The sequence below is a fragment of the Zonotrichia leucophrys genome, chromosome 7, assembly GCF_028769735.1.
Source record: "Zonotrichia leucophrys gambelii isolate GWCS_2022_RI chromosome 7, RI_Zleu_2.0, whole genome shotgun sequence".
NCBI classification, from domain to species: domain Eukaryota; kingdom Metazoa; phylum Chordata; class Aves; order Passeriformes; family Passerellidae; genus Zonotrichia; species Zonotrichia leucophrys.
The window spans coordinates 19,779,362-19,901,782 of NC_088177.1; the positions used below are offsets into that span (position 1 = coordinate 19,779,362).

The 122,421-nt window shown below is 42.3% G+C and overlaps 2 protein-coding genes and 1 long non-coding RNA gene across 4 annotated transcripts; 2 read left to right on the forward strand and 1 right to left on the reverse strand.

Moving 5' to 3' along the window:
- Positions 1-4,905: 4,905 nt before the first annotated feature.
- KLF7 (KLF transcription factor 7) lies at positions 4,906-70,567 on the forward strand. 2 transcript variants are annotated; one of them, XM_064718415.1, is made up of 5 exons: positions 4,906-4,943; positions 5,218-5,470; positions 35,560-36,172; positions 55,803-55,926; positions 62,204-70,567. In XM_064718415.1, exons 2-5 carry the CDS (start codon positions 5,369-5,371, stop codon positions 62,253-62,255), a joined length of 891 nt encoding a protein of 296 aa, XP_064574485.1. In that variant the 5' UTR covers positions 4,906-4,943; positions 5,218-5,368; the 3' UTR covers positions 62,256-70,567. The 2 variants fall into 2 exon arrangements, with proteins under 2 accessions (XP_064574485.1, XP_064574486.1); XM_064718416.1 differs by lacking the exons at positions 4,906-4,943; positions 55,803-55,926 and having other exon boundaries at positions 5,039-5,470.
- Positions 70,568-78,069: 7,502 nt separating this feature from the next.
- Positions 78,070-84,593, forward strand: LOC135450253 (uncharacterized). The gene is made up of 3 exons (XR_010440983.1): positions 78,070-78,143; positions 78,651-78,728; positions 82,930-84,593. It is a non-coding gene; the product is annotated as an uncharacterized LOC135450253 (long non-coding RNA).
- A 15,361-nt stretch (positions 84,594-99,954) lies between these two features.
- CPO (carboxypeptidase O) lies at positions 99,955-113,696 on the reverse strand. Its single transcript, XM_064718254.1, has 11 exons — positions 113,582-113,696; positions 110,308-110,383; positions 109,778-109,902; positions 107,205-107,319; positions 106,054-106,155; positions 105,142-105,246; positions 104,526-104,636; positions 103,343-103,433; positions 102,574-102,776; positions 101,546-101,630; positions 99,955-100,346 (listed from the first exon to the last, which is right to left on the reverse strand). The coding sequence occupies exons 1-11, from the start codon at positions 113,659-113,661 to the stop codon at positions 100,078-100,080; spliced, it is 1,362 nt and encodes a 453-aa protein (XP_064574324.1). The 5' UTR covers positions 113,662-113,696; the 3' UTR covers positions 99,955-100,077.
- Positions 113,697-122,421: the final 8,725 nt, after the last annotated feature.

Consider the following 122,421-nt stretch of genomic DNA (forward strand, 5'->3'; position numbering starts at 1 on the left):
GAGATGCCACCACCCTGCTTCAGTGTGTCCCGTCCAGGCAGAGACAAGTGCCACTGAGGGCTGCAAGCTACAGCCATGCTGCTCCCCAGCATGGAGACAGGAAGGGCAACAACCTCTGTTCCTTGTGTCTTGGGCTGCACCAGCCAGAAGGAACAATGAAATACTGAACAGCCCTCCACGTCACTGAAACGTTGCTGTGCAGGCATGGTGCCAACAGCACTGACCTTTCTCCAGGAACATGAGGTCTGAAGGAGATGAGAGATTTGGAAGGAGTGAGGTATCCAGCTGGAGGAGGAACCAGGGATTTCTGGGGCCTACAGAGACATGCTTCACTGTAGGAATGGAAGTTGTCTCCCTTTTTGCTGCTTCATGCTTGTTTGCATTTTGTTTCTCATCAAATGTGGACATGGATACAGATGCACAGACACACTGGAGTATGGAGTAGTGGCAATGCTGAACAGCAGGGTCCCCGTGAGCTCTTCCACTGACAGCCACCTGGCCATAAACCACCACCACAAACCCTCCACTTCCCTGGTAGCAGCTTTCTGCATCCACTTCTGGAGAGGCTGAACTGCAAATCCAAGCATGCTCCAGTGTATTTATCAGTACTTTCCCCCCTCTTTGATCTTTGCAAGGCTTTACAACCAGTGGCAACCTCAACCCTACCAACCTGCAGGCACAACCTCTTCCTCTCCAGGAGGGACAGAGTCTGAAGAATCAACACCTCTGAACAACGCTGTCACAGGCTCTAAGCACAGTGAAGCTGTATTAGCTCAGGCTGCGATGGAGGAGAGGAAGAGATGCAGCTGGCAGCCTAAATGCAAATGTGATGGTAGAAGGAACTGGTAGCTTGGACACATGGGCCACTTTGTCCCTGCAGGAGAAAGTGCTTTAGCACTTTTGTTGGCTATGCAGAAGGCCATTGGGTTTACAACCGCATCATGAGCTGGGTACCGAGTAATCCAGTGTAGCTGTTGAAACATCATTGGTACCAAAGGAGGTGTATTCAGGGAAATGTTTACCATATGAATTTATATACTCCCTGATTGCTTTATGGCATCTTGTCTCTGCCTAAGCCAAAGCAAAGAAACACAAAATCAGCATCTGAAAATCACCTGCAAATCAGTGTTCTCTGGTGGGTCCCCAATAAGCATCCCTTGCCATTGCTTCTGGGGCAGTGGAGACACAAATATCACAAGGGAAAGCAATCAGAGCAACCAAAATCGTGCTTCTGTGCACAGCAGTGCCTTGCAGGGACTCAGCAAAGTGCTGGGAGTGATTTTACACTCCTTACTTGTAGAGGATAGAAAACATTGTTGCCAGAGGACCTATGGCAGACTGTGATAAATTCAAGCTTCTCAGAGAATACAGTTAAGATACCTTTCCTCTTTCTCTTGGAGAGCAGAAGAAGCAGGGAAATATTTTCTTTCTTTATTTTCACTAGGACTAACTGCTCTCATTGCCCCTTAATGTAAAAAATATAACCACTTCCCCTTTCCAGGTGCCAAAGAGCACCGGTGCTATAGCACACCAGCCATATCACTTCCCTGCATCTTCCTGACATTTCAGCAAGTCACAGGAATGATGAAGTCTTCTCCTTGTGCAAGTTATTTTCTTTACCTGTTATATGACAAACCTGTGCCCTGGCTGAAATGCCCATCCTCACTCCTTGCAGGTCCAGCCTGCTCCCTTTGCCTGAATTTTTGTGTAAGTCCTCCATGCCCTTGAGCCCAGCTGTGCAGCAGTGGGGAGATATGGCTCCTCCTCCACATCTGATTGCGTTGCTCTCCGTGATGGGTGGCATGGTGGGCCAGGGCAGGGAAAGTGGCCACCTGCCAGGAGAAAGGTCAGTGCAGCCTGGGAAACCAGAGCTTGGCAGAAATTGCCCTCTGCTACCTCTGGGTCAGCACAGGTAGATGCCACCTCCGGTGCTGGACTAACAGCTTTATACCCAGCATACCGCATATTCTTTTTTTGTCTAGGCTTTTCTGCTTCTGCCAAGTGACAACCCCATTCTGCTTTCTCGACTGACCTCCAAAGCAGAGTATCTGAGACAATAAAAATGCAATGTCTGCCTGGAAACCACCCAGGCAAGCGGCCAGATCTGTAGCCCAGCTCTTCACCTCAAGGCTCACAGCCAAAATTCTGCCCTCAGACACAATTCCACCTGAAGCCAGCCAAAGAAGCAGAGCAGCATCTGCTCATCAGATCTGGCCACCAGTTACAGTGCAGCCCGGGCACAGTCTGGGCTCTTTGCTGGTGTAGAGCAGCTGAGCTCCACAACGTAGAACAACCTCCTCCATGAGGGTGGAAAGCTGGCAGTTCCTACAGGGCACGCCTTCAGCAGCAAGTTCAGGATAAGATAGTCAACTAGAAAGATTTTAATTGATTCAAATAAGAGCTTCTCAGTGGCAAGCAGAGGTGACTATCAAGCAGAGAGGACTCCTGGGCTGCCTGTACATCAAACTTTGCAGTAAACCAAAGCATGAGCAACCCATAGCTTGAAAAGGTCAAGCTAGAGGAGAGCTTGGATATCAGACCACTAACATTTCTACACATTAAAATTGGAGTTATGCTAAACAAGGTCAGAAATAAAGCACAAAAATGTTTTTCAGCTATGAGAATTACTGAATTCAAAGACAAAAAAAACTGAAGACATTTAGATATTCAAGTAGCTGAGAGCATCAACCTTCACTGCTTTTGTCCTTTATTTCTCCGCCTAGGTCAGAAAAGCCTCTGCATATGCATTTGGCCTTGTTCTGACAAGCTGTTAAGGATAAATGCTTACAGACAGCTTTTTCTGAAACAGGTATTTCTTGTGTAACCCTCTCAGTACAGGAGTGTGTTGTGACACCCAAGTGCTGCTTCTTTCCACAGCTGACCACCTTTGTCAAGTTCTCTCCTCCAGAGTCTTTAAAAGTCTTCCCTTCCCAAGGTGCCCAGGGAAGGTGTTGCTTTGCCAGATTGAGGCATGCTTGGAATGGGTAATGATGGTCTGCAAGACCTCTCCAGCAGTGCTTGCTGCGCTAACCTTCCCTCTCATCTTCCCACTAACACATACATTTACACATTTATGGGTATATTTATGAGAAAGAGTAGTTTATTATTCATGTCCAGCCTCACACACAGCTTCTCTGCTAAGCTAAAGATGCCAGGAATGGTCCTGTTTGAGACAACCTATGGCTCCCCAGGTGAAGGCTGGGGATGGCATCGTTTTCACAAGCAGCTCACAGGAGACATTCAGCTTCAAGGGAGCTGCCCCTGGACCATCCAGACCCGGAGCAACAGCTCCTGCAAGTAATCCTGCTGTTTCTTCAATGCAACCACAGAATGTTTTTGTAGTGGTGAGACTATTTATTTGAGAAAATTGCCTATGTCCAGTTCTTTTCTGATTACTGCAGTTCTTCACCAACAGCTTCATTTCCCCTTTTCCCTCTACATGTTGACTCAGACTAGAGAGGGGCTTACTTTGCTTCATTCTTCACACCACCTACAAGAACTTGGGATTGGTGCAGCCATTATCTGGACTTTCTGCAGAGGTTTTCTTGACAAGCCTTCTTCAAATACAGTTTTCAAAACTGTTGACACGGACCCTGTTTTGGAAAAGGCAATTTGTCTTCATTGCCAAGAAACAAAACATACCATGAAGTAATCAGCACTGGTGAATTCTGCAGCCTCGTACTTCCACATCAGTCTGACTAGAACACCTGGGAAGAGATGTGTCTGTGCTAGTGGCATTTCCTCAATTAATACCAGCCGAGGCCTGGCCCTGGCACGCTCATCCAGGTGCAAAGGGAAGAGAAAAGCCAGAAGAGAGATCTTAGTCATGGCAAGGCAAGTGTGATGCAACTGCTGCACAAAGAGATAGTTTAGCAATCCTTGGCAGCATCTGCTTGCCCTGGTACCCAGTCCAACTTAGTGTGCTGACAACCCACCATCAAAGGGCACCAGAGGGACCTTCATCCTGCAGCCTGGTGGCCAGATACAACCCTGGCAATGCAACCGATGGGACCATAGGGCCCTCTGAATTTGAGAGCAACAAAGAGAACATATTTCTTCTATTACTGGAAGGCCCTCCCCACCCCCATCATCTTCAAATGAGCACTCAGTTCTGCAATCCTTCCAAAAGCAGAAATGCAACTGTGCCCAGAGCCAGAGTGATTTTGGGGAAGCTCTGCGCCACACTAACCATTTAAGGTCAAACAGCTCATTAGCCAGCCCAGACTAGCACTCCGAGAGGTCTCAGCTCACATCTCAGCCTGATTAAATGCCCTGATAGATGCCTCAGTAAGCACACGTGCATTTCTGGGGACCGTCTGGCTGGATCAGCACTCAGGGGCCGGGCTCCTACGCTCTGCCTACTATGCATGTGCACCTTAGGCCGGCGGCTCCTGCTCGGGGTGAATTCCCACTCCTACTCCTTCCAACACCCTCATAAGCCACACATCTTTCCCAGGCGATGCTCAGCCCCAGGAACTCGAGCACTAGAGGCTGGGGAGAGGCAGAGTGGTGCACACGGTGCGGGAACGGGGGTGCGCGGCAGGCACTGCCTGCGGGGCAGCCCCGGGCCGGGCCGCGGCTCGCCCGGCGCCCACAGACCGAGCACGAACACCCCGCATCCCCCCTCAGCACACCGCGCTCTGCCACCACCACGCGCCTCGCCGCCCTCTTATATAGCGCCCTAAAAATAGCTCACCGCGCGCCGCCTCGCGAGCCTCGGGGAAGGGGCGGGAGCAGCGCTCCCGGCCAATCGCCGCCGGCGCCGGCGCTCCGGCCCCGCCCCCCGCGCCCCTCGCGGCTCAGCCATTGGGCCACAGCGTCTTCAGGCGCGCGGCGGGCCCGCCCCTCCCGCCCCGCCGTTTACCCTACATGGCCACGCGCTGCCTGAGCGGGGCCGCGCGGCTGCGCGCGCGGGGGGGCCGGGCCGGGCTTGCTGAGGGAGGGTGAGAGGGAAGCGGGGAGGGAAGCGGCGTGAGGGGGGGGCGGGATGTGGGATGTGGTGTCCCGAAAATAAAGAGGGGAGGGGGCGGCGGGGAAGGCGGTCGCGAACGCGCATGGCCGTGGCGCGGGGCTGCGCGGAGCGCGGCGGGGACGTGCCCCGGTGCGGCGGCCGCGGGGTGCTCGGTGCGCGCCGGCGCCGCTCGTCCTCCTCGGCCCGGCCCCCGAACCTCGCCGTCCCTCCGCGCTGATCCTCTTTCTCTCTCTCTTTTTTTAAAGTGTGACTGAAACAAAACAAAGCCAAAGGGACGCTGGATCTATCATTGGTTGATTTTCCTCCTCCTTTTTTTTTTATGACCAAAAACAACCCCCCACCCGAGCAAACAAACACACACAAAAGCAGAAAGAAAGGGTCTTGCTCAGCAGCAGCATGGATGTCTTGGCTAGTTATAGTATATTCCAGGAACTCCAGCTTGTCCACGACACCGGCTACTTCTCAGCTTTGCCATCCTTGGAGGAAAACTGGCAGCAGGTGAATCATTTAAATTACTCCTGTAAATCTCTTAAGCGCAGACAGTCGGTGCATTGAGGCTGCATTTCTGACTTTATTTTATTTTTGTTCTTTAATTCAGGGTTGGGTTTTTTTGGTGGTTCTTTTTTTTTTTTTTTTTTTTTTTTTTTTGCCGCGTGGGTAGACCTTTAAATCTCTGTATTTTTTACCGTGACAAACTGAGCAGTCCATTCAAATCTGTCTGCCTTCAGTCCTTTCTGAGCACACTCGACAGTACCTGAGATCCGGTGGCATTCTTTAGGGTTGGTTTTGTTTTTTATGGTGACTACTATTTATTTCATTTTTGAGCTTAGATTTTTTTTATTTTTCTTTGTTTTGTTCTTTTAAACAATCCTACTCACTTCTAGCCAGTGCTGAGAACTGGCAGCTGGTGGAAATGGAATAGATCATTCTTATTTTCAGGTAATTAGTATATGTCAATAAAAATCGTAGCTTAAGTCGGAGGTGGAGGGTGGGCAGGTGCCTGGAAGCACTAGCAGAAGCTTTAAGGCTAAGTTCAGTAACTAGGAATATGACTTATTTTTCTTTTCCGTTTTTTTCCTCTTTTTTTCCTTGGAAGATGAGTAGAAACGCACACTTCTCGCTGTCTTGAAACAATGACGCCTTAGGCTGGTTCCAGTAAACCAGTGTGTTTTGAGGCACTCTAGGGTTAATATGCAGACAGAATAAAGAGAAAGATGGAAATCAATTCTTATTAAAATGATGACTGGCAGCGTGAATACAAGTAAGACCAAGGGGAAGAGTAGGTTACAGAGAAGAGCCGTATAAAATACACCATGCACCCAGTTGTTAACTGTAAATAGTTATCAGCTGCGATATTGAGAGAAAAGGAAAGACAGCGTTTCTATTTACGAACAAATGTTGTGAGGTAGTTCTGTTTCTTTATGTGATTCTCTGGTAGAGGCAATACACCAGGTGAAATTCTGGAAACTGGTGTCTCTTTAAAAGAAAAAAAAAACATCTGCTGGTGGGTAGAAATAGTGGAGTGTGGCTGGGATGACATGTGGTGCTATTGCAGCGCACGGACTGTGGCACTATCAGTGTGAGAATAATGAGCCACAGGATTTCATCTTGCCAGCCTTCACCTGAGTCTTGGCTACTGTAAGGGTAGCCTGTCAGTTTTGGGATGTTCATTTGATTTTTCCTCAGAAGTGTGCATGGGTAGAAATGTGGATGGCAGAGCTGCTGGAGAGTACTCGGGCTGTAGCATTGTCAGCCAGCTGGACGGGGCTGGATCTTCAAAGCTTTACCCATAGTAAAATCATTCTGGCTTCAGCTTCGTATGTGTGTGCACACAAAGCAGAGCTTCATTGTCAGCTACAGGGTGAACACATTCAGGGTTTATTTTGCAAAATGACCAAACCAACTTTGCTTTATCCTCCAAGGGGGAGGGGATGCTTTTTGTTATTAATATTCAGTGCACACATCCATGATGGTCACATCTGCTTTCCTTTTATATTTTTAACATGTTAATTAAACTGAAGAGGTTAATATAATTTAATTTAAAAAATATTTCATAGGATCGTTGTTGGATCGGTTGCATATTACTAACAGTCCAAGCAGTCCAAAGCGACATAGTATGTTGACATAGCCAGCGTGCTTCAGGCAGTGCTGTGAGTGATACTCTGTCTCCTTCTGCCTTCTTTTATGTGTGGAAGAGCAGCAGTTTGTTTTATACAGTAGCATGTACCTACCCAATCCCAGGGTTACCATTGCCAAATTTAAAGTCCTGCTCCTGGTTAAACCCCGTTGATTCTCCACGTATGTTAAAAAGAGAAGCTGAAAATAATTTGCAGCATTTTCCCTTATTTCCTGAAATCCTGCAACCAGTGCCCGATGTTTCATAATGCATCCTGTATTTACGGTTTGTTCCCCTGTTGCTGCCTGGACTCTCCTTGCAAACAACAGGCAGCAAAACTGATGTGTCAGTGGCGGGAGCAGCTGAAGCTGGCTATGCAGACACCGTGCTGTTACACAAGCCTGGCAGACCCACTGACACAGAGACCCCAATTTAATTCTTCTGAATCACTTGCAACGTAATCAAGTATTGGGGATTTACTTATTTTAGGCAAACTGTAGCAACTTGGAGACAAAGAATGTGTGTGTTTCTAAAGGGTCGTTTAAAACTAAAGGCTACAGTTGAGACTCTGGGGAAGAGAGCTGACAGGGTAGTGACTGATTCCTGTGGGATGTGTCAGAGGAGAGAAACAGCAGCTTTAATTTTGAGTAAAAACACTTGAACAAGTCCTGCCTCTGCTCCAGTGGTGCTACAGAGGCTCCAGAGCAGTGCTTCTCCCAGCAGCAGAGCAGCGCCCCAGGAGATTACTTCAGTCTCTTAAAAAGGCACGGGTTGAGGGGGAAAATAGATGTGTGGGCTAAGAGCAAGCTTCTTTATCACATTGTAAGCTCCAGTTTTGTGATTAGCAGCTACTAGTGTGTGATGTGCAGAGGTAGTCAGTGCCAGGTCCTGCTCTGACAAACGATGCTCACTGTGGCACCATGAACGATGCACCTGCCCCACTGAAAATCAGAGCGTGCCTTGGGGTGAAAGCGTTGACACAGTCCTGTCTTCCTTTTCTCCTGGGCCTGGAAAACAGTCTGCTAGCTGCTGGCTGAGGAATACACAGCTGAGCCAGTTGCTCTTATTTCAGATTGTGAAACACCCATTACTCACAGAGGGCACTGACAGCACAGGCAGGTTGGTAAATGCTTGCACACAGTCAGCTGATCTCCCGTTTTCCCTTCCCACTGCTGGAGGAACGTGAGCAAGTTTGGTATCTCTGCTTTTGACAATTAGTGTTGGAGTTTAATGAGTGAAACCCAGCAATATGTACAAAACAAACAGATTTTGTGGAGGAACAAATTGTCTCCTTTTGTGTAGGTTTCTGTTTTAGAAGGCAAAAATGCAAACAAAGAAACCCTTATTTCACCCTGCACATAGTTTGCATGGTGGAAGTAGAAATACCTGAAATGGAAGCTGGAAATAAACCTGTGATGCATTTGATGTTTTTTAAAAACACAGTTTGGGAAGGGAGAGCTTGATTTTTAGGCAACAAAAGCTGAGTTCCTCTCTGAGCTTTGGGTGTACTCTTTCAGGCACAACACTTTTGAGGTGAGGAGGATTTTTCGTGGAGTGGGGGTGTCAGAATCTAACAAGTAATCAATAGTACAATTTCATCAGGAGAGAGAACTTTGTTTAGCTTTTCCACAAAAAGCTTTTCCACAGTGTTGAGCCTCCATGGCACTGAGGAGGGATGAAAGGAAGAGGTGGGCTGTGTGCATTGGGAAATGAGTCGTTTGCTCTAAGTCAGCTGGCTGGCACCTCGTGTCTCTGCCTGGTGCTTCATCCTGACTCTGACTGAACCGTCCTAGTTCTCTCTGTCCCTGTGAGCTGACTCTGCAGTTCAGGACAGGGCGGGGGAGATTTCAGCACCTGCGTGGCTGCTGCGCTGCTGCAGGAGGACCTCTGACCACATATGCCATTGCTCTGGGCTGGCTGTCTCATGTGGCATCCCTGAGATTGGAACCAGGCTGCTGGCAGAGGCAGCATGAGGCTGAAGGGCACCTCATTACTCTGCAGAGGAAGGAAGTGGGTAGGAGGCTGTTTTTGAGGGAGATAACTCTGAGGAGCACAGCCTGTGCAGCTGCACATGGTCCCACTCTGCGTGCCAGGCTGCAGAGAGGGGGAGAGCGGGGCTGAGAGTTTGGAAGGGGTGGACATGGGGCTTCCCTCTGTTCTTCCTGCTGGGCCTTCACCATGTCATTTAGGGGATCATTGAAAGATCAGGGTGCAGAAGGCGTCTTTTGTAATCAGATATGCCTCTTCCTAGGGGTGACATTTTTGACATCCCTATTGTCCTTCTCTGTAGGTCCCTTGGTGGACTCAGAACTCACTGTGCTGTTGTGAAACAGGGGTCTGATCAGGACATTTTGGGGCTGTCTTCATATTCATGGGGAGCGTAGGGCAGTGTCGAGCATGGCAGTTCCCATAATGTCAGAATATGGGAGCACAAAGAGCAGGTGGATGCACAGAGTCATCCTGTGTAGCTGATGCAGCTGTATAAAAGCAGCAGGGCTTAGGTGCCAAGCCCTGGTTTATTCTGGAGGAGATAGCCTTTCCCACGTGTCAGCAGGCAGCACAGGTCTAATTGGCTGGCAGAAGTGGAAATGGCATTATATTGTTTGCTGATAACCATTGCCTGATAACATTTCCTTTTGCCTTGGCTGACCCAGCTGCTCTCAGCTGCAGCAAACAATGATCCTTTCAAGAAAGATGCACATTTCCTGTAAAGCATAGGATTGAGGAAGCCTTTGTTTTTCTGTTGATCCTTTCATATAGCCTTCTTTGCCTGTTTTTAATCAATTCTTCAAGCCTCAGTTTCCCTCTTTCTGAAGTGACTGACAACAGCAATGCTAAGGCCTAATGGTTTTTGTGGTGCTCAGAAGGCTGAGTTTTGACTCATCCTGGAAAAGGGCTTTGAGATCCCTGTGCTGTGTGAGAGCAGAGTATCCCAGAGTGACTAATCTAGTAGAATTCTTATATCTTAATGCTGACTTTTGCTTGGCAGACAGGGTCATTTTCAGGCCTATAGGAAAAATTTCCACCCCTACTGGAAAGGAATAAATCACACTGAAGAACATTCCTGCCTCCCCATCGTCTCCATTGTTCTAGTTTAATGGCATAGTTGGCCACTACATAAACTAAACCATCTCTTTTAATATTGCTATTTCATCTTGGTTCCAGTCACAGTGTAACACATTTCTTAAGTGCTTATAGTACATCATGCCTCTTGGGAATAACTTTCAGAAATGGTTGACTTCCAAGAACAGCCACATGTGTAATGCAGTGTATTTCAGACTCTGAATGCCGCTCCATTTATACCTGCAGTCCCTCTGCCTGCTCCATGTGCTGAAAGCATGCTCCTGTCATCTTACAGAAGAATGGACAAAGAGAGGAAAGACAAACTTGACACTGCTGTCTCTGTTATTACACTATTTCTTAATTATAGAATGTATTGTTAAAAGTGATTATTTTTTGGCATTCTGAAAGCATAGAGTCCTGCAATCCACGTTACAGGTCTTAAAATAGCAGATTATGTGAATGACTTGTATCAAGTGATTTTGAAATGGGGTAAATACATTTAAGCAATGCACAATCATAATGTGGGTACTCAGCTAGAAAGTATTTTCTCTTACTTGTTTGGGATGCTTAAATCTACCCTTCCCCAAGCCTGTACATGTCTGTATGTCCTGCTGAATAGGCAGTGCATAAATTAGAATAGGCTCCATGAAAATCATGATATATACCTAGTCTGCAGCGTGGTACTTCCATGTAGAAATGGCAGAAGGTTTTCAGTTCCAGATAGTAATTTCATACTTAAGCTTTTCAGGGTTGAGGCAAATGGTATCTTCTGGATATTGTTAGGGGATATTTTGAGGGTTTGTCAAATGATTCTCCACTGAGAAACATCTAGTATGTTGTTTCTCCATTCTGAGTTAGGAAACATTATAGGGAAGAAGAAGGAAGCTGCTTCTCTTTGATTGTAGCTGCATGTGAACGACCTTGATTGCAGTTGTCTTAATGAAACAAAGGGATTTTGCTCACTGACTGAGCAATACTGTTGTTTAGTACATTAAGCAATGGGTTAGTAGTACACCTTATCTCCTACCAAGTTTGTCACATTTTGCAGAGGGAAGAAAAATTGTAGACTTTTGATCATCATGCTCAAAACCTCACTAAAAGTTATGCCCAAGCATTGGTAATTGATGGTGGTTTTCTTTTTTGATGCTAAAGCTGAATTTTTGGAGAGCTAATAAAGGTGTTTTTAAGAGTAGTCCTGAGTTCCTCTTTCTGCTTCCCTGGACTCTCAAGTACCTCCTGTCCATTCCCTACATTTACAATGTCCCCACACTTTCCAAACTCCTGGCAGCACTCGGGAGCTGGGAGTGCCATTTTTGTGGTGTCTTTTAGACTGACGTTGCAGGAATCACTCACCTGAATTACTGAATTTCTTCTCCCCACATGATCCTTTTTGTACTGTGGGTGCTTCTGCCCTGGTCAAAATTAGTGTGGATTCACTCAGACTGCAGAGTTCAGTGGATTCTGTAGCAATCAAACAAAACAAACCTGCCAGGAAAAGAGCTTGCTCCAAACATTGCCACTGCCAGTTAAAAAATCGTGCCTAGTTCCCATGACACTGAGATGGTCTTTAAAGTCACAGACCTTTTATTTTTTAACTTTATATTCTTTATACTTTCTTTGCATTTGAGGCACTGAAGACTTGTTTTGTTGTCTTTTGTTTAAAAAAAAAACCCCAAACATCCTGGGATTTCTGACTCTTCTTGATTCCAGCAGCATTGAGAAAATGCAAGTAAGTGGCATTTATATGTGTGTACATCAGAAAAAGCTTTGGTCACCAGGCTGTGTTTACCATTCCTGCTCTGGCAGCAGCTGGTGAGGAAGACTGCTTGGCTGCTCAGGTTGTTAGGCTGCCTGTGAGAGTAAGCTGCCTGTGAGTTCATGTTTCAGCCTTTATGCTCAAAGGTAGTGAGACATCTTGGATTTAATCAGGACACCAAACCTTTGCTTCTCAGTTCTTCAGTTACAAGATGCGTTGGCAGCTCCTGTGTTCTGTTTTGCTGCTCTGGGGATCCCTGCTCTGGGTTTGTGGTGCTTAGGCACAGTGCCTGGGCCAGGGGAGGGTTGTGTGAGGCCATGGGGCCGTGGGCTCCAGCCCCCCTGGAGCTGTGGGCCCAGGTGCTGCCACAGCAGCCACCAGGGCAGCTCCTGTGCAGAGGAGCCGTCGGTGGGGTGGGGAGTTGCCTCTATGAGAAAATCAAAAGAAGATTCTGAAAGGTAAGCTTAAATGCCCCTTCCCAGGGGTCTGGGTTGTCTTTGTGACAACCTGTGTGTGGCACTGATTTGGCCCTTCTCAAATCTTTAATAGGGGTTGGAGTTGAGTGTAGGATGGTTGGGCAGAAGGTATTTAATTATTTTTTTTCTTTTAAAGGTTTGATATATCAACTCTGATTTAGTAAGCTGCTCTGAAGCTGTTAATCCTTTTGAAGTAGGTACCCATCCACTCCCTGTTCTTGCATGTGAAGGATCCTTTCCAATCCAAAGCATTTCCACTCAATGCAACTGTGTATTCATTACCTGTGTTACTTTTTGGAGAGGTGCTAAGAGGTGTGTAGTGTGCTGTACAGTACACACCAAAGAGTCCCAGTCATTTACACAGGGATGTTTACATCATTTATGCTTGCTGAAGGCCCACCAACCATACTTAAATAAGTGTCATACTGGTTTTGATCATGATGCTTACAGGCAGCGTGTCACATGTCCTAATCCTCTTGTTATTTCCCAGCATTGTGGACCTGAGTGCAAAGCTGGAGTTTAAATCATGCATGGGGTCAACAGCTCATACTCTGCAAGGGATAGAGAGGTAGACAGTGACCCAGGCAAGCCTGGGAGACGGGGTGATTTATGGGAAAGGATGTGAAGGAGAAGGACCCTGGCTTGTGAGAGGCTCTTCTGAGACATTCCAATTAGAGTCTTGATTTACAAATCCTGCCCTTTAAACCTGTAGCCTCAGAAGGTCAGTTTTAAAGGGATGCTGACATAGGGTTGATGTTTGACCATAAAGGACCTTTGTAAGATAGCATACTCTGACAGAGACTGCAGTCAATGGAAGTATCTCCACCTAGATAATCCAAAAAGCCCTGGAAACGGGGTTTGTGTTTTTTGGACAGGATTATCTAACCCACCTTCTGCCTTGCAGCTCTGTCACTGTAGCCTTCTTCTGGTACCACTGAAGTGACTGGAAATCACAGTGAAAATAAATGTTTATTTAGATTGTGCAGTGAGGAAAAAGGCATGTGGCAGGACAACTAAATTAGATTTTAAAAATGCTTTCATTACTAATAGGCTACTATGGTGTTAGGCGTTTGGTTTTAATCCTGACTTTCAAGTGGGCAAAGTCCACTTCCATGCATAAGGAAAGTTCTTGGGTTTTGAACATTTGCAATTTCTGCTGACTTGCCTTGCTCCAGCCCAGGAGGGGAATCAGCATTGTGCTGAATTGCTTTGTGCTGGTGGGGGTGAAGTACGACTGCCTTTAATCGCCTGCCTTTGTTTTCCACCAGGGCTGGATGGAAAACAAAGGTTCTAGTTATCAAAGGCCACGGTGAAATTGTTCTTTGGGTGGCAGAGTAGGAGGGGGTGAGAGGTGCTCCTGTCTGCTTGCTTTTTACACCCAAAACACACATCACAGCACTTAGGTGTGAGACCCAGATTTGAGTCACTGTGTGGCTTGATTCAAGTCTGCCCTTACAGATTACATCTTGGATGTGTGACATTTCAGTGGATAACATGTTGACTCCAAAATGAATATATATTCCAATAAAAGATTGGGCAAAAATGTATTTCTTTTCTGAGAATGTTTGGTAGAAAGCTTTCAATGAGTTGTACTTACTAGAGGGCCTGGCACTTTTCAGTGTGAGAGACTTAGTTTGGGTGACATCTTCCACTTTTTTGTCAATTTTAGCTTTTCATTTCAGGTCTTGCACCCCTAAAAGTTGATTAATTTTTCCCAGCTATTAGTAATTTGGTTAGTCAAAGGTATCCAGACTCTCTGCATCCTGTGACTGTTGCATCTTTGGAGAACTGCATCCATAGCATTATGTGATGCTGCGGGCAGTATCTGGATACTTCTGGTCTCTTATCTGGGTGCGTGCTCTCCCTTCCTCAGGGCAAGGCCTATTGATACACAAGATGCACAAAAGCAGTGCAGTCACACTGTTCCTTGTCTCCTGGCATCTGCTGCTCTCTCCCCTCTCCTTTGCTCAGCTGCTGCTGCTGCTGAGGTGCTGTGCTGATTTGGAGTCAGTGCAGTCGCCCTGCCTTGGCACCTCTGCCTTACTGCTGGATTCTGGATTGGAGGTGTCCACATCCCTGGGTGCAGGGTGGGCTGAGTGGCTCAGGGGCTTTGTTCTTTTCCTGTGCAGCGGTTTGAAGTGTGCCAAGCCTGCAGAGCTTGCTGCCTGCTCCAAGCTGGTGAAAAGTACTAAATAATTCTTGTTGGGGTTTTGTTTTTTCTTTTGGCCTTCCCTGTCAGCCTGGAAAATTTGTGCTGCTTTGAAGAAAACATTTTGCTCATCTGCAACCTACTACAGCTGCTGTGTGAGTAATTAAGTATGGAAAGGAGGAAGGCAGAGGGGAGAAGAAAGATGGGATCTAGTGTTTCATATGGAAAGCATCAGGCCAGAAGTGGCTTTGTTTCTGCCACGTGGACGGTGGAGAGGCTGCATTTGCTGCACAGTGGAAAATCAGTGCTAGTGGAAAAAGCCTCCCTCATTAGTGTCTAGATCAGATGGGGATGAACTTCAGTGTCTCTTGTTTTTATTTTTAAATTTGTCTACATTTTAAGGTAATAAGGGAGAAGCAAAGAGCAGTGGACTGATTTGAGAATACAGTCAGTTTGGGTAAAATACCTCTTTTCTGGCTCCACATGATGCTGCTGTCCCAGTTCATTCTGATGGTGTGACAGTCCTACCCCAACTGTTCATAAGCAATGCCAGCACCTCAGAGTGGTTGTGATCATCTGAAGGTTGCTGTCCATCAGATCCTTACCAAGGTACGTGTTTCTTCTATTTGTTTTTGCATTTTGATCTCTCAGAGTAGTGTTCAGTTATGTTCGTAGGCTTTCCTGGACAATCGAGGAAACTGGGAGCTTGGCTTTGGTGCTGAGAAAGATGGTTCTGGTGTAAGCAGAAGTCTCTGAGAGTTGGGGTTCTAAGAAACCTGTGAAAGAGCAGGGGGGTTCAAGTCAAATAGGGAGAGTAAGGCATGTTTCTGTCTGGTCAGACCAGAGGAAGAAAGCATTCAGAGTTTTGGAGGTCTCCAGTATCTTGGAGGACAAGGCAGACTGCTTTAAGTGATGTGACCCAGTGGAAGAGCTTGAATAAGGTGCTTTTCTTTCAGGGCTGAGAATTTCAGGGTAAGTGGATGTCACCTGGAGAAGTTTCCTAGTTTTGACTGCAGGAAAACAGTGTAGACTTCCTTACTGGTACTTCTCTTACCTCTTCTGTGTTTTTAAAGCACAAAGAAAGATTCTTGTAGGCAATGGAAGGAAAATGGAAGGACCTGGTTTCACCTGAGGGGCTTTTTTAGAGGAAATGAGTCAGTTAAGGTCAGTGGGAGCTTTGGTGCTTGTTACATTGGTTACAGATTGAAACCTTCCAGACTCAGGCTAAAATACCTATCTCCAGTGCCTCCTGGATGCAGTTGTGTGCTTAAACCCCCTCAGAATCTGGGGATTTAAAAGGTGTATGAGGGCCTTGGCACCACACTGTACTTCTGAGCTGGCTGCAGAGCTCATGCTTTCTCTTCAGGCAGTCTTGATTTCCTGCTCGCTCAAGACAGTTTTCTGTTTTCTGGGAGTGATTCCTTTATTAATCTTTCTTGGATTCTGGCAAATAATTTCAGGGTGCTCAGTTTAAATACTCTTTACTGAGTGTGCCTAGTTTGTCTTGGGCTTTTTTGAATTCTGGTTTATTCATGTTTAAAACATGAATAAACCCCAGTAGTTTGAGGGAGAACAGAAGAATTCTAGTGTGGAGTTGCTTTTTGGTGTGAGAGACTTGGTAGACAGGTGACTGTCTGGGTGACTTCCCAGCATTGTTTCTGAGGGCTGAGAATGCCAGTAGGTGCAGAGAGCTCTACAAAGGCTGCACTGGGATTTCTTTTTCTCACATGAGAAGTGCATTTCTTATAAGAATACATTTGAGGGAGAGCAAGGGAAGCAAGGTGTGGGCGGCTTCTTACTCCCAAATACTCTAGTGTATGTGGTTCCAAGTGCTCAGTGCCCTAGCTGCACACTGAGTGGATGCTCTAAGTTGAAGGCTTCTCCTCACTGGGACTGTCTCATGTGAATTATTTCATGCAGTGAGTGCTATGCCATAAACCACTCAGTCAGTTTTGTTTGAGCAAGCTGCATCTCTGGTCAGGTGATGTTCCAGTATGGTGTAAGATGGGAATTTCTGTCTCATTTCAATTTCTTTAAGTAGAAAAGGTCAGGGAGACCTTTGGCATTCAATTGTGAATAGTTTTTCTCTTTGTAAACGGAAAGAATAGTATCCACATCACATTGGGGATTTCACATCAGTCAGTGAGTGCAGATTTGCCAAAGTTACAGTGAATTTGCACTGGCCCAGTGTCCACAAAATCACTTGACACCTTTCAGGAGAATAGATTATACAAATTCCCAGATCTTGTCAGGACTTGGACTAAATATCAGGATGTGGGCAGAAAACAGCACACCCATGTTAATGATCTGATTAAAACATTCTTGCTGCTCTATAGCTCTCATAAATGTATTTTCACTGGTGTTGGGGAGGAGATAGTCTCAAGTGCTGTAATGAGAGTGCATTTTTTAAAATATTGCACAATAGGCCACTAAGTTGTGCTGTAGCTATATTGACTTACCCTGTTTTATAGTGAGCATGGCCTTAGGCATCCTATAAATACCATTTCTCCCCCGACCTTCAGCTAATAAATAATGGAAACTGTACAGAAAGAAATTTTCTTTCCATGAAGGAATGAGAGGTCCTGAGCTGCCCTCTATAAAACTGAAGGTGAAGCATGATTTGTTTTCACTGGTTTTATAAATGAAGAAAATGTGGGTGTGGGAGGGAACTAGAAAATGTCTCTAAGAGCTAAATGTGGCCTCCCCACCAGTGCAAGGTAGGATGATGTCTGGTGTAAGCACAGCTTCCCCCAGGACAGTCATACCCATCTGTGAAATGATGACAGGTGAGAGAAGTCTCTTGAAAGTCTCAATGCATGGATAGAAGGAGGGTTCCCATTCTGATTTTTTCCCATTCTGAAGATTCCCAGACTTTCATATCTAACAGGGGAAACCAACCTGAAAGTGGTTGTAAGTGAGTGTTCAAGGGAGCTCTTTGTGCACTTCAGTGAACTATGTCATCCAGAGGGGAGACTAAATTACCAAAGTGGCCTTTTGTGACATTAAAATCCACTTCTATACACAAGTCCTTTTTGAGGCATTTTTGCTCTGTTTTAATGATGTTGAAATGCTGCAGTATAAACCTGAGTCATGAAGGGCCCCTCTGTGCACACACAAGGATGGCCAGACACGTTTCATTCTGAGAACCCATCACATGTGTGCTCTGTGTCAGGTTGGAAATGTGTCTCAGAGGAGAGACCAGGTTCATGGAAGTGGGGTCTTCCTCCTCCTCTTCTGGCTGGAATCCAGCGTGAGTCTGTGTCATGTTGTATCATGTTATGTTATATCATGGGGAAAAGGACACATTCACACTGCAGCTTGGTCTTTAAGCTTAGAGAAGGGTCAGAGAAGACCTTGTGTTCAGCACATGGGTTTCACTGGCTAATTTTGAAGGCAAATGAGATTCAAGAGCAGGGTGCACATGATTAGAAGCATTTTGGTCTGTCTTTATCCAGCAGCAATAAACTGCATATAAGCAGATCTCATCCAGAGAAAAACAACCAAATTCTAGGAATTGGCATTGTTAGATCATGAAATTCTGCTGAGGTATCATTTCTTAATGTATGCCTCAGTGGTGCTTTCCAATGTCCTTTGAAATCTACCTGGTGTGAAGCCTTGTATTCCTTGGGAGCCTGTGCTAAAACCTGATTTAGGGGAGGAATATCTAACAGACTCTTGTCTTTTGCTGCCCAAGTCTTTTCCCTCCCATAATTCTCTCTGTTCTCCTTGAGCAAGTCTGTTGCTTTGTTTGGATTCACTGTGTTTATAGTTGCACAAAGCTGTGATGCTTTTTCCCATCATCATCTATATCACCTCTTTAATGGATTTTTTTATCTAAATGTGAAATGAGACCCCTGCTCATTGACTGGAGATTACAACTCTGACTGCAGAACAGATGTGATAAATAGTAATAAAGGTGCATGTCCCTTTGAGTTTTGTCATACTTTCCATCTCTCTGTTCCCTCCAGTTTTCCTGTGAATCAGATGCTTAGAATGTGTCCTCAAAAGCTATATTGGTCTTCTCTGTCTTATCTGTTCTAGGACTCTTGTCAGCCTTACTGGATCTCTGTTTTGTGTTAGGTGTGCATGTTGTGTTGCTGTTTCTTCCATAAATACATTAATTTGTGTTTTTCCAAATTCAGTCTCAAGGATTTATTTCCTGCCACTATGTGGTTTTCTTTATAAACTGCCTCTTTCTGCTGGCATCACAGAAAAATGTAGCATTTCCTCCTTAAGCCCTTTTCCCTGCTTTTCTTCACAATCAGAGCTTTTTATGAGTTTCCTTAGTTTTCCAATTTGTTTTTATTAAGCATGTTTTTATAACAAGGGCTGTGATCCATCAGAGTAAAGGGAAACAAAAAACTGATGCCAAATTTGTGTTTGTTTGTTTAATGAAACAGACTTTAAATGGGATGAAGTCAAATTGGTGTTGATGACTTGACTTGATGGTAGCTGGTTCTAAGTGCTGGCTTTTGAGAGTGAGTCATGAAAGATCTCAGCATTTCAAAGAGCCTAAAAGCACAAATATAACTGTGGGGTGGTATTAGTATTGGGAAAAGCTGTTGGGGCTGCTGTGCATTGTTGACCTTTGTTTGGGAAAAAGTATCTGTGTGCTGGTTAGTTAGTTAAACACCACAGGATTTGTGGTTGATGGATGTGAAACAGTGTTTAACCTGGACCATAGTTGAAGAGTAAAGGCCCCTTGAATTTGGGTGCCCACCCAGCACATCTCTACCCTTCTCTTCACAGAATGACAGAGTGGGTAAGGTTGGAAGGGAGCACAGTGTGTCAGCCGGTTTAATCCAGGGCCATCCTGGAGCACACAGCACAGGACTGTGTCCAGATGGTTCTTCTCCAGTGAGGGAGGCTCCACAACCCTGAGCTCCCTCAGCCTTTCTTCATAATAGAGATGCTCCAGTTCCTTGGTCATCTTTGTTGCCACCCTGTGGGCTGGCTCCAGGGGCTCCCTGCCTCTCTTGTGCTGAGGAGCCCAGAACTGGACACAGCACTCCAGATGTGCCTCACCAGGGCTGAGCAGCGGGCAGGATCACCTCCTGTGACCTGCTGGCAACGCTCTTCCTAATGCACCCAGGATCCCATTGGCCTTCTCAGCCTTAGGGGCTCACTGATGGCTCAGGAACAGCTCACTGTCCACCAGGACCCCAAGGTCCTTTCCCACAGAGCTGCTCCAGCAGGCAGTCCCCAGCCTGTGCTGGTGTGTGGGGCTGTTCCTTCCCACGTGCAGGACCTTGCCTTTGTTGAACTTCTGATTGTTCTTCACTGCCCATCTCTCCAGCCTGTCCAGGTCCTTCCAAGGGCTGCACAGCTCTTCAGAAAGGGAGTTGCTCCAATGTGGGCAGGGAGCAGTCTGCCTGAAATGCTGTGGGGTCAGTAGTGGGGTCCCACTGTTGTTTCTCTGGAGGGTCCCTCCACTCTGCCACTGTTCACTGTAGTGGCCTTGAGCAGTGTGGCTCCCTGCACCCTGGCCATGCACCTTAAAAGAGGGTTTGCCAAAGCCCCTCACATAAGGCAGAGGAGCCTGCCTGAGCCAGGGGAGGGATAGAAAGGGCACCCATGAACCTCAGCTGCTCTGGGTGTGAGGTGCTCTCCATTTGCTTGTCGGGACACGCTGGGCTCTGGGCCTTCCTGCTGTGTTTGTCCTCTGTGCTGCTTAGCCATCCTTTGAATCAGCTTGGGCTGCTTGCATGACAAAGAAATTTTTTCCTGATGTTTCAGAAGCTGGGTGATTCCCTTTCTTTCCTGTGTGGAGGGAAGCTGCTGGCTCCATGCAGGGTCTGCTGGGGTTATAACAAAACAATGGGGCCTCGTCAGACAGCAGTGAGGCACACAGCTGGTGCAGGCACCAGGGCTCTCTGGGTTCTTGCTTGGTTCTGCCTCTGTGAAAACTTTTCTCAAAAACTGTAGTCTACCTCCCCTTTATTCTAAAAGCTCTTAAGCTGTGGGTATCTGTGAGGGATTTTTGTGTGGAACATGAGGGCTGTAAAAAACCAGGTCCTAAGCCGTGTGCCATCGCCAATGATTCTGCAGGCCAGTAAAAAACCAAATATTTTAACAGAAACTGAGGAGTGAAAACAAAGGACCTGCTACAATGAGACATCACGTGGCACCATCCTTATGACTTGATCATGTGATTGCACTGGTCTGCATCCTGGGTGTATTTTTTCATCTAATGATTTCCTGAAAGAGTTGAATATGCAGAAAATTCACTGTCCTCCCAGATGTTAATCAGAACAAAAGTGGAAGTTCAGAAATATGAATGACAAAATTGTGGCAAAGCAGTACTCTCTGCCTAACTCTTACTTCAGTACCAGAACTGTGCTGGCAAGTTTGAGCAGTCTGTAGCAGCAAAAATCTTTAGCAGTACCCCAATAAGTCAGAGAGCCTGACACCTACAGTCTTGGAAGCAAAACTTGCAAGTTGACTTTTTAAAGATCAAATTTTCCAAGAGCAAAGACAGAGCTGTTTCAGCAGAGAAAAATACATGCCCTTTCATCCAAGAGCTGGAGGTTTAGAGCATTCAGATTTAGAGCATCAAATCTGTTTGATTTGATGGTTGGGCTTTGAACAGATAGGATGCTTCAGAGCCATTGTCCTCAGAAAGCAGAGAAGCTGTAGCATGCTGATTTTACAGGCTGGGAAACTGGGACACCCAAGCTCTCAGTTGTTGGAGAGATGAAGTCAAGAGCAGAGCTTGAAAAGGATACCAGCTCCCTGATCTCCATTTTAATTAAATTATTTCTGCAATTGTCTTCCCTGGCAGTTTGACTGGTGGAATGTGGTCTAGCAGAGGAATTTTTGGCTGCAAAGGTTACAAGAATATTTTTCTGGGCCAGATCCTTGCCCAGTGTAAATTAAGATGACTCCACTAGCTACGATTATGGCACCGGCTATTTACTCCTCCCTCTGAGAATGTGTCCTGCTGTGCAGACAGTGGGCAGTGTCATATAAGTTGTTCTTTTTAATTTTAGTCTGTCTAGACACTTCTGCAGCACCCCTTTCCGGAAGAACTTTGTGCCAGTAGCTCTAAGCAGCACCACACTTCTCTGGTGAGAAACACCAGATACAATGTGGAGGTGCTCTGGTGTGCTCAAACTCATAATTTTTAACCTTCATGGATCTGATTGTCTCAGTGTATTTTGGTGGAGAGGTTGCAGAGGGAAAGAACAGCAGGATTTCAGAGGGAGCGAGTCTGTTGTTTTCTGGTTTTGACAATGTGTTGTCCCAGATGAGTGCTGGAGAAAGGTGGCTGGTGCAGATGCACCATTCCTATGGTAAGTTCTTCCCAGCAGTGGGTGACACCTCTCTTTGTGGGTAGGAAGGCTCTTTCATGGTTTTAAAGGCTATTTGCTGGCCTTTTTTTATTATTAGTCAGTTCTTCCTCCCATGCCATTTACTACCACTTAGCCTTCAGCTTCTCTGATACAGTTTGAGTCACCTGGCATATAGGGTTGGTACCTCTCTAGCTTTCTGCAAACTTGTCACCAGGCACACACAGGACCTAGTTTGTACAAAATTCTCAGATTTGTTGGCTGTGGTGAAGCAGGTGGTAGGCTAGGACTGTTTTTCTTTGCCTTCTCATTCTCCTGTCATTCCCAAATTACCAGAACTGTCTATAAATGTGTTTCTCAAGAGCCACACACAGCAAGGCCATGACTCTGGCTGGGGCTCAGAAGCAGCAGCAAGATATGTGTGTATGTATCTATATATAGAAAGATATGCCTTTTTGCTACAAATACTTCTGCTTGAATCCAAATGCACTTAATTGCTAATTCTCATAATAATTTAAAAATATTTGCTAACCATTAAGTCTTACCTTCTGTTGTTAACCACCTACATTTGTGTCTGTACCCAGCCCCCACAATGGAGGGTATTCATGGCTGCAGAAACAAAAGCCTGAAGATAGAGATCCTAAGTTGTTAAAAACAAAATTTCTTTTTGAGGAAACCATAAAGCACATACTATTTCTAGGATTCCACCCGAGCTTGATCAATACTAGTGAAGCAGAAAAGCAAAAAAAACAGCTCCCAAAAAAGCAGCTTCCATGAAAATGGGTAAGAGATTCTTTGTGCAGGCTTAATGATTTTGAGAGAGACGTTTCCCCTGTGAATTGTTGTAGGAGTTTGCACCCCTTCCCCCACTCTCAGCAGAGGCAAGAACATATGACTATCCTCATGTAAGGCAGTGCAGTGTTAATAATGCTGCTGTATTGATCAAATTGGGCTGCTTTGTCACCAGGGACATCTGGGAGGATTTATTCTGACTCCTAAGGCTGTGCCTCCTAAAGTGCATTTTCCAGGCCTTTCACTAGGAAAAGGGTGTGCTGTGCTTGTTGTCTAAGCCTGCAGGAGCAACATTTTCAAAAGATTTCATGGTGTCCTGTCATCCACTGCTTCTATCACCGCTTCTCACAGGGTTCCCACCTCACTCCCACTCACAGTGGATGTGGCTCAAGTTCAAAATTGCACTGTGGCAAGATCCAGTTGTTGTTTGCCCTTGGAGAGCCCCTGGAGGAGCAGCCACTGATTGCTGGAATGTGGATAAACACGGGGTGATGGGAACAGGAGAGGCTTCCTCTTTGCTTAGAAAGTGAGCAAAACCTCACTGAAAAAACAGCACTGAAGGGAAAACATGTGCAGGATGGTTTTATTTCTCCTCCTGTGCCCTCAGCTGATATCCATGACCTTGTTGAAAAGATCAGGCTGCTTCAGAGACTGCACGTGGTCATTTTTAAGTGTAGGGAGAAACCGAATGTGGCTTTTATTTTTCCATCTGATAAATTGCCAATTGCAGGTTTTACTTACAGAACACTCTTGAGTAGTCTGAGAAGAACACGATCACCTTGATATTATATTTATGAGTAAAAATGGTACGAGACAAAGAAAGCTCTTAGCTTACATGTAAAGAGGACTTTTAATGCAGTTTTTGCTTCCAGGAATGCATCATTACTCGTGGCAGAGAAGGGACACATTAGCAAGCTTGACAGGAGGGCTGAAATGCCTGGGGGTACTCAGGGGCCTGGAGGAGCAATTTGCTATCATGCTTCTTTGACAGGTGTCGGGAGCTTGATGCTGGGGAGTGATGGGACATCTGCAGAGCAGGGAAGGGTTAGAGACACTTGAAATGGAGGAAGTCCCTTGTAGATACGGTCATGGTGAGAGCAGCTCCAAGGTGTTCAGAATTGCTGCCATGTATCCTGCAGCGGCTCAGAATGACAACAGGCGTGCCTGGAAAATCATCCTGAATGCATAGGCCGCCAGTAGTGCTGGCTATAGCTAAAGAAACACACTTTGAGTGTGTTTCTGTCTCTCTCTGAGTTCCAGTTCCTGGACTGCAAGATGTGAAGCAGATCACTCCAGCAGCCTAGGCCACCACAAAGTTTTCCCTTGAGCTGTAATGTAATGCAGCTACTTGGGAAGTGCAACTGCTTGGGAACCAGAGCTGTGTGGAGGTGAAGCAGCAGAGTACTCCCGGGAATGTTCCTTTGAAGCAAATACTCAGCCTGTGGTCTCACATGTTCCTCCTCTCCCACCATAAAGGCTACCTTCGTATGTTTATAACCAAAATAAAATTGCAGTTCCTGAAAGCTGTAATTTGTACTTGGAGGAACATAATGTTTATGTTTGCAATTGCGGGGATTGTACCAAAGCATGGGGACAGAGCTCTGCAGTGTTTGGGATGACAGGAGCTGGCTGCAGACTCCACCTTTGAGGGCTACTAAAAACCAGCTTTAGTTACACAGTGTTAATGATAAACAAAATGCCAGGAAGCATTGGCTGTGCCATGAGAGGACCCCTCTCCTGCAGCTGGAGAGAGGCTGTCCTTCCTCAGTTCCCGCCCATCCCCTTCCTGCAAACCATGCCAAGGAACCTGGCTGTAGTCTTCCAAGCTGTGACACTGGAGACTTCCATCACATCTCAAAAAGACAATAGAGGGAAGGAATCATATAAAGCCAACCCACAAAGGCAGGCTTATCTTGGGAGATGCTGTATGGGCTTAAGTAGACTAGAAAAAGGAAACTGGGAAAAATAGGACACTTAAGGTAAACTAGCTACATTTTTTAACTGTCCAAGTTGGAAATAGGCCAGATAACATGTCCACTGCTGGGCTTATAATGACTACAATATGTTTCCTCTTTTCCTTGTTGCTAAGTGGGTTTTGTTTGTTTCCTCTTTGGAGTGTGGTGGGGGACTGCAGTTCCCTGCAGTGCATTTTCAGTAGTGAGCTGGAGCTCTCTGTGGTGGTTTAGTAGGTAATGCTGTAGTGCTGTGAACATGACATCTTCCAATTCCTGGCATCATCATCTGGTCCTTTTCCTCTTAGGGAAAGATGCATTGCTGAGTTTCATTCAGTTTGCTCGAGGAGGATACTTAAGGATGGGGCTGGAAAGCTGAAAGCCATACACAGAGCCTCTCAGCTGTGTGGGTGCAGGCAGAAGGGATGCCAAGAGCCTTGCCAGTGGAGAGATGCCTTCCTGTGGTATCATCTCTGCACGGTGCTGCTGAGTGTTGTACTCAGTGATGCACCTGGAATTAATTTGGACCCTCCTATTTAATTTTAGGGGGAAAGTTGCCAACACAAACAAGTCGGGGTCTGGTGTTTTCCACAGTATTCTCCAATACATTTCCAAGGATATTTTTCTAGGAGAAACGGAAGGTTTAAAAGAGAACCTGAGAAAGGACAGTGACTTGCCTTGACTGTGAAGCTCCTGCCCAAGTAAAGAGTGTTGCTGAGGAAATGCAGTATGAATAAACAAGGAAAGGAAAGAGTGCTGATAGAGGAAGAGATGTTGAAAATTAGAGCCTCTCTGAGGTCCTGGAGGCAGACAGGTTTTGGAGAAGGACTTAAACAGGTCCTGTTTCATCCTTGTCCTTCTGGAAGAGTAGAGCTTTTCCTAACCTGTTCCTACTGATGCTTTGTCATACCCCCAACCTCTGCTTTTCACCAGCCTACTTAGAGTAACAAAGTACCAACTTTTGGGCCTTTCTGCATTGTAGTCTCTGTGGACTGTTGCAGTGTGCAGGTCCCATGAAATTATGTCACAATGGCTTATCATGCAGTGACAAAAGACAGGCTTGTGCATAGGAACATCTTGAATTAACCCTGATGGTTTCTTGGATGCTGGGAAGTCATCCTATCTTCCAGGAATGCCAAAACATTGCATTCCTTCTAGACTATTTTCTGGCTGCTTTGCTATTAATAACTTTGTCCTGAAATAGCACTTTCATATTGCAGCATATTAAAATCATAACAACTGGGTGGTTGTCCACAGTCAACAGACTGAAGCAAGTGAGCCAGAGTGTGAGCTGTGGTTGTGTCAATTGACTCTCAGAGGTGTGCTGACTCTGAGCAGCTGGGCTCTGACCTGCTGAGCTTTCTCCAGGCAGCAAATGGCAGGGCCCTCAATGGGCTCTCCTGGCTTCCCGTGCCATGTGCAGCCGGTACCGTACGGCCTGCTGGGAGCTGAGCTGTGATCCTTCCAGGGGACTGAGCAGTGCCGTGTCCAGTCCTGACAGCACACCTTGTGCTGCTAATGATATCCACAAAAGGCTGTGCCAGATCCCCTCTCTGTTTTGGGGATACAGATCTCAGATGCCTGTGAGCGGCTGCCTCACAGCCAATCCTGGCAGGCTCTTAACCAGTGTGCTCTCACAGATTGCTGTTAAAGAGAACCATGCTGCTTTTATCAGGGTGTGTAACAGCCTGAGTCCATTGCTTGTGAGATTTTGAGGCTGATCAAAATCCCTGGTGGCTAAGGGTTTTGGAACAAGAGCCTTGGCAGAACAGTGTAGAAATGAAAAGCAGTGGAAAAACACCTTTGGCTGTAATGTAGTATCCTTTGGAAGGTACCAGGCTTTAAAGTGAGATGCACATTTACCTGCAATGGGACATTCAAGCATGGAGGCTGTTGTCTCTGTGCACAGATGATGAAAACTCGGCCTAGAAGTGGCAGAAACCAGTTTGTGAATACCTCTTATAGAGGACCCAAACTTTAAAAAAAGAGAGACAGAGACAAGAAACAAATCCAAGCATCAGGATGTCTGAGAGTTGTTGTTTTTAAATGCTTCCTATTTTTCCATTTAGGTCACACTGTCCCTAATAAAGTAGACAAGATTTGTAATAGAAAGTAACCATCTCCAGCCATCAAAAAACACGTTGAATTCTTTTTAATGTAAGCCACAGAGTTAAGTGGTGCTAATCAAGAGCAGCATTTCATGGATTTTGAGTGTTGGCAAGGTCCCAAGCTGATGTAAACAGGAACCATGAAATTGGGGCTGCTCGGTGCTGATTTACCCCAACTGAGAATCCGGTTGTGCTTCCCATCACTTTGTTTCTAGTCTGAATTTTTTTTTTCTTGGTGCAACAGCAAAACTCAAGTCTGTTGTCTTCTCTTTTCCTTGCCCAGATTGGCGTATTTATCACAGTAGCACACGCATCTTCTTGCTCTTGTAAGATAACAAATTGCCCAAATGATTAAAAGGAAATCAAAGAAAAAGGCAGCACATGACTTTTTGTAAATACACTTGGACAGTTGCTGTGCTCCCAATAAAGTCTAAACTTCAGGCAAACAGCCCACTGCTCCCCACATGGCTGGAGGCAGGCTTTGGTCCTATATGTTTATTATCGTTTAGAAATGGTATAAATGCTCCTTTATTCTTTTTTGTTCTGCCCTTATTCTCCAACGCATTCCCCTCCTGCTTCCTGTTTCCCAGACAGGTCCCCACCTCTTCCTCCCCACAGCCAAAAATAATACAAAAGGGAACATACAAAAGATTTTTTGAGCCCTGAGATGTGATAATGAATGGGCAGGGTAGACACAGTAGTCCCAGCACAAAAATGTTGATCACGCAAAGTCAGTATGAGGAATTGCACGTTTGGGGTTAGGAATTCAATGTTATGCATCCTCTTGTTTAATATATTTTTAGGTCAGAGCAGACGAGATGACTCACAACCCAGGACTCTTAGGAAATGTGTGTGTACTGAGTGTATTGATCACATCTCCAGGTTTGGTTTAATAAGCTCATTGTGACAGACTGTGCTTATGAACATGCTGTTGTTGCCTGAGAGTGCGCAAACGCAACTGCTGTGTAAGTTTGTGTCAGCTGCTGGGAAAGAAATGTTAAGATACCTCTGGATGTTAATAAAATGTCTCTAAAGAATACATTTTTTCATTCATGAACCTAACCAGAGTAATTACAAGGAATCCAATTCTGCTGTGTAACCTCCTTGCAATACTTTCTAAGGATGAATCTTAATTGAGGATCGAGACCTAAAATATTGCTCTGCTTCGTACATTCCACAGTCGTCAGCATTTGCTTTTGCGTATCCATTTCCTGTGAGAAGTTTACCACACTCTGGGGCATGCTTTGAACCTGATCCTTTGATTTCAGTGGCAGCTAGGATTGACAATTCAAGGAACTAATTGTGTTTTTTTGCTGTTTATAATGCTAAACCAAAGCTGCTTCCAAACTGGACGACAACAGGTTAAATACAGGCTTGATGAAGTTTGGAGGAAAGTTTGCAGTGAGGGCCACTAGCCAGCTCACTGAAAGCCATCCAAGGTTGTTATATAAATAAATGCTCTCTTCAGAAACATTTTGAAACATTCTTACTTTATATATAATTTTTCAAATGGTCATTGTATGGCTACTTGCTGTCTTGACTGTATGGCAGCATGCAGGGTATGTGATGGTGTGCCAGCACACATGGCTTTTATCATATTTTGATACTAGCACAATGGATTGCTCGTACTTTGAATTCTTGATTTGGCTATCCTTAATCCTTTGCTGACATTGATGCTATTTTTTGTTGTTGTGACTGGTTGCAGATATTTTTTCTGTCTTTTTTAAACGGTCAAAAAAAAAACAACAAAAGCCATCCAAAGCCCTGGCTCAGTGTTTGCAGATTTCTTTCATCCTTTTTTTTTTTCCTATCTAGATGCCTATCAAATTCAGCCACGCTTAGCTGCAGTCCTTTGTTCAGTATCTCATAACAAGTGCACTGCCATTCTCTATGCTTAAGGCCCAAATACCACAGATTTTTATTGAAAAAAATCGGCTTGTCCATTCAAAAGAATATTAGTTAGATAAAGCTGTATTTCATTATCACCAAGTTAGGGAACAAAGGCTGATTTTTACTCCTTGGTCAGAGTTATGGGTTCAGACTTTTTTCCTATTTGAGACATTTGTTATCTCCCATTTCTGCTGGTGAAAATTGGTAATTTCTGGTAAGGTTGATTTTGATCTTTTGATCTTTAGAGTCTGATTAAAATATTTGATAACCCTGGTTACATCATGCCCCAGAGCAACAGGAAAATGAGTCATGTTTATATGAAAGTAGTGATTCTGTCCTTTATATCCACATTTTTACTTTAAAATTATCTTTGCTGAATGCAGTTGAAGCTTCTGATTTCAGGATTTCTAACACTCTGAAGAAGTATAAGAGGAGAAGATCCAGGGACAAAGCCATCTGGGTCATGGTAGAAGGGTTTATTGAGAGTGCTGTTGTGCATGAATAACAGTGAATGGGCTGGTTTGGCTAAATACACTTCCTTAACGGTTCATTCTTTGGGCTGAGACCAAGAGGGAAAATGGGCACAGGCCATTATTGTGTTGAAGAAATTAGCAAACAGAGATTCAGTCCTGTGTAGGGGAGTCAAGAATTAATAGACTTGTCCATTTCAGACTGGTGGCTGGTGTGACCCATTGGGACAGTGTTAGGGAGGACTGGCCTGATGCCTCAGGCGTATGTTGAAGTTACCACAGGAAAACAAGTCTTTCATATCATATGATCTTTCTTTGCTGACTGTGCCTGTGCCTGCTTTTTGCACTTGGCAAAAGCCTCTTTGCTGAGCATCTAGTTAACTTGATTTCCTTAGTATATACAGGGGATTAGGAGCATGCATACAAAAATGTACCACAAGTGAGCTGTCAATAAGTATCTTATGGTGGTATCTGAAAAGTTGTTTTAGCTCTCTTTTTTTTTCAATGAACTATGTAACACATAGGCAAGATGTGCTGTGAAGACGTGTGACATGCAAGACATGCAAGACGTGAATAGTTTTGTCTTAAAACGTTTGCAATAGAAAGTATTTGCTATCACCTGAAACTTTCTTATATACTTTCATTTCAGGCTGCAGTTTTCCATTTTTTCCCAAGTGTATTTTGCAAAACTACTTATTTTAATACTAAAACTCTGTTTATTTTATTCTGTCCCAAATGTTAAGCTTCTGATGTGCTGCAGCTTTTTCATGACTAGCAACTGCCCAGTAAAAGTTGCCAAGAGGAAAAGCTGGAGGTTTTGGCAGCTGGGTGGGAACAGATGACAATCTTGGAATAGATGGGCAAGAGTACTGGGCTTTGTTGTTGTTGCTCAGGAAGCAATGAAGGCCTTTGGCAGTGGGAAGAAGATCCATTGTTCAAATCTTGCTTTAGAGTTCAGGATAAAAAAATAGCATGGCATTTCAGGGGAGGCAGGTAAGTTTTGAATCTTTTATTCCTCTTAACTTCAGTGCTGCCCCACAACATCCAGTTCAGTTTCTGCCTGTGGTTTCAGCAGTGCAAGTGTCGGTGTCGCTCAGAGCTTTTGCTGTTTTGGTGCACAATGAAACACTGACACTGGCACTGGACCTGGTGCTACTGTTTGCTCTGAGACTGAGTGAACAGCAGTGCCACTGACCTTACTGTGACTGTTTTGGGTTGTCTTCAGTTGGAGACAGTTTCTCCTCCAATGCAGTCTTGATATTTTCACCATTTTTTACAGATGAGGCCCCTTTTTTACATGCCAGTGGAAAGCAATGGGGTCATGATGGAAGTTGAAATTTGACCTTCACTATTGCATGTGTAACTCTGCTTTGCTTGTGTAAATTACAAAGAGAATCCTTTCAAGTATTGTAAACAGACCTGGTAGTTCAGACTTGCTTGTCAGCCACATTAGACATTTTCATTTTCTGTCACAGCCTGATCTAAGTATCCAACTTCCTAATTAGGTTTTGGATAGCTTCCAAGTTCAGTGCTTGATGTCCAATTATATCTGCAGTAAAATGGCACTTAGAAGTAACTAGCACTTCCAGATAGGAACTTCTGATGATCTGCTAGAAAAATTCAGAATCAAGATATTATAAAACACTTTAACATCATAAAAACAGAGGAAGCCAATGAACATATTGATACAGTGCCTTCCCTGATGTTCTGTCCTCAAATTATTAGAAGTGTTTGGACTTTGTTTTTACCCTTGACAGAACTCTACTGTTGCCATATTGTCCTATCTTTACCTGTGCAAAGCACCCAGAAGTTTGAGTGCTTTAAAGACTTCACAACATGGGCAGGTGCTTCTCAAGTGACCTGTTATTTTTCAAAAGTCTGTATGGATGGGTGAAATTCCAGTACATAACATGGCTGTCAACCAAGACTAGTTCTTTGCATTTCATTGGAGCAGGTTTAGATTCATACCCTGAGAACTAGGTGTATATTTTGGTTCATCAGGTGGAATTAGGTTTTCCAGAGCTGTCTGGACCCAAACCTAGATGCCAAACATGTGTCCCTGCAAAGGCTCCTGGCCTGTCATTCTCTAAAGGGGAGATACACTGCCTTGAGGCTTGGCACACTGATAATGCTGGTGGTCCCAGCTAGAACCTTTCTTCTGGTTCCTCTCTGGGGGAGAGTGATGAAGTCAAACATCAGCATCATGAGTGATGACTCCAGTTCCTTCATGTCTGGATTTTGAATGTTCTGGATCAACTTTAACCTGGATAGCTGATAGATATCTTAAAATACAGACTCTGAACCAAGTCAAGTATCTGCAAGTCTGGGAGGGATTGCAGAGTCTGAGGTTTGTTTTCCTTGTTGCAGTTAGTGGCAAAACAATCTTGATTTCTGCTGGCTGTAGAGTAAGGTGAGTACTAAGCTCTGCTGAAAATGGTACATATGGATCACATCTCTGCTGTCAGAGGCACACACTGGATTTCTCTTGAGTTGTATTTCATAGTGGTGAGCGTACTCAATGTGTTTCATAAATAATCTTTACTTTCAGTATATGAGCTTTAGAGGTAAGAATCCAACTAGATTAGAGCTCATACCTTTCTCAATTGACAAACGTAGTGAGCACTGAATTTTCCTGCACCAGTGACTGCAAACTCTGAAAGGACCAACAAGTAGGTCCTTAGCAGGCATAGGAGAGCTCTACAGTGCCTGTCCTTGTGAAGGATCTGGGACTGCACATGGAAGTGTCATGGTGTGCAGTTCATGTGTATTCTGCCACTACATGTGCCCCAGAGGACTTAGATGATAGTGTAATATGGGGAGCAAAGAGATGCTTTGAGTTACTGGGAGGGAACACACAGCATTTCTTGCAGGTGATGGAAATGTTCCTTTGTTGGGGAAGTGAGACTTTTTGCAACTGTATCTGAAACTGAAAAATCAGACTAAGGCCATGACAGGATTGTCCACATGCCATACTGTTGGCCTTTTCTATCTGGCTTACTTCAAGTATGGGGTCTCACAAAGTCACATCCTATTATTTGTCAGCCATGAATCATCATTTCTTTTAACTGGTTAAATTGAGGAGCAAGGTGCTAGGAGAATGACCCTCATTAATCAGGGCAGATGGGTTGAATTAGTGGTCACACTTTTTTATCCCTAGCCAGTAGAACTGGCTTGACAGCCAACAGCAGTCTTATGGCTCTTATTTTGTTCCTGAAGGGAGCCATTATCTTCTTCCCTTGGCAATTTTTAAAGTTCTTTATTACTGTGTATCATACAGGCATTGGATAAAAAATTTAGTACCCACCACATTGCCTGCAGTGTAGCAGCTAAAGGGCAGTGGGACTCCTGTCCCGTGTGGTGTACTCCATCTTTACACAAAGCTGCCTCTCTTGCACCAGTGGTGAGGAGAAGCTGGATGTCTAGCAGAAGTTTGATAAGAGCATGACAAGAGCAGCTCACTCCTGTCAGAGATATTCTTGAACTATTTTCCTACCAGGCTGGTAGTGGAAGTGGAGATCCACAGGGATTCACCATCATTCAGCAGCTTGGGTTCGTGTCTCTGTAGACAGTGGTCCTGCTCCTGCCACAAAAAAAAAAATAATTCCGAAACAAAAACAACAGCTACAACAACAACAAAAAAAACCCCAGTAGCTTTTTATGTGCTCAGTAGCAAATAGCTTTGTGAGAATGATGACCAAAGAACTTTTCTGCCCCTCCTGGTGGTCTACTAGCCTGGAGTGGGGACCTTGGTGGTCTCAGCCTGACTGGTTTCTCTAGGTCAGTGCTCAAGACAAGGTGGTGGGCTTAGCTGGCCTAAAAATTGTCATGCCAGGGCAAGGAGTGAAGAAAGCAGGCTGGTTTCTAAACTCTTCCTCACCACTCCCTGGGAGATTGGGACCACAAGAAGAGAAGGCCCTGTAAGGTACTTGGAATAAGCTGGGAAGTGCATATGGGGAAAGATTTTTTGTTTCTGCCACCAAAAAAGGGTGCAGCAGCAGGTAGGGCCCTGGCAGGAGGTGAGGGAAGGGCTGTGGCCATAGCCCCTGGCCAGGCTTTGTCTGCCATGCAGATTAGGTGCAGGGCTTTTCTGGCTCAGCAGTTGCTAGGCTCTTCCCTGCTATTGACTTGGTGGAGAGGCTGAGGGGGGTGGGTGGGAGGGACTGCATTACATTGTTTCTTTGAGTTGTTTTTCTCCCCCCTTCTATGGGGAGATGGGCTTGATCCTCTGGTTTTGGATTTCAGAGGCAGAAGGCAAGACATGACCAGCTGGTGTCTTGAAATGGCACAGGTGCAGTGGCTGCGGGAGGGGGGAGCCAGGAATAATTACAGGTTTGTGAAGCATCAGGCTCTGCCTGAAAAGGGCTCATCGAGAAACCGCTCTTTATGGAAAATTAATGGTGAAGCTGGAAAAACTGTCAGGCCCACTATTGTTGTCATGGGGTAGTGATGCCTTAAAGGAGCAGCACCTCCTGCTCGCCTCCCCTCCATGGGCAGCCCAGAGCTGGCATGCAGCTTTCTGATCCCACAGCAATTGAAATTTCATGTCACTGTCATCAGATTTAATGGCCTTGAGTCCTTGTCTCTTCTCCCTGCTGCTGCCCTCCCCCTTTCCACCCCTAATTTGTGATTATGCTTGCTCTTTCCTTTGGAAGCCTTTTATTTATTTGGCCCCTAAACCTGTTTCTGCCCCATTGGATGAACGCTAAGTGGACCAGAAAGCCCAAATTACATGATGTGAAGAACTCAAAAACATTGCCTCTCCTGGTGGTGGGGGTTATTCCTGAAAGACTATGTGGCATGTTGGAAAGCTTCTCCCAAAACCCATTAGGATTTATCTGGGGAGAGACCAGACTCTTAGCTAAAGCTCTTTCTCATAGTACCAGAAATGCACCTTATAAAGAAAACAGAAAGGTTGCTAAGGCAAGGACAATTGATTGTGTCCCACGCCCAGGCCTGTGTACAGACAGTCTCATACCTCTGAATATAACATACATGCTAAAGTATAGCATGTCTCACCTGCATATATTCTGTTCTCTTGCTTTGTGTCCATCTCTACAGCTCAGATCTATAATCAGCTATTATTTAAAAAAGAAACAACAGTGTGGCAGATTTTGTGGTGAACTTGAAAGACATCCCTCCACATTGTATCTGCAACCAACAGTGCTGTTTGTGGGAGCTTTGAAAGTAATAATCTCAAATTACCTGCCAGTTCCTAGAGAGCTGTCAGTGGGGCCTCCTTACATTCCTGTTGATGAGACCTTTGTACTCAGAAGGCAGAAGTCTCTGTCTCTCCTCTGGTCATATGAAGCTTTTATTTCTTGATCAGATGCTGGACTCTCCAGATTGAGATGTAGTTGGGTCACCAGCTCCCATAGATTAAAAATTTTTTACTAAAACCCCTTTCTTAATATTGGTAGAAGTGTTCTCTGAGGAGTAGTTTTTAGAGGTTTCTAAAACGTATTAGTTAGAATGTCTCTTTCTCCAAGCCCTGTGAAATCACAGTGGTGGTATTAAACCAGCTATCCTTTCAAGCTGCAAGAAATGAAAAACAGTGCTAATAAACTCCATTAAAAGCTCCTGAAACTGCAGCAAATGGTTCTCTATAAACAATAAAAGTTTTTAGTGTTGGCTGTGGAGGACACTGGGGCAGTGCTTTGGTGGCTGAAGGCTTTATTGGGGCAAGCTCAGGACACTTCATAATAAGACACATTCACATAGGGGGGTTCATCCCATCCTTGTGCTGATGATCACTGCTGTGGAGGTGCAGGAGCACGTTTTTATGTGATAGCCTCTTTGAAACTTCACCTACTTTTTAATAAAGGGATGAGTGTGTGTTTGTGTGCAAGTCTGGTGTCCTGTACGCAGGAAGCTCCATTTGACCAAGTGTGCCAAAACTCTCTCTAAAACTGACAGAAGTTAAAGGTTTTTTTCTGTCACCTTTCCTTCTCTCAGGCCCTTTAAACAAGCTGTGGTCTCACTGGAAGCTTTTCTACCTCCTATCTTAAAGTGTCACACTTCAGAATTGTGTTGTTCAAGGAAGATTAGGCCCCAGCCAACTACACTGAGTTAAATTTGGAGAGAAAATTAACGTTTGTGAAGGAAGAGGAAGCAGTTATTTGGAAAGGTGACTTTTTTGTTTGTACATGCCAAATGATGACTCTATTAGGATAGTTTGATATGGAAGTGACAGATTATACTTTAAGTTGGGAAGGCCCTGGTGCCCATGGAACAACAATGTATAGACTTTAATGAAAATGTATTGGATACTTTCTGGTTGCTGTATCTTCACTTTTAGTATAATACCTGCTACCATATGTGGGTATTCCCAGACTCTCTCTGAGCAGCCTCAAACAAGTGCCAAACCTTTGTGTCTCCCAGGGTGTGACTATCTCACCAGAAGATGCTGCTGTTGATGAGTGCTGTCTCAGAATGGCTCTGGACCATGTTCTGCCCTCGTTGGCAGCTGTGCTGCAATCTCTCTCTAACAGCGATTTCTCTCCCTCCCATCTCCCTTTCCCTTCTGCAGACATGCCTGGAGTTAGAGCGATATCTTCAGACCGAGCCACGGAAGATCTCTGAGACCTTTGGTGAGGATTTGGACTGTTTCCTTCATGCCTCCTCAGCCCCAGATGCAGAGGACAACATACGGCGGCTGGAGCCCATCCTTTTGCCAGTGGAGACGAGCACGTGTGACAAAAGCGCCAGCATGGACATCATCCTCTCCCGTGACAAGCTGCTGTCTGAGACGTGCCTCAGCTCGCAGCCCACCAGCTCTTCCACAGAAGGCTACACGGCCGTCAACCAGGCCCAGCTCAATGCAGTGACCTCATTAACCCCCCCTTCCTCTCCGGAGCTCAGCCGCCACCTCGTCAAAACCCCACAGACTCTCTCAGCGGTGGATGGCACAGTGACGTTGAAACTGGTGGCCAAGAAAACTTCACTCAGCTCTGTGAAAGTGGGGGTAGCAACAGCGACTGCGGGGACAATAAAAAGTGGGCAAAGTGACAGTGAGCAAGGAGGTGCAGGGACAGAAGCATCCCCAGAAAACAAGAAGAGGGTTCATCGCTGTCAATTTAATGGGTGCCGGAAAGTTTACACAAAGAGCTCCCACTTAAAGGCTCACCAGAGGACTCATACAGGTACTTATGCAGGGTGCTTCTCTCATCTTGTCCTGCCACCTACCCGTAACCATCTCTTTTTATTCTCATTTAGAAAAGAAAAAAAAATCTCTTCTGAAAGTCCAAGCTTCTGTCTATGAAACAGAACAGTGGAAAATATGGTAGTCCAGCAAATGTATCCATTATTCAATAGAACAGAGGAGTTCACCATCTACCATTAACCTGTTGGGGTTTCATATGTCTTATGGGGCTTGATGCAGAGTAATTTTAGGATACCTAAGGGATGTAGATGTATCATTCATGTTAAAACTATGTGCATGTCACTTCGGGTTTTTGGCACTCACTTCCCCGAGACAACTTTAAAAATGTAAAGTTTAGACAAATGTTATTTTCTTCAAATAGAAACTAGCGTGGGTAGGTTTTTGGTGCCTTTTGTATGGGAGAAAGAGAAATGTGTTTCAGATCTTAAATATGTGGCTGAGGAATAATCTGTGCATGAGGCAGCATGTGCGTATGCAGACGTGTAGGCATGCAGAGACACATACCCTTCAGATACTCATGATCTTGGACTTCTCCAGTGCTAAAATATAGTGAGAACAAATAAAAGAATGACATGGAGTTTGAATGAAATAATGTAGGTAGAGAGGGAATGGGCTGTATGGATAGATGTGAGGTTGTTATTTTGGGTAACATTTACAAATGTGATATATATATATCTGTGTGTAAGCTGGTTGAAGCATACCGAATTGGCTTAGGCTGCCTGTTCAGGTTCCCTCCTCTCATTGCTTCATAGTCCCCAGCAGCTCTTCAGCTGGTATTCATTGGCATTAATAGCTATGCAGTTCACACACGTTGCTGCTTTGTTCTAAGCTTCACACGTGATGAGAGATGATAACTTCCCATTAGCACTGTCTTATCATGTGATTATTCTTGTTTCCAGAGGGATTGCTATAATCAGTTTTCTCAATTTTACTGTAAAATGTGTGGTCTCTTACAATAACTGCACATTTAGTTCACGATCTTATCATGCAGGCAGATTCCTAGAAGCAAGGTTGTTCTTGCAAGGTAGAAAATAACACGTTGGACCAACACAGTAAATCAGATAAATATGTGGGTTGTTAAGAGAGCTGCATCCATCACATACTAGGCAGCACTGTAAAAGTTACATGGTCTGAAGTATAAATCATAGTAAGACATAAAAGGCATTGATCTTTTTATATGGGCTTTCTAGTGCTCTTACTGGGGATAGCTGCCTTGCCAGGAGTGACCTCACCTGTGATTCAGTGATTGAAAGCCAGTGAAAGTAGTACAATAATTTTAAAATCAGCACCAATGATCAGAATGTTGGTTCTGATCATAATGGTCAGAATGTTGGTTCCTTGTAGCACCAATGCTGCTGTGAGGGCTTGTCCCTGCTGGGGCTAGCCAGTGGGACATTCCAGCCAAGGCCTTCCAGCAGGTGATGGAGCTTCCATGAAAGCACAAATGAAGAGTGTGAGAGCTGTTGACCCAGTGATCTTGTCTGTTCTGATATGACCTCATGTTCATTCTCAAGCTGGAAGTGATGTGTCTTACACAGCTTTTCCTGAGCTTAGTCAGGGATGTGACACAATAGTGTGGAAAGGGTGAACTTGTGAAGTTTTCCTGGTGTAGTCATGCAAATGGGGATATGAACAAGGAATCATGAGGAGCACTTACAAGAACTTCTAATCTCTCAGCACCTCAAACCTTTGGTGTCAAAATCTTGTAAGAGTTTGCATGCTTTTGAACCCAGCCTTAGGCCTGGTTGAATTTTATGAGGCCAAAACCTTTCCCCTCTAACATTACCATATGAAATATTATGTTTTACAATTAATCCACAATGAGAAACGTTTCTCACTGGCCCTGTGATCTTTCTGTTGAATAGCCTTGGATTGTAGGTGGTGCCATGATGTGCTGAGCCTGCCCATCCACAGCAGTGCTGGATGTGGTGAGAGAGGCACGTCTGCCTTTGCTGGCAGAGAGGGGAGACCTTTACCAGAGGATGAGACTGCAGCTGCCTGGATGGGTGCAGAGCCCAGACCTCCCATTCCCAGCACTTCACCTGGTGGGATCAGCTAGCTCTGATATTGCCAGTTAAACCATCAGAGGTTTAAACAGCCCCAAATTATGGGAGTGTTTCTGTTTTCATTCACCATGTCCTGAGCAGATAGCTTAGGTTGTTAGGAAAGCAGGAAGACAAAAAACAAGAGGGAATACAAGCTTGGAATGATGATCTCTCTCATCCTAACAGCTGTAAAACCACTCTGCCCCTATCCATGTCCTAGCTGTGCACCGCTTTGTAGAAAGCATGGGGATGAGGACTGAATGCAGCCTTGTTGTTAAAACACATCTTTGATGCAGAACCTGGGAGCAGAAAACCTGTCTCTCATTTTGTCTGTGGAAAGCAGGTTGCTTGTGAACATTTACATCCTGGGAGCAACCTGAGTAAATCGAGGGAAGGAGTGTGATAGGCTTGCCTAAACAGCTTATTTGAGTCTGGAGCACAGAGTCATTCAGACTCCTTCATACTGCTTGCGTGCTCTGTTCCCTAAAAACACACTGACTGCTGGATGCCTTAAATGAGAGCTGGTACAATCAGGACATCTAATGTGTTCACACTGACCTCTTCAGTGGGGTTCCCCACAGGGAGCTCCTGCCTCTGGTGAAAACGTGGGACACAGAGCTATGTATGTATGTATCCAGAGTAGCTATGGATATTTGGGACTGAATTATAAATGTCAGGGCTGTGTCCTTTCCCATGCAGCCTGCAGGGCATGGGACAAGGAGCCCTTTTTTCCATGGGTGCTTTGTTTTTTTCACGCCTGAACTGAGTGTGCTGTGGGTTGCAAATGCACCCAGCAGTGCCAATGGCTAGTAGCCACTTGGCTTAGTCAGTGGCTGAGCCAGAGGGCCTGAAATGATTGCAAGATATTTTCCTTTGGCCGGTGTTTCGTTAGTGTGTCATGCGAGAGCAGTGTGCCAGCGTGGGCTCTGTGGAAGGGAGTGAGTGCCCGGCACACAAAGAGCTCCCAGTGTGGGGCTCAGGCACTGAGGCAGATGTGGGCTGGTCACTCAGCCTGCACGTGCAAAGTCCACTTGCTGGATCAAAGGGATTTACTGCAGTGCATGAAAACAAGCAGCCATGGGCTGGGGAGCGGCTGGGGGGTGGAAGGCAGCGGAAGGAGGCTGCATTCCTTTCATTCATATGTAAGGCTGACCAGACAGGCGCTGGCTGCTGTTCCTGCTGCTGCGGGATGAGCCAGGCTGGGCTGCAGGCAACGCGGGCTGATAGCAGCTTGCTAGATTGGGAACAATCCTCTCTTGGGGTTTTACTTTGCTGGGAAGCCCAGGAACCATCAAACCCCACATTTCACATTTCACTTGGTGCATCTTCCACTTACTGTCCCACATCTCATCTGCAAGAGAATCAGGACAGCACTCTAAGGCCCATCAGTGGTCGAACTGGTTATGAAACCACCTTCTGGATGACCTTTGGAGAGGGAAAAACAATCATCTGTGTGGGAGAGAATTTAATCTGGAAGGGAAAGGAAAAAACATTGTCTGTATGGAAAGGGAAATGAAAATATTTGACTGAACTCACAGCAAGCTAAAGTTAAGGGTGCATCTAAAGTTAAGGGTGTGTAAAGGAGCTAAGAGCAGTGGTGGGGCTGACTGTCAGAGTGCAGCAAAGAAGCTTCTCGGTAAGAAATAGCAGCTGGGCCTGTAAACAGGAAGAAAGGTGAGCTAGAGGTTTGGGAAAGCCACACTGCCAGTGCAGGTTTTCCCAAACGTCTAGCTCACCTTTCTTCCTGTTTTCTTTCCTGTCAGTGCAGTAAAAATATCTAAAGAAGGAGCAACCAGGACTGTCATGGTAATTCTCTGGCACATTCTCTCACAGTTATTCGGGGAGCAGACATCAGTGCAAACAATGGCATTTTCTCTCTTTTGAGAGAGGAAAATTTTCATCCTGCCTTCACACATGCATGGAGATGAATTGTCAATGTAATGGAGAGTGGAGAGGAAAGGAATTCCAATGAGCCAAACCCCATGTATAATCATCAGTACTTCCTAAATTAGAAAACAGGATATTGCTGGAGAGTGTTGAATGCAAATAAGTCTAAGGGTGAGCTGGCCTGTGACCTATGGAAAGATTAGTCATGGGATGTGTCTCCCAGATCAGAAACTGCTGGAGATTTCTATCTCCTGACAAAACCATTCCTATCAGCCTTCCTTGCAGTAATTTGCAGGGAAAGGTATAAGATGACATGGGTCCTTTCTGACTGGGGATGATGCAGCACATAAAAACTGGCCAGGAAATCCTTAAGATTGGGACAATGATTAAAAAAATTACCCTTATGGGGTTCTGCTAGGATTTGCATTTTACAAGTATCAGAAGGTTTGCTTTTTTTTTTTTTTCTTTATCCATCCAAAACCAGGATTGGATACAACTGGATCTCAAGTCTGAGAAACAACAGTTGGGCACCTCAGATCTGTATTTAGGTTTCTAAGGGCTAAACAAGTGGGAAATACCCATGTAAATAGATGTTACTAGTCTACATGTGATCTTAAGATAGCACTTCTTAAGTGGGGTTTGTTTCACATTGTCAGGACATCTTATTTTAAATTATATAGTTCTTTGATCCAAAATGCTGGGTGAGAGTAACTAAAACAAACAAATCCACCCTGCAGGAAAACAAAGTACTACATTTGCAAGAAAAAGATGAGACACAAGAGATTAGAAAGAGCATTTACCAACAGAGGGTTTTTGAGATTGTGTATCAAATAATAGAGAAGAACTTTCACCAAGTGTTGAGATGAAAGAAAATATCTGGAATCTGAAAATTATTGGAGGGGACTAAGTTGAGGAGAGTAGTCTGGATGATAGGAAAGAAGATTAATACAAAGGAAAGGAATAACAGAGAAAATAAAGGCTCTGTGTCAGTGATAGCACATGAATGGGAAGCTGCATTGCTGTATTGTTTTAGTGTAGTAGCATCTGTGAACAGAAAAACCATTGAAGAGAAGGAAAAAGCCAGTAGCCAAGCCAATGAACCACCAATTCTGCAGGATTCAAGACTGAATAATGACTTAGGGAAAAGCATTTGGGAGAACAGTATTGGTGACATAGGAGAAATTAAGGCCAAAGCCCAAGATATTTTGTTGTACAGAGACCCATGGCTTTGTGATGAGTCCACAGCTCTGTGTGCAGGACTGAAACCTCCAGGGGACATGGAGGGACATGGAAGATCCTGAAGCTCCAATGGCAGCAGCTGAAGCAACACATGAATACGCTGCTGGAAGTGAGAGCCAGGGAATTGAAGGAGGAAGGGTATGTGACAGACCTTCATTCAGGGCTGCATTTCTTGGGGAGTATAGTTGTTTAGCCAATTTGGAAAGATGTGGTTTTGTTGTGATGTTGGACTTTTAAAAAGTTTTTTTTGTGTAAAAACATAACAAGTCTTTATCAAAGCTGATTAAAATAAGGCCAGCTTGATCCCAAATTCTCTCTAACTTTCTGATCTTGAAACCTTTTAGCCATTTGGCAAGTTTGGAGGGAAGTGTGGTTATTTTCTTGTGGAGAGTCAGAGCCTCACTTCATTATTACAGCAAGAGTTTAGACTTAAAAAATTATCTTTGAGAACCACCCAGGCAGCAGGAGGATGGCCCTTGCCAAAAGCAGCCCTTGCCATTTAAAACACCAGTAGTGTTCATCCATAGGTTAGTTGTCAATACCTGAATTCTCAGTCCCATGTTTCTGCTCCATCATTTGCCAAATCAATACCATGGGACAATCTTAATTTTTGGGTTTGAAAATGTAAATAGGTGTTATTTGTTTGCCATGTGAGAAGATTTCTGGCACAAGGTAGACCTAGAAATTGATATTTTCTGTCTGTTCAGCTGCAGGAGGGCAAGTGCAGGTGCCTCCAAGTGTTATTGCAGTCTACCTTGGTAAGGCACAGAGGAGCCTTCTTGAATTTGTAATTTGGTGTTTTCTTTATACCCATCCACCTGCTCCTGAGCTCCTGTGAAGCAGCCAGCCAGTGGGCAAATGATAGAGATCACAAAAAGAGACTGAAAGAAAAACCCACCAATTTGTGTTGCTGCTGTCCCACACTGGTTAGAATGGGCAAGTTAACAAGGAGAAGTTATGATTTTCCTGTCCATTTGTCCAAAAGCACTGTCATTTCTAAACTATTTGAGGTCATGCCAGGGATGAATTGGAGATGTGTCCTCAGAAATGCTGTTTTAGGCTGAGGTGGGCATGACTGGGGGGCCTGAGGAGCTGTGGGCAGGAAAAGCCAAGTGTGCTACCTCTCATCTTAAAGGCAAGTGCTGGGTTAGAGGCTTTTCCTAAGCACAGTGTGGGTGTTTGAGTCTGGGTCATGTCTGGGCAGATAGTAGCCAGCAGCCTGGATGGACCTCTCCTAATCCAGGGCCTGTCTTTCCCACCCCACATGGACACAGTCCCACACACCTGCATACCAGCAGCAGGAACTTGAAAGCAGGAGCAGATGAACTACAAGGCTTCATGGGAGCTGATCTAAATACAGCAGAAGTGTCCGTGCTTTTGCCAAGGGTGATGGGGTCCCAAATAAAACCATGGGCACAATGTCATAAGCAGTGCCCACCTTACAGCAAAAAACAGCTGCAGGTAGGGAGATCAGCCTGATTGGGATAGGGAATATGAGATACCCATTCAGTCCCATGCTCTCTGGTCAGGTGTCTGTGAGGCTATTTTTGAAATAAGTTCCATTGTCTGACTCAGGTTCCATGTCACCACAGGAATTGCTTTTCAATGCCCAGGATGGTGTTCTGGGCAGTGGTGTGAGGCACAGGGTACGTCTCCAGCCATCCAGTGGTTGTGTCCACCACTGTCAGCATCTAGTGCCTGCCTTGGTGGGTTTGTGGGAGTGTGATGTAATTGATCTGCCAGGCCTCCTCATATTCATATTTCAGCCATTGTCCCCTTATCACAAGGGCTTTACGCTTGGCCTGCTTGATTGCAGCACATGTTTCATAGTTACTGTCTGTGGTTAAGTCCACCCCTTGGTCATGAGCCCACCATGTTGCATCTCTTCCCTGATGACCTGAGCCATCATGGACCCACCAAGCCAAAGCTAATTCACCTTTATGTTGCCAGTCCAGATCTGTCTGAGGCACTTTCATCTTGGCAGCCTAATCCACCTGTTCATTGTTGCAGTGTTCTTCAGTAGCCCAACTTTTGGGTATGTGGGCATGTGCATGGGGTACTTTTACAGGCAGCTTCTTTACCTGTGGCAGTGTCTTGCCACAATTCATCAGCCTACATGCATGGGTTTACCTCTATGCTGCCAGTTGTCTAGGCAGTCCCATAGAACATTTGACAGGAACAAGGCATTAAAATTCCTTGGCTACAAGACATAGTTCATATTATTAATTAATTATTATTCAATCTTCTTTTGGTTAAATTATTTTTTCTTTTTGCATAGTCTTCTCTTTTGAGTTCTTGAATCCGTGCACCGTGAGTTGATGATCATAATCTCCTTCTGCTAAAATTACCCTTTCCCTAGTTTGATGAGATGGCATTATTTTTTCCTTGTAATCTGGTCTTATCTCGGTTGTTTTGTCAATTGTCTTTGGTTCCTTGATTTAGAAGAGGTCTTTCACGTGGAGGTGGTAGAAAAGCCTCATGGCCCTGCGGGGCAGGCTGGTTTTGGCCTCCACCCAAGAACAGTTTGGACCACCTCAAGGTGCTCTTTTCCCAGCAGTCTGTCCATACTGAAGATGAGGACGTCCATCACCTTCCCCTGATGGACGGTGGGAGGTTTCTTCACATTTCTCCTGATGCAGAAGGCAATACAAGCCATGCTGAGCAGCCTCACAGGTTGCCAGGCTGTACAGAGCAACGAGCTCATGTCAAGGGGCAAGGTGGTTCCAAAACTGGCACGAAGGATAGGGCAGGCTGGAGGCTGCACTCTGTGGGACAATGGGTGATCGCCTCAGTCACTCAGGAGTGATGTCCAGCCTCTCCCTGACCTGGTGCTGGCATTGGCAAAGGCCGGTGGTGCTGGTCCATGCAGCAGTCATGCTCTTGGCGAAAGCAGGCGGTTTCTTTGGACCCTCAGGAATGATGCCCATCCTGAACCTCACCCAGCCTGTGGGACTGCAGGGGTCTAGGCTGCTGGTGCATTCTTTGGCTGTACACGTGGGGGCAGTGAATGACAGAGACAGCCTGTGGAGCACTATGGTCAGGAAAACCACCAGGATGAGCCTCATTCCGGTCCTTTGCAAGGGTGACACCTTGATTCGTGAGCTGCCTCGGCGTGCCATGTTGGTCGCAGCTCAGGCTGTGATGTTCCGGCTGCCCAGTCTCCATGTGCTTGCTCGTGTTGGCATTGTGACGTCATGGGCTGCTGTCACACAGGGCTCCGTGATGTCACAACACGTTTCCCGCCTGGCTGGCAGGCAATGAAAGCCAAAAGGGAGCTGGGAAGCACCTGGGTAGATGGATTTGGAAGCTTGTCCCATTGCTATGACTGCTGGCAGGCGCTGAGCCCAGCTGGGGAGTGGCACTGTGTCCCACAGGATTTGCACTGTGAGCTGTGCCCAGCCTCCATCCAAGCTGCATTCAGTGCTGTGCCCCAGCTGGGCAGCCATGATATGTTTCCACACAAAATCCTCTTGAGGGCAAAGTGTCAACTCATGTTAAAAGGAAAGCCAAATTTCATGCATTTTGACAAAAAATCTTAACCCCTCTTGATCAGAGTCTTGGACAAACTGACCTGTAAGGGGAATAACAGATTGTTCTCAACATACCATTGCCTTTTACCACCACAATGTCAATTGGATACAGTCTACCATATAAAATTTCAAAGGGATTTACTCCCTTCATAACATGTGTGGTGATTCAGATTCTCACTAAAGCATAGGTAACACATCTACGCTCTCATTTGTGGATTTGCCACCCAGCACCCCTTTCTGCACAGACCTGTAAATAAGTACCTCGACTCTGTGTGTGGATCAACTTCTTGCACAGTGGGTGAAGCCACCTGTTTCAGGACAATGACTGCAGAACCAAAATCTTTCCACTGGCCAGCTTTAGACATGATAAGAAGGCTTAATAAGAATCAAAGTCTTTAAAACACTGCAGGCCAGTTTGCAATCCCAGAAGTCCCCATTTGCAGATAAGCACACACATGTTGTGTTAGGTAGATTTGTCCCTGAAGATGTCTGGCTTTCAAGACTCAGAACTGAAAATTGTGGCTGCAAAAACTGAATGCTGAAAAAACATTTGCAAGCATGCTAGCTAAGCTAATGATGACAAACATGAGTTTCAAGATAAAAGCTGGTGTCCAGCTGAGTTCTGAAAGAAAGGTGTACTCAACTGTATGACCGTGCACATTCAGAGGCTTAGTGGGGATTTATTCCTTCCTCCTGTACATCTGGACTCCCACCACACACAGAGAGGTCTTAATAGCTTAGTTAATATAAACTTCCATTTGTACGTCCTGTTGGTCACCTGTAAAGTTTGCAAAGCCTTTCCTTCTTCAGACTGAAATTTTCCACATTTGGGTTTTTCCCAGTATGGTTGTTGTTTGTTATTTTAGAAATTGGAGCATGTGTGTTGGAGAGAGGCAGGGAGAAAAGAACTGTGCACAGTGTAACAAGTTTAGCTAAAAACTTGGCCCATGTAGTTGAAAATAATAGAAGACTTCTATCTGTGAATATCTGGATAAAAATTAACTTGAATTGATTAAGTTGTGATCCATTGTAAACTGACTTCCATATGAGTGATATTTCATCATTAATTCTTTGTGAGACCCATAGAAAAGGTGATTTTTTTCTTGGGCTTTCTTTGGCTTTGAATGTGTGTTAGTAAACATGTTTCATACAGGAAACCTCTTTATTTTTTTATTTTTCTCCCTGAAGACACAGTGTCACCCAGCAACGGAATGTTTTAATACATTTGTGTTCTCCTTTGGTTACTTGCCCTCACCTGGCAGCATGAATGGTCTGGGTGCTTTCCAGCTGGTTGCATGTAACCCCCTTAGAGCCAAGGACAGGTAATCCTTTGTGCCTTTTCTGAAATCCAGATGGGGAGTCTTCCTGGCTGGTGAAATTAACTCTCTTTACTCACTGCCTTGTGCTCTTGAGATTAGTCTGCTTGGTTCACCAAGGGCTGCCCAGCAGCACTGCCAAGGCCTTTCTACTGAGCCCTGCTCAGTGTGGAGCAGCTGGGTGCCCCTGCCAGCTGTGCCCAGGACAGAGAAAGCACCAGGAAGGGTGGGATCTCCTTCAGCCCCTGCCTGCCAGCATGTAGGTAGCACCAGGGCAGCCTTCAGTGAGACGACTTGCCGGTGCATTCTTTAAACCCAAACACGTTATTTCCCATTTGCATCTATCTCCAAATCAGATTCGGTATCTGAATGATTGAGATCCTTGATCTTTTTCCATTTTTGCTGTTGACAAGAGTGGGAAATCAAAAGAAATGCATGTTCTTTCCCCCTCGTGTTTTATTCCTGTGCTGTCTCTGCCAGTCTGCATCATTTTTTTGGTCATCTTTTCTCTGATTTTCTAGTGACTAAAGGGAGAAGATGGTAAATGCTGAAAAACATCAGCACTGCAATAGTTTGAAAAAGCAAACCTCACATTCATTAGCAAAAATATGGAGCAAAACCATAAAAAATGTTAGCATCTGGAAAAAGGGAGTCTGTTCCTCTTAATTTTTTTTTGTCATTTCTCAACACAGTCCATGATACATGTATCTCATATTTTTCCTGATCTATTTGCCTTTATCTGTAGTCTGGAATTTCTCAAAAACTCTTGACCTAAACTATAGGTTTCTAAGGAACACATCTCTGATACACTGCTCTGGATTATGTAAATATGCACCATGTCCCTTAAAGGCTATCTCGTTGTCTACCCTCTAAGATGAGTTATAAAAAACAAAGGGAAGGGAACAGGTTTCAGAGTGCTGGAAAAATCTGGTCTATTGAGCTGCTGATTTTTTTTTCCTTTTTCATCTGTTCCTTCTGCCGCTGCCACCTTGCTTTGCATCTTTGAGCTTGCAGAGCTCCACAGAATCTGAAACTAGAAGCCCTTATTAGAGGACATTTTTAAAAATTTCTTGCTGCTCCTCTGGGGACCGAAGTAATGGCAGCTTGAAGCAGCAGAGAATGTGTAATTAGGGCAAACAGCGATGCCTCGCGTGATCGGGAGGAACAGGAGGAGAGGAGGGGAAGCGCAGCAGCGCGGCCGGCCTGCTCGGGCTGTTACCAGGAGACCCCGGCACGAAATGCAGGAGATGCGGGCGCTAATGGGCCGGCCCCGCCGCCCGCTGCCAGCCCGACCTGCTGCACAGCCCCCTCTGCCTGCCTGTTGCCAGGCAACTCCTTTCCTTTTCCTTTTCCTTTTCCTTTTCCTTTTCCTTTTCCTTTTCCTTTTCCTTTTCCTTTTCCTTTTCCTTTTCCTTTTCCTTTTCCTTTTCCTTTTCCTTTTCCTTTTCCTTTTCCTTTTCCTTTTCCTTTTCCTTTTCCTTTTCCTTTTTCCTTCTCCCCCTCCCCTTTCCCTTTCCCTTTCCCTTTCCCTTTCCCTTTCCCTTTCCCTTTCCCTTTCCCTTTCCCTTTCTTCTCTTCCTTTCCTTCTTTTTTCTTTTTTTAAATTTCCCCCCCCCTCCCCACTCACTTAGGTGACTGGAGGTTTAATTGGGTAGTTTTGCTGCTGGTGTTGCTGCCGGGTGCTCGTGTGTCCCTATTGCTCTGCTCCTGTCCCCAGGGCCTGGCCCAGGGGAGGATGTGCTGGCAATTAATGGGGCACAAGCTGGGCCTGTGTGCTCAGGCTGGCACCAGCATCTGTCCCCCAGCCCTGCTCCCCACCACAGAGGAGCTTCCTTCAAAGAGGAGCTGTGGAGAGGGGTTTGAACGGGGAGCACATTGCAAAGGCTTTGTCACTCTCAATGGGAGTCGTGCTCAGACCCAAAGAGATAAAGCCGGGCGTTCCTCCCCTCCTTCAGGGCTCAGTATGGAGGGCAATGTGTGCTTGTTAAATGCAGCCTCTTGAGTAGAAAATGGAACATTTCCATTTCTTTGAATGTTGCTACATGCTTTGCTTTTCTCTGCTTTTCAGCTAGGCAAGTGGGCTTTGTGGATGTGTTAGGTGCTTGTGTGTGTATAAGACATAATGCTGCAAAAATTGGATTCTTTTTGTGTCTTGAATGGCTACATGCTGAAGACTGCTGCTGGCTTGGTAGACAAGCCTTGGCAAGGCCCTTAGGAACTAATCCGGAGCTTTGAAGTTTGTGGAAAGACTGATTGGACACTGGGTCTCCTTCTTAACCTCTTTTTCCCCCATCTCTAACATAACTATAATCAGAGTCACCTCTCTATAAGGGCATTTCTGACCTTTTTGGATGAAAGGAGCTGTGCATCATTCATGGAAATGTACTGCTTTTACACTTGATCATCCCTGCCCTTCTAAAAATAGGTACAACCTTCTCACATTGTGTATTTCACAATCCTGTCACATTCCTCTTCTGCCCCATACTGTCTTCTGCCAGCTTTTCTCTTGTGCTTTGTCACCCTTTCAAAGGCTTTTCCATTTTTCCAGCAGGTGGGAAAACGGAATAAAATGCCAATTTTAATTTTTTTGCTCTTTTTTTTTGTGTAGAAAACATTGGCGAACCAGTTAAGCACTCACCATTGCCCCCTCCCCTGCATTCCTTTTAAATAATAAAAATATTAATTAGGCTTTCTATTCTCCAACAAAAATCAATTAGGAGTATATTGAGGAATGAAAGGCTCAGAAAAGTATCTGAAATTGATTTTTGTAATTAGTTTTACTGGTTGATGGGTTGCATGCACATACACTTAGATATTAGCATTGATCTCCAGAGGATGTATGTATTAAATAGCCTGCTCTTCCTTTTTGCTAAAGAAATGAACTTATTAATCTTAAAAAGAGGCTCATCTCTGGACTGCAGCTGCTCACCAGCCTTTTTGTAACCTCCCCAGCAGAGCAGCTGCCTGAGCCATGTGATGGTAACGTGCTGAATGTGGTGTGAAAGTGGGGAGCAGGTCTGGGGCAGCTCCTCTTCTGTGTCTCCTATTTGACAAGGTGTGTATATGTAATGAGAGAAGACAGGCACTGGTGTTTAGGAGACCTGTCTTGTTAGATTTCATTTTTCAGTGGCCCTTAACCCCAAATGTCCTTCTGAGATATGTTTCTATTAAATCTCATATAGCACTTGACACAGGAAGAGAGGAGTGACCAGTAACATTTTCTGTTGTGCCATGTGCTGTGTGCTGATGTTCAGCTAATTAGAAGAATTATGGCTTGGCCTCATTGGTATGCCATGTATGTAGCTTGTAAAGCTCTCAGGGACCCTTGGAGATGAAGAGTGCTACATAAATATAAAATATTGGTAATGTGAAGGTCCACATTAGGCTTCTCATTGTGCTAAGGCAGACTTTCATCATAAACTGCTAGGAATGCCTGCCTGGCATTTCTCTACTCTGAGAGGCTGCTCCTCCCCCAAAACCACACCAGCTCCTGGCACTTCTGAGGGACTCCTGTCTGCAGCAGCAGCATCCCCTCAGGCACTGGCCTCTGAGGGATGCCTGGGTGCATCCTGCAGTGACACTGCTGCTCCTGCAACAGCATGCTCCTGCTCAGCCCAGGAGCAGTAGGTCTCAAAAGGGTTTCTCAGGAAGGGTAGAAAGAAAAATCATTAAATCACTCTTAGGGTAGCAAGGAAAGTTATTAAAACACTCGTAAAAAGCACTTGATTCTTCGCACATATCAGACCCCCATATCATCCTTATAGGAAAAATACATGCAAGAAATCTTGCATTTAATCCCTTTTTTCAGTTGTAATTTTACAGTTTGTCTAGTTCTCTGGGAACATCATTCTTGAAACGTGTAGCTGAAAGTGTCTTTCAATACATACTTTTAGAAATTGAGACTTTTAGAACTAGCTTCATTTTAAGTGGTTTTTAAATTACAGATTATAAAAGGGTAGGAAATATTTGTGTTTCTTTCAGACAACTTTTTCTTGGATTTTGAAACTATATATGAAAAATTCTTAGTGGATTATAACGCATGCTATTTTTTTCCTGTTGTTTTTTAAATACACTTTTGTGATCGTGTTCACAGGGGTCTTAGGATGAGGGAAGAGATGAGGATCTGACTCCATGTTTCAGAAGGCTTGATTTATTATTTTATGATATATATTACATTAAAACTATACTAAAAGAATAGAAGAAAAGATTTCATCAGAAGGCTAGCTAAGAATAGAATAAAAAGAATGATAACAAAGGCTTGTGGCTCGTGCTCTCTGTCTGAGCCAGCTCACTTTGATTGGCCATTAATTAGAAAAACCAACATGGGCTAATCAAAGATCCACCTGTTGCATTCCACAGCAGCAGATAACCATTGTTTACATTTTGTTCCTGTGGCCTCTTAGCTTCTCAGGAGGAAAAATCCTAAGGAAAGGATTTTTCATAAAAGATGTCTGCGACACACTTTCACATGCTAGCTTTGTGTAGCTGTGTAATATTAAGGAACTCTTCAAACATAGTGCAACTAATGTTTGCTTTGAATAGCCTTCAAAATATGCATATAGGCTGAATTTGGGGGTTTCCCCTCAGTTTCTTTTAACATTTTTGGCTAAATCAAAAAGGAGTGTCAGGAGACTAAAGGAGTCCCATGACACTACCACATTTTAGCACAGAGAAATATCAGCAAGGATTTTGACTGTGATTCTCCTGTGAAGCTCACTGCAGGACTGGGAGCTCAAACTACTTGATTGTTTTACTAAGTGCCCTGCAGGAGAGTGCCTGGGAGGTAAGGAAATAGATATGGATGAATAATCATAATATCTTTGCTTTCAATTCCATAAAGATACAGGGTGAAACTTGAGCCTAATGAACATTTTTCCAATGACTTGGATGGAGCCAGGGCTTCACCCCATCACACTGGAACTCTGTGATCTTATTGTGCACATCCCTAAATCTGGAGGGTTTTTTTCCTTAAAAAAAATCGGGGAATAGAGAGCAAATTTCTTCCTCTATATCTCAAAATAAATGTTCCTAGCTTGCAGGGCTGCAAGGGGAGGTTTAAAACCATGGCCCTAGGTTATCTACAAAGCAGAAGGCAAATGATGTCTGATTATTATTGTTTTCTTCTTTAAAATCTCATTATTTCTGTAGAAGAGTGCACTTATGACTTTTTAACCCTTGGGACTGGCAATAAATAATGCAGCTATAAGAAGTATAATGTGCCCATTATGTGCTGTAGTTTTGTGGTTGTGTCCTCAGCTGATCTTGAGTAGGTACCTCTGTGTCCTGTAACCTAATGTTTCTGCTAATCACTCTGCTGAAACAGCCTCTCTGAGATGTCTTAGCAAACACTGCCTTACTTCATGGACAAGAGAAATATGTCTGGGACCTAGAGGGTGCTGTGAGATGTAGGAGGCAAGGACAGGGGGTCGTTGGAACTTGAGAAGAGACAACATCCCCATTGCTGTGTTTTGTGAGGAAATATTTGTTGTGAAGGTTTGTACAGGATTTACAGTTTAAATATGTGTTGGAGCAAAAACCCGATGTTCTCTGGCTTGTGGCTGGAGAGCAAAGATACAGGTGTGTGCAGCTGAGCTGCTTGCCTGGCCCCCTGCACCATCACAGCAGAGGAATTCACCTCCAGTTCCAGACTGCCTGGGTATGATGTGTCACAGCCCACCCATGCCTTTGCCTCCCCATTAACTTGAAAAACAATGCCATGGGTGGCAGGGTCAGATGTTGGCTTTCAATATCTAGAGCACCAAGAATTCCCGAGGCTGGAAAATGGAGGGAGAAGTTTCAAATTCTGCTGTGGTGGTCATTAGAGAACCAGCCCAGCTATGTCCATCATGTTTTGCTGGAAACCTAGTGTGTGTTTGCCACAGGAGTGTAAATGGGATTGTGTGCTTGGCTTTTCATACTTCCAAATGATAAATATTTGGCTTTCAAGAAAAAGCTGTACCAATAATTTGTTTATTTCTCTAACTAGATGCCTAATATTTAGTCTTGCATTCATCTTAGTCACAAAAGGAACAGTGACCCGATTTCAGGCTGTCAAAGTCTGATGGATTTTTTGTTATGATTTTATATAATTGTAGCTTCACTATTGCATGTTTCCCATAAATTTTCAAAGGTCTTTGTCCTCCAGTTACCAGATTGGACCAGGCTGGATGAAATAGAGGATGGAGGGGCAGACTGTACTGAAATGTGCTTTAGGGGTACTTTAGAAGAAGAGCTCACTTGGGTGAGGTGCCATAAACGGAAGTGGAACAAAGAGCCTACTCCCCAGGTATCCTAGTCTCAGGGTATAATAGGAACATGAGGAACATGGAACATGAAAAGGTTAAAGTGAGGTATGGATCACAGGACCCAGCACAGGGAAGAGAGGCTGCTTCACAGAAGTGTGCAGTCATGATGGACTGAAACCCTAAAGTACATCTGAAGGGCTAATAGCATTTCTGTAGGATTGTTTTGGTGAGTGTGTTTGTAGAAATGTGGATTTATGGATTTGTTTAAGGACTGCATAGATCCTCGTGTTAAATAAAGGTGAAGTAAGGAGTAGAGCCTCCTTCCTGGGTGTGGCTTGCAGGCACAAGTTTTGAATGTGGTTTTTAATTTGAGAGATTAGAAAAATGTCAGTGTGGCACAATCCATGATGTTCTTATTTTTAATTGGATTTGCACCTCATAATTAATTTCTTAAAAAGAGGGAGATCCTGGCCCTGTGGAAGTGAGTAGGAATTTTGCCATTGCCTTCAGCAGAAGAAGATTTCATCATCTATCTTTTTAGTCTCTTTTAATCCTCTGAACAAGAGAAGAGCAGCCTAACACATGGAAAGGATCCTTCCCATTTTTCCTCCCTGCTATTGCCAGTAGTGAGGTAGGAGGACTCTCCCCCTTTTTCATTCCCATGCTTTCTACATATGTGCACCTTGGCAAGACACACTTCCATTTCATCTTCATGTAAGGTGGCAGCAGCCATTGAAGGAGCAGTTTGTTTTTAGTCTTCACATGCAGAGACAGGCAGGTCTCTGTTCTCCTTCCCTCTTGTGTTTTTGAGTTGCTGCAGGAGGACAGGAAATTGAACCTCTTGGAGGTCTCTGGGTCAAGGAGCTGTCTGAAGCTGACATGGCTTTAAAGGTCACTGTGCTCCTTTGCATTTACCTTGTGCACTGGCAGCCTGCTATGGCAGCGTGCAGTCTGCAGCCCTGAGAGGTACTGTCTGACATTTTGCTGAACAGGGCTTGGGTTACCCAGCAAAAACAAAACTCAGCTCAGGGCTGTGCAAGGCCAAAGCTGGAACACTTGGGAGAGGAGCCCCTGCAGCATGTAACAGAGATATGTGTCATTCTGTGGGTTCACCAGTAATCGTGCTTGGCTTTTCTGTCTCTTGTAACCTATATATACATATATATATAGCACTGTCTGTTTTCAAAGCTCTTGACAAATTTTAACAAGCCAAACTCCGCCTCTGTCCTAGTAGCCTATATAGTTTCACAGAAAGTCCAGGATGCTTTTTCTTCACCCTTCTGCTCTGTAGATGACTGTGTCCTTCAGACTGGCTGTACCTGCCAGATTTGGCTGAGCAGTCACCTCTGCACTTGCTTTGCAGCATGTGTGTGGCAAATGTGCTGCAAGGCAGTTTCCCTGCCTGGCTGTCTCCACTCTGAGCTAGGCACTAGAGAGCGTCAGAGAACCAAGGAACTGCACTAGCATCGAGGCTTGTTTACTGACAGCTTTTTAAAATAATGCATGAAATATTCAGACAAACTGGTGCCCCATCACAGGCACAGGACTGAGAAATCCCTTTTTTCTGAGGAGAGCAGATGCTGTTTGACAGGTCGGGTGCAAAGGGCCTGGGGAGACTGCTGCAACTGCAGCTCCAGTGCATGGGGCCAGCACTGGCGACAGTGTTTGAGGTACAGTTGAGTAACCAGCCCAGAAACAAGACACCAGCACCTTGCTCACTAAGATTCTAACTTCTTATTTTCCTGAAGAAATCCTGTACAAAAAATAAAGGAACAAGAGGTGAGTCTGCAGAAATGACCAAGCAGGCACATTTTAAGTGGGACAGTGTTATTGTTGGCTCAGTCCCTTGTCCTGTTGGGCATTTTCCCATGGGGGACTGTGACTCACAGCAGGGATGTCCAGGATGGCATTTCTTCATTCAGGCACTGCAGGATAAATGGATATTTTGGTGAAGTCTTGCCAGTTGCTGTCCCTTCTTCACAACTTCATCCCAATGAATCCTTTAATTGAATTACTGAGCAAAATAAACTTCTCAAAGGCTCAACTTGAGCCAGTAAAATGGCTCAACTTCAGTTGAGGTCTCAGCCCATTCTGCTGTTCTGTCTGGGGCAGATGACCACTGTGCAGCAAGAAGTCTGCAGAAATAAACCAGAGAACAGCATTTTTCCAGGTATTTTGCTGCATTTTTCTTTCCCTTTTCACTTTTCTTGCTCTTTTTGCCTCTCCAGTTCATCATCATGATATACATAAGTCTCCCATATCCAGATCTCACTCTTATACTTGCTGAATAGACACACTAAATATAGCAATCTTTGTCTTTGCTGTGGTCAAATGATTGTCTCATGTGACTGGCCTGGAGGGGTCTTATAGATTGCAGCCTCAGTGTGGCCTGTGGTGGGTTTTTTAAGATTACCTTCTTAGCAATTTTAAGAACAAATAAATAAGTAATAATCCACTTAAAAGCTTGGTAGTGAAAGTGATTTCTTGTCTGACTTTTATCTCAGCTGAACGCATGAGGAAGAGTGACATGGAGTCTCTATAGGAGGTGATGCAGTGGAGCATTTGTTGTGTGGGGAGATGTTAAATTTGAATGCACACCAATGCGTATGCACTGAAAAAGAAAAGGGAGTCATGACTTGGGATTCTTCATCAGAAGGTGGTAATGACTCCACAGATGTTACACTATGGCAGACTTTGATCTGCAGAGACTGATGTGCATTAGAAGATAGTTAGATATGAGCATAGAATCATAGAATATCCTGAGCTGGGAGGGACCCACAAGAATCATTGTGTCCAACTCACACCAGCAGACTAGAATCTCTCTTGTCTTACCACTACACCATTTCACTGCTTTCAACGGTATTGTTAATATTTTGGGGCAGAATAACAGCTGATGAACAGGTAGTGCAAGAAGCCTGAAGGACCAGCCAAATCAAAGAAATTCAATTCAAACTCTTACATAATTTCTTGGTCCCAGGAGTAGATTTTGTTGTCAGAAGCAAGTAAAAAAGGTGCAGTCCTTGGGGACAGCAGTCGTCAATGCTTGAGGGGAGCAGATGTGAGGCTGGCCACACAAGGGGTAAATAGAATCACAAGGGGTAAATAGAATCACAAGGAGTAGAAACAAGATATAAGATTGTGTGAGAATTTTAGCTGTGGTAAAATCTAGACTGGAACTATCACCAGTATACAAGCCCTAAGTTATTTGCATGCCATGCTGACTGTGAATTGTGTGAAGGGCTGACTGACTCGAATGGGTTAGAGGCAGGGTGGGAGGACACGGGGCTATTAAGTTGAGTGCTCATAATGCTGCTGTGCCACGCTGACTGTTCTCTCCTCCCCCTGCAGGTGAGAAGCCTTACAAGTGCTCGTGGGAAGGGTGCGAGTGGCGTTTTGCACGGAGCGACGAGCTCACAAGGCATTACAGAAAGCACACGGGTGCAAAGCCCTTTAAATGCAACCATTGTGACAGGTAATGCAGCTCCTAACATGGTGTTCAAGAAACCTGTGGACTTCTGTGGCTGGCATGGAGCTGCCAGCTCCCAGAGACAGGAGACCTGGCTCCCAACAGAGAGGCCCCTTCTGTCCCACTGCCTGGATCCCTGAACCATGGAGGGACCCTCTGCTCAGCTCCTGTCCTCTCTGCCTTAGTGGCCAGGCAGGCTGGCAGATGGGGAATTCTTCCTAAGCAGTCTAATCCCACAGCACAGAACAAAATGTGGGACCAGGTGTAGGCCTGACTGAACCCTGCTGGTGTCTGTTGTGGGCACAGGATTCAGTTCACAGGGCAGGTCTTGTTAATACTCTTAAAGCAGAGAAGACATCCAGAGGGCCTTAGACCATTTCAGTGATGGAGCTCTCCAAAAAGCATCTCCCCAGCTTTCTGTCTCCTGATCCTGTAAGCCTGCTGTGCTCACAAAGGCAAAGCTCCCTCTATTTGCTCTGCTTCAAGGACACCCCAAGCACCACTGGCTACCCACATTTTGGCAGAGTGGGCCTCACAAAAACATTGGTGTATGGCAGGAGGAATGGGGAGTGTGTGGCTGTATGCCACAAGTGGCCCAAATCTATAAGAAACCTGTAGGGAAAAATCAATTCAATTTCTGTATGATCGTTGTCTTCTCAGCACTGAGTCCAGGGCTCCTAAAGAAAAGACAACAAAGGACACCATTCTTAAAAGCTCAAGAGTGATTTAGACATATTTAACCGTTCAAGTTCATGGGGTTGTTTCGTGTAAGATCAATGATCTCTGCACATTCCTGCTAATTAGTGAATCTTTTCCTACAGTTTTAAGTCTCACTCTTGACATCTATTTGAAGTGGGAGATACTCTGCACCTTCATTGAGAGAGGGCCCAGATGTGAAAGCCTGACAGGTGCGCAGGGCCAGGTTCCCGAGGAGCCTGTCAGGAGCAGCAGCGCTCCGGGACTCGGGGATGCGCCGTGAGTGAGCAGCTCCTGCCAGAGCCGCCCTTGCCGCTCTCACCGCGGCTCCTTTCTGCAGCCTCCCTGCTCCAGCTGCTCCAGTAAATACTGAGCTGCTCTGAAAAATCTGCTCGTCCTGGCTTGGTGCTGAGTGTTTTTGAAAGCTGGGTTTTTTCAATTTAGAAACAAAACCAAAAGAACACCCTTCTCCACATCCCCAATCCCAATTGATAAGAAATCAGGGTGGAGCAAAAGCAATTACCCCTGTAATGACTCTTGACAGCACTGACAGGATCGAACAATGAGCACTTCTCCCCCACTCACCCCCCCAGCTGAAGATTGGCAGTGCCCTGGGTGAAACCTGGATCCACTATTGAGTAATCAAATAATGTGCTTGCATCTGAACATGTTATCCAGCTAATCCTATTTATATATATTTTTAAAAGAGGCTTAAGAAAATTACCCATCTTTTTAATGCAGCACTAAGGTTCTCGACTGTGATAAGGAAACGTTTTGTAATACAATAAAGCCTTTCGGAAGCCTGTGGGTACACCAGACCAACAGAGAATATGTGTGGAGAGAGGATGTGTGGGACATAAACAAGGGACCCCATCCTTTTATGGGAAGGAAATTTGATCATTTTCACATCCTGCCTTTCCAAGAGCTTCATCTCCTTAAGTGCTCTTCTGCCCTTGTCTCCCCTCTTCCCGTCCCCCTTCCCCCACGGAGGGCTTCCTCTTGGATTATCTTTTGTTTTATCCCTGGATCATCTTTTGTTTGCTCAGAATGAGGGACAGGATAAGCCAAGTAGGGACCTCTGCAGTTCTGCTTTTGTTTAAGCACTTCTGTGAATGAGAACAATTATATCCTCTGTTTTAAATGTAAAGCATTGCCTTTCTCTTTTCTTTCCTCGAATGGCCCTACGAACACACACACACACCTCTAGGGTTTCTGTGTCAGGACAAACAATGTTTTTAGCAGAGATCTAGAGAAATACAGCTGGTATTTTCAACTCCTTGCTCTCTTTCAGCCATTTGTTAAGTGTTCATTATTCTCCCTCCACATATTATCCCTTTCTACCTGGCTTTTCTCTTTGGCAGCAAACTCAGTCACTGCAGTCAAGAGATATATTCCTGTAATCATCTAATGCATTTTTGCTCTTCTGCTGAATCTGTAGATGAAGGGAAAACATTATTAATAAAATTTAGAGTGCTGAGGATTGTGCACTGTTAAACTCTATGCCGGTACTATTTGTGTGTGGTGAAAGGAGGCAGATTTGTCCTTATTCCCCCAGTTAATTGTTAGAAGCTTTTAGAGTGACAGTGCCTGTTCTTTTACCCCACTCTGCCATACCACTGCTTTTCATTCTTTTCTCATTCTCAGGCCTCTTTGCTACCACCTACTGCAGAGGTCACCTCAAGCAAGCACTGAAACATGAGCCCAAAACTGCCTTTAGCCATTTAGGCAGGCTTTTAAAGATGTGCCTTCCTGAGCCAGGGTTCCAGCTGGAGAACAGTTTCTCTGTATTTGAACTGCTACCCTTTATTGCACTCCCCATTATCGACAGAAGCTGTGGCCACTCTCTCAGACATGCTGCCTTGTTAGGTTTTAAGGAGCTGATTGGAGCTGTTTTAACAACACTGATGTAGCACAGATCCTGTGCCTGTTGTTCAGAGCTGAAGGCTGTATCTTGGCAAACAGAGCATGGAAGGGGTGATTCAGATAGCAGAGGGGGATGATGTTCACACAGTCTGGCTGCAGTTCCCTTCCAAGACTGTTTTTAGATGTGCTTGTGTCTCTCACCTTCCAATCAATGTCAAAGGAGTATTAGTGTCCTCTGTGTATAAGTAAATGTTATAACAAAAGAGATAAGATGAGATTCTCTTCTTCTGCTGTCCCAGCCCTATCCCAACACCATGCAGCCCACAGATCACATTGTTAGTCATAACTGGCAAACTACCACTGCTTTGAGTAACATCATACGTACTGCAAGTGGTGTGTGGCTTTGTGGCAGCAGGAGAGAAAGGAGAAAAGGCTAAAGTGGTGTGGAAAGCACCCCAGCAAAGTCCTTAGTGCCTTCTGGATGCCAGGGTTATCCTGGTTGTTAGCATTCCCCAGGAATTTTGCTCTTCAGAAACGCAGGCTAGGGTTGTTCCTCACACAGTGCAAGCCCTCAGCACTTCAAGGGGAAGAGTTTGACAGGGAAGTGGCACTTGTTGGTTCTGGATAAATAGGTGTTTAGGAGACAGCAGCTTAGTGCCAGGCTGTTGGGATGCATTTTCCTCTCTGCATATGTGCAAACGTGCTCATGGTTTCCTTGTTGATAGCAAGCTGAGAGTGCACTTAGCTGGAATGAACACATCCCACAGTGGAAAATCCACAGCTGGTAGGAAAGATGGCTGAGCAATATATTCTCTCTTAGTGTACTTACCTTCCCTTTTTCCTCCTTCAGAGGCTTCAGTGCCAAGCAGTATTGTGTTGCTAAGGAGATAGAGCAAAAAGAGAAAGGAAGGAATCATGTCTGGGAGCAGGGAATTTGTGTATCACACATCCCTGTATGAGTTTTATAATTAGAGTGTCTTATTCTAGCATAAACTGTTCTTTCTAGGAAGAGCTAGACTGAGGGGGGGATGACAGAGAAGGCTGTGATGGGCCCACGTGTGATGTGCAGAACTGGTCTGGAACTGAAAGGGGTGTAGAGCCAGAGGTGCAGAGCAAATTCTTGTGCCATGGGCAGGACTAGAGAACAGCAAGCCCCTGTCCCTTGATTTCTGAAGAGTAGTTTCCTTTGACAGCTTATCCTGTGGAGCCTCTTCCACTGCTGCCTCTAGTCCCAGAAAGAAAAAAAAAAGAAGTGTGTCCAGTAATCAATAGGCTTTCTGACAGTGTGATTTAGCTGCAAAAATTTTCTATGGACTGTTTTACGGTGGAAAATAAATATCCACATCCAGCAGCCTTTCCAAGAGATAGAACTAATCAAATTAGTCAGTGGGAGAATGTGAAGAATTAGTATTGTACCACTTTATTAGCTATAAACTAGCAAATATGGCACCATTTTATTACCTATAAAAATATTATGGGTGCTAATATGGTAGTTACTGATGTGAAGCAATGTACTGAATCTATAATTTTAACAGATCTGGCTGTGGTGTGACTCAGCATACACTTTCCTGGGCTGCATCTGTAAAAGAGACAACTGGAGAGGAAAAGCTGTGCTTGGGTGGGGGTCTTATGACTAGTCCTAAACTGAAGTGCCAGCTGGTGCATGTCTTTTTGGCAGCCACTCAAGCTGTTGTTTTGTTTTGGCAGCCCTTGTAGCCAGAGCATGCTGCTTTCTCAGTTTAAGACTGATGAGAGAGACGTTGGTCCAAGGATGTATTTTGTCACTCTAGGGCTAGAAAATTCTAGCTGTGCAGAGCCTGCTGTGGTGAAAGCCCAGTGTCCATGTCAGATTCACATGTGCCTTGCTGTGCCTCGTGTAGGACCCTGGGGGAATGCCTCCTCCATCCTATTTGAAGTCTCATTTTTGCCTTTCTGAAGGTATTAACTCCCTTGTAAGCCCTGCAAGTAGAGAAGAGATGACTTGAGCAGAGCTATGCTCATTGCTCATTCACAGAAGATGAGTAAATGACTTTTCTTGTGGAAGTTGTCTTGTTATAAGGTTTCTTTGTCTTAAACATGTACCTCTTGATCACTCATTTCTGTGTGTAGATGCTGATTGATCACATGTGCAGTGGAAGAGTTCAGCAGGACAGAAAAGGCCCCCTAACTATTTAAAATAGTTTCATTTTTATAGTTCTCTTTGTCAGCCTTTCTCTGCTTAGGGTATTTATCCTTTGGGTGTTTAGATTGACTGTTCTTTTTTTTAATCTATCATTATTGGCTTTTGGGGGGGGGGTGTTGTTCAGTTTTTTCTTCTGCTTCTTCTTTCTGAAAACTACAAAACACTCAACTACTACTTTTTTAAAAATGCACTTTGTGCCCATATATGAGCTATCTTGGTTCTTACAGTAAGCCATGTGGATATTCTTCAGACCATTATTGGTGGCTGCTTTATACTCTAGTTCTGTGGAGCTCTGAAAGGCATGCCAGGCAAATCAGTTCTGTAAGTAGCTTTTCCTAGTGTTCTTGGAGCCTACAGATCCAGTTTACTCAAAAGCCACAGGTATATGGGGGTTGGTGTGGTATTTGTAGTAAATGTTTTTAAAATAAATATCTTGTGGCTTAGGGTGGAAAGAAGGTAAGCCAGAATTTGCAGGGAACTTGAAAACCTCCTGATTTTAAATGCTCAGCTGAAGTTTCCAGTAGAAATTTAATTTCTGAGTGTGTCTGAGTCCTGCCACTGTGACAGGCTCCATTTTAGAGCTGTGGGGTAGCAGCCAGAACCACTGCCTGCTTCTCCTGTGGTTTGCTGCTGGTGCTGTACATATCTTAAATGGCACTGTGATGGTGGGTGTAATGGATTGGTGCTTTCAATCCCATAGCTAATAGCCATGGAGTCTATCTCATCAGGATCCAGCTACATGTTCAGAATGACAAAACATTAGATTTTATTATGAGATGGAAAAGTCTTTGTGGATAAAGAACAGAAGTTAAAATCTCAAGTCCTGGCTTTCTTTTTTTTCCCTCTGGTTTTACCACACCTGTGTGATTTACAACTTCCTTGCCTTCTCTGTCTTTCAATTCTCACTCTTATAAAATAGGCATAATATCTTCTGTCAACATCCTTCAGGGAGATAATATTCATCAGAATCAACATATTACCACCCAGATTCCCAACTGAGAGGAAGGGAGAGATATGAACCCAAATAGATTGTCAGCCTCCAAGCTCTGAGCCAGATTTCCTTCCAGTTTGGAGTTAGAAATGAGAATTCAGCTTTCAAAACTAGCATCATTCTTTGGTGCTTTTTGCAAGGAGTGGGCACTTGAGAAAGCTGGTATTTTTAAAAATGGCGTTGCTGAATGAAAGTGATTTGTTTTATTTATTTTTTAATATGCAAACACCTGCATACTAAATATTTGGTTTTATAGTACAGCTGCATAGATGAGCACTCTTCCCTGATATCTGACTCAGTGAAAGAAGTGAGAGGGAGAGGAACAGGGAAGGTATAAAAGTCATCTCTTTAAGTGCTGAAGAGCCAGGGTATCTGCCTCTCTGTGGTCACAGAGGATGATCACACAGGCTTTGGTGGGGATCCATGGATAGCTCAAGGAATGTCTCTAAACTGGGATATGTATTTTCTCCTGTACATAACAAGGAAGGAGCAGAAACCCTCTTTTCCAAAGTCCTGTACTTATTTTATTTCCTGCTTGCTTTATGTTGCAGGTGTTTTTCCAGGTCGGATCACCTCGCCCTCCACATGAAGAGACACATCTAAATATCAGCCAGCTTGGCATGGATGTCATCTGGGCTAAGTGTTGTGAGATGAAAGTGGAACTCAAGTTACAACGTGCTACCTTACAGGAGAAGAGACCTTGATCCCATGTAACCCTCTGTACAGGGACCACATGCTCACAGTGTCATGCTCCAGTTACACTTCAGTACCTTCATTGGTTCTTTTATGCCTTGCCCCAGCTGGATGGGAGAAGATGCAGGCGAGGAAATGGTGTAGAGGTGAAGTCAGTGAAAAAGAACAATTACTTACAGTACTTCATCCCTCTTGGATTTGTTTCCTGTTTTTGCCAGTGGAAATCAAAGAAAGCAGAGGAGGCTTCCCTGCAGGTGGACGGCAGTAAGAGGGGCTTATCTAACTTGCTTCTCAGTGCAACTCAGTAGAAGAATATGTCGTCTTGAAGTTGCATATTTGTAGCACTAACTTTCTTTTTAAATAGATGGGGGGAAAACAATGACCTAGAAAACCAAATCCCAGTTTGGTAGCCAAAATTAACCTCTTGGTTTTTTTGTTCTTTCTCTGAGAATTCCTAATTTTCAGTGCATCAGACTTCTCACAGACACTTTGACCTGTCTTGGTTTCGGTTCTTCTTCCCAGAACTGAGCTTTTGAGATTCTTTTAAGTCAATACCAGTGGCCTTAATGGCAGTAGACTGTGGAGTGACACTTGTGACACAAACATCCTCTTTTTGGCCTGAGTTTATGTAGACTTCATGGAGGATTATATTTTTGTTGGTTGTTTTTATTTTTTTTTTTTTTTTGGCAATTGCACAACATATGCACTAGGGACTCTGGAAGCTGCTGCCATGATGGCTAAGTAGCCAAGGGATAAACCCCTGAGATACAGCACCTAATATCTCTGTAAGCCTCACCTTATTGCCATAGCTAGGACTTCTTGTTTATTTTTTGAACAAAAAACTTTAAAGCTTGTTTGGAAGCTTAAACCTTTTTTCTCTTTTCTCCACAAACAAGTGATCTTCAGAACTCCTTGTCTTCACCTGGATATCAGTCTGGGACTGGCCACACAGGCATGACTACAGGATTCCTTCCACATTATGTGAGCAGATTAGCCACAACCCACGATGATTTAGTGGTGAATTATGTTGCTTTTTCTTGCAGTTCTTCTATTAACCAATTTAAAACATTAGCCTTTTGTTTCTGTAAAGAGCACCTGCAGACGTTTTAATTTAAATCTGTTTGTTGAGCCTCTTACACACAAAAAACAACCCCCAAGCCAAAAATCCTACTCCAGTCTCTGAGCAGGAAATCAAGAACCTCTTCCAAGTACAATGGCTTCATTCAGCGTTAGCCTGTTAAAGAAAATATCAAAGTCCTGCTTTTCTGTTCATCAAGTTGATGCTGTAGCCCACTCCTATATGAAAAAATGTAACCATGTGAGCGGTGAAGGAAGGGATTGGATTTTACATACAGCAGTGAGGCATTTCCAAATGATTGGTCCAAAGTATTACTAACCTAGAGGTCCATGTTGGCCTACGGTGTGAATCATCAAGGAGAAGTGGAGGTCTCATGCTCACCCTTCCGTCATATTGATAATTTGATTTCTTTGGCTCAAAGTGGATTAAAGTCTTCATTACAAAAGGAAAAAAAAACCCTAAAAAAATGTATTGCCATAACTTGTATTTGAACCTATTTGGCACTGGCCCTGACTCCAAAGACTGCATTTAGGACCATGAAAATGGCCTATGCAAGCAGGCAGGCGGTCATTAGGTTGTATATTTTGTATATTCTCGGACCATCCCTACAAGATGTGTCTAGAAATGAAACAAAATAGCGCGTGGTCCACAAATGGTTGCTGCTCTTTTATAATGTATTAGCCAACTGCCCTTCTTTGACTGTTTTGACTCATTGACTGTTAAATATTTCCCTTAATTTATGTTTTGGGAGGTAAAATTGTACTCTAAGGGGAAAAAAGAGCAAACAAGAAACTCAATAGATGTTTTTAAGAGCCGTCACCGGGATCCTTGGCACTTGAATTCTCAGCATTTTGCAACCTTTGGTTCCAGTGAGAGATTGAATTTATTCAAAAGATGCTGGTTTTCCTCACAGTTTTCACAAAACACTGTGACTGTCAACTGAACACTTTGGGGACAGGGGGGAAATACGATGTCTGGCCCATATGGCATGAAATATGGACCAAAATCTAACCATCTTTTAGGGGCAATGATGTAATATTCATGATAAGAGCATGAGAGAGAGTGAAAGAAAGTCAGACAGAAAGAGAGAGAATAAAAAATTGAATTTATTCCAAAGATTTAGAACTAACTATACTCTATATGTGTATATATATATGCTTATATATATATATATATATGTATACATTTAAAAATTGCAGAGCACTGCTTGCTGACAATCTCGTATTTCTCTACTTCTGTATTTGCATACTTCTTATGGCCATTCCACCCAGCTGTTCCACTGGGACTGAGGGCCCTAGAATCCAATTTGTGTTGGAACAAATAGAGCATCCTGCCAGATCACAGAATCACAGAATGTCCTGAGTTGTAAGGGACCCACAAGGATCATCAAGTCCAACTTCTGGCCCTGCGCAGGACATCCCAAGAATCCCACCATGTGCCTGAGAGTGTTGTCCAAATGCTCCTTGAGCTCTGGCTGGCTTGGGGCTGTGACCACTTACCTGGGGAACCTTTTCTGGTGTCTGACCACCTTCTGGGTGAAGAACTTTTTCCTAATGTCCAGCCTGAACCTCCCCTGATACAGCTTCATCTCATTCCCTTGGATCCTGTCACTGGTCACCAGAGAGCAGAGATTGGTGCTGCCCCTCTGCTGCCCCTCAGGAAGATGTCTAATGGGAACTGAAACCTCAGCTGTGTGAAACTGTAGAGCATCCAGTGAGTGCATTAGATAAAAAAAAGTATAAGAGAATCCTAGAATTTCTTTACCATAGTGTCCTAAAATTTATGCTCTCAAATTCTCTACTAGGATATTCATTGGCTGTGAACCTGCATAAATATCCTCCTTTGCTCTCTGAACACACCTGCCTTTAGGCATGCTATCAGTAGTATCCAAACTTAATTATTAAGTGATGGTTTAAGCACCAGGCTCTATTTAAATTAGAAAAAGTCAAGCAAGACTGTTTTTTAGTTCCAGTTGTCATTTACAGTCTTGTTGTCATCTTATTTAAATATACCAGAACAAGGGCCCCAAGGGATAAAAATGGTGAAATATATCTTTACTTTGTTCAAAAGGCAGGCCTACATCTAAATCCTGGATCCAAATAGCCTAAAAAACATAGAAAAAAGGGGTGTAAAAGACAGATTCCAAATTTCTCAGGCTTTGTAGCAGGTCTTCAACTCTGAAGCCAAAATGTGAGCTTTGAAACCACCTCTTATGTTTGAAAAGGGTGATATTTTTCAGCTGTATATATGGTGTACCCAGTCAATCTCTTGACTTTAGTTTTTGGGTGCTCATATGCAAGTGTTGTAGTCATTATTAAAATTCTGAACCATAACTTTGGTATTTTATAGAAGGAGTCTCCATTTTGGAAAGGCATAAAGAATGACACATTCCAGGACTGGTTTTTTTGCAATGACAAGTTTTGTTTCTTTGCGGATATTTTAAGCTGTACACTTCAAACTTGTGTAGTCTGTCATAGTTAGTTCCTTTTTGGGCCTGTGTCTCCTTGCTAAAGTTGTACAGTTGTTCTCTCTCTGTAAATTATGAGTAGAATCAGACTAAAGAGGAAAGGCTCTGTGTAAGGCTTCTTGAAAGCAAACCCATAAATTTGGTGACAGTTGAGGACAGTTATCCAGCTGTAGAAAGGAGAAGTTTTACCTTGTTTCCTTCAATGTGAGATTTATGCCTATTTGCAAAAGAGGAGCCATTATAAGAAAATCAGATAGTGGTTTCCAAGGTTATGGAACTATAGGATGAAAACAGATTGACCTAAAAGTCTCCCAAAATAGTGTACACGGAGGAAGCAACTAAAATAAATGTGAGTTTGTGTGATTAGCTAACTAATATTTTGGATCAGAACAGTCAATCATAGTATCCTGCATGTGGAAAGGGGCCTCCAGAGGCCATCTTAGCCAACCTCCAACTTGAGCTGGTTGCTCATGACTGTATTCAGCTGAGTTTTAAATATCCTCAAGAATGGAAATTCTGCAATCTGTCTGTCCAAGCTGTTCCAATATTTAACCACTTTCATGGTAAAAAAAAAAATTCCAAAAATCTGTGTGTCAAGTAGGAATTTTTCATGTTCAAACCTGTTTTCAGGCCTCTTCCACTGTGCACCTCCAAGAAGAGTTTGGCTTCTTCTCTACAGTCTTGGTTAGGTATTTGGAGATAGCAATAAAATCCACACTTACCCTTCTCTTCCTAAGGCTGCATCATGTCTCAGCATCTCTTCATCCATCATGTGTTCCACTGCCTCCATGGTGAATCTTTGCTAGGCTTGCTCCCATATGTCAATCATTTTCATGACTGAGGAGACCAAGACAGAATATTCCAGGCCAAGATATGCTTTGTATGTGACAGTGTTGATAAAATATATTTATTCTGGATTTTTCCATTATCTGAGACAACTTAAAGTCAAGATTCTATTTTGAAAACTGACCAATAAAAATAATTTAGGAAGCACTCTTATAATTAGTTTCCTAATCAAATTTGCCAAATCTGTGCATAAAAATATGCTTATAAAAATAGACTTATGTACCACCAGCTTGAGCCCTGGCTAGCAAGATTCGGTTTTTCTCAACATGATCATTGATGGTTCACTTTGAACTAAAAAATATATTGTTTCATTTGTACTGTATCAAATATGAAGACACATGATGCTGTATTTTGGTCACTTCTTACACTAAAACTGCACTTCAGTGCATCTTTGTTTGGTTTTCCCCTTAGGAGATAAAGAGCAACATAAAATATCAGATATATTTTATAGAGATTGGTCTAAAAGTGGATGGCAGAATCCAGAGTATTTTTCATTATCTCTGAGTTGTTCTTTTTCAGTAGCTAGTACTCAGTCTAGACAATTACATTACCTGGCTAAACTAGCAACTGAAGTGAAATTCTAGATTCTTTCAGTGTCTTGGACGAGGCAGTCTGATTTCACTAAACAAAGGGTTAAATGTTGGATTTGGTGACCTCCAGAAGTACCTTCCAATATTATTTTTTCTGTATTTCTATGATTTGTTTCACAGCTTTTACTTATTAAATGTTTTCTGGTTCTATTTCTTCATAGTCTTGTGCTGATGAAACAGACTGTAGGGCAGATCTCTAGGTTTTTTCTTGAATTCTAAGAGTTTCATCCTTGTTAAACTTTATAAAGTTTCTTCATGAGGGAGACCTAGAGAGGAAGAAATCTTAAAAGAACCCAAATCCTCAGCAAACCAGTTTGGAGCAATATCCTACCTTGATATGTGTCACAGCCCGATATTATGGAAACAAGTTTGCTAGACTGGAAGACACATATGATGTCTCAGAAATGGTTTCCAGGACCTGAAATCTAAGCCAACATATTTCTACAAGGGTGAACATTTTTTTTTTTTCATTCATTCTTATTTTTCTCACAGGGAAGAAGAATCTGAATGCAAGAGGATCCCTCAGTCCTTGCTTTCAGAATTGTTTTAACTTCAGGCATAAAGAAGTTACTAATCACCAGGGTGTGTAGCTGAAATGGAGTTGATCAATATGATTGTTGCAGTGACTGAGTATATCTTAGTTGTGACCTTTCTGATATCTACAGAATCAGGCTTTCTCCCTCATTTTTATCTGACCCTAGACAGTTTGGGGTTTGTATCTAATATAAAGGTTGCTCCTCTATTTAACACACTATTTGTCTGTATACAAAAGAGGTGGTAATTGGTACTTTTGGCAAAGCTGATGAAGTCAAACTTCATTGTTTCCCTTCCTCTTCTCATAATGTATGTCAAAATCTTTAGATTAAAAAATAAAGAGGAAAATGTTGTAAATAATTTAATGTTACAAGGCCAGCACTCAGTGGGTCAAGGGCTTTTACTCTTGATTTCATTCAGGACTTGGCACATTCTGTCATTCCATCCAGTGAGACTGTTTTTGAGCTTTCATATCCTGGGCAATGCTCTAACCCAGAACTTCTAAACTACTTTTTGCTGATTTCATATAGAATTGCACTTGTAAAGATATTTACATACCAAGAAAGAAAAACAATGCTTGACAGTAACTATTTAACTTTGTCTTGAAAAAACAGAAATATTTTTCTCCCAACATTGACAAGTCTTGCCTGTCTTTCATTAGCATTTAAACTACACTTTAATGAATGATCTTTTCCAGATCAAGCTTGGATATTTTTCTTCCTTTTGTCACACTTGAGTCTCTTTTTATTAATAGTTTAGGGATGACTACTGCAGTCTTTCTCTTCCACAGCTCTGCACAGGCTTCAGTGGCAAGATTTAGCATTGTGAGGACTGTAGGATCTGGCCTACCAGGTACTAAGATCTGTGTTGTAAAGCTGAGAATTTCCTCCTCCCTTAGAGTCCTCCCTTAGAGGAAGAAGTCTTGAGAATACTTGTGCTATATAAGTTATATATATAATGGTATAGTTGTATATATAAATTATATGCATAAAAATGTTGAGATGGGGAGTAGACTGCCTTTATCACCTCAAGAATGAGTTTCCCTACCTGAAAACTTTCAAATGCAGGCGTCATTTTAGAAACAGGGTTTTATAGTTTTCCTTAATGCTTGTTGATGGCATTTTTGGTGTAATAATTGAAGTTGGAATCTGTGATTTTCAAAATGAAAGCTTTGATTACCTTTTATTTTTAAGTGCTTTGGTCCTAACTTCTGTATACTGCCAGAAAACAGGTTCTCCACCCTGTCTCTGTGTGGGTGTGGATGTACAACAGTACACTGTATATACCTACACAGAAGAGCAAACTGAGCTACTGACTTACAGTTTGTAGTAGCCAACTGTGCCTATTGCTTTCATTTAAGGAGGGCACTTGCTGTTGCCACTGCATTTTAGGAATCATGTCAGCTTCTGTAGGAAAGTTTTCAACAGTGCTGGGAAATACATGTTGCTGTGTACTGTGAATGAGTAGGCTGCAAATTTGGGGATTGGGAGGGGAGGTGGGAAGGGAGGGGGATGAGGGCTTCGCATGTACACACTAAAGGGAACTAGAATGGACAGAAACATGGGAATTTTAGCCTTTATTGTTGGGCTCTCGGGGAAATGAAAAGCTAACATGCAGTCCCTGGAAGGCCTGAATGGCTGAAGGGCTGATCTTTATGTTTTGCAACATATGTTTTACCCATCACTCTGTATTTAAATCCCCAGACCTGTCAGATTCTGGAAGTAGATCAAAACACTGGTTTAAACACTACTTTGTTACCAAGGCCGTGTCTCTACCAGGGAAGCTGTCCTACATTAAAATCAGTCTAGCTAAATCACTTTGTAGCTGCACCTGTTATGTGATTGCCTGGATCAAGTTTGCATTGGCATCCTATGCAGTTAAGCTGAAGTGTGAGAAATGCTTCAACTAATTAAGATACCTCTACAGGAAGGTTCTTGCACCAGTTTAAGTACCTGGTTTTGAAATCACTGCATATAAACCATAAGAGCTTTTCTCTTAGAAACAAGGCCTTAGTTTGGCATGTCTGCTCATCTAGTTGAAAAAATAATAATGCAGGCTGAGATTTTTTTTTTTCTTTTCAAAGTAACCTGTTTTCCCTTTTGTTCTTTGAAACTTTTCTTACTCTCTACCACACATTAGATTTTTGTTTGGGGAAATTTTGTTTAACAACAAAAACAACAAAATGTATGAATGCTCCCTATTAAAAAAAAAAACAAAAAAAAAAACAAAAACAAAAAAACAAACAACATTGCTTGAAGGACTTTCATTTTGCACTATAATTTTTCTTTTACCAGATGTGTCTGACAAGTGCATTTCGGAGATGCCCTCGGTCACGTTCTCTCAGGCCTACTCTGGTATTTCTAATATATCACAGAAGTACCCAATCTTGTAGCCCTCAGTTCTGCCTTTTTTTGACATTTTATTTTTTTTAAGCTTTTTATATATATATATATATATATAAATATATTACTTTGTCAGTTTTTTTGCTGTACAAAAAGTCTTAAGATTTAAAAATATTATTTGTATTATATGATGGTGGTATGTTAATGTTACAAAATTATTAATGAAGAAAAAATTTATTTTTGTTACTGGTCTGTTTCATAATTCTTTTTTAAATTGGTATATTGTAAGATATCTATGCAAAAATGTTATGTGACGCATTTTTATTTAAGAATGTAATATGTGTAATAAACTGTAGAATGTGTTTGGCCCAACAGTATTTAGTGTGCCTTGTACATTATTTCTTTATGAAAACTTCTGTGAAGAGTGAAAATGGCTTTTGGAATTAAGGCTATGGTCCTGTAAAGAGTTATTGACATAAAAATACAACTTCTAAGTGTGCTTTAGCCCATCAGAATGATATTTCTGGATTTAAGTAATTTATTTTTAATGTATTTTGTAACAGTTCCAGTGTTGCTTATATTCATGCTGTTTCACATGTTGCTTTTGGAAAAGGTGCTCAGGAAGGAAGTTCTTGTTCTTAAAAGCTGACCGAATTTGGCTTGTAAATCCTGCTTCTTTTGGAGTTAGTGATTTCTGTTATTTGATAGTTTACACTTGTTGAAGATTTCAGCCAGTATTATTTTTGTAAAAGACACAGAGAACAGTTGTGCTTTATTTTCCATGCTTAGCATTATAACATATGTCAGTCAGTGGTCAAAACAGGTCTAGACTGTGAGGCTCCTGAGAGCTTGTGCTGCGCTCTGCTCCGCGTGTCAGGCTGTCTCCCAGGAGTGCAGCGCTGTTCTCTTGCCCCGCCTCAGTCATTTACTGTCCCTCGTTAATGTCTGCACAATTGCAAGCACAATTGAATCCACCTGGATGCTCAAGTACTAAAAACGTATTTAGGCAGTAAAACCAGTTATTTTGAGCACAATTACTTCACAGTGTCATGACATAAAATGAAATTGCTTTTTCAAGACAGGCCAATATGCCTTTAGGTTTTTGCTGCCTTGTGCCCACACGCTGCAGCAGTGTCAGTGGACATTGCAGCAGGACATTCTGTAGGGCCCATCTGATGCCAGCTGGCTGAGTTTCCTTTCTGGGACAACATGCCCCACTTGCCCTGTTGGGGATCCTGCTAGGATTGTTTATGTCAGACAGACAGAGGGTAGGATTCCCCTCCTGACACCTGCATCTAGAAGTCAGATGATCACTCTAGGCTGCCCATTTATACTTCCTCTGTAGCTAATGAAGAGAGACATATCCAGAGGTAACTCACTCCAGGGGATGAGTTGAAGGCAAAAGGAGCTGGGGTGTTGTTAAGCATTTCTGAAAAACCATATGGTCAAGTTGGAAGACAGTGAAGAAGTGATGCCCATGGCTGCTTTGGTTGCTCAGGTTGTACCAGGTGTTTAGTAATGGATGTAATTTGTAGTGTTTGGGTAAATGTTAACAAACAGCTCTTGAGCACTGAAAAAGGGCTCAGCACAGGTCCAAATTTTGGGCTTGTGTTACAAGTGGTCAAAACTGGATCATGTTCTGTCTGCTTCAGTGTGACAGTGGCATCCTGGTGTCACAGAATTTGAATGATTGAGAAGTTGTCATAGCTGAAAAAAATGATCTCTATTATGGATCAATTGGTATGATGTAGGTATGAATGGAGTTATGTTTGACAGAATTATTTCTGCAAATAGAATTTTCACATTATAACTTTTTTCCCTTTTAAAGACAAGGTCTAGGTTCCTTTACTTTCTGTTTTCCTTGAAAACTTCTGGAAGCTTTTAGCATCTCACCTACCTTGATCTGTCTGACAGTTACATATGTCTGTACATCTAGACAAAAATACTTCTAGTGTAATTTAGTCCTTTGCTCTCCACCTGTGAGAGGAACATCCAAAGACCTTTTGAAGGGCAGCACAGTGTGAAACCCAACTGCAGGGATGATTATCAATTACAGGTAAGCATTTAACCTGGTTGTTTTCCAGGAAGTTTCAGAAAATATGATGCTTTGCTATCAAACACGTCCTCTTAGAGGCAAGTAGGTTATTAATCTGCAGGAGTAGCTGTCAGACTCTCCCTGGGCTGGAGGCCAGGGAAAGGACAGAAAGTGAATAAACTCCTCCTCTTTGAAATTTTTCAGTAGCACACAGTCACACACCTTGGGCAACTCCTGATGTTGGGTACAGAGTTTTCTGAGGAAAGAAAAATTCATTTACTGCTAGGGTTAAACTGTACTTGATCCTTCTGTTGAGCTCATCTGATGCAAACTCACCATGTGCAAACTTAGCACGACATAGAGTCATAGAATAGGTTGGGCTGGAAGGGACCTTAAAGATCACCTGGTTCCAGTCCCCCTGCCGTGGGAGAGGATGTCACCCACTAGGTCAGGTCACTCAGAGCCCCATCCAGCCTGTCTCGAACACTGCCAGGCATCCAGATGGGGCGTCCAGGCCTCCCCTGGCAACCTGTTCCAGTGCTTCACCACCCTCTGAGTAAAGAATTTCTTCCTAATACCTAATCTAAGCCTGCTCAATTTTAGTTTAAAACCATTACTGCTTGACCTGTCACTGTCTGCCTGTATGAAAAGTCCCACCATGCTTTTTATTAGTCCTACCAGCCTTTTAAGGTACTAAAAGGCTGCAATGAGGTCTCCCCCAAAGTCTTTTCTTTTCCATGCTGAACAACCCCAGGTCTCTCAGGTTTTTCTCCCCTCTTTTTTTTTCAATTTTTTTTCAATTATGATTTTTATTTTTGACTTTACTCACCTATTTCCAATGAATGTAAACAAGGAGAGAAACATTAAATGTGAATGAAAGCAAAGGTTAGCCACCAGAATCATGTTGTTTTACTGTTTTTTACAAATATTTGTAATACTTCTGGGTTTAATTGATTTTTTAAGATGTCAGTTTTGATATGAAATAAACATTTTTCATTAACAGTTACTGACCAGCTGGCTGGAAATCTTTCCAAAGGCCTAGCCACAAGCCATATCTACTGACTGAGAGCTTGAGTGCCTCATCATGCGCCTGCCTCTGTGGTACAAAGCTAACAAAGGTCATTGCAACAATTACTTCCAGGGGCCTTCTGTGTCCATGGCTTGTCCATGGAGTTCAGTTTTCTGGAAATCTCTTGTCTGAAATCATAACAGCCACATCCTCTTTTCACAGAGCCTTCCTCATGTACCTCTGTGCATGGTTTCAGATTCATTATCTGCTTCTGTTCTGTCAGTTTAATGTTGCTGATGAGAGGCAATAAAACTGAGCAGGACAAAGATGCTGCAGCTAATTAGTCTTGAGGTTAAAATTCTTCAGGGCTTTGAATACTCTTCCAAACTCAGTCAAATTTACCTTTAACTGCTGAATTTCTGCTGGGCTTTTTGGAGGTGCAGACTGAACAAAAGTACCTCAAACAGGTAGAGCAAGAATTCAGCTTGAGATTCCCAAGTAACATAGAGTGTGGGAGCTGGGAAGCAGAGTCCCACTCCAAGTAAATGTTTGCCTTCTTGTTTGAAGATCTTATCTAGTGTTTCTAATTTACTGAGGTAATCAGGAGGCCCTTCTCCTCTCAGGATTCAGTCTAGCTGATGTCATGAAACTAGGACTAGTACTAAGCCCACAAGTAAAGAGAAGTGTAGTTGAGTGATGATACCATTTTAAAAGTGTTTTGGAATATTAAGGAAGTATCTTTGAGAAATGGGAACTTTCCTGCCCTTCAACGAAAGCTTCTTACCCTTGCAAAATAAATACAAGTTCCTAAAATTCATCAATGATAACCTTGGCCTTCTCAGGGGAATATTTTGGTCCCAAAAATAAATACTACTTTCCACCTCTTTCCTGTGACCCTGAAATAGTGTGGCTGGCTTATGGTGCAGAAGGAACTGCTAGAAAGAAGATAGTTTGGAATAGGAAGGAGGGCACAGCCCTCATGATCAAAGAACAACACCTGATGCTCTGGGAAACAGTGAAAGCTGTAACCTAAATACAGTTCATGAGCTGTGGCACAGAACGGAAGGACTCAGCTACAGATCTTTGTCTCCCTGTAAAGTCACATAAGGAGCAGCCAGGCATCACCTCAAACACCCTGCAACCCCAAGGAATGGTAATTAATAAACCTTGACTCTTTCCATTCTGTTTTATTTTCTGATGCTTATCTTGAAAGCATTTCCCCAAATCATCTCAGTCCACTCCTCACTTCTCTCCTTGTCCATATTTTCATGCTGCCAGAGGACAGTTTCCCGTCCCAGCCCTGCGGGGAGCGGGGCCCACAGCAGGGCCCTCAGGTGCCTCACGGCCGGGCCCTGCGGGGAGCCCGGGCCCTCAGAATGGTGCCTGTCTCCCCTCAGGTGTCCTGGCACAGCCGGCCTGTCCTGTCAGGCACCTTTTGGCATTGACTGCGGGGGCCAGCCCTACTCAGGGCCTCAGCAGCTGGAAGTGGTGCCATCAGGAGCAGGAGCATTGAGGTGGAAGGGAAACACAGGATGAAATGTTCTCCCGTCAGGTGGGTCCTTTCCCGGTACACGGACGCCATGTTGCCCTCTCCCTGCACAGTGATTCTGTCACCCCTCTTCTGCCACCCCTTACCTCACTCTTTTGGGGTCCCCATTGCAAAGATGTCCAGGCTTTCTGTGGAGCCAGGAGGGGGTTTATTTTCACCAAAAAAGTATAAAATGTAACCAAAGAATTATAAAATGCTGCCATGTTCTTTGTGGTGGGCATTGCTATTACCTACTTTTATCAGCATTCCTGATGCTGAGTGCCTACGCTCCTGAGCCATGGTGTGGATTGAACTCAGCCATCTAGGCATCCACAAGTCACATTTTCATTACTAAACTCAACACAGAGCCATAGCCGGGTTGTCACTACTGATAAATTGTTGGTATGGCCCTGTCAGACACCCCTCTGCAGCCCTGCCTGTGTGGGACTGATGGCAGTGGGTGCTCAAAGGCAGAGACATGGGTGCTGTTTTAGGAGATTTGTGTGGGGAAAGATAAGAGATTTCAGTGGTGTGAGTTGCAAGCTGTGCTGAGCAGGCAGCCCCAGGAGGCTCCAGGTGCATTTCTGTGTCCACATGAGCACTGCCAGCTCCGCCACACGGCGCCATTCCCTGCGACAGCTGCTCTCAGGCTCTCCTGATGACCATGGCTGTCTGTGAGGGGAGCGCCAGGAGATCACAGGAACTGTGTCACTGTGACCTGGCATTGACCAAAATTAACTGATCTGCAGGGTGAGAAGTAGCTGCCCTGCTTTCTGAATGCAGCCCCAGCAGCTGGGCCACCTCAGCTTGGAGCCTCAGATGTCCACCATGGTGCTCCCAGGTGTCAGCTGCGGCAGCTGGGATGGCCGCCAGGCTGGGCAGGCCTCCTCCCTCCCCTGCCACTGCCTGCACTGGGTGCTCCTGGCAGCAAGAACTACTCACATGCTCCAGAAGGAAGCTAAGCTGCAGCAGTGGGCAGGTGAAAGAAACATCCAGGGACTGAGCAATTCTGTTCAGCCCCTGAGCAAAAGACCAGCCCCTGGGGAGGTGCTGCCTGACAAACCTAAGGAGGGCAGCTTTCTCTTTGATGTTATAGAGGGATCAAGAGGAGAATGTGCCCCTAATTAATCAGAAATCACTGTCAGTGAGTCACTACGTCAAAAGGGTTTTGGGCAATTATCCTTCACTTTTCAGAAGTGCCTTACTTTCACATAGGGAAGAACTTTCTTGGAAGCTGCTTAAACAGATGAAAAGTAGTCAACAGCTCTGAGAAAATTGTTTATATGTTTGTGTCAATTTAATAGAGAAATGTACATTCAGATTTAAATGCCTTACTGATTTTTGTATATATATATATATTTTTTTTTACAGAAGAGAAAGGGAGGAAGGGGACAAAACATTCAGAGAAAACCTCAGCTCAAGTTTGATTTTGAGTAGAGCAAGATGCTATGAGGAGCTGTATGGTTGGGAACTGTACGAGGATGTGGAACAGCCAGATTGTACCCGTGCTACTGCAGATATTTTAGGTAAATATAAATAGCATAAGTACAGAATGCCCATGGAATTCACTTGCTCCATGGCTTTAGAAGACACACAAAAAGGTGTTAATATCTATGTAGACATTTTGCCTGGGTGATTCTGCTGTGAAAGCCTAATGCTGGATTCTGCTTTCCACGGAGACACTAGAGATGGTACACTTAACAGAAGTTCAGGCATTAACAATTAGCAGTGGGGAAAGGGTTTCTACTGACAGTAGCCAAACTCAAGAGGATGGTTTCAACTGTCATTTGTTAATTACTGAATTGTATGCTAAATCCAGTTTCTGGGCCTTTACAGCCTAGTCTGCGGGGGACTTGAGTTTACTTTGGCACCAAGTTTGGAACAGCATCTTTCCTTGACCAAAACCAATTCCATGTAACTCTAGCCATAGGTGCAATACCCTTTGTTAGAAGTACAGCAACTAATTTTTCAGTAAGGCTCAGAAAAAAATATTTTTTCTTTGTGTTGGTCTTCCTGAAAAGGATTTGTAACTGGTTTCAGAAAAATCCAGTAAAAGGAAGTGACCATCAAACTGTGCCATAATTTTTATTCATCTGATTATGGTGCCAGTTGTCTTACAGTGTCTTACAATGGGACTGAAAACAAGGGGAGTCTGATGCCAGAATCACTTTATGCTTATGAAGTTTTTTCTTCTGCTTTGTTTGATGAAAAACTATGGCTGGTGAAAACACTTGATAGGTCAAGGATGTTTATGATTCTTCCTTTACATGCCTTATGCCCCACAGCTGACCCAGAAGAACTATTTGGACTAAACCACTTTCTGTTCCACTTAAATTTAAGGCTCATTGATTGTAGGTGCTCTTAGCTATGCCAAGCATCTCCAGCTGTGGTGCAAGGGGATACAAACCTGTTGGGAACCAGACTGACAGGTATTTTGTGTGCTGGCAGCTGTCAGAGTGAGCAGCTCATCCCCCTCAGCACCATCAGTGCTTTCTGTGTGACCCACGTACATACATATGTAGTTATACACATGTACACACACAGCTGCTTAGGAATATGAAAGTTTTTATGTTCCCTCCTTGCCTTTCTGGTGGTACCACGATCCTTAAGAGCATTCTCCTACCCCACCCCTATAGTTAAGCAATGTCAGAGAGGAGAGGAACAAAGCTCTTCTGAGTGTAATACAACAGTGGTGTTAAGAAACCTTGTGTGTCAAGCCAGATACTCCTGTGCCTCTGTAAACTGTCACTTTGGTCCAAATTCACAGTAGAATTCAATTTCTAAATATTTTAATTGGTATTTGGAGTATTTAGCTGCTCATTAACTTCCTAAACCAGGGATGATAGCATTCTTCTACCAGACAGGGGTACCTGCATTAAAGAAATTATCAGATTCCAAAGACACAGAGGCTACAAACTGATTTCCCTGGTGTCACCTCTCTGCTAATCTGTTTACAACACCATATCATTCCTGGTTTGTCTTGCCTTCCATCAAGGTACGTCCTGTTAAACACCAATTTCTCCTTAGCTGGCTGCCAAGTGCCACAATGGCAGCTTCAGTGGCAGCACCAGGCAGGTGAACCACTGTAGGTGCACGGTTTGTGGCAACTGGGAGTGGGGCTGTGGCCGAGCCTCATCCCCAGTGGGCCACAGCTGTGTAGGTCAGGTGAGCAGCACTGACAGCAATGAGCCCTGGAGTGCCCAGGGACAGTGACCAATCACCAAAGGGAACAGAGGGCACACAGGTGCAGTGCATCAACATGAGGGGATAAAAGGCTGGGCTAAAGAGCAAGTAGAGTGGATGCTTATGGTCCTTTGAAGTGGTGTGATGGTTTTGTGCATGGGCAGATGCTGAAAGCCTTCTGAAATGGTAAGGTGTTACTCTGTATGGGTTGAAGCTTTCTGAAATTGTATGTTGGTATTCTGTGTATTGTGGTTGTCTGAATTGTGGCATGTGCTGTGACAAACTACCAATACTGTAGGTGAAGGTATGGCTTTCTATGTTTCCCCCTTCTGCCTGCCTTGTCCTCTCTGCTGTGTTTTTTGTTGGAATTGTGTAATGCGTCACTCAGGGGCTGTGTGTAACCTGGGAAGGGCCAAGCATGTGCTTGTGAGCTGGATGAGCTCTCTGTCTCAGTCCAACTTACTTCTTGTCACACAAAGACACATGAGTATTGGGGTGTATATGTATTCAGTCTTGGCTGAGACCATGCTGATGTGATACTGATACATATTTTGTGATGCCAGTGCACCTTTGCTCAATCAGCTGGAAAGGAAGCTGTGCTAAGAGCTCTCTGCCAAAGGTGGCTGTGCAGATCAAACATTTTGAGGACAGGGCAAGTAATACTAAGAATTTTTTTTGTTATTTTTTTGGTAGCGAGAAGATTTTTTTGCTGTATCTTTGAATCTCTATTGCCATAGAAGATAAAAAAGTACCATGGCTATGCAACAAACTGTGAGTTAATACACTGTGACCCACTTAAGAAAAATGAGTGTATGTATGGAAGAGATTGTATGTGATACATCTCTGGGAGTACTTAAGGGCATCAGTGCAAACTCCAGTCTCTTCCTTTGTTGAACAATTGTAAGGGTGCAGGTGTTAAAGTTTGTGGTCCATATATATTTAAGGAAAGGAAAAGGACATTAGGGTATTTAGGTAGCAGTTATCCAATCTGATGCTCATGGAAAGAGCGATGGTTTTCAAAGAGATGAAGTTGCTAAGTTCCAGTGTGGCTAAGCAGATAGATTTTTATGGAACACTTTTCAGAGCTGAATGCAGAAAGACATCTCTTTTTCTGAAGAGTCATCTCTAGCCTGGTGACTGAACTAAAGACTGCTAAAGCTACTAGGCAGGTTTTCAATTTAAGTAGCACTTAGACTGCAACCTTAATTCTCCGTTGTGGTTGTAGAGATCTTTTCATTCATACAGAACTTTTTGTGTTTTGCCATACAACAAAATAGTTTTGTTTTTTTTTTTAAAGGGCACCAACAAAAGTGCTAGAAGACAGCCAGTATAGTTTTAATACTTCTGTTGGCACCAATTCTTTTTGCCCTGTAAGTAGCAGGCTCCTGCTGTGGTTCTAATGTTTCACATAGTTCTGATTTTAATGACAGGAGGAGGCACATAGAGAACATAACATTTTCTGAAGGAGACCAGTCCATGCCTCAGCATTACAAATGTAGCAAATTAACAGCCTTCTCCAAGAACTGCTCCCTTGTCTGATGGCAGCCCAAAGTGCTTTATTTGCTACAAAACCATAGTTTATGAGCAAAACCATAGTTTATGCTGGTCAGATGATACGTGTACACTCATTTTAGTGATGGCAGTAGCAGTGGAGATATTTTCCAAGCTTTACACAGACTTTCTTTCCACTTTTTTAAAATCAATTGACTCATTTCAAGTACTTATTTTTTCCTCATCTAACTGTCCCCCACCTCGTCCACACCCGTTAAGCTGTGTGAAGTCTTTCCAACAAGACCTAAAAGCATGTGATATCCTCTTGGATTCATGTTTCATGTGGAATCTCAAGCTGAGAGAGGCCTCAGGATAGAGCCCTTACTGACAGGGGGGTGGCAAGGCAGTCAGGACTGTGTAGGCGTGCAGAAGTGAGGAACCAGGCCTGCTCAATATGTTTTTAATGAAACTAATAAATGCAGCCATTGAATGAATAGAGCTGATTGACATGGGGAGTTCCTGGTTCTCCCCTTCCATCTGCAGGCTTTTCAGTAGCACAACAGAATAAAGAAGTTTAAAAGGAAATTGGGACATGTATTTTCAAAGAAATGTTATACAAAATTGAAGCAAAATACTTGATAAAAGAAAAATTGTTCTTTTGCTACAAAAAGCCTAGTAAGGTTTTTTCCACGTTCTTCCCACAGAAAAGAGTCAAACCCTCTCTTGCAGTTTCCAGTGAGCCAATGGAAGGTTCAGTAATGGAATAGCTGAAAAAAAATTCAAAGTAGAAATTGTTTTTTATTATCATTTTCCTGACATGGAAAAACTTTCTAGGATAAATCAGCTGTCCCATTGCTTTAAAAAAAATTTAAAAGGGGAAAAAGAGAAAATGAGCTTTTGAGCTTTGAAATGTCTTGATGATAAATAGGGGCATTTCCAAGGGAAAATGCAGCCCTTGTCTAATTATGGAAAGGGGTTTGTGGCCCCACAGCTCTGATCTCATTGCAGCATGCAGGATCAGGCAGTGAATTGTCTGCACTGGGTAGGATGTGGGTAGTCATGTCTTTGGGTAAAAGAGTGCTTCCATCTCCACACATCTTCCCCCCATTAGCATCTTAACTCTGTATCCAGTTCTTAAAGGTGGGAACAGGGGTGATGGATGACATTGAGGATAACTAAACTGAAATCACAGTGGTATATTCTGAAGCAGGGAGCTAAGCAGAGGAGTTGTTTAAAAATAGGTAGATGGCCAAAAATAAGTAATATCAATGTCCACATACCACAAGCTTAAAAATAATGACAGGTGAAGGCAGAGTGTATGACCATGGAAGGAGAACTTGATGTAATAGATGCTCCTGAAGAATGAGGGAGTGTTAAAATACAAGGAAATCTTGTAACACTACAATCTCTCGAGTGAGGACATGTTAGGGCCTGGAGAGAAGGGTAGGAAGAGGACTCTGCAGCTGCCAGACCCTTCTATATTGATAAGATTTTAGTAGATGAATATAAACCAGATAGTAATATATTTATCTATTAAGGAAATGATAATGAAAAACAATTTCTACTTTGGCTGACCAGAAACAACTGAAGTTAGGAGTAAATAAAAGGGACCACAGCATTGCTGAGCAACCTCCTCTATGTAAGCAGCCTGTCAAAGAGTAGCTTTCAAATATTCATAAAGGAAGAATTTTCTAATGAAAAGTACAGAATCAAATGGAGAAGCTAGTGAATTAGCTATAGAACTGCAAATAAGTATAGTCAAAGTCTGAGGCTGAGCAAGGAAGTTTTTTTCTGAGTAATTTGTAGTGGTCACAAATAGCATACAGTAGGTTTTAAACTCTAGATGAAACTCTAATGAGAGCTTCTCTACTTTCCCGTGACGTACTCTCACTTTACATGGAAATATTTCCTAAGATATTCTTCTTTCTCCTAGTGCTCTTTTTGTCTTCCTCACACAAAACTATTATGACAATAATCCAGCTGTTTACTTGCTGCTGTGGGTATCTGCAGAAGACTCCCACATCACCCTGTGGGTGATAGTCCAGAATGCCTTGATTAAGTATCCCTGAACTGCTTAATCTTATACCTTGCACATCCTGAAATGAAGGAATTAAATCTGGGAGGTGTAGAAGGCTACTCCACAAAGTTTGAGGTCAAATATTGGACCAGTTCTTTGTAGGAACAGATGTCCAAATGCCACAGAAAAGTAAAAAAAAACTATTCTATGATGATGAAGTTTTTTTAAAGAACAGGAAAAGGAGTCAGGAAGAAAAGAGTAGTGCTAGCTTGAAAAAACTCTTGATTCATTAACCCCCTTCCCCAGTTCTTACTTCTTTGTTCTAGTGAACCATCTATTTAATCAGGGAGTGTTCATCAGATGAGTGGTTTTTGCAAACATAGGCACTTAGTTCACTGCTTGTCAGAAATTTGGCTATCAGATCTTGATAGTCTTCAAGATTTATTCCTCCTATGGACAAACAAGCTGGAAACCTTGTGATAAAATGAATCTTCATGAGTTACCTGTATAAAAACATGAGATTATCTTTAAGGAAGTGACTAGATTCCTTTCAAGTACTGCAAGTGAAATACAATCAAAGTGAATCCTCCAGTTAATGAGTTACATTTCTAGAATTTTGTTCCCTGGAACTCGGATCCAAAAAGCACCACTACAGCCAATGCTAGAGCTGGATCATGGTTTTGTGGAGATCAGAATCATTGCATTGGCTTTACAGGCAACACACACAGGCTCTAAATGTCTGATTAAAAATATGAGTGTTCTATTCAAAAATTTTTAAAATATTGGCAATATTTTCCATGTTTGCAACATGTGGCAGCATTTTTGCCGTGATCACAAACATTTAAAATTAGATGGGTATTGAAAAGGTGTCCCAGAGACTTGGGAAGGATAAAGTTTTTCATGGCAGTTTTATTTCTTCTTTTCTTTTGTTTTAATTGCAATTTTTGCAGCTTCTTGGTGCTTATTTGTGGTTTTCAGAAAGTTATGTAATTAATTTATAGAAGATAAACAATTAATTTAAAAGCTGGATTCAGTCTTATGTGTACTTAGTCCTCAGGCCTCCAGAGAATTTTTATGTTTCCGAAATAAAAATTCCTGTTAAAAAGTTGCTGCTATTTTTATAACTTATTCCCCCACCATATAATTTAAATAATTTTCTCCTTGCCCACCCACCATGTTTTGGAAAGAAAACTTTGCACAGTTGCATTACATATGACAGGGAAAAAAGAATAGAGGAAATGTTCATTTAAAAAAATTAAAAGAAAGAAAAAAGAGAAAAAGAATGTAAAACCACACAGTATGGAACTGGAGAAGATGTAATCTCCAGTTCCAGAAAAACTTCCTGTTGCTAAAGAGGTGATTAATTGTGCTTGAAGATAAGCACACACTTGTGTGCCTTGCAAATTTGGGTTTTAGAAGGAAATTGTGTGCTGAGTAAAACATCCTGATCTTATTTCTTGAAAGGTCTTCTTGTTTTTGAGATCGACTGTTCTGTCTGATGGGAGAATTGATAATCACAGGGCAAAATCGATCAAGGCTCTGGGGCAACTGATTACCAGCGAGTCAGCTGAAGCATATCCTGCACAGAGGACAAATTGATGGAGTTCTCCAGTTGCTAAGGGAGCTGCTGGAGGAGACTGAAACCCAGCATGTGTATTTCAGACTAAACTAGTACTGGGGCAGAAATTGGGAACAGGCCCTCATTCTTTGTCCATCCATACTTGCAAATGTTGGGGTGCTAGAAAAAATATTTATGGACAGATTCTTATTTACATTCTGGTACCGTTGTATAGCTGGGTAGTAGAGCTTTTATGTAAAATTAAGGGGGGAAAGAAAGGGCACTGAATTATAAAGTGGTATAAATAGCTTTTCTGTAAATGTGGCTCTGACCTCAAGTATTAGGAGCTCCAGAGTGAAAGAATAGCATTGTTAAAAGATAACAGGGCAGAGAGGCTTAAATTCAGATACCGAATTGCTTTGCAGACGTTAGGCATGCAAAAATACAAGGCAAAAACTTGTTAGGATGGGTAAGACAGTCTGATACATAAAGACATTTGCCTCTAGGTAAATCAGGAGTTCTCCTGTAATCAACACATTGGTGTAAATTGATCCTGGAGCAAGATAGGACTCTGAGATAACACTTCTCAAATAACCTCCTCTAATTTTGGAAGGATTGTCAGCTCACCACTGCAGCACAAGAGGATAAAAGGAGAATGCTTGGGAACTAATTAACAAGTTACCAGCTGAGAGGGTCTCATTATTTTGAAATGTAAATACTTTTGTTGATTAAATCTGGATCATTAGCTCTGGTCTTTGATAGAGGAAGTTTCATCAGAAGTGAAAAATGAGGACGCAAGGAACTCTGTGGTGTTATTGAAATATCTGATCCTTTGGGAAGTGTCCCAAGAATGTCCAGAGAGCTGAACATACAGGCTTTAATATTTAAACTGTCCTGTGTATCTGGAGCTGTGAGAGGCTCCTGCTCTCTTCAAACTATGCACAAAGAAAAACACGACTTACACTGACCAGCAGCTACCAAACAGTTTAATGGCAAAACAAATTCCTGTTTGGCAGGATCTTGGTAATGTTTCAAATAAATCTAAGCTCTAGCATAGAACACACAAAAGTTTCTGGTCAGATTCTTACCACAAATTTTTGTCTACTTCAGATGCTTGAAGTTCCTGTTCATGAAATCAAATTTCTACACATGGAAAAAGATATATTGTGGATTTAAACACCTTCCCAACTGACTTTCATAATAAAATTAATTTCAACACCTACTGAAAGGCACAATTTTTTGTATGCAAGGTTAAACTGTGTCCTGGTTATCGAGCAGGGTAGAGGAAAAACATTGAAGTGAGCAAAACAACCATGAGTAACAAAGCTGTCTTTTCAAAACTTCTGGTGCTGTGCCATGCATTTCTAGATCTGAGATATCTGTTCAGCTTCCAAACAGCCATATGTCAGGAAGCCAAGACCATAGTATTTTGATTTTGCAATCTACTTTTCCTCTGTCTTCTTTCTGAGCGTAGCAGGAGACTCCCCAGACCTATTATGACTAAAAATCACGTGAACTTCCATCTGCCTTGGGGGGCTGCTATATGAAATACAGTTACCTATATATATGGGATGAGCTGAAGTATTATTGCACAGCTCTGCAGCTCAGTCACCCCATCAATTAGCATACTCTGGGTACTGCAACTTCATCAAATAGTGAGCAGTGTTTTTCTTGAAGTTTGTGGAGAAGGCTTTGGGTAAGCTGACCAAACTTGCAATTATGGGTTTATCTCCAGCTCCACTATCACTAATTCTTGCTCAGGTTCTGGATTTATCATGTGACTAGCAGTTGTTTTCACTGCAAAGTAAAATGGAATGACAATAGCACAAAGTAGGCATACAAGATGATTTTTGTCTGTGATTTAATTAATACATCTCAAGTAGAGTATTACCCAAAATGTCTTATACCCTCTCAAACAATGACAGCTCTAGAAAAAAAAGCAAATATTGACACTCCCATAATGTTTGCCCAGTAATCAGTGAGTGGTATATACATCATTCAGGATATCTTTGTTGCAGGTATCTATTAGAAAAATGGAGAAATGATGTTCTCCAGTTGGGATATATAATAAATGCTGACAGAGATGTCCTCTCTGTGAATCCTTATGAAGTTATGCATTTATCTTAGTCAGTACTACTCCTACTCCAGTGGACTCCCTCCTAGTATCCCTACCTTCCATTTCAATGTTATCTCCCTCATGTGAGAACAGATGTGTGTCACCCAAGGGCCACAAAGCATCTGCTGCTTCTGCCTCTGGAAATGATCAGTACCAGTTTTATCACAGGACATAGCCCTGCGTCTGGGGGGATATTGGAAATACACTGCCATGGAATGTTTCCTCCTATTCCTTTCAATTGCACGGTGTCCTGATATAGACTTTGTATTCTTTGATTACATTACATCCATCTTCTTCCTGAAAACACTTGTTTCCTTCTTGCTGCTTGACTGAAAGATTTGTCTTCCTGCGTACCAAAATGTTGAGATTTGAAAATAAGGGGCTGGAGTCTTGAGTAAATTCTCTGTTACTACTTTGTGCTGCTGGGGAGGCGAGGGAGTCAGCAGCACTCTTCAGACAGTGAGGGCTGAGTTTCCAGTGTGTCTCTGGAGAAATCAAAGCAGTCATGCTAGGGCTGCAAACCCCTCCGATCAGTGAATGAAAGCTGGTTCCAGTTGTTTGTGTCTGCAGTGCATAGGGTTTAGAACCTCCTACAGGAGAGATTCAGCAGCCACTCTAAGCAGCTCCATCAAGGGCAGATTGTTAGTCTATTTCCTGTATGCTCTTTTCTGATTTTGTTAGCATCCAGAAATGTCTCAATACCCAGCATTTTTCCATTAAAACCTGTATAATTTTTCACTACTTCTCCCAGGACAAATACTTGCTGTGGAAAGATGAATCTGACTGGCTTTTCTTTTTTTATTCTTTTTTTTTTTTTTTTTAAGATTGTAGTCTTTTCCTTTCCTTCTTTTCTTATAGCTTCATTATTGGTTTTGGTGTCTGAGTCACAAAAAGATGTTGCACAAAGGGTATTTACAGTATAATGAGGTTCATTAGCCTCACATTTAAGACTATTAGAGCAGAGAGGCTGTAGTGAAGCATTGTGTTTGTCATTTGCACAATGTTTCTGAAAAGCAAACGGTGCGGTGTCTCTGGACACTTACTGCCTTCCTTGCTATCCTTGGAGCTCATCCTCGTTGGCAATAGCGTCTGGTACTGCAGAATGGAGATTGATGGAGCCACTCGGCACAGTGTCACAAGTGCACATCACCTCTGCTCTGACCATCGCCAGTCACCCAGAGCATGAGTCAGAAAGGAATTGAGCAGAAGATGTTGTCGGTACCATAGTGACCATGCAGTTGCTAAGGATGTGATTAGCACTCCGGCTGCAGGACTGGGAGAGTTAATTGCTGCGTCCTCATTCCATTTCTCTAGGGGAATACCTGTTTGCCAGTTCTACAAGACAAAAATCCCTCTGCCTCTTGATTTTACAGCATCTGGAGCCAGCACCTGGTTGACTCTCAACATTGCCATTGTGAAACTGGAATATATAACTGTTATCCTTTAAGTACAGCACATGCAATGCTAACAATTGTCCTTTTACTCCATTTTAATTTGCTGTTCCCCTTCTCATGTACAACATTCACTTACGTTCATTCCCCTCTGGAAGTTTGATAGCTTTTTTCCTCTGAGTCTGAAATGCAGCTATTAAGCTGAAGAAGGCTCAGGGAAATGAACTAAAATGTCTAGTGGGAAGAAAAATGGCACTGTAAGGAAGGGATAAAAAAAAGCTCAGTGTAATAGAGATTGATCACTCAATCTGTCCATGCCCTCAAATAAAACTGAGTGAATTTAACATGTTAGGTTACAGTTAAGAAGCTGAGTTGTTTATATGGATAAAATATAGTTTCAGATTATCATGGGGATCCATTTATTTATTTTTGCATATGTGAGTCATTTAGGCAGTTCCTTTATGTGAGTGAAAATGTTTATTTTCCCACTCTCTGCTGATGTGTGTTCTATTAATATCAGACTAGTTGCAATAGATGGATACACAAGAAACTATTTGGTGTTGAGTTTTTCATGTCTCTTTCTCTTATTTTTTTTCCTTCAGGCAGCTACTTTTATAAACCAGTTCAAAAATCTCCAGGCACTTTTCATATGAGTTTTCCTCCATTTTTAAAACAGGGCTTAACCCCACAATAACAATACATAAGGAAGCAGTAGCCTGTGTAAGGTCTGAGTTGTTTTCTATCCCTTTCAGACAAGGTGGAAGTGATGCTGTATTTCCCCAGCTTCCCAAAAAAAGCATTGGGCACTCAGAAGTGCCTGCACTTCCAACTGCTTTTATTTGATTAAAATAAAGGGGAAAAAGGTAGAAGCTATTAAGAGATGCTAAAATGAATTGAAAAAGGAATGGTGTTGTGAGATACACAGCACATGTCCTCACTAAGAACATTACTGGTGACTGCTGCAGCTGTTGCTCCTCTCCTCAGGGCAGAAGGTAATGGAACACTGATAATTTATTTTCCTTTTTATGCACCCCACAGCCTCTTGGAGTTGTGTGGGTTTTTCTCCCCCCTCTGCCCCTCCTATAGCTCTGTTTGGATTTTAGTAAATTATGGACACTCTAAAAAGGGATCTGGTGCCATGTCATGCTTGGTGCTGTATGTACAGACTACAGTGAGGACACTGAAGCATGTATTATCTAATGAACTGAGGCACAACAGGTTTACAAAGGAAATCAGTGAAGAAAATGGATGGGAAGTGTTCCCAGCTGAGGGAGATCACTGACAGCTGAGAGCTCCAAGTCCAGGAGCTGGAGCCAGAAGCCCTGACTTTCAGATCTGACTCAGCTGTTCTTGCTTATGTTAAAATGAGGAGGGAATTAAGGCAACCATACTTGAGGAAAATTCCCTCCCTGTGCTGGGGGCAAGGGGGGTGTACTGTCAGTTCCAGGCAGTTGTCTGTGGGCTCCTGAAATCACGTTGTGCTATTCCTGCTGCCTGTAGCAAAGCTGGATGGCAATGAAAACGAAATCTGCTTCACACCCTCCACCAGCATGACCCAGTTAGCTTGCAGCAGACATCAATCAGGATGTTTGCCTCTGCCTGTGACTGAGCAATAAACCTGCTCTAGTGTCCCCGGCCTGCCTCTTGCTTTGCCCCCCATATGTCTCCCATTTGCAATGTGTCACGCTCCTTGTGCTGCATACTGTCTAGGTTGCAAGGTATGTGCTATCTATAGAGAAGAGGAACTGTCTTTGTTTTAAATGTCACTATACCTTTTATAGCATGGCCCTGACCTCTTGGTATTGGTCTTAAGAGCTACAGAAATAGAAATTAATACATAAATTGTCCCACCTAACAATAAAGAAAGCAAGGACTGGTCATGACCCTGTGGCTCCAACACGTTGTCACTCCACGATGGAACACCCATTTTAATGTAACCTCCTCTGCTTTTTTCTTTTGGGAAAGTGCTTTGGTCTCTTTGGTTTTTTCTTAACTGTACATTTTGGTTCACATACAACCCATCTATGTCCTTGCCCCTGCCAATAGGAGGACAGTAATTTTGAAAGGGCATTAACAGTCTTATCACTTTGTCCATGCTTCAGATGGATCACTGAAAGTGCCAGCTCTTCCAAAGGTACCACTGGATCATAAACAAATGTTGTAGAAAGGAGAAGAGTTACACTGGCTTAGGCAAACAGATAGGAAGACATGAACAAGCTTCCTGGAGAGGGAATCTAAAATGGCAAGTTACAGGGAGCTATAGATAGGAAGAATGCATTTGAAAAGAAAGCAGGAAATTAAGAGCAGCTATATTGGTGTCAGTCCTACTTTCCTGAAGTCCAAGGGAGATGTGTCAGCATCTACAAATAAGAGCAAGATCAAGACATAAGAACTTATCCCCTCATTGCCTGCCGCTTGCATTGGATATGCTGATATCTGCTTTCTCAGTCACTTCATTCAGCTAAGGAAATAATCATGGTAAAATGTGTCATATGCCTTCCCCAGGAACCAGTTCACAACATCTGAGTGTTTTTGATCTAGGACATAATTTTCCTCTGGTGTTACTAGTGAAATCGGTGGTATAACCTTATGAGTCATCTTGTACAGCAGAAGTTTTTGAACGTGTTCTGCTTCCTAATGCTGCATAACTTTTAATAAGTCTTTTTCCAAAGTCCTCAGGCCCTAGGAAGCCAATTTATAATACATCCTTTTTTAAATGCATGTGCCAGAAACCCACGCTTTCAGCATATCAAGAACAGGAGCCTGACGTTGATTTCTTAAACCTAAAATTAGAACCGGAGATTTCAAGAGATTTGAAATCTAAAGAGCTTCAACTCATTATCAAGATATTATGTATTTGGTCCTTTTAAAAAATGAGAAAATAACAAAAGACAGGGCTTGTAATGCAGGATTCATATTCTACCATGTGTGAAGTGTTATAAAACATTTTACACTGATTTCTCTTTAGAGCAATAGTCATGACTAGTCATTAGAAGCCTGGACCGGAATCCAGGGATTTTCAACACCTCTTATTGTTGACCAGAGCTCGTAGCTGCAGTTTCACCTTCTGTGTAAAGTGAGATGTGTGAAGGGAGGAAAAAAAAATCTAAGGGGAAGAAAGGAAATTATGATGACCAGTCTTAGAAAGCAGGTTGAGATCTCCTGATGAAAACATGGCAGAAAATTTATTGTGGGGCTTCATAAACATACTGAACTAGAATATGTACTAAACATTCCTCCCTGGGAAAAGAATTAATTTGCATATTTATGTAGGGAAGCAAGTATAATTATGATAGAATTCCAGTCCTAGTGTATTGACAGGGAAATTGCTGCTCTGTTTTATGACTGTCTTCTAACCAACCCTCTGCCACAGAAGTCAGAGCCCAGTTACATTATTCAGCTGGAGAAACTTCTGTTACTGCTCCAAAGACACAAAAAATAAACCTATACCTAACTTTTGGAGAGCAAACTGTATCTGTGCCTGAAAAATTACTTCCTTGGCAACTATTTATACTAATACAGCAAGTTCCTTCTGTGCAGGCAGATCCCAGGAGGCAAAAACATTCAGCATTCTATAACTTGGATAGCAGTGTCATGAATGAGCCTTGCTGGTTTTTGGTTTGTTTGGGTTTTGTTATGTTTTGACTTGTTATGGTTTTTTTTGTTTTGTTTGTTTTTGGGTTTTGTATTTAAATTTTGTTTTCTTTGTGGAGTTTTTCATGACTAGCAGTCTCCTAAGCAACAAAATGGGTATGAGGAAAAATAGTAACTAGGCTAATAACAAAAAGGGAAATCCTCGCCTGAGTCATTGTAGGAAAGGGAATCAGTAGTCCCTTTGAGCCTTGTGACACAGAAAAAGTTGTTCAAATTATCACCCTGTCATCTGATGAAGATATGGAGTATGTGTTTAACAGCTCTTCCTTATTCTTTATTCCCTCCTTGTGCTGCCTTCTGTTTGCTTTTTAAGGAGCTGTAGTTTAACAATTGAAGAGTGAGACAGTCCTTTCAGCAGGAGCTAAACTTGTAAAAACTGGGTTTTATTTCTAGATTGCCTTTACATTGGAAAAAAGCCCATCATTTCTACAGGCTCGCTCTTTCTTTTCAAACCACAAATGGGAGCAGAATCTGACTCTTCAGTCATTTCCATAAGGGCAGCTCCTGTGTAGCTTGCAGCTTCCTCATTTCTCACAGGCCTCACCTCAGATCTGTCTGAAGGATGTGGTTTCTTAGGGCTGATCCTTGCTTTGTCTCTAAGCATTTATCCTGATGCTCTAAGCATATTCCTACAAAATGGAAACTTGTTACAGCGTTCTACGCACGCAATGGTCAGCTCTGAGGTAACACTTCCACAGGAAGCCACAGTGCAATGCATAAGGTCTTTCAGTTTGTCCAATTTTCCAAGGGATTAAAGAACTCTCAGAACAACCTACCTTTGGCTGAACTCAGCTATGTCCAAAAACACACACCAATTTATGAAGGTGCCACCCTTACTCTAATGCCCTGCAGGCTCACTCCTATTTTTGAGGGCTTTCAGCACGTACATTACTTTAGTCAATGTGCAGTGTAAGTCATATGTTGATCTTGGCTCCTCTTCTGTATGACATTTTGCAATTTCTCAGTATTGGAGCCTCTTTTCTCATCATCCCCTTGTGGCTTTGTTAAGGCCTTTTCATGTTGGTAATGCAATTACCAGCTATGTCTAATAATCCTCATCATTTTTACAGAAAACAATAATACAACCAAGCAGCAGAATTAATGAAGTCTAGTTTGCTCAGAAATTGTGTCCCTGCCCACACACAGTCTGTAACCCACTTCTCTTCAGTTTCCATCAGAAGCGTGCCAAAAGGCACCAGCAATTTCCTCTGCTCTTCCCTTGAAGAGCGCCTCCCCCAGCTCTTTTCAAATGGGTTCTAATTACTGACCTCAGGGTGCACCCCTTTCCCTCTTAAAGGCACAAACATGCAGTTTGTGCTTCATGCAGCCACCTTTTCTTATGCAGCTTGCAAGAACTTCTTGCTTTTGTGACCTCTTTCACATGGCCAGTTTGGCTGAAAGCAGCCAGCTGGTTCACGAGTTATTAAGGAGAGGCTGAGAGATAGACAGTATGATCTCTCAGGCCTTATTTCTCGAGGAAAAGAGGATAAAAACAGAAGGTGATTAGAGTCTAAGTGTTTATGTCTGTGGCCCTGGGCTTTTAGAGGCATCTTTATACCACAGACCTGGTGATTTTGTTGAGTAGTTATTAAGTGAACTCCTGCATATTATCTAATCATTACAGTTTATCATCATCCACTAAGGACAATATAAATGTTTTACTATAATGGTTGATTTGTCTAGTGGCTGTGAGAGACTGGGAATTGCATTAACCAAGGCAACAATTCCCTTCTTATTTTAAAATGGCTTGGAAGTTTCCAGGGACCTTGTCTGACTCCTGATTCCCCTCCCTTACTGTTCCCCATCCTCTAAATTGGCACATGTTGCCAAAAGTGCCGTTGCCCAAGGAGTGGATGGCATGGCTTCCTGTAGGGCTGTCAACACAGTTCTTTTAATCAGTTAGGGATTTGTTGCTGAATGAAAGAAATCTCCCCCGGACATCTTTCTAGTGAATGGTTTCCACAGAATTCCCTACCCAATTTGCCGTGGGAAAGTGGGTAAAAAAGGGTTTAGAAATCAAGCTGTGGACTCAAGTATGTTTAGGATTTTTGGGGTCAGATCCAGCATTGCTAAGGCCAGGAGAAGTCTGACTATGGACTCAATGAGTGCAGGATTAAGCCCATTGCCACTCAGCTACCATGGTGACAGAAACCTTAGAAATTTCTTAGACACTGTTGGTGTGCTGGACTAATTTCAAGCTTAAATTTGGAATAGCACAGCGAGTTTAACATTGCCTTTTAAATTATAGTCAGCTATCTTTTCTTCTTGAATATATTAAACAATACTTATTTACAATATTTACATCTTGGAGGTACATTGTGGTTTTACAAATTATTCTCCTTTGATCTAGAAAAAATGACTACTCAACAAAGAGGATGATTTCTTCTTAAGCAGCTTCTGTTTCCACTCCTGGTATAGAAAACACTGTTGTTCTTTAGTGAAGAGTCCTCTGAGACACTCTGGCTTTCTCTGACGTCAGAACTCCTTGCTAGCTCAGTGCAGCCTCCTCCTGACACAGCATCATAGTAACACTCCTGCTGGGTTTGTCTCAAGTATTTGTGTGTTTTAAGCTGAAAAAGAGGTGGAGTCAGTAATTTCAAAGAATAATATGGCACCATGTCAAAGATTGGGTTTAGTCCTTTAAGTAGAACCTGCTGCACTGCATATAGAAATCTAAGGTCTCTCAAAAAGCAAGTGATCATCAAAGTAGGATGTATTTCACTGGAATACCTCTTAAACATTCTATTAAATACTTTTCATGTTCTTTCCTTAGAAAAGCAGAATGAGAAATAAATTACTGTAAATACTCAAATGGAGTTCCTGATTTAACTTGGCAGATAGTTGAAGAACTCAATCTTCTGCTGATATTATAAAGAAAGCCTAGAGTAGATAAATATCAGATTGCTAATAGGCTGGACAAAACCTTTATATTACTACTGAAAAAAACCTTTATGACCCATCTTATCCATGCAGTCTAATGGAAGTGACAGTTCCTGGAACTTACTCATTTTCAGTCCATGGGACACTGTGTCACAAGATAATCAATAGGTGAAGCCAGGGGCTGTCCTGGATCTTTGGAAGTCCATGAAATCCACAGAAGTAACTAAGACAAGCAAACCTTGTTGAATGAACAAAACAATTGTATAGATGAAAATCGTATCTCCTGAACAGAGTCAGATGCATTGGAAAAGGTTTGAAAACTGAAGGGCAAATGTACAACTCCACAGTTTGAAGGAGAACACAGAGGAGGAAGGCTTGAGACTTTATTGACTTAAGTAGACAACCATGCCCAGGAACGCACTCCAAAGAGGAATCCTAGGAGATAGTCTTCCATTTTCCATTTCTAACTTCTTTGATTCCACACATTTCCTTGTCCTTTAAATAGAACAGGACTCCTATCAATCTCTTGATCTGTTCTGCTGGCACATGCAATGACAGTCCTATGTGCAGATGAAGCCATAAGGGTTTTACTGCCTTTTTTCCCCTAAAAAAATGTGTCCAGACTGCTTTTGGATTCACTGCTTCTCCACCTCATCATTCTGCTACTTCCCGTTTCTTTGCTGATTACCTTGCATGACTTCTCTCTCACTTGCATGATATACGCTTTACTTTATAAAGTTTCTTGTGCACTAAAAAAAACCTAAGTCAAGCAGGTACCAGAGCTGGAAGGTCTTGCCTTCCTCCAACTGGCATAGCCATCATGTTAACTTTCAGTATGGCTTATTGTTATGGAACTTGTATTACCTTGGCTGTTTGCCCAATATATCCTTGATAACTCAAAAGTCACAAAAAGTGAGTAATACTCTGGTCCTACTCAATAAGACACAGGATCATCATGATGGAGATGGCCTTAGTGTTCAAGAATGCTTTAAATTTGGCACTCTATATGACAAAATGGTTTAGATTGCTTTCTGTGAATACCTGCTATTAAACTGTATTCTTCATCTTGCTCTTCAAGACTGGTATTGATTGTCAGTTGCTTGGATGCTAAGAATATCCTTGGATAATATTTTGGGAGTTTAGGACACTAACAAGTTTCTGAAATGAATGGGATTTTCTGGATAGCAGACAAAATACATCAGGATAGATTTTTTCATGCACAAGTATCTTGCTACCTGTCTCTGAGATGGGAGCAATGCCAAGTAATGCTTTTTGGCTATGCAGTCTTATGCAATCATGTCCCCAGTAGAATTATATTCTTCTGGTGTGGGATGGTTTGTTATCTCTGTGTGTGTGACCCTTTAATATTATTTCTTAGTCAAGTGTTTGACACAGAGCTGGCTTTCCCAGATTTCTATATCTAGATAATGATGCGTTTTCACAATCACACTGTGATTGGTTCAGAGCAATGCCACAAGTAACGGGTGAAGCAAACACCAGCAAATTCACAAGCAATTCCAGTATCACAAGTGGTCAACCACAAGGGACATTGTTAATCCAAGAGAAACTCATTTTTCAAGTGGAAGCTAAAGCATAAGCCCCCACAAAACCTGAGTTAAAAAAAAATCTTTCATTTGTTTTTAACTGGGTAGTTCAGGGGAAAAAAAAGTCCCAAGGTGCAAACCTAAAGACTTTGCAGAAACAGTGACTGAAATGAGAAGACACAATTTGGAGTAAAGTGGCCTTTTCATAGATTCATGCATTTATCTTTTGTGTTTAGAAAGTAGGAACACAGGCATAAACCACTAACATTTATTTTTTGTGTGTTAGGCAATGGCAGTGGATGGGGAATACTTACTGCAGTCAGTTGATTGACCTGCTCTGGCACAAGCAGTAAATGACATAAAGGCAGTCTCAGGATGGGGACTTCTGTTGTCTGTCTCTGGCAAATAGACTTTTACACCTAATTGAAGGTGTAACACTTACAAGTGAACACCAAGTGTTACCTACTTGTGTGTTCCTTGCTATCTGGTTATTGCTTGTGCTCAGTATCTCCCTCATTAATTTTATCCTGCTTCCGCCCTGTGCCTCACTAATCAGAGATAAGTAACATCAGTAATCCTTTTCCTCCTCAGAACTCTCCCAGGTAAAGCTGTATTGGTGTTTGAGAACAGGAAGAGTTTGCACTTTAAGAACAAGGACCGTCTTTTCTAGACACTGATGCCAGGGAAGCTGAAGCTAGGAAAATGGCATGATTAGTCTGTCTGTGACCTATCCATTTCCTCATTCCCGCAGCTAAAGCCATTGTACTTACATCTTGGTCATCACAATAAATATCCAACGTTTCCACAAATGCTATCCCTCCTCTAGGGATTTTCCTTTGCAGTTGATTCTATGCGATCTTAACCGCTTCTCCCTAAAATTACGTTGCCTTTATTTGAGGCATTCCCACACAGCAGAGTGCAGCTGTGATGGGATGTGCCTTAGGTCAGAGTACTGAGGTGAATGAAAGGTGTGATGATGACATTGCACTTACTCTTTCTGCTGGCCACTTCTGAATAGTGCACTCATATTATTTGCCAGCTTGCAGAATGTAAGTGGGTTTTATGAATGCCTACCATGCACATAAACAGATCCTGTGAGATTTGGCAGGCAGAAGCAAGTGGTGACAGGTTTATTCAAATTATTCCTTTATATTTTATGCCAACAAGGATCATAAAGATTTGTTGGGAGACAGATATAAGAAATATAAAATGCGTTCTAGACAACACCTTCATTAAGAGTACCCAGGTTTACTAATCCTGATGCCCAATCATAACACCTGGTAATTTTATCTTATTATTTGTCCCCTCTCATCTTAGTGGTAATGAGAACAAAGCAGCCTTGGCCAGCCATTTATGGGGAAGCAAATTGTTAAAACAGCATGTCTCAATAAAGCAATGGGCTCTGCTGTTGTTTTTGTGTATGATACAACTGGACATCGCAGACATTCCCAGTCAAGGAAATCCAGCCAGAAGAGGACACAGGCAATGAGATAAAGCTTCTCAGGACCACGTGCACATACAGCTTGTTGGCTAAAGGGAACCCCAAACCAGCTCAGTATACTTTGATTTTCAATCAGACCCTGACCTTTCTGTCTGAAGTAGGCCCCCAGACTACTTTTGGAAAATTGTCTGAGAACTTTGTGTTTCTGAGCAGGTTTGTTCTGGTTAAGACTCCTCCCAGTTTTCATACGCAGTGTAAGATATTTAAGTCTGAGAGTTTTTTTTCTTGGAATAGAATCTGCACGAAAGAATGATATTTGGAGCATAAGCAGCTTATCAGGAAGTAACAACTTGAATTGCAAATGCTTCCCCAGAAGGTGATTTGCCAGAGGTGCTTTCTACCATCCTCTCAAAACTGTAGGTTTTTGCTCTTCTGTCATGTGATGCTCTAAGAAATGAGGCTACACACATTCATTTAATAATATAGCTCCCTTGTGGTATGTTCACTTTCCTTAATGAGGGCAGTGTCGCTAACTTGTTAGAGCCTGAGGACTGTATCAAATTAACGTAGCATAGGAGGAAAAATTAGCAGAGAGAGGAGCTCCTTGTGTGAAATGGAATGAGATCACTGATGGTCCTTTTGTCAATCTTTATTTTTGTACTACAGACAAAATGTTAACAAGAATAATATAGAACACTATTGCTCATAACTGGGATGCCTTTTTTTTTTTCAATAACCTGAATGACTGAAAGTAATTAAACCTTCACAGTACTGATTATATAATAAAGCAGGCACAATACAGGTGCTTAACTGTGAGAAAGAAAGGGAACATGGATCTTGGTAAAGTCACTGGGGAGAAATGACAATGAATAGACAGATTTTCTAGTTTTTCATGGCAACTTTTTGTTTTGCTTGTGTTTTCATGAGTGAATCCAAAGTCCCACTTTAGTCTCTGTAGAATAATGCTGTGCTTTTGATAATATACAAGAAACCAGAATGCAGCTCTTTCTATACTTCATCATAAAGCAAAACTCTCAAGGGCCAAAGAAGGCAACAAAGGAATGCAGGAGAGAGAAAGCCAGGATTCATGAAGTAAGGGGAGTTTCAGCAGAGACATCCACACTACATTTTTCTTGAAAATTTTCCTTTGAAAAACCTGGTTGGTACAATATACCAGCTCTGCAGTGATTTTTTTCAGCCATATGTGTCACTCTTGTACAAGCTCAACAGATACACAGAGAAGTCAGCAAACTGGGAGGGTATGTGAAACATAGAGCCCGTGTAAGATTTTAAACATCAGTTTGCTGCAGCTTTGGCCTTTTAGTGATTGTGCCTTGCTTGTGCGATGATAGTTCCTAAGAGGGGCTGTGAGCATTCCTGTGGGATGTCTGTTCTGCAGTGGCACTGGGGGCAAGGTGCTGCTTCCACACAACATTCATTTGTGGTTTCCCTGTGCAAAGGGGGTGAGCCATTGCTAAGATATTCGAGGAGCTGTACACCCGGGCGTAATCAGCAGACATTCTTTTAGGTAATGATTATTGCCAAATACATATATATATTTTTGGGGTTTTTTTTCTGGCAAAGGCTTCCCCTCCACTTCTATAATTATTGAATGCTGGTGATGCTGGAGGTAAAATCCCCCTGTATTCCCTTGCCTCAGTGCATGTTCAGAGGTATCTTCCCATGCCTGATGGATGTTATTACAACAAGACGACCTAGTGAGGGACAGAGCCATTCCACAAAAGCCTGCTAGTTATCTTTAGGACACACACGGTTGTATCTTTCAGTGATAAGCATTTCTATCAAAAGATACAATCAGCAAAACTAGCTCACTTCCTCTCTGGCTCTAGGCATAGAAGCTGTGCAATGTATCTGAGTCCAGAAAAGAAGCCCTGACTGGCAGCATTTTTCTAGCAGTGTAATCATGGGCTAGATTTGGAAAGCGTTTGGTGGCAACCCAGGCTTGCGTTGGCTTTGGCAAGGTCAGCACGTGGGCACTGTTTCCCAGAGGGCACTGCCATCTGCTGCTGGTGGCACCAGGGAGCTTCACTGCAGCTCCCCAGCAATTGGCTATGGAACACTTGTGGTCAAGCCTCACTTGCTTAAAGATGGCTCACAGACACGGGCCAGATGGACTTGTTTGGTTTCTTACAGTTCCAAAGACAGAATATACAAATATAAAGAGTTACAAGTCACATCCTAAACTAAACAGAAGTTTAGGGAATGCAGCTTCTGTGGGGAGAGGTGCTAATTAATGACACCTGCTCCAGTGCCCAGCAACAGACGGGTCTTACTGTAAATGAGTGGTGGGTCTGGAAGGACAACGCTCTGGGGAACCTGCAGGAGTTAGGCAGATTTAGTTACACCAATTGGTAATAATCTGTGTATGATGAACACAGGAGTAAGACTTGTCAACTGATAATACACACAAAGTGACAATAGGATGTACTTTGGAAATATAACTGCAAGGTTGTATCTTTTTTTTTTTTAAATGGTACCATGGTGAAGTGATGCACATTTTTCTCTTGGCAATACTGGAAAAGAATTGGACAGCATTCTGTTCCCCAAAGCTGGAAATATTTTGTTGAAAAATCTCTGGTTAGTACACTTTCAATTTTCAAGCGCAATCTTGACGTTTTCTAAGGAAATCATATGTTTCTTTCTTTTTCTTTTTTCCCTATTCCCTGGATTCTTCATTTTCTATCATGACAAAACACCCCCATCTGTTATCTGTAGTAGCCAAGCCAGGTGGACATATTTCTGGAATGTGGGACTCCTGGATTCAAAAGCAGAGTACAGGTTAAAATAGGCCTTCCCCATTTCGGTGAATGCCCTGCACCCTCTGGTGTTGGCTGTAACAACACAGAAGCTCTTACCTTGGCATTCCCCTTTGACTGGCTCAGTTGGAGAATCCCTTCTTAATGGGCTGAAATATTTCCTTTCCTCCAGCATTCCACTTCTGGAGCTTCCAGTTTTGCATGAGGATCCCAGGCAAATCCCTGAAGGTTGGAGGCTCTCCCAAATGATGGAGAGCAGACAACAGAACCCCCTTCTGTACAATCAGCCCCAAAGGACTAAGGTGGTTGGTAAGAAAGAAACCTCTTTGTAAATAGACTTTATTTACAATCTTTAGTGAAATCCCTTAGGAGTCTAAATTAAGGAGGACAATTGTCACCACCAGTCAATTTTGGAAGCTGAAAATGCAAAAACCATTTTTTCTGGTCTGCCCTGTAGGAATAGCATCCCATCCTTATGTTTCTTTTCCCTTTTGCTTTCAAAATTTTTGGAGGATCTGGACACCTTCTATCTTCAGTAATCTGACTGTGTCTAAGTGACAGAGCCACACCTCTGTCCACCTTCTATCTTCAGTAATCTGACTGTGTCTGAGTGACAGAGTCCTCTTCTCTGTCCCTACATGCTTGCACCAATTCAACCCTTCAGCTTGCTTCAGACTGTTGTAGATGCTGTACTGATCATGGCCTTTCCCCAGCTTTTGAGGCCCTGTATTTTCTAGAGAATCCCAGTGTGGTAGATTAGGGAAGGAAAGTGGAAGACAAGGAAGCCATCCAATTTTCTGTAGGGATTTGTGGACTTTTAAGTCTCACAGGTATCCTGCTAAGGCCAGCAACACACAGGAGTCAGCAGGTTCAAGCAGTAAAGAATACTGTGACAGATCAGGACTGTGGCTGACAGAAGAGCTGCACAGGCCCAGATGAGCCCCTAAAAACATGCTCCAAAGAACCAGGGAGTAATAGTGCTCTGTCCCCATGGGTAGTTGTCAAGAGTTAATGTTTTAAGGTTTAAAGACTAAGCAGAGCCAGCAAGTGAAGCTTGGGAAATTGCAACAGCTCTTTTATATTTTCCTTCTTCCCAAAAGCATAGCTATCAAACCACAAGTCCTTTTATTTTAAGGGATAAGCCTTTATTGAAATACTTGACATTTAATTCCTTCACTGATGTAGCTTTTTATTTTTGAGGGGGCATTATATTTTTCATGTGAGCCTCTTGCTGGGTTTTCTGAGCTGTTTTTAAAAAGCAGACCATGTAAATACAATACTCAGACAAAGGCTCAGGCCCAAGCTGCTGGAGGTCAGCACCACATTTCCATTTGTGAAGTACTTCTTATCAACATAGTCTATGATGGTTGTGACAGCCAGCATAGTCTCCTCACACGTGGGCTGGATTTGGTCAGCGGGGAGAAGAAATCCATGAGTGCCGGTGTCTCTCAGTTCAAAGGTGTAGGAGAGCGGAATGCCAATCGTGTGCGCCCAGTCCCGAGAGGAGCCTGAGTTACTGTCTGTGAATTTAAACATAGAGAGGAGATATTTGTATTAAGCATCGTTCTTTAAAAATACTTCTTGTTACAGTTAATACAAGTTTATACCAGAATCCCTGAACTAAGCAGTAACCATATATCACTGTGACACGGAGAACAGTTTCTAGGTGCTGTAATTCTTAGCTATACTAAATGTATATGGAGTTTCCTAAGTGACACTGTTCTTCATAAGATGGCACTGTACAATAGCAAGAGATGAGTTTCAAGGATTGTGTTTTTAGCATTTTACTATGACTAGTGTGGGGTACAAGGTGGATTGGACGCTTATCTGTTTTTGTACCTAATTTCCTACATGGATACTGACTAGAATTTATATATATATATATTTAAAAGCATAATTTTGGTCAAATTTGAAAAATGTCTGGCTTCTCACTATATCTCTGTTCATCTTCCTTGTGGATTGTTTTTCTTACCTATTCAGTGTAAGTACAAACACTGGCAAAATGCAGCCCTAGGCACAGGCCTGTTGCATTACACTTACACGGCATTGCTCATGCAGTCTGTGCCTCTGGGACTGGCACTGGGGGACTGGCAGAGACAGCCACTGGAATATGCAAACCACATGGATTCTGGAGCCAACTGCTTACTGTTCTCACTGACTAGCATGACTTATTGCTTACTGGGAAGATATTTGGTTTACCAGGCAGTCTCTAGGCCCCTCAATCCTCTTTGTAAAGGCTGTCAACTCATATTAGCTATGATGTGTTTGCGATGAGGCCATCCAGTCTATTAGGAACAGGGCTGAAACTGATATACTTCACACACTGTAAGCAGCTGCCATGTGATAATGTCTGATGAAGTAACTGTAGACCTGATTGGGATTTTAATTTTTGCTTGATTCCAGTGAAGACAAATAGGAGTTTTGCTGCTGACTTCAGCAGGGTCAGGATGATCTATCACCAATCTCCTTCTGTCCCCTGTGATGGATCTGTGAGGAATCCATGTAGGAGCTAGCTTCTGATCAATGCTTCGTCCGTTCCTGCAGTCAGCTTTATGACGTACTGAGTTATCTTGTATTCAAATGACTGCTGCTGACGTGTTGCACCAAACCAGCCCTTTAAATATTACTCAAAGTAGAAATTCAGCAAAACAGTACTTGCTGATGCATGTGACAATTCTTTGAAACACACAGCAGTCAAAGGGAAACATAAAAAACTTACATAAAATTAAAGCAGTTGATCCTACTTTGTAGCTGGTCCCATACTTTCCTGTCAATGCAGCAGCTGCTTCCTTTGCAACTTGCATCTGGAAATTCAAAAGAAGAACAGCCTTGGCATCAGTGGCAGTACCTTTGGCAATTATTTTGAGTGGACCAAAATTTTTGTCTCTTTCAGCTTTACATTTACATATGATCGGCTTTAAGTTTTGATATTACTTCAGGTCTATAGAGGAACCCATTAGAAACATTTGAACAAATTGTTCTTGATTCTTTTAATGCAAATTGTGTTAAAATTTTAAAGATTACTCTGCTACTAGATAGAGATCCTATTTGCTTTATGGTAAAGCTACAGCCTGTATTTTGGAGAATTTAGAGTCTATGCTATATAACACACTGGTACTGACTGCAGCAGTGATTGACCTCTTACTTGTTTTATTACCATAGACTCTGTGTCCCACTATCCTTAGAAACTGATCTATAGACAAAATAAATGACTTCTCCAATGACTCATAAGAAGTCCAAACCCAAATCCCTCATGCTCTTGGACTAGTGCTTCATCTACCAGAATCTTCATAAATACACACATAAGTGGACTTAAATCAGAACACTCAGGTACTGAGGGAAGAAATAACCAAGAAATAGGTACTTTGCTCCCATTTTTCTGAGCATGTTGGGAATACCCTTTCTGGACACAATCATGATAACTGTATGTGTATAATGTGCTGGCATCCTAAAGTGCAAATTCATTCTTGTGTGCAGTGATAGTTGGTGCTCTTCTCCACTTACCTTGTTCTGCATTAACCCTATCTGTAGTTGCTCAGTTTTCCTGATTTAAGATGAAGAATTAGGATTTCTGAGGCAAATAAACCTTACTGATGCTAAACAGAGAATCAGTACCTCTGTTCAAGCCAAGTCCCTGAACAAGCCCAGCTCCTCTGAAGGAAAGGCAAGAGTGCAAGTAAAATTGCACCACGTGCTGCTGCCTGTACTTGTTCTCTACAAAGGTAGAAGATAAATGTTTTGCCCTACCAGTTCTTCATTGTTACTTGGAGGTGTAGTTGTGGAACCATATGGGGTGAGGATGAGCTGTCCATAGGAGTGAATTGTTAAATAGCACAAAATATCACTCTTCTTGTTTTTGATAAACTGAGCCACAGCTCTTGTCTCAGGCTCTGATTCTGGTCCAGATCCACAGAAGACATCACTGCTGCAGTTAAAGGATACCCCAACACCTGGGGAGGAATACAAACACTGAATCAATGGAGAAATATAGAACATCAGTTCAGAGGGAACTGCGGAATTTACCTTGGAGTGTTGAGGCATGTGTTTATGTGGGCAGGGGACTAGACAGCTCAGTGGGACTTCAGCATTACACTAGAAGGTAGCAACTAAAATTTGATGCAAGACTAAAATAATTATTGCACATTTACAGGATGGCTGCAACAAAAACACTCTGACACCACCACAGTGAACCACATTCCAGGGAAGCTTTGGAGGCTCCTTGAAATTCATGGCAAACGTAAATACTGGCTGTTAAGTGACTAACTTAACATTCCTGCCTAGAGCTGATGCTTGCTCCTGCAGTGAGTTAGAGGTATAGTTACATAAGATAAATTTTCTGCTCACTGGTGGAAAGTCAATGAGTTAGTATTTTGACAAACCAGGATTTTAGTTTTGCATATGCCTTGATGAAAACAAGGTGAATATTCCTTTCTTATAGGACTACATTTTACTTCAGAAACTAGTTATTACTCATGCTTTACTTTTGTGTTCATGATCTGAAATACTTCAAACTTACTGCCCCAGGATGAATTGAAGTTTCGGTTCAGATCTGTGCCATAGCAGGTGCCATTCTCATATGGAGAACGGCTTTTCCTCCACAAACGATCCTGAAGAAAAGTAATTTCTGTTACATAATAAAAACTCAGTGATCCACATGGCAGTGATTATATGGTGTAAATATCCCCCTTTTTTTTGACCTCTGCATTCTAACTAACCCTGGTATTGTAAGAGTACAACTCCGTGTGCAAGGGTGATAAAGCTCAGTGACAGAACAATTCATTGACTACAGCCAGGCTGTCATCAGCCACAAACCTGTGTGCACCCTGAAATAAGCCTCTTGACCTTTTTTTTTTAAAGTATGCTTTTCCTGTAGTACTCAACTGCTTCTGTGCAGTGAGGCACTGCTAAGGAAGGCATTGTGAGGGATAAGAGAGTATGTTTCAGATTCAGGAAGATAAATTATTTTTATCAGCTAATCTTGCTACTGCTCCCTGGTTCCCTGCTAAACTCCCAGCTATACAGGTTCTGTGCACTGCACTACCTGCATGAGCTTCCCAGCTGAATTACCTGTGCATCCAAGTGCAGTGTTTGCTATGCCCCACACCTGCCAGGGAGCAAGGTGGGAGACAGCCCAACCCACATGGTGGTAGCCATGGGCCATCCAAAGGTCCTGCATTAAAAGGTGCTTCAGCTGGGCACAGGGGCCTAAAAGCATGTTGAGAGTGGCTGAAGACCAACATTTTGCATTATTCTCCATATCAGGACATTGTTTGGGAGGGTACACCTCTTTCATAACTGAATAGCCTGATGTTTGACCAATTCTCCTCCTGTGCCATGCAAAGGTTCTAAGACCCATCTGCTACTTGACGTCTTTTATGAAGAATGAATAACTCTTCCAGACATACTTAAGTCTATCAACCAAGCCTTGAGCTCTTATCAAAGAAGTAATCCCATCCCCAGAAACCTAAAAATAATTCATCTTGTGGTTTTGTCTTCCCAAGTCTTGTGACGTTTGCTAGCAATATTTAGCTCATTTCAAGTGATCACTATCTGCCAGAAGAAACACAATCTCTCTGCCATGAGAGGATTTATGTGAGTATCACTGTTTTCTGTTTAATTGCTATGACCCTATCTAAAAGTAGCAAAACATGCTGGGCACATCTAACTTTCAGTCTAGTTCCTGGATTTTCACTACTTACTTTTTCCCAGGAATAGATGTAGCCATCAATATTGAGGACTGGCAAGACATAGAAGTCCAAATTCTGCAGAAATCTGCTTATCTTTGGGTCAGTTTTGTAATTTTGAAGAATCTGAAAAGAAAACATATAGAGCACTGAGCAGAGAATTTGGTGGTAATCACTGCAAAGAGTGAGTTTAGAATTATCATCAGGTGATTACTCACTCCTGGATATCACCATGGTACCCAACATCTACCTGATCCCCAGGTACTTTTTCTACACACATGGAACATTGCTATATCATAGATTAGGATTTCTTTATTTCAGGAGGACTGTGATTTTTTGATAGAGAGAGGCTTGATCTAACAGCCATTGTGAGAAAAGGAGAGGTTGATACCAAGTTTTGGGAAGCTTTGGAAATATTCAGGTGGAAGAACTGGTGCACTAATTAATATTGTCCCATATCTCAAACTGTGATTTGGATTTTAGTCTTCACAGATATCTGTACTATACACTAATTTTGCAAATTGTATTTTAAGAGAAAAGCATAATACTTGGTACCACAATGGAAAATATAACTGAAGCATCCAAAGTGATATGGTTTGGTTATTATCTAAATGGAAGAGTAAGGACTCACTTCTTTCACAAACCACTGACAGAAGGCTGGAGAGATCCATTCTCTGGCATGAATTCCACAGTCCATCCAAATTATCTTTTTGGTTTTATTTGATGGTTGGCTGATCTAAGAGAATATAAATGTGATCATTTAAAAACTGTTACATTACAATAAAATAGCTTAATGTAATACAAGAAAGTAAAAGATGTGCCATGATATGCTGTTGAGCCATCTGAGATTATTATTGTTATTATTATTATTATTACAGACATTTTTATGACAAGCTGTTTTTCCTTATAACCCCATCTTTATAGTATTACAAGGCATGAGTTTTAAAGTGTCTGTTGAGCAGAAGTGTCAATAGAACAGTTTCTTTTTTTCCTTTTCCATTTTTATTCATCATTCACAGGAGTGGTTGGTCTTAGTTGAAGATTTTTAAATTTTTTGTTTTTAGAAGGGGAGTAACAAAAAGGCAAGGTGTCTAATACTACTCAGTGATAGGAACAGAGTAGGCAATAACTAACCCAGATATTAAGACTATGGGTTTTGCTAGTGTGTCCAATAAAAAAGTCATGGTATACTGCTCGCAGAAAGGCTAGCTGCTGTAAAAAGTAATAAAAATAACAAACTAAAAGTCTTTATCCTCACACACAGCTGCTGCCAAGCTAGTTTCAGTTTGATTTGTATTTTTAAACAAGGCTTCAGTTAAATTTGTTGTTTTCAGTACATAATAGCAATAACAAGCTCATAATGATAGTGTCTGTGAAAGCTGGCAAATCTTACCATAACGTAGAGGAGTTAAACCATCTCCTGTTATTTCAGTGGATTGGGATGAACGCTATCTTAGGAAACATCTGAATCCTGTCTTCTCCTGAGCACTTTTCTTTTTTTGTTAAGACATGTTTTATTATTAAGGGAAATTTCCTCCCTTACCTGTAGGTAATACATTGTTTGATTCTCAAATGTCTTCCCCAGGATGTGCTGAGTCACCAGCTCGCTGTTGTCCTTCTGGATCTGAGTCATCCATTGATAAATCTGAAATAGTTGCAAAGAATCCTTGTCCAAAGTTGGAGTTTCCTTCTCTTTCCCACTTCCATTTCCAGATTAAAGCATTTTCTTTTGTTTAGACAAGCAACGTTTTCCTCAGAGTTTATTTCAGTCTGTGATGTCACTTAAAGGCATGGCAGGTGTTTCACATGCCTCTGTGCATGGCTGTATGTCACTGGGTGTTAGAAGGGAACATTGCTGCCATGTGACACAGATACTCCATTCTGGATGTCATTCAATTTGCCCATCCTATTGGGCATCCTCCTGGTGAGCTCACCAGACATGAAGCCACACCATCAACTCTTCAAAACACTATTACAGTCTCTTCCATATCAGCACTGATTTTCCACACCTGAGTCAGCAGTAGTCATCCTCAATGGGTAGCTCAAGCAAAACCTAAATGAGGGTTGACTTTGTTCTCTCATTTTTATTATGCAGGTAGGAGAAAGAATTGCTACCACATGCTGCTTTTGTCCAGGTTTGCCAACTGGTGTGTGAAACATGGCACCAAAGAGTCATCACTGCCCACCCCTAAGACAGTGTTTTCTCCTAAAGTGTCAAAACCCTGACCTTAAATTACTTCTTTCTACAGATCTCCCACTGTTCACCTCTTCTTCCCCACTGGGATTCCAGACACCACAATAGTCATTGCACTTCACAATTGCTTCAGCACCAAACTATCTGGGATTTAAACAAATTAATACTAAATAATAAAGAATGACAGGGTAGAAAGGTAGCAAACCAGCCAAATGATACACAGAATATTATCTGCAAAACAGTGCAGCTGCTTCGCACAGAGCATTTATATTTTGTTCAGTGAAGACTTGCAGATTTAATACAAAACAATGGCAAATCCATATTCAATTCAACCAGGCTAGGATTCTAGTCAAAGAGTAAGGACTGATTCTTTAAAGAAGAAAGTCAGAAAGAGGTCCACTGACTTAAGCTGAGCTTTCTGCAAACACAGAATTGCCTTCTGTGGCATTTACAGAACAGAAAACAACAAAGTACACAAGCAGACTTAGGTTTTTCTTTACCTCTTCCATTGGATGGTATTCAGTGTAGACATAACCTCCTGAGACCTCTCTGTGGCTGCTCTTCTCCCTTGGCATGCTCTGATCCACGAGTTTCTGCACATCAGGTATTAGGACTCTGAAGGATGGAGAAAGAGAAGATAGAAGAGAAAACAATTACAAACAGTTGCTGCAGAACTGTCATGGTGAATTCATTGCTTACATCAGTAAACAAAAGGATTTAACTCTTCTGTTGTGATTTGCCTGGCAATATCATCACCATCAGCATTATAGTTACTTTCATGTAAAGCAAAGTTCAAAGTACTGAGATTTTCACAGGGTTTTAACAATAATATTTTTTACCAGATTTTTAAAGTTTCAATTTTCTATCAAGAAAAAAAGTTCAAGATTTTATTTTCTTCACCTCTTCTATTTTTGAGCGAAATTCCAAAAATATCACCTTCAGGAAAAGGAAGCAAAAGAGAAAAATTTAAGATTAGATCTTATTGAGATTGATTGATCTTATAGATCGTATTTTATTGAGGCATTTTGAATTTGCAAAGATTTCACAGAAATATTGCAATTTGCAAAAATCAGAACAAACTCCTTATTTCCTTCAAATAGCTTTTTTTGCTTTTTAGCTACAAAAATAGCTCAGAAACTAGTATAAACACAGGCATGACTCCATGATTCAGGGAGTCAATCAAACCTTTTCCTTGGCTTCAGTGGACTTTGGATGAGAGGCTGTTCTTTCTCACTGCAATCAGCCCCTTGTAACTGCTGCAAATCTGTGCTCATTGTAAACCCTTGTGATAAGACAATTGCAAAGGTAGCTCCAATGCTGTTCATTTCACATGCTGGAAGGGCTAACAGGCTTTTCTGCTGACAGTGGCACTTATAAGCATTTCTGGGAACCGCATGTAAGAAACTTTTTAAACTTTCAGTCAGAGCTTTGATGTTTATTCTCATCTAAACTTCAAACTAAAATTGAGGCAGTGAAAATTTCCATGAAGTGAAACCACACACACAAAATACCTTATCAGTGCTCTGGAGAATTCAAACCACAGAGTCTGACACAGTTGGAATATTGATGTCCTTATTATAGTTTGTCATTTATGTCTCTATCATTATATACCTGACTGCAATGTTACCTTCCCTGCATGCCAGCTGCATTCTAAAGGGTGGTTCCTGCTTTGAATTTGTCATAGGAACTTTGTTATTGTTGTATTCATCTCAGCCTCCTTGCAGTACACACCCAAAATTTTCATCATGACTAATAATTACTTCTCTTTCTTTAGAACTCTATGTAAGGTAGATACAGTTCTGGCCAAGGGAAAACAAAGTTGAGATGCTAATTTCACTTTAGTATTTAAATTTCCACTAGAATGAAACCATTAAAAAATGAAGAGTCTTGACATAAAAAGTGCTTAAATATCTTCTGGAGTGTTGTCCAAGTACTAAACCTCATGCTAGATAATTTGTACTGGCTGCAGCCTCGTATCTCTTCATCTCTGGTTGCCAGGGCATCACACTTACTGAAGGAACTTGTCAGGCAAGATGCAGGATGTCAAGATCAGCTTTAACTCAAAACAGCTTTGAAGTGACACCAATCCTCCTTAAACTCATCTTTGATTGGTAAATGTCAGTGTATGTCCATTTGTCATCAGCCCTGAATGACTACAGGGTTATTTATATTAAATACAGCTAAATTAAATTAGCTACTGGTTACCTGAAAAAGTCAGTTCCAAAAGGGAACAGGACTGTGTGATGAATAGCTCTTATTTAACCATTTTCCTTTATAAACACTGTATCTGGATTAGATCTTCTGGTTGTAAGGGAAGACGTGGCTGCATAGGTGTGATAAGACATTGTGGGACGTTTGCAGGTTGTGGCTCCCAGTTGTGTGCATAGTGCCCACCTGCCACTGGGATCTTTGTCCCAAGCTGGGATGTGTGTCTTTGGCTGGATGGTGCCAGGAAATTCTCACCAGCCTGGTGAAGGGGATAGGGGTAGAAAAAAAGCTTTTGAAGGAAGTGGCTGTATATTCACTTTGAAAGATTTCTTCTCCATACCAGTGGAGTAACAAGAGACAGAAAAGGGAAAAGGAGAGCTAGAGGCTGTTTTGCTGCAGTGACACCAATTAAACCTTTGGGCTCTCCAGAAGTGGAAGGACCCTCCATTCAGATATCCGTGCTTTCCAAGAGCAAAGCATGCTCTTATAAGAAGTGGTTACACCAAGTTTGGCCCCTTGAGTTCAGACTAAAAAACTGAGTCATAAATTCAAGTGCCATCCTCTCAGTGACCGCTGAGAAGGCCCCAGCAGGAAACAAGACAGATTGGGCTGTCTCAGGTTCCTGCTCCAGATTCACAGTCTGGGCTAGGTGGAAGGTAAATACATAGGGAAGAGGGGAATGGGTTTTTAAAGGTTCATACAGCATCTCTGTGTTTGGCTGGTCAAGGTAAGTTGGAGGCATTTGGAACAAAGGTTGGGTCCTATTGCCAATACTATCTGTTTATCAGATAGGGCTTGGTCCTGTTCTGATAGCAAGGAATATTATCAGAGCCAGCCTTCCCCACCAAGGTATTGGAGATTGTACCTGTAAGAGATCATATGCTGAGCTAAGCTCTCTTTCACCTCCTGCACCAGAGGGGCTGGGACCCTTATGTGCAGGTCTTCCCCAGCTCTGATGTCTTCAGGCAGCAGGGGCTTCCACAAGTCCAGCTGTGCACAGAAGAAAGAAATGCACAAATGAAACTCTGTTTTCGGAATGAGAACTATATTAGAGTAGTTGCATATCGATAAATGAAAGATTTTCTTCAAATTGTCCTGGTAACTCTCCAGTCATCTGTTCATAGAGCACACAGCACAGGCTTAGTGCTTTTATTGACTCAGGCACCACTCATAAAGAGCAGCATTTTCACACAGCCATGGAAAGAAACTAACATTTTCATCTAAATTCCTTCAGGTGGTAGAAGGGCATTTCCACACTACATTAAAAAACAAAGGTAAATAAAGCTTTTTCTAGTTTACTTTAACCTTAACTCCTATCAAGAGCTACATGCATATCTGTTTTACAGCCCAAGACTCCACTCTGCTTGTTAGGCACATGTAGTTATTTTTACTTACCATGAAAGTACTGCAAAGAAGTTGAAGGTGGTGGACTTGCTGAATTGTTTCTGGTACAATATGCAAAACCTGATCCCTGGAAATTCAGAAGAGAAACAAGATAAATTTTAAGGTCTGTTAAAGTATCCATTATTTCAGTAGTCAAAAGAACACATTTTGTAATGTAGAAGGAAGATAGCGCATGTAACAGTGCTGTTAAACTTTTAACAAAACTCTAAATTATGAATTTGTGGAATGTTTTGGCTGCAAAGAGGACTAAGTGATGTGACTTTTCTGTTGCTAGAGCATTAGCCACTCTGCTTCCTTGCCAGTGGCACTGCTTTATTCACCATTCCATCTTTGCAGAAGCCAACTGCTTGCATGAGCCCTCGTGTGTTTCTGCCTTTGCAGGACCAGGGCCAGAATGAGGACATTGGTAATACATGATAAACTGTTAATGTCATAGGATGTCACTTTTTTTCCCTTCGCATTCAGGATTTATTCAATTATTCCAGATTAACTTTGTGCTTGGCCAGTCTATTTCAGCATGCAGAAACTTTTGATAGTCATGATAAATGAACATTGATAAGAACTTGAGATGTCTACAAACTGCTTTTCATGAGAATAGCCTATTTATTCCAGAACAGCAAATATTGTTGTCTCCAGAACTGCATATTCTTAGTCAATTCACAAGAAGTAAAAAATTTCTAGTACAGAATCTATTATTTTATATTTCTAGAGAAGACTCACAGAATCCAGTGTCTATGTTTTCATGAGATCCTGTGAAACTTTCATCTACTGCAGGCTTAATCTGATGAAAATATTGAAAGTTTACAAAGAATAAATTAAAATGGATGGAAAAATGCAGAAAAGGCAAATCAGTATGTTATGTTAAAAATGCCCTTGGAATGGTTTTTTGTAATTTTTTTTCAGTGTTCCTTCAGATCAGCTTTCCAGGATAGACAGTAAGTGTGATGTTTCTAGTGAAAGGGTTTCAGAGTGAGGAGTGGATGTTGATGACTGCATGGATTACTCAAAGATGGGAGACCAGTTATCCACTACTAATGAGAACAGAACAGAATGGGGAATACTAGAAACTTTCCTATTTGCTAGCAGCCACAGGCTGCTTCACACTCTCTTGAAGTGACTTCAATAGAGACTTTACCAGACAAGTATAAAAAATGAACATTTTACATTTTAAAGCTTTTGTAGCAGAAATTCTTGTTGCAAAAGCAAACCATGGTCATTATAGTCATCAACATAATATGTTCTCATCATCTGAACTGCAACTGCCATCTTTTGTGCTTCCACGCAGGAATGTACAATTATCAGCCTAATATACATACAAATAGAATTCACTGTTCATTCACTTTATTCCCAGAGAAACAGAGGAATTTGTGGTTTTTTTACATCTCTTGAGCATATCGCCTTTTCTGAGTAAGAACTTGATAGTTAAAACAGGAGTTTACTATGTTTTAACTATGAGATGCCAATAGCCCCATATCTCTGGGGGAAAATGATTACACTTGTATTGCTCACAGGGATGGTGCAACAGTCATGTTGTACAGATTGGTACAACAGTCATGATGTCTTTAATAAACCTTGTAGGTGCAGGATAAACATCTTTGCTAGCAGAATAAACATCTCAGCTGCAGTTCAGAGTTTATTCTCTCTAAATGCCTAGGCTTGCTATGTTCTTTGTCTATCAGGAAGGGAAACAATATCCTGTAATATCTTTCTATCCTCATTGACATTATGTCTTAATTACACCAAATCAGAGAAATTCCAGACAGTCAGATTGCTGCCAGATGGCCAGCTCTTATTTACTGATAAACCTTTCACAATAGCCAGTGTAGAGACAAACCATTTTTAATAGTAAATTAAGATTGGAAAGCATACATTTGTTTATGATTATGGACTACGTTTCTCAGTGGAGAAGTGCAAAGTCAGCCCATGTGACCCCATGAGAACTACAGTTTTAAAAATTGTACAGTTAAGCTTGCTTAACAAATAAAAGGACTGTTCTCAGCACAAGAGATGCTCATAGATTGAATATTTCATTTCATTGTTAAACAGAGCAGAGGACAATGAAAATGGGCTTTACTAATAATTTGGTCTTTGTGCAGGTGCTGCCCACCCAAAGTCACACTGACTATTCAGTAGCTGTTTTTAAATTCCATGCAAGTACTAGACAGGTTCAATTCTGGACAATAATTAGAAACAAAAATGAAAAATACATTACCAGGGATCTGCTGAATTCTATTCACTGTAATCAGGCTCTAACTGCATCTCTGATACAAATCTAAAGACTAAATATTATCCAAGGAAATAATACATTTGAAGTAGTGACTCTGTATGCTCTGCTAGGAGATTTTCCAGGAGAGCTGCTGAACGGGTGCACTATGAGGGAACTTACTTGCTGTAGGTATTGCTTGATTTTCTGTTCTTTTCATTACTATATTCTAGGAATATAATTCATCTGGAGACCTTCAGCACCAGACTACTTTCTCTGTTTGCTTTAGAAAATTCCATGTATAAACTTATATGGAAATAGGTGGCCTCCTCATTATGCTCATGCCCACCCTGCAAATCCCAGCTGCCACAGTGGCTGCTACCTAGCTCTTTGAAAGTTGAGGGTGAATGAAACCAGAACAGTTTAGATAGGCAAACAGAATAATTTTACATGACTCATTTTCGGAAGTGCAACTGAGAATGGAAAATAAAACATAACTAGAGATTTCATACTTTTCAAAACATTAATCAATAATAAAAAAATGTGATAATCTCATTATCTGAACACCTTGGAGTGAAGGTTGTCTGGAATAACTCCCTTAGCTTTTTTTTTTTTTTGTACTTGTTAGAGATTTCCAACAGGTCATCATTATCTTTTTCATATCACCTAATCTGTCTTTTATTAATAGATACAATTTTGCTCAGTCATACCCCTTGCTTTATACTCAGAAAAGGCATTTTGCTCCTGCAGCATCTGGTTTCAAAGTTCATTATGAAAGAGGCTAAGCCAAATGCATTTCAACTAATGGAAATGGGGCATCCTGAGATGCATTTGAAGGCCATTCTGTGGCTCCTACAGCTGTAGCTATGTCTCTTTTGGCTTGGATTGGATCCACTCATTCTTCATTTCCCATCTTCATGTTTTCTTTCCCACTCTTACCTAGCTTACATCTTAGTAACCCTGTGTCCAGTTTTCCAGCTCATAATTGTTATTATTATTCTTACACAGTTTCTGGGACTTCCACTGCATTCACAATTCTTCATGAAACCTGTTCACACTCACCTGTCATATTGCAATTTCAAGCTGAATTTTCCAGGAATTAGTATCCCCAGTGAAAAGATGATCCCAAGAGAAAGCCACATCTTTGTGCAAAGAACCCAGCACTAGACAGTGCAGCCTAAAAAGGAGGAAGATAGATCTGGACTGAACACATAATTTATATAATTATAATATACAACTAGACTTATCCTGGGTGGCAACCTGCCCTTTATGAATCATTAGCTTTACTTGTAAATAGTTCTAGATGAATCATTAACTTCATTTGTAAAAAGTTCTACTTTTTCTTCCACACCCCAAAACACAAACACAATTAGCAACATTCTTACTGAAACACTTTTTCTAAGAACTAAGAACATTTTTCTTCATGTCACCTTTCTATCTTTGAAAATGTTTTGTGACAGAATTGGTAGAATTTAGAGAAAGTGTTACCTGCAAGATCTACAGCAAATCATGATGGTTAGCTTATAGCAATCATAGAGATAGGGAAGAACAGGTAGTAAAACAAGCTCTATCCTTACTCTCTTTGTTTTTGTGTTTGTGCTTTATGGAACACTGCTGTGACCTCTTAAGTGCTGTTCTATCACTTACCTAACTTAAAACAGGACCTGAAAGAGCAACTAATGCTCCATAAAAGGAAATATTGGGACATCAGAGCCTCATCTAAACCACTCTCAGTTGGCCCAGATCAGTCTCTAGCCACAGACTTACTTACAATTCTACACTATCATAAAATGTGGTTTTGTTATAAACTTTTAAAAAGTGTCCTGGCTACTATCTGAAATATTTAATTTCTTGTTTATGGCGCGTGTTAATATTTGTAGAATGTAGTTAGAACATATAGCACAGCTCTTCAGAAAGAAACTGTTTCCCTTATCCTCTCTCTTGGATGAAAACTATCTTGTGGTGATTTGATGAAGAAAACTGCATGGATTTGGGATGCAGAGACTCCAGTAAGTCAGTTTGTGTACATACATAATGGACACAATACCATGCTGTACCTGTGGGATATTTATTGATTCTTCTCATCAAAGTACAAAGTCCTCTTACATTTTTACAAAGGCTGTTATCAAGGAAACAAGCAGCAGAACTGTCCCAGTGTAAAAGAGGAACAGCTTAGCTCAAAAGTGTTTTTTCACAAAACCAGGCTGCAGGCAAGAGAAGGATATGCTCTTCTTCATAAATCACACCAGGCCCTTTCTGTTTTATTGCAACCTTCTAAACAGCCTGGGCCTGAAAATGCTGAGTATTCTCTCCATGTAGATATCCAGCCCACAAGGACTTCCAGATGAGCTGAAAGAAGTCAAATTTACAGGATTAGATGCAGCTTCATTTGTGAGGAGTCAGCAAAATAAATTCATGTTGGAAGTTCATATTAACACTCAGGACAGATAACCTTTGCTTTGTTTCCTTTGCCTCCACCACTGTTTTGAGGCAGTCTAATGATTTTAAGACTTCTGTAGTGTTGTCTGTGCCCTTTTGATAGACTTGGGGTTCAGTCCCTTGGCAGGGACTCAGAATCTAGGGGGGAAATAAATGAAAGCATAAAGAGAAATGGAGCAAATTATGATAAGTGCTAAAATACAACTGCTGCCCAAAGTTTCCACCTTCATGTTGAAAGCCAAAGTTATTTATTCTGTGGTGAAAACATCACTCCTATGATGCCTAATAGTTATGAAGATAGATAGGCAGACAGATAGACAGAGATGGAGAGATAGTCATTTTGCTTAATGAATATAGAATTCAGAAGAAATTACAGTTGCTTGCTAGGTCTTTGATTTGGATTCTTTTGAAGTCTAGTTGATTTTAATGGGCTTTAGATGAAAGTCCTGTGTAAATAATTATGGACATTTCTGTGATTTAAGAAATGGACTTATTTGGGGGATTTCAGCAGAAGATTTGTTTGTAAAAGACAATACTTCATTTTCTACTTGCGTTCAGCTGGCAAGCAGCACTTCTGAATTCAGAATAAAAGCCATTAGAGATATTTTTCTGCCACCAATGCAAAAAAATATCTTGGGATGAACCATAAACTTCAACAAGTCTATTGCCCTCTTGGGGATAGAGGGCAATGTGTCTCTCAGTAATAAAGTCTGTCTTTTGGTCAGGTTCTTACTGGCAGCTGCTTATCTTTCTAGCGAATATGGGAGGCAGCTTAATCTATTTATTCCCTCCTTGAAAATAGTGGGCAAAAAGGCATGGGACGTTCTGGGGAGAGGAAGGACATAAATATGTTGTACAAACATGCCACATGAAACCATGTGCTGTCCTTTTTTCCAAACAAGTTTGCTTTGTACATCTTCTGTACATTCTTCTCAGAGCTTCAGAGCATATTTTTTCAGCCTCAGTTTAGCCTCTCAACTGCCCTGTTAGACAAGCAAATATTATTTCCACTACTTAAAAGATTAAGAAAAAAGGGGGAAAAAAGTGACTCCCCAAGGTGACATAGGAACATTGCTGCAGAGCCAGGAATAGAATTCAGATCTCCTGACTCCCTGTCTGGTGCTTCCTTAAAAATATATGACCATCTGCTCTACTGCTGGAAGTATAGATACTATATGCTGACTCCAACAAGCTGGCTGCTAAGCCTGTTAGTTTATCCTCTTTTTATCCCATACTGATATCATCTCCAGCTAAGCTTTTGGCCTGGAGTCAAAGTGATTTCCAGTGTTTGAATGATTCGACCTGCTTGTTATTGTTTTAACCTTGCACCACACATATGCTCAGCTATTTGTGACTTATCTGCATACAGTCTGTGTAGCAACAGCCACAAGCTAGAACTGTTTTGTTTAAAGATTGCATACTGAAGCACACCACATGTTTTAAACAACTATCATATAGCAGGGAGTTTGATCCTGGTAGCTTCCTGCCCCCAGATTTCCTAGTGAGCTGCATGTTACTTTCAAGGACAAGGAGCTTGCTAAAAGACAACAAAATGTACACATGTGTGTCTCTGCAAACATCAGTTCTTCATGTTAAGCTTTCCCACTTCACAGCTAAATCCCACACTGAAGCCAAAAACCTAACTAAACTAGATAGAATTCAATACGATCAACGTATTTTAAATCATTATTGGGATTCAGAGAAAATTGTGCTCCATTTATTTTTTTCTCTCTCTCATTGCTGCAGAAAACTCACTGTATGTGTCCAAAATAGAATCATCACCCAGTGGGGTCAAAACACTAGCAGACTAATGTGCTTTAAATCCTAAACTTGTGCTCTACTGAAGAGGGGGGTAGATAATTCATCTGTTTTACTAAAATATCCTCTGCTTATCACTGTAATTTTACAATGAATTGACAGTTTTGTTTCCCATTGTCTTGTCAGAGGAGATAGGATGCTCTATAGGCACTGTCTTTTTCTGTAGCATTTATATATTCAGCAATATGTTGTGTGGTCTGCAATGTGAATCATTGTTCCCCTCAGTATTCCAAGCCTTCAGCTTCCACAGCTCTGTTATAGAAAGGTTTTATTGAAAGTCTTTGGACTCCATTGTGATTTGACAGTGCTAAGTGTTCTCAAACCTCATTAGTTCCAGCAACAATCTTAGGATAAATGGGAATATACTGTAAACTACGCTTACAACAATTTTGTTCTAGTCATCTTGCTGATATTTTCTTGCTCTCTCTCTGTCTCAGCTATTAAAGTGAAAACACCCCATTAACCTTACATTTGGGACTTCAGAATAATCACAAACCAGGAAGAATTCCAGCCAACATACACTAGATTAGAATGACATTACTAGTAAACCTTAAAATTAGTTCCATTAAGCCAACTTAAATGTCCTGCAGATCATCAAGTGACGCAGGATGCATAAGCTTTATCTTAGTGGAACTAATTTAACTATTGGCACATGATCTAGCAATTGCAAGAAACACACATTTACAGACACTTTCAAGGATGTCTCAATAGATTGTACAGCATTTGTTTACATGCATACTCACATATTTGAGCATAACCATGAAAACCAGTGTGTTGTGTCAGTGTGGGAAATTACACCTGCCTTTTCTCCACAAGTCCTGTGATGCAGCTTTTAGACAGCTCTCCTGTCAGGGAGGAGCTTCAAGTACCCATTCAGCAAGCAGCTCCTTGCTGAAATGGATGACACCACGGTGACAAAATTTGTACTGGTGTAATTCAGCCTGGCAGACCAACTTCCTCATTTTCCTTAACCAGGAAAGAAAAATGTTAGTGCTGAGTTGTCTTTCCTTAACATTAGGTGGTCTGAACAGTTATTTTTACTTCATCCTTTAGACAGCAAAATATCACTCCTTAAGAATCTTGAGCTCTAACATACAGTCTGAATTCAAGATGATATTTACCGCGTGTTACTCAAAAGTAAAAACTCTTTTGGTTCTGATCTAGAGGTTAAGGGTGATCATGTTTATAAGGAGTTGTGCACAAAACCCTGTAATCCTTATGTAAACATAATTCCTACAGGAAATGTTTCTGCACAAGGACCGTGCAATTAAACTTTCAGAAGTATTAGCTGTGGTTTTCAGGTGCAATGGTAAATCTCTACACCTCAAGTCCACATATACAAGGCTGGCTGCAGAATATTGTTCTTGCAGTTCGATCAAAGATTCAGTTTGCTCAAAGATTTTAGTGTGCTTGGATCAACTGTCAGGAAAAGAAGTTTGGGTTTTTTGTAACTCACCACCTTCTTCAGTCCTAAAAACTTTGCTTTATAAGAATACCTTCTGATGACATGATTAGATCTCATGATTTCAGAGGTATTGCTCTAGGAGGAAAGAATTTGCCGAAGTGTTTGATCCTGTGTTGTTGTTCTGAGTGGGCAAGAATTAGGCAAAAATCCTCTATTTTGTGAGGATACAAAACTTCTTGTAAAGCTTTAGCTGTCAAAGTTATGCACTGTTTGTTTTAATTAGGCCTTTTTACCGAAGATATCATGTAACATTAAAAACCTGGCTTGTGTTTTTAAATAAAGTAATTATCTTTGTAGGTAAATAAATTAGTATTCTATTATTCCTACTAGCAGAACTGTAAAGGACAGCACATAAGTCTCCATTATGGCTTAATGGTTAAACAACAAGCTTACTGCACCATGTCCTAGAATAGCCAGGATTATTTTTAATGAGTTCTGCTACAAGCACTAAAATACTTTATGATTAGATGTGAATATGCTTGCATATGATTTCTTAACACAAACAATACACACTGTATAGTAAGTAATTAGCTTTTGCAGCTATAAAACATGTTCATATTAACCTTTGTCCTTCATTCTATCAACAATGACAGACACACTGAGCTTTCTGTGCAATGCCAGCATCACAGAGTGTAAATGTATTTTTTTGCGTGCATGTAGTTATGTATGTGTGCCCATGAAAGGGGAATAATGCTCCAGACCCTTCAACCACTGTGAGAAACTGTTAAAATGATTATGATATCCTTGAAGAATCTCAGAGATGACTAATGAGGTCAATGGTACCTGACAGAAGACCTCAAAGTGGATCTTGCCTGAGTCAAGCAAGTCCATTCTGCATAATTTCCAGCATAGTTTTGCAAATAAGCCTTAAAGAATTTGTAAGGCACATTTGAGGTGTGTATGTATGGTGTGACATGTAGTAGAAACAGCTTGTATTTTGGTGAGTGATATTGTTAAAAATAGTTGCTGCCAATAGTATCGGAGTAAGGGACTGGGTAGTGCAGCTTTAAAGTGCTTGTGTGACATAACTGGGTAGGTTTGCAGTAAGGCTGTGGACATGGCTTGCATTGGTCACAAGCTTTGGGAGTCCTCAGCAAAGGCAGCCAAGACTTTCTCCACTCTCATGTCTGGACTGTTCCTACTCTTTGTACAAGGAGTAGATCTGAAGTATCGGCCAGCTGTGCCTGGGAGAGCTTATAAATCCAAGCAACTGAAGGTGGGGGCATCCCCAATATACAGACATGGAACACAGACACCTGGAACTGTGTCTCTGCTGCCAAACAAGGCATTCCTTGGAGTCATGCACTATTGAGATGGGTGCAGAACAGCAGGAATCTGAGTGTGCCCCAAGGACCTTCTCAGGCCTTTCCTATGAGAAGACAGATAAGCAGTGACAAGCAGGGAGCTGAAGTCAGATTCCCTGGGTCTCTGACTACTACCTTAACGTCAGATCATTTTATCTCCGTTCAGAGAGAGTGGTTTTGATACCTTCATTGTTCTCCTTTTTCCCCCTTCAAATATTGAGTTATTAGGTTCAGCAAATTAATATCAAACCTACAGTAGAAATTTTGGAAAGTTTATTCTTTATTCTGCATCAACAGAAACTGTACCCACCCTCCTCAGTACTACCTTTTGGGGGGATTACTGCCTTCTGAGAAGAAACTCTTCTTGCTGACATCAGAGAGGCATTCACCATTTTGTCCTGCTCCTTGAGCACAGACTGATACAGAGCAAATCTCCAAACACACTTTTTATTTTTTTGTCTGCTTTACGTTTCATATCTCTATCATGTTCCTTACATTTATACAGTAGTGACCCAGACTGAAGATTCATTTAGATGTTGGCATGTCCCTGGGACAAATCACTCATTGGCAAAATGAAGCATATTCTAAAGCAAGAAGTACAAATGCATTATCTTTGCCCTCTTTCTGCCCCATACAATGCAGTGCATAAGGGGTGTAGTTTTCTTTTGTATTTTCTCAAGAGTTCTGTGTGTTGAGGAACTGCTGTTCTGATAAAGCTGATATCCAACTGCTGAGCAATCACAAAGGAGCCATAAAGTATTGGTTTTCAATATACATATTTTCAAAGATTAAATAGTCTTTTATCATGTGAATGATATTTCAAATGTGGGCTCCTCCTCAACAGGCCATTGTATATTTCCTGAATCATATCTCATTTGTCAGTGCAAATCAAGACTTTAGTGACAATTGTTGCTATTTACACCAGTGTCTGTGCAGTCAGAGGCCAATTCACCAGCTGCTCCCTACTGCAGAACGAGAAAACTGGGCTCACTTAACACTTGAAGTTTTTTGCTTTGAAGCTGTAGAGCCACTCCCTCAGCTGGTGTATATTTGCTGTAGCGCCCTGACTTTAATCAAACCAGCTGAGGAGCCACTCCCCTTTCCCCACAGTCCCCACATACTTCCCCACATTTCTAAACTGAGACTGAGTACAGGTGACAGGTGCAGCAGAATCTGTACCATGAAAATCAAACAGGGAAATACAGAAGGTTTCAGTAGTACCTTTTGTGGATTGAACTGATAAGAATAAACTATGGCACCCCCTCAAGAATCAGAAATGTTCAGTAAAAAATGCCCCTCTCTGTAAGCATGGATAGAGTCCCTTACCTATAGCAGTGCAAAGTGAAAATAAATTCTCCTGTTTATAAAAAAAAAAAATTCATCTTGATTCATAAAGCAAGAGTTTATCTAGGTTTTAATAGGTGCCATGGCAACAATGTTACCATGTACCCAGAGGAGCATTTTTTGAGAGAGGAAATAGGATGAAACAAAAACCTCACTGGTTATCTGTGGACACAAGGACCTGCCGCAGACAAATACAAATTCTCCTCCTTATTATTTCTGGGTGGCTATTTACAATTGCTACCACATTAATATATTGCCACTTTATAACATTGTTGCCCAGAAATGCTGGAAAAGGGGGGAAACCTGCTACAACTAGAAAGACTGATTTAAAACATAGTTCAGAGTTCCATTGTATTTACATCAATTAAAAGAGATTAAGAACTACTACAGCTGCTGTAGTTACTATAGCAAAAAACCCAACACCACAAGATTTACATGTTCAGTAAAACCTACACTTAAGTACCATAGTCCCTTTAAAATTATGCATGCCACAACCATCAGATAACTATAGCTCTGGTTTTGTTCTAAAATAACTAATTTCAGCACATTTCACCTAGGAGTGAATGTTCCACCTTTTTTGAGCTCTGCCAAACACCTGCAGTTCTATTTTAATTCCAATATTCTCGTGTTAGTAAAGGGATATTGAAACTGGAACCTCATTCATGCAAGCTTTCATGCACTGCTATTTGTGTGCAAAGAGAATAGCTCAATATTAACAAATGGCAATATACAATAATACTTACTGCAATGACCAGGGAGGGAGGGAGGAGCCAATTAGAGGGAAGTCTTAGTACTTTCTTCACTTTTGCAATTAACCAGAGCAACATCTTTAGCTCTCTGCCTACAAAGCATTACTCAACCTCTTGTCTATGCAGAAACTGTTGCAATACCTGAGAAACAGTCTTTAAATCAAGACCCAGTTTATTTAGATTCTGATTTCTTAACAAAAATCACACTCTTGCAATGAACTTTTAGTTCCTTTCCCCAGTCACTTATGAATATCTTTATCATTTTGAGACCAAGGTGGAAATTTTAAAGAGAGTTTCTGTATGTTTGTTATGAAATACATAGCCAGAATATTCAATACCCTGAGAAGGCTGGAGTTATGGTTCAAAAGTAGTTTTAAACATGAAGAAATCCAAACTGGAGAGGACTACAGATCATCAGGGTCTGAAAATCCAGCTGTTTATGGAGGAAATTTGTTTTTCCAAACACTCACTGTACTCATTTTGCATTATTTCATAAAATTTATTTCATTTTTGCTCAGATCAGAGTAGTTTATTTTTTGTTAATGCAAGAACCTTCCTGACCTTTGCAGCCCACATCTTCTGCCTGGTTCTTGCTTTCATTTTAGATCTGTTCACACATCCTGCAATGCTTAACATGGATCCTTGGGCCTGTGAAATTTGCTATATAACTTCCATTTGTAAATCTTTCTCTCAATGTTTTCTTTTTGACTGTGTGATATATGACAATGATGTAACCTTGTCACCCTTTTACATGTATAGCCTTCTGATGACGTGGAGATTTCA

Coding starts and splice junctions, on each gene's coding strand:
- KLF7 (XM_064718415.1), top strand. CDS start 5,369: ATGGATGTCTTGGCTAGTTATAGTATATTCCAGGAACTCCAGCTTGTC. Junction 36,173..55,802: donor TCACCAGAGGACTCATACAG/GTACTTATGCAG, acceptor CTCCCCCTGCAG/GTGAGAAGCCTTACAAGTGC. Junction 55,927..62,203: donor AAATGCAACCATTGTGACAG/GTAATGCAGCTC, acceptor TTTATGTTGCAG/GTGTTTTTCCAGGTCGGATC.
- CPO (XM_064718254.1), bottom strand. CDS start 113,661: ATGTGGCTTTCTCTTGGGATCATCTTTTCACTGGGGATACTAATTCCT. Junction 105,247..106,053: donor AAACAATGTATTACCTACAG/GTAAGGGAGGAA, acceptor ATATTCTCTTAG/ATCAGCCAACCATCAAATAA. Junction 100,347..101,545: donor ATCAACTGCTTTAATTTTAT/GTAAGTTTTTTA, acceptor TTAAATTCACAG/ACAGTAACTCAGGCTCCTCT.